Source organism: Elgaria multicarinata, chromosome 2, assembly GCF_023053635.1.
Source record: "Elgaria multicarinata webbii isolate HBS135686 ecotype San Diego chromosome 2, rElgMul1.1.pri, whole genome shotgun sequence".
Lineage (NCBI taxonomy): Eukaryota > Metazoa > Chordata > Lepidosauria > Squamata > Anguidae > Elgaria > Elgaria multicarinata.
The window spans coordinates 132,228,843-132,338,225 of NC_086172.1; the positions used below are offsets into that span (position 1 = coordinate 132,228,843).

Below are 109,383 nucleotides of genomic sequence, written 5' to 3' on the forward strand. Positions count from 1 at the left end.
TATAAAGCAGAGTTCACGGCAGCGTGAGAAAAACGTTCTAACCACGAAGCTGACATTTTGGCATTGTTTCCAGAAACTTCTGTGTTTTTCGCAGAAATGGAACCATTCAAGCTTATATTTATACTTACTGTGAATGGGGGACAAATTTGTTCAGTTCACATTTTAATGAAAACTTAATTGGTTTTGCACTTTCATACCCCTATGCGAATCACAACTCAGTTATCCTTCAAAATTTGTGCATCTTTGAATTTTGCAATGGCGTTCTCCAAATAAAAAAAAATGCATGTAAAAATGAGTATATATGGGGAAATAGCATTAAAATGCATGATATTAAAAAAATTGCTTGCAAGAAATTTGTACATTAGGCAAAAAAATGCATGCAAAAATATTTGTATTAGGAGTTAGGAGAAATGTCCATAAAAATGATTTTAAAAATATCTCAAAGTTTGGGATGAACTCTCAAAATCCAAGATGAACCAAATTTAAGATTAGAAAAAATGAGAAATGGAGAGAAAGTGAAATTTACAGATTTGTCTATCCCTAATACTTACTCAGCCTGATGCATGTACACAAACCCAGATGCAAGTAGGGCCACAGCCACCACTGATATTTCTGACAACATTCCTCTTCCTGATAGGCAGAAATTTGATAGGCTGAAGAAATTCAGCAGCTTTCCCCCACACCCCCATACACACGGCTTATCCTTGTTGATGGAAAGCTACACCTATTGAATTTCAGCCTCTCATGAATAGAACTGCTGAAGGAAAAACAGACAGAACCCTAAATTTAAATCATGAATAGGGATCAGCAATACAAACATGCTTTAATAGTATCAAAAATGATGAAAGCATAGAAGTGTGTCCTGACATGGATATTCCCCCCCCCCCCACATAAAAAATGGCTGAAAATTCCCTTTGGTGGGAAAGGGAGAGGCCTTGCCCAGTGCGACAGTGAAAAAGCTCTTTGTGATCCCTGGGGTTTTCAAAATCTTAGTGGCCGTGTACTTCACGCACATACCAAGATATGAAAAAAAGGTACTCAGTGCACCCATTTTGCAAAGTGCTTATACCGGAAAGACTTGTGACTAAATGCAAAACATGTTTACACTGCAGTCCTATGCAATTTCTTAGGAGTAAGACCCAGTGAATGCAGTGGCACTTGCATCTGAGGCAACACATGCAGTGTTTCATTACATTCTTCTACAGTTTTGTACATCTGGGAGAAGTTGTCTACAGTGGAGGCTAGTGGCTCCGATGACAGTGGGGCAGAAAATCCGCTCTTGGTTTCATCAGAACTAGTCAGAACTCTAAAGGAGCTCTCCAAGGTGCCACCAGCCTCCACTGGTTGTCTAGTACAAATACTGAAAGTTTTTTGTTTTTGTTTTTTTAAAAAAGTTTTTATTTCAGCTACATTTCCTGCATGGATTGTAACTTGTCTTTTCCAAGAGAACTGCATGCATCCCTTACAGTGCATTCATTCAGCCCTCCCTCCTCCATCTTTGTTATCTTCTCTGCTTGTCAACATTTAGATCAAGGGTGGGCAATTTGAGGAACTCCAGAACTTTTTTTTTTTTTTGCTTACAACTCTCATCATCCATGACCACTGACTATGCTAGTTAGGGCTGATGGAAGTTGTAGGCCAAAACATCTGAAGGTCTACAAATTGGTCCACCCTGGTTTAGATTGTAAGTTCCTTTGGGCAGGTATGTAAAAACATAAAAAGGGCTATGCCAGATCAGATCAAGGGTCCATCCAGTCCAGCATTGAGTTCACACAGTGGTTGACCAGCTGTCAGCGGGAAATCCACAAGTGGGACATGAGGACAGCAGCCCATGTTCCCCAGCAACTGATGTACATAGGCTTATTGCCTCTGATACTGAACTGTTAGCCATTGGGCCTGTTCAGACAACACACTAAGCCATAGTTCGGCTACTAACCCTTTTGCAGCAAATGCTTAGTGAGCATGTTTAAACTTTGGTTAGGTAGCCACTATGGTTAGAAATAGTTCACATAACATGCTAAATCATGGTTCACATGAAATCCTAAGCCATGGTTAGCTCAAAATGTTTAACCACCATGGCTTAGCATGTTGTCTGAACAGGGTCATTGATAGCCTTCTCGTCCAGGAATTTCATAACCCCCTTTTAAAGACATCCAATTGGTGGCAATCACTACATCTTTGTGGTAGTGATTACATCATTTGACTATGTACTTTGTGAAGAAGTACTTCCTTTTATCTGTCCTGAATCTCCTACCAATTCATTTCATGGGATGACCCCGGATTCTAGTATTATGAGAGAGGGAGAAAAATGTCTCCTTATCCACATTTTCACACCATGCATAATTTCATATGCCTCTATCACGTCTTCTTTTACCCTCCTTTTTCCAAGCTCAGCAATCCCAGCTGTTGTAACCTTCCCTCAGAGGGGAGACGCTCCAGCCCCTTGATCATTTTAGTTGCCCCTTTCTGCATTTTCCCCAGCTTTACAATGTCTTTTTTTTAGGTGTGCTGGCTAGAACTGTACACAGTATTCTAAGTATAGTCGCACAATAGATCTATATGCATGTCTACTCAAAAGTAAGTCCACTGAGCTCCAACAGTGCAAACCTTCAAGTGTATATAGGTTTGCACTTTTAGTTTACTTACTCAAAAATGCCCCATTTAAAACAATGGAAAATATCTCTGAGTAAACAGGAAGCCCATTTCCATTGGTCTTCCTCACTGTAGGGGATCTCTAATATTGCACAGTAAACCAGAACTAAATACAAATGACTCCTGTTGGCTATTTGATGCTAAGTTGTTTACCAAGAGCATATACTGTAAGCATATAAGAAGTTTTCATGGGCATCTTGTGGTTTGCCAGATGTTGTTGGACTGCAAATCCCATCATCCACCACCATTGGCTATCCTGGCTAGGGCAGATGGAAGCTGCTGTCCAACCATATCTGGAGGGCCACAAGTTGCCCATCCCTGCCTTATACCAAGTCAGACCATCGATCCCAGTGTTGTCCACACTGACTGGCAGTGACTCTCCAGGGTGTCAGACTGGGGCCTTTCTGAGCCCTACCTGGATTGAACCTGGGACTTTCCGCAGTCAAACCAGGCATCCTGTCACTGATCTGCAGCCCCTCCCAAGAACAGAGAAAATCCACTGGTCCCACTAGCTGCAATCCAGAAGCAATGGTCCAGGCTACAATTAAAGACACAGGATGAGTCCCACCACCCATTCACTTATTGGAAAACTTCTGCAAACGCATTGTCAGAATGAGTGGTACATCAATCTAGAACCACCATGATGCTGCAGAAACAGTTCCTAGATTGGGCAGGGAGACCACGGCACATACTACTTTTTCTGACTTTTCATTTGCATATCTTTTCAGACATGGAAATGACTCACAGAAATCATCCTGTGACTCTAAATGGTAATGTGTAAAGCAGTCCTCAGGGAACCCAATGGAAGCTATTATGGTTTTATATGCAGCCAAAATGTTCTTTTGCTGAGGTACTATTCTGCTTTGCAAAAATTGCTGCATAAAACTGTTCCCCCCAGTGTTTGTTCTACTCAGTGGTATTATGTAAGAAACTAACCTCTTTCAAGGCTAAATTTTCCCTGAGGGGGAAAAAGAGATTGTTTTAAACATGCTGCTTCAATTAAGACCACGCAAAGCTAAAAATGTAAAACTTTGTAAATTACGACTGGTAATCCAATAGGTTACCAGTTGTAATTTTGAGGCTGTGCATTTGCTTTAAAATGCATGGATAAACGCCATACAGTCCTCTGCATGTTCACTTAGAATTCAGTTCCACCCTGTTCAGTGGGGCTTATTCCCAGGTAACTGGGCTCTCCTTTCTCACCTACAGCCAGAAAGACGCCAATCTTGTAAAATGTTATTGGACTTACAAAAGTTACCATTTGGCACAGAAGAAAAGGAATTGTTTAATATTTTCTTTCTTTTAACGCGATTGGTATAAACTATTTCAGGTGTGTTTCTTGCTGGCTTTCTTGGCCTGACATGAGCTGCTGTGTGTTTGGTTCTGGAACTGTAAAATCCACCCAGGTGCTTCCACTCCTTGGAGAGCTCCTTTAGAGTTCTGGCTGGTTATGACTGAAACCCGGAGAAGTTTCATTGCCCCACTGACATCACAGCCACCCGTCTCCACTGCCTATCTACACATGTGTATTTGCCTCTCACCAACATATCCAATTGGGATGTGATAGAGAAAACACAATGTTTTTAACTCTTTTGAGATGTGACTGCATTGCCCACAAAGAACAGCCTATGCATATTTATTTATTCTTTCCATTTATATCCCTCCTTTCCTCCAAGGAGCCCAAGGCAGTGTGCCTGATCTTCCTCTTCTCCATTTGCTCCTCACAAAAACCCTATGAGGTAGATTAGGCTAAGCGTCAGTGACAGGCCCAAAGTCATGTCTGAGTGGGGACTAGAACCTGGGTCTCCTGAGGCCCAGAACAACACTCTAACCACTGTACCACACTGGCTCCCAACATAGTCCATACACTGTTCATATGTCTCATTGACGACCACCTCTGCATATTCCGACCTGCCCACAACAACATGGAAAGCTCCGGGAGAACAATTTGCTCCAACAAAGACTGAAGCTGAATGCCTTAGGACTCCATTCTCGTCCTTTCTGCAGTCTCTATCCCAGCACATTCCTTGAGCTCTTGGGCAGTTGCAGCAGGAGAGCAAGAGGCTCAGAGGTGATGGGAATATTCCAACCTCATCTGCAAGTTAGATGAAGGGGCGGGGTTGCAGTTAGTTAATTCATGTAAATTTGGGGCATAGTTTTTCTTAGGCTCTCTATAGCCTACAGTGTGGTTTCCTGTGATTTTGCTCCCCCCATACCCCCAACCTTCTCCATTGCTGGGACCACATGTGTTTGCTCTTTCTCCTGCCAGTGGACACAAAGAAATGGACTGAACAATCTCTATTTGAAATAATATGCTGTACCCGCATTTTTATTTAAGAAATTGTGAGGTTTACTTTTTATTTATTTTATTCATTCATTCATTTTACTTTGTATTCATTTTATTTATTTATTTATTTATTTAAGGATTTTTATGCCGCCATTCAGCCAAAAAAGGCTCTCACGGCGGCTTACAAAAGTGTTTCTTGACAGTCCCTGCCCACAGGCTTACAATCTAAAAGACATGACACAAAAGGAAAGGGGATTGGGAGGGAGGAGGAGGAGGGGGGAAAGGAAAGGAAATTCAGGCACTACAATCTTAATTGCAAAGTTCAGCAGTTACAGTTGACAGCAGGAGGGAGGGGGCTCTCAGCTGGAGCTGGACGCAGGCACAGTGGAGAGGTGCCTGGCTGCTGCTTCCTCCCTCACTGGTGGCCTCTGCAGAGACAGTTGGTAGCAGGAGGGAGGGGGCTCTCAGCTGGAGCTGGACCCAGGCACAGTGGAGAGGTGCCTGGCTGCTGCTTCCTCCCTCACTGGTGGCCTCTCCAGAGACAGTTGGTAGCAGGAGGGAGGGGGCTCTCAGCTGGAGCTGGACCCAGGCACGGTGGAGAGGTGCCTGGTTGCTGCTTCCTCCCTCACTGGTGGCCTCTGCAGAGACAGTTGGTAGCAGGAGGGAGGGGGCTCTCAGCTGGAGCTGGACCCAGGCACGGTGGAGAGGTGCCTGGCTGCTGCTTCCTCCCTCACTGGTGGCCTCATTAAAGGAGGCTGTGGTCTCCTTTTTTCCCCTTCCATAACCTTGTATGCATGTGGGACCGGTAAAATGCTCATTCTGTTCTGCCTTTTGTTTGTTTTTCTCAGCTAACTGCCTTTCTAACAGGAGACATCAATACCAAATAATTCCTATCAAGCGGAAGGGCTTTGCAAGGGCTGTGGCTCAGGTTCCACGGGCTCCTGACCAGTAGCCTTGGGTTCAGTATCAGGACCAGTCCATTTCCTCAGCAGCCCTGGGCACATCTGGCTCATCTGCTGCTGAGCTTGAGGCCAGGGCCATGACAGCGCAGCCAAGAGGACAACAGCACAATTTTGTTTTTCCTGTTTGTTGCAGGAAGACAGAGCAGAGAGAGAGAGAGAGCTTGGAAGGGATGCTCTTTGCACTAGAGAAATTCACACCAATTTGAAAAACAGTTGGATGGCGCTTTTAAGGGTGTATATCAGCTTTTCATAGCCACTTTGCACAAGTGCTGTCAGATGGGGAGAACATGTGTAGCCCAACACAAAAATAGAGTAGAGAAAAACATCTGGACTGTTAGGGAATCTAAAGAAATGTTTTATTTCTGGGAGAAGAAAAGCAACTTCTTCTAACAGCCTGAGTGACATCTAACATTGCATGAGTGGACTTCTGCTCATGCCCTTGATGTTTCCCTTCCCCTCCTGTACCCCCAAAACTGATTTTGAAGGGTATGGGGGGGCTGCAGGGGAAGGTGAAATCCATTCCACTGAGAGATGCCATTCTGCTGGTGGAACCCCTGAGTTGTATGAACTTTATTTTTTTTACAACAGAAGATAAGGAATTTGGGGACAATACAGAGCAATGCTTCTCAGAAGAGCCTGCCCTATCGTTAAGCAGAGTTAAGGAGTTACCTCAGGCAGCAGTTGCTGGGAGGTGGCAGCAAGAGAGCTTCGGCTATTGGGCGGTATAAAAATGTAATAAATAAATAAATAAATGTTGAAGGTGAGACCAGTGTGATGTGCGTCCTGCTTTCTACTTCCCCTAAGTTAGCCTGCTGCCTTCAGGTGCAGTAGAGGATGGTGTCCTATCATGAGAGCTGAAGACAAATTCACCCACCCATCACAGCCAGCTTTTGTACATGGGATAGGAGTAGACGTCATCTTGTCTTGGGCTGGCCCAACTGTGACTCTACACAATTGGGGCTCTGTTTTCAATTACATCTGTGAATGATTTATATTTTAATGCCTCTGCAGGTTGAAGTCTGATATTATCTGTGTTTTGAAAAAGTGTACTATTTAGAATGATTAAGATCATTTTGGCTCAACATCAAACTGGCTCATCCCGAGACTAGCTGACATAAGATAAAACAAGACAGTAGAATTTACTAGGATCATCAATGAGATGTTAAGGACAGGGCATGCTAACCCAGCATTGAAATGAATTTTCCAAATGAATGGACAATATACAGAAAAGGCCTTGGAATTTCTGCATCACCGGAATTCGAAGGTCTGTTGTATGTTCATTGCAGCGTGTGTACTTTCATAGGGTGGCCACTAGAGGTCAATATTTCATGCAATTGTTTAAATCAAAATGTAGAGGGAACATTTTAGCAAGCATATAGTTAGAAAAGTATTGTCAGCTAAAGACAGAGCATTAAAAGGAGGCATTTTTAATATAATGACCAAACTCGGAGAACTGATTTGTACCCTCTCTCTTTGCCACAGCATGGCTGGCACAAATGAGTTTTGGGGAAGGTAGTGGGGCAAAAGGGGAAATTGCTTGGTGTTCAGATTGTAACATGTAGAACAAGTGTAACCATCAGGCCTGGGCCCCAAATTTGGCCCACCTGGAGGTCCAGTCTGGCCCTTCAGGGTTCTCCAGGGGGGATTCTACACGTCGTACTGAGGGCGCTTGCATGCGCCCCCAGTGCGCCCCCAAAGCGATCGTGTAGCTTGCCTGTTCGAAGAGACGAGGAAGAGGCGGAGCAGGAGGCGGCTGGGGAATCCGGCCGCGTCCTTGCCACCACCGCCACCGCCCCCCACCTACCTCCTCGCCGGCCAGGTTGGAGAGCTCGGTGGAAGAAGGCAGGGCGGAGAGCGGAAGAAGCTCTCCGACCCGGCTGGGTCTTTTGCCGGCAGCAGGAGGCCGGCGGTGGCGGCAAGGACACGGCTGGATTCCCCAGCCGCCTCCTGCTCCGCCTCTTCCTCGTCTCTTCGAACAGGCAAGCTACATGATCGCTTTGGGGGCACACTGGGGGCGCATGCAAGTGCCCTCAGTACGACATGTAGAATCCCCCCAGATGGCCATACCCCTTTCCCTTAATCCTGCCCCTGCAATACCTACACAGTTACCTGGTTCTTCTGCCCCCCCCCTTCTAAAAGTTGAAATGACTCTTCTAAGATTTTGTTACTGGCAGTAAGAGTTTTAAGTTAAATTCCCCATTGGCGTTTGGCCTGTTCTATCAATGGAATGCAGTCCCCCCACACCCCGGGAGCCTCCCTGAAATGTAACTGAAAGGAGTTAGACAAGCATGTGTTAAATGCACCCATCAGGCTGAGGATGAGGAAGCAGCAATTGCTCCTCTCTCTGTCCTTCTTTTTGCAATCTTCCCACCACCAGCAGTAGCATGCAGGACTCCACTCTGCTCCACAGCAAACAGGACAGAAAGGGACAGAGGCTGGGAGTAATGGTGGCTAGCTCCTCTCCTGCTGTACTGTTGACAAATTCCAGAGGGGTGGCCATGTTGATCAGTCCTCCTTGCCAATGCAAAACAGAGCCTTGTGAAACCTTACAGCCATGCATGGCCTTCAGGGCCCATTGTTTACAATTAACACTTCATGCATCAGGTGAAGCGGGCTCTAGAGCAGGAATATGATTGCCCTGCCTGATTCACGGAATGTTATTGGGGTGGTTCCAGGCAACCCTGCCTTTCTTTTGTAACCCTCCCATGTTCACATGATGCTTCTTCTATGTTTTTTCTTTCTGCACAAAAAACTGTTAAGTAGGAAAAGGTAGATGAGCTGCACAGTGTCTTTTGACTGGAAGTACTGGGAGCAGCACACACACACCGACAAGTTATGTCGCAATATATATGTTCATTTAAAAAAAATGTCACAAGACTTTGTTGGCGAATTTAAGCTTAGTACCCATTCTCTGGGTTGCAACTGGGAGACTCCACTCAGAGGGGTCTGTGCAAGTGTTCTAACTGCAGCAGAATATGTAAGATCCCCACTGTTCATGGTTTATAGCTGGTATCTATCTGGTATCCCTCCACCGACAGAAGGCATCCATGGGTTTTATCCAGTGTTAGTCTAACTTGAGTCTCATTCATTTCAATGTATCTACTCTAAATAGGACCAAGATTAGATATAGCCCCAGCAGTGAGAGTAATTTTCTGCAGTTCCCCCTTCTTTGCCTGCATACCACCACCCACACTCTTCCAAAGGACCCCCAACCCTCTGGAGCAGATTTGAGGGGACTTCAGGACTTCATGGGGAGGGGAATTGCTGAAATTCAGCCCTTCCCTGTTCGATTGAGGGATGCCTTCTATCAATGGAAAGATACCAACTGGATATCACCCTATACATTTCAATATACCCAACTATTTTATGTGCTGGCTATGCAAATTCTTCCTTCTCTTCCTATAAAAAACTGTAGTTGTCACACAACAGAATCTGAACCTGAAGCTAAGAGTTTGGTTACATAAGGAACAGTAGGATTCCTATCACCTTCACCTAGGTGGGGATCTGGAAATGTTCCAGCCGGACAATACTGTCACAAGCACAACCATCCTCCCAAAGGGGTCGTTTCAGGCTCATTTTCTACAACTGATAAAATCAGACACGAGAGTTTATTTGTTCTATCACACAATATAGAGATGGATAGGAGCTCCCTGGACTTGATGTGTTCCTATGTGCGACATGACACAGTGCAGTTCCTTATGGGTTAAAGCAGGGGCTGGCAACTTTGGGAGGTCTAGGGTCAATTTCCACCCCCAGACCCTCACGCCACAGGCTGTATTCTATAACTATGAAACAATAAAAGAGGACCTTATAAGTCCTCTTTTTTGTGAACCGCCCAGAGAGCTCCGGCTATTGGGTGATATAGAAATGTAATAAATAAATAGGAGAGTTGTGGGCATAAAAGATACAAAACGTTCAGCTCAACTTCAGCTGGACCCTGGTCTCGCATTAGCCAATGCAATAGTAAAAGTGGGAATGCAAGAAGCTAAAACCAAGCAACAGTAGAATTACATGCTATCCCCACAAGCCAGTATATGTCAGATAATGTGGACACAGTAAAAATCAAATGAAATGGAGGGAAATGTAGCCAGCCCCGAAGTGCAATCTAACAGCTCAGCACGATCAGCATATGCTAAACGGAGAACTTCAGCAGAACTTCAAGAGAGAACAAATGTGGAAGATGTGCAAGGAAATCCGTTCCCACCCAGCCGGAATGGCTTGGGTGGGAGGCAGCTGTTGCAGGGGGAAAGGGAATGGAATTAAGGCACCTCACGTGCATGGGCACGTGTGCCTCTGGAAACCAGAGCGGGGCAGAGGCTATAAAGGCCAGTCCCTCCCCAACACTCAGCCTCTTTTAGTTTAACCCAAGTTATGGTGTCTGTATCTTTATTCTATGCTTACTTCTCCACTCACAGATGGACTCCTAATTCTTAGTAATGCTCCACAAAGGAAGCAGAATGTAGGCGATGCCACAAAAGGGGGTATTTTGCCACACCATGCAGAATGCCCACAGCTGTAGAAATGATACAGGAACAAATACAAAGGGCTGATAATGAGGAACTTATAGAACCCATATTTTTAGGGTCTATAATGTCAATAGAACGGATGCCATTTTGCTTTGCAAGCATAAATTTCAACAGAAACAGTTTTCAGTTTAAAATTGATTCAGGAGCTGCTGCCATTGCAATTTGCACAGAAGACTATGAGCCATATCGAGATGGACAATTACAACCTATTATTATTATTATTATTATTATTATTATTAATATACCACCAACAATGTACTTGGTGCTGTACAAAATATACAAATAAAACAGCGATACTCTGCCTAGAGGCTTACAATCTAAAATCACATTAAAACATATGAAGGGGGGGAAGGGGTTCACAAAGCAGAAATAAGAGAAAAAATATAGTAATAAGAACAGTAAATCAAGCTAAAATACCAAAAGCTATTGAAAACAAATGTGTTTTCAAATGCATTTTAAAATCTACAATGGAACTCGTGGTACGTAGTTGCTCTGGAAGAGCATTCCAAGCAAACGGGGCAGCCAGAGAGAATGGGCGAAGCCGGGCAAGAGAGATAGAGACTCTTGGGCGGAAGAGCAACATAACATTTGAAGAACGGAGGGTACGAGGGGGATGGTAGAGTGCAATGAGAGAGGAAAGATAAGAAGGTGCAAGACCATGACACGCTTTGAATGTCAGCAAAAGAAGCTTATACTGAATTCTATATGGGATCGGAAGCCAATGAAGAGATTTCATCAAAGGAGAAACATGGTCAAAACGACGAGCCAAGAAAATAATCTTGGCTGCAGAATGGTGAAGAGAGACCAAAGAAGAGAGATGCGCATAAGGAAGACCAGTCAAAAGAAGATTACAAAAGTCCAAACGGGAAATAACCAAAGCATGGACAAGGGTCTTAGCAGAAGATTCAGATAAGAACGGACGGATCCTAGCAATGTTACATAGGAAAAAACGGCAGGACTTGGCTACAGCCTCGATATGTGAGGAGAAAGAAAGTGAAGAATCAAAAATGAAGCCAAGACTACGAGCTTCTTCCACTGGATAAAGTGTGACATTATTAACAGTAACAAAGAATGAAGAGCAAGGGGACGGTTTGGGAGGGAAGACAAGCAAAACTGTTTTCGCCATGTTTAGTTTTAAGCGACGCTGAAGCATCCAGGCTGAGATGTCAGACAAACAGGCTGAGATCCTAGCCTGAACGTCAGAAGAAAGTTCGGGAGAAGAGAGATACAATTGTGTATCGTCTGCATACAGGTGATATTGGAGGCCATGAGAATGAATAAGATTACCTAACGATAACATGTATAAAGAGAACAACAAAGGGCCAAGTACTGAGCCCTGTGGCACCCCAACTTGAAGGGGAAAAGAAGAAGATGAGTGCCCATTAGCACATACGCTAAATGAGCGACCTGTGAGACCAGTCATAGACAGATTCATGGAATCCAAGGTCACATAGGGTAGCCAATAGGAGGTCATGATCAACCGTAGTAAGGCCGCAGTAAGATCCAAAAGAATAAGAACTGAAAACAGGCCTTTAGATTTGGCGATAAGAAGATCATTGGTAATCTTAGTAAGAGCTGTCTCAGTAGAATGCAGAGGATGGAAGCCAGACTGAAAAGGATCCAAGGCCAAGGAACTAGAAAGAAAATGAAGACACCGGGAATAAACCACTCATTTCAAGACTTTTGACAAGAATGGCAGCAGAGAAATAGGGCGATAATTGGCAAGAGAAAACATATCGAGAGAGGATTTTTTTAGAATGGGGGAGACTGAAGCATGCTTAAAGGCAGAAGGACATGTGCCAGAAGACAAAGAAGTGTTAATAATGTGGAGTAGGGAGGGAAGAATGGTAGACGAAAGATTGATAAAGACACGAGAAGGGATAGGATCAAGAGGGCAGGTGGAGGGCTTCAAAGAATGCATTATACTAGTAAGTTCATCGGCAGCAATCAGAGGAAATGCAGAGAAAATTACAGGGGGAACTGGAAGCTGAGTAGTGAATGTTAGGGGAGAGATAGTAATAGCGAGCTCAGAGCGAATTGTTTGGATTTTGTTGTTGAAGAAAGTAGCAAAATCCTGAGCAGACAAGGAGAGAGGTATGGAGGGTGAGCTGGGTTTCAGAAGGGCGTCAAATGACGTAAAAAGCTGCCGAGGGCGCTTTGCTTGAGACTGAATAAGGAGAGAAAAATACTGTTGTTTAGCCAACAAGATAGCAGCAGAAAAGGATGAGAGAACAAATTTATAATGAACAAAATCTGCCCAATCCCTGGATTTACGCCAAAGGCGTTCCGCTGCCTGGGAACAGGAGCGGAGATAGTGAATAGAGGAAGTAAGCCACGGTTGTGGTTGTGACGGACGAACCATCCGTGTCACAGATGGGGCAAACTCATCAAGGGAAGCAGGACACGGCTAAGTCCACAGAAGGGACAGAAATAACAGAAGAAAGAGAAATAGACAAGGATTGAGAAAGAGCATCATAATTTATAGATTGCAGATCTCGGCAAGATCGAAGAACAGAAGGTAAGAGAGGAGGATTATGAGTGAGAGCAAAAGAAACTAAATGATGATCCGACAATGGAAACTCAACAGCAGAAAATTCAAAAATAGGACAATTCTTAGAAAAGACGAGATCCAGACAGTGTCCAACAAAATGTGTGGGAAGGTCAGACCAGAGCTTAAGACCAAAGGAAGAAGATAAAGAAAGAAATCGTAAAGCTTTTGGGTCATTAGTATCATCACCGTGGATGTTAAAATCACCCAGGATTAGTGGGTGATTTTAACTACAACTACAACCATTTACAATCAACTTTCAATGTATTGTTACTGGCTCCACGTAGAATCCATTAAATAAGATTCTACATAGAGCCAGTAACAATACACTGAAATTCTGAGGCCAGTTTCATGCAATACGGGGAAAAGAGGAGAAGGTTCTTCATCAGCCTTGGTATGTGATACAGAACTTCCTTGGAATTGCCTGTAAAACAGCAGCTACATCTAATACAAAGACTGGAGAACATCACACAAAACCAAATATTTCTGAAATGTACCTCCAGGTTTTTATCATATTTTTATCAAAATATCACGAGACTATAAAATGCAGATGATGCCATCAACCGCTCTTGTTGCCTTGAGAGCGCCATGTTGCTCAGGGATTCTGGGAGTTGTTGTTTAAGATGGATACTGTTTTATACTGTTGTTTTTATATTTTTTTGATGGTTTTAAATTTTGTATACTTTTTTTAAAATGTCCACTGTTTTTAACTTTTGTAAACCGCCCAGAGAGCTTCGGCTATGGGGCGGTATATAAATTTAATAAATAAATATCTGGAGGGCGCTAGGTTTGCAGCTCTAACTATTCTGATTGGCAGGGCTTTCTAGGGCAGAGGAGGGGATCCAGATGTTGTTAGACTCCAACTTCCATCAGCCTAGCCCATAGTGGTGGATGATGGGAGTTGTAGTCCAGCACCATCTGGATGGGCGCACATTCAGAAACCACAGAATGAACCTGGAATCTCCTGTGTACAAACCATGTGCTTTACCACTGTGCTAGGCCTCCTCCCAAACACCACCTGTCCATAATCATGCTGGTCAGGGAACGTTTCACTTAAAACTAGAACCGTCATTACAGATACTGGTACATTCTTCCAAACACCTATGTTTTTCTTTTCTCAAGAAACGAAGTATGAAATACCAGCAGCTCTTCCACTCATACTTGTTCCTCTGCCATAATCAACCAATGGCGTCAACATTGTTATCTTTCAGGTGCCAGGTCAAGACTTTCCTCTTCTCCCAGGCATTTAAAGGCATTGAACGTTAAGTTTGTTTTTTAATGGACCCCAGAATTGTTGTTTTAAATGGATGCTGCTGTTTTTATACTGTTGTTTTTATGTCTCTGATGGTTTTTAAATTTTGTATATTTTTAATGTTGACTGTTTTTAGCCTTTGTGAACCACCCAGAGAGCTTCGGCTGTGGGGCAGTATATAAATGTAAATAAATAAATAAATAAATAAATAAATAAACCAATATAACTGTGAGCCACATGGTGATCCAGGTGAATGGCAACCATGGTCTGTTTCACCACAATGCTCGCTGCTGCACACATTCACTTGACCCTTGCATGTTAGGAAAAGAAGTTGCCTGAATTGGTTTACAACTTTACATGTTTCTGCATGATTGCTGCTTGCTAATACCCAGAAACACACAAGAAAAGCAGAATCTCCCAGATTAGGGGCTTTTTGACATGAGGCTGTTAACCTGCCACTTTACCAAGGCTTCTGCTTTCGGATTCTTTGTGGGATTAAGATTGGCTTCTTTATACACACTTCTTCACACAGTGCATAGTTAAACTATGGAATTCACTACCACAAGGCTTAGAGATGGCCAGCAATTTGGATGGCTTTAAAAGGAGGGTGACCATATGAAAAGGAGAACAGGGCTCCTGTATCTTTAACAGTTGCACAGAAAAAGGAATTTCAGCAGGTGTCATTTGTATATATGGAGAACTTGGTGAAATTCCCTCTTCATCAGAGCACTTAAAGCTGCAGGAGCTATACTAGAGTGACCAGATTTAAAAGAGAGCAGGGCACCTGCAGCTTTAACTGTTGTGATGAGGAGGAAATTTCACCAGGTTCCCCATATACACAATATGGACTAAATGGACCCTTGGTTTGGCCAGCATGGGTCTTCTTATGTTCTTATGTACACATGTTTATCCCCAGACTTTTCTTTCTCTGCCTTTTGAGATGATCCATTATACAACCACTCAGTGGCACTGTAGTATAACGGAACTGCGCAATTGTGCTAAAGATTCATTCAGCTATTTCCAGATAATACCAGACTTTCCTCTACCAACCCCCCTCCCCCGCAGAAATGATTGTAAAGAATAGGAGAGGCCCTGGGGGATGATGACATCAAGACTTTCTGCTTGAGGCATTTATTGTGCACTCATGATTCCTCACTCATGAGAGTTTGCAGGAGCTTTATGCAATGTCACTGTCCAGGGCCTCTTCTGCTCTTTGCAACCACTCATTTCAGTGAATAAATGAAATGGGGCCATTTCACACTAAATGAATGGCATGGCATGGAGGCATCTTCAGTTTTCCCTCTCACTCTTCAAAGCATCTGAGGTGGGTCTTGTTTTGTTTTTTTGTTTTGCATAAAATATTGATTACAATCACAACTGGTAAAAAACACACCTGATTTTCCTAAGGGGGAACTATTATACCTCAGTTTGTCTATATGGAAATTGCTTAGATGGCAAGTTGGCTGTTGGCAGTATTCAAAGGAGGTCAAATGTGTGCATGTTTTTACAAGCTCCACTTTAGTTAAAGTTGCTCCTCTCCTAAAAATCACAGAAGACTTGGTCACTACCTCAAGGCTTCAGTGTCAGTGGGGCAATGAATCCACTCCAGGTTTCATTCAGAACCAGTCAGAACTCTACCGAAGCTATCCAAGGTGCTTCAATCTAAACAAATCAAAAGCCTCTAATAATGCGTAAAGGTTTGGAAAACGGTCAGGATAAAACTTCTTTCCAAACCTTTGGGCAACACGCACACACGTGCACACAGGAAGTAGTGTTTAAGTCTGTTTCCACTCTTGGACACTACAGTTTAAGAAAGGTATCAACAACTGGAATCTGTCCCAAGGAGGGTGGCAAAGGTGATGAGAGGATTGGAGACAAACTCCTCTGAGGAAAGGTTGAAGGAACTGTGTTTGTTTAGGCTGGAGAAGAGATGATTCTGAGGTAAATATAATAGCTGTATTGAAATATATGAAGGACCATCACATAGATGATGAAGCAAATTTGTTTTCTTTCTTTAGAAGGTAGGAAGTGGAGCAACAAGTTCAAATTACTAGAAAGGAGATTTTGACTGCCCATTTTCTGATGGCACGAGCTATTCAGCAGTGGACCGACTGCCTCATAAAGTGGAGGATTCACCAACACTACTTTTTTAAGCGGAGGCTGGATGGCTAGCAGTGGATTTCCTGCATTGGCAGGGGGTTTGACTAGATGACCTTTGAGGCCACTTTCAACGCTATGATTCTAAGGTGAAAGCACTGTGACAGATTATAAAATATAGTGTAAAACCACTTACCTGAGTATGTCCAAAGATGCCTTTTACTTGTCAATGCATCAGAATTAATGGGAGGGGGTTAAATTAAAGAAAATGAGTACTTTAACCATGCAATATTCTGCAATCTTTGTAAAGAAAAGACTGTAATGATACATCTCTTCCCCCTGTAATTGGCAGGGAGGAGCTTTGATCTTTGGGGAAGGAGCAATAAAACTCTCAAAGGAAATGCACCAGTTCTGGAGAGGGGGAGAGTGCAGCCGCCAAAGAACTAAAATGGTGTAAATAAAGAAAAAGTAAAATTCATGAAATGGTTGGAAGTAAAGATACCCTGTCTTTATTTTTACATTTCTATTTTATTATTTATTTGTTCATTAAATTTATGAGGCGCCTTATAGCTGAAGCTCCCAGGGTGATGTGCATAACAATAGCAAAACCCATAAAAGCCATGTTAAAACTAATAATAAAATACATTAACAAGCATTGTTTTGAAACCAGCAACAAAATCCAGCATTTAAAAGAGATTAATCACTGTGCAGATAAAAAAAACACAGATAGAGAAGATGATTTTAAAATGCAGCATTAGACAAATTAAACAATAAAGCAAGTGTCAGTTTAAAATACTGGTGCCAAAAAGTAAACAAAGTAGGTGTCATGTGGAACCTCTAAAGGAGAGGGCATTCCACAATTTGGGGGCCACTGCAGAAAGTAGGAGTACCCCCCCCCACCGAATCTCAGTGCATGGGGGAACTCAGCGTACTGCTCCTTTGCTTGAATGGCCGGAATGGGTGGAACCCACCTCAGCCTCTAAAGCAGAGATAAAGAACTTCTTTCAGCCCAATTTCAGAGAAGCTCTTAAGGGGTCACATTCTTGCGAATGGCAAGCCCAAAGGAAAAGGGGTAGAGCCAAAAATACCAGACCAACCAGCATATTTTAGCCTAAAGTTCTTACTGCCAGTAACTATGGCTTAGCAATTTCAGCTTTTTGGAATGGGGGGGGGGAAAACTGCACCAAAGCTAGGAAACCACCAAATGATCAGTGGTTGGTAGAAAGGGGTGGAGCTAGGAGAAGGGGCGGGGCTGTCTGCCCAGCCTGAGGTTGCACCCCTGCTCTAAAGAAACAATACAGAGTAAAATCAAAATGGTGAGTGGCAAAGACATGGAATTTGGGAACTGGGGAACTTCTGTCCCCAGCCAATAGGAATGGCACATGCACAGCCACATTCTGTAAAGCTATGACAATCAGAATCCACATTCATCATTTGGGATGGGAATGGCACAAGTTACAGTTTCTCAGAGACAAAATACTGCAGTTTAAGAACAGTGTAAGAAAAACCATTCTGGATTAGACCAAGGGGCCATCTAGTCCAGCATTCTGTTCCCACAGTGGCCAACCAGCTGTCCCAATGGGAAACCCACATGCAGGGCATGAGTGCAACAGCACCCTTGTACCCATGTTCCTCAGCAGCTGCTGTACATAGGCTTACTGTATCTGATATTGGAGGTAACACATATCTATTAGGAGTAGTAGCCATTGATAGCCTTCGCCTCCAGGAATGTATCTAACTCCCTTTTAAAGCCATTCAAATTGGTGGCCATCACTGTCTTGTGGTAGTGAATTCCATAGTTTAACAATGCTCTGTGTGAAGAAGTACTTCCTTTTATCAGTCCTGAATTCCCTACCAATCAGTTTCATGGGAAGAACCTGGGTTCTAGTATTTTGATAGAAGGGGGAAAATATGCCACCGTTTTTTATTAGTACTTCCTTTTAAATTGATCAATTATAATTTGCTGTTTAAATCTTTCTTAAAAACAACTTTTTACTGTTTTATTCCTACGTTCACCACTCTAGAATCCATTTTAGATATGGAGTGCTATATAAATATTGTAAATGAATAAATAAGTCTCCCTATCCACATTCTTCACACCATAATTTTGTAGGGCTATCCACCACCTTGGGGATGACCCCTCAATCCAAGCTCCCAAATTGGCCTCCGATGTGAGGGTGGGCTGTGCACAGCCCTATAATTTTGTACACCTCTATCATGTCTCCCCTTACTCATTTTTTCCTCCATACTAAAAAATCGCAGCTGCTGAACCCTTCCCTGATAGCCAGGAAAATGCAATATCTCAATCAAAGAAGCACTTACCTTGGGAAAAGATCTCAGGATCCTCTGGCACAGTGAATAATACATATATTTATTCTGGAAAATAAAAAATAACATCTCAGAAGATGTTAAATGTTGTTCATGTAATAGTGAAAGTCAAAACAGCCATTTTAAAAAATTAAATTGTTTATTGTGGTCCATATTGGCCTTTCATTTAACTTACAAACATAACATATTTAGCTACAGTTTAATGTCCCTTGTAAAGATGTACCTCAAATAGTTTCCACTGCTAAGCAGATACTTTTGTACAAATGAGGCTTTTTCATTTACTAAACATAGGCTTGGTGTGTGTTGTGCGAATAACAGATCTCCCTTCGCTTGTAAGACAGGAAGTAGTATCTAAATAGCCACCTTTCAAAAGGACTTTTGAAATTCTTTTCAGTGTTTTGAAATACTCTATGAATCAGCTGGCGAGAGAAGCAGAAGCATTTATGAGGAAGCTGGTAACAGGAAGCGTTCACTTGTGGCTTTCTGCAGTTTTAAGGAGCAGCCTATTGATTATTTTGCCCACCATCCCACACTCCCTGGACTGCAGCGAGCTCACCTATTTGTTTTGGAAAGACGATAATTTGCCATGCAGATCAGTGCCTCTGCATTCACCATTCGGAGCCATCCCAGCGTTTTCTCTAGTCTATAAAGCATGTTTGGGCGTGAAGCAGCCAGAAAGCACTAGGCGAGGAGGAGGCCGCCAGAGGGCCAGAAAGGAGGCAGCCAAGTACGCGTGAGCCCCACACCTCAGGGAGGAGACTTGATTGACAAGATGTCAGTGCTTACCCCTATCCTGACCCCTCCTAAGGTGAAGGACTACATGACCAGAGGTGAACGCTTTATCAAATGGGATGATGTGAGTACCAAAAGCTATTACTTTATTATTGGTTCACCACCTTGGGAGGACTTCTGTCATAAAAGCAGCTTTAAAATATATATATATTAAAAATATATATATTAGTGCGCTGTTGTATTGGGAGCTGCAACAGCCTTGGTATCTCCTGGGGAGCAGGAAATGGAAGGTTATGCACCATCTACCTAACCTGTGTGCAAGAATAAATGTATCCCCCAATGTTTGAAGGCAGTATAAAATGTGTGTACTTCTGTAAGGTATTAGAGTGGCCATGTGACCAACTTTACAGAACTCAGTGCACTGTTGAAAGAGCTGGACTTTTCTCTCTCCCCCTCATTTTTATTTTGCTGGTGTTATCATTGCATATATTTACTGAGGCTGACACTCATTTTGCACTCAGTGGAGTAAATGATGCAAAATGGCATTGTGAAGAAGGAGTAAATGCATCGTCCATACAGAAGTCCACAAAGCGGGCTGCATGTACAATAGCCCAACTTGTATGATTCTTCCAACTTCAACCAACCAAGAAAGAGATCTTGGGGTTCTGGTGAACAGTTCAATAAAAATGTCAACTCAGTGTGCGGCTGCTGTAAAAAAAGGCAAACTCCATGTTAGGCATAATTAGGAAAGAAATTGAAAATAAAACTGCCAATATCATATCATACTGCCCTTATATACATAGGGCATACATACATAGAATACAATGTACAGTTCTGGTCACTGCGCCTAAATAAAGACATTGTAGAGCTTATTTACATTTATTTATTACATTTATATAATGCCTCACAGCCAAAGCTGTCTGGGCAGTTTACAAAGGTTATAAACAGTGAACGTTAAAAACAAATATAAACATTTAAAACCATCAAAAGTATGAAAACAACAATATCCACGTAAAACAACTATTCTAGGGTCAGTTAAATATTTATCTATAAAAAGTGCAGAAAAGGGCAACTAAAATGATCAAAGGGCTGAGCATCTCCCCTACAGCTGGGACTATTTAGCTTGGGAAAAAGGCGAGTAAGGGGAGACATAATAGAGGTATACAAAATTATGCATGGTGGGGAGAATGTGGATAGGGAGACATTTTTCTCCCTCTCTCATAATTGCTGGGGAACATGGGTGGGAGTATGCTGGAGCACTTATGACCTGCTTATGGGTTTCCCTTCGACAGCCAGTCAGCTACTGTATGAACAGTGCTAGGGCTCTTCCACACGTCGTACTGAAAGCGCTTCTATCCGCCCCCAGTGCACCCCGAAAACGATCGTGTAGCTTGCCTGTAAAAGAGACGAGGAAGAGGCGTCCTTGCCGGCGCCGCCACCCAACTCCCTCCTCGCCCGCCGGGACGGAGAGCTCGGCAGAAGAAGGCGGGGTGGAGAGCTTCTTCCGCTCTCCACCCCGCCTTCTTCCACCGAGCTCTCCATCCGGGCGGGCGAGGAGGGAGGTGGGCAAGGACGCCTCTTCCTCGTCTCTTTTACAGGCAAGCTACACGATCGTTTTCGGGGTGCACTGGGGGCGGATGGAAGCGCTTTCAGTACGACGTGTGGAAGTGCCCCTAGATGGAGCCTTGGTCTGTTCCAGGATGGCTCTTCTTATGTTCCCTTTTGAAAAGGAGGGGAGGCGTCACGTGCATTAGACCATTCAGCAGCTGGGATTGAGATCTAGGGGGGATCTACACTATTGCTTTTAAAGCGCTTTAAAGCACTTTGAAAACATTTTGAAAACTGTATATGGAGGGTGTCCTGGGCCCCAAGAGTTGTCAAAACTGTTATAAAGCACTTTAAAGCAGTAGTGTAGATCCTCCCAGATCTCATGAGCGTGTGTTTTGAAACTTTTAAAGTTTAGTGGCTTGGGGAAAATCAGAAACAAAGGGCTTAGCTTGAAGAATATGTAAGATGTTTAAAAATGGTGTGGGAAAAATACCTGAATTAACAGTGGGTAGCACTGTGTTCTAATGCCCTGCGTGAAATCTCTGTCACTCAGAGTGAAAGCAAATGCATTGAAGGTGAGGCACAGGTGGTATGTTATGTCAGTAAAGCAGAACTATTTCAATTGTAGTGTGAATCCTAGTTGTTGGAGGTGTGGAGCTACCAGAGAACACCTTACCTGCATATGGGGTGGGTTTGCCCAGTGGTGCAAAGGTTTTGGGTCAGGTCTTTGCCTTTGCCAGTGAGGTCATACAACAAGATATAACACTATCTGCAAAACTGGGATTACAATCTCTTTATATGGACTCTAAGGCCATGGCTAGACCAGGCCTATATCCCGGGATCGTCCCTGTGCATCCAAATGACACACAGGGGATACCGGGAGCAGTCAGGGACAACCTCTCCATTTGCCTGAGATAATCCTTGGGTCTAGCTAAGGCCTAAAACACAAAGAAGAAACAACAAGCTCCTGACTTTTTTTTCTGAACAGCAGCCAGGTTGGTCATAGCTGCTAATTGGAAATCAGCAAATGAACTTTTATTATTATTATTATTATTATTATTATTATTATTATTATTATTAATTATTATTATCCCGCCTTTTGCCCAATACTGATCCTCAAGGCGGCCTTACAAAATTTAAAACATATACATAGTAAACCTAGGAAAAGAAATGTACAAAAATTAAAAATTATACTTAAAGAAATACAATATTAAAACATTAAATGTTTAAAACAAATGACAATTTTACAAGACCTTAACATAGATGGAGGACCAGATAATTCTCCAAAGGCCTGCTGGAACAAACAAGTTTTTGCCTGCTTCCGAAAACTCATCAAGGAGGGAGCCAGCCTAGCTTCCCCGGGAAGAGAGTTCCAGAGCACTGGAGCAGCCACCGAGAAGGCCCTCTCCTATGTTAACTTTCTCTTAACCTATGGAAACAGAAAATGGAGAAACTCACTAAACACCTTCAGTTACAAAGCGGCCAAGTAGAAAGGGACATTTTTATGGAAAATATAATATCTATTTATTGTATTTGTGAATACTGCGAAGAATATACAACAACCTAAGACACACAGAACTCTATGTAGTGATCCTTTATGGTGGTGAATGATAACTTTATCAGATAATCTTGCTTGCATCAAATACAGATCCACAGTGATTAGAAAGACTGTAAAGAAATTGACCCACATGTGGTATATTTGGATTTGTTTCTGTTCGTTCTTACTTGGAAAAATTCAATTTAAAATGAACAAACCCTGTGTGTGTGCTAAGAGATGGTCTGGATAGCTTGTATGTACCCACCCCCCAAAGTATTACATAAGCCAGCTCTTAGTGTACACTCACGTACCTGCATTGTACACAAGAAAAGAGTGTAGTTCACGGATAGTGCACTCTGCTCCTGTTATGCACCTAAGATACTAAAAGTTGTATTAAATAAGAGAAGAAGATATTTGTGAATTTCTGATGCTTCCGTCCTTCTGCTTCCAACACCAAACAAACACGCCTTTGGTTTCTGCATGAGATCTCATGTTCAGAAAATTCTTGTAAGAAGACTGCTGCAAGTGAGCAGGATGGAGAAAACAATAAACTGATGAATGGTTTCCTTTTCTTGTCTGTTTGCTGGAGGCATATATGGGATAAGATCAAACTACACACTCTTGATCTTGCATGGTCCTTCCGCCTGCTTTTTACACATGGAAGTGGTGGCTGCAAAATCACATTTAAAACTATCCAGGGAAACACATATACAAAGGTGCCAGAACTTTTATGGAAAGCTTATTTATTATCTATGGAAACATCTTTCAAAAGTAAGTTAACAAAAGTCCTCACTTATCCTGCATAAATTGGCAACTAATTTAAAATATACACAAAGTAGATAAATTAATATCACACTTGGAATGAAACCTAAAGAGCAGTTTGTTTAAAATTATGTTACTTAAGAATATTGGCAAATAAGAAGTCCAGTGCGGTGCTATCGTACATCCATGGGCTCATCTCACCACAATTATGCCAAAAGGTACGGTCTCCTTCCTGTGCGTAGAGGCCTCTACTTTGGTGCACGGTCAATCATGGCTTTAACTTGTGCTGCCATGTGGTGCTTTAGAGGTTTAAGTGCATGTGTGCCAAGGTGTGACATGGCCAAAGGACCTCTCTGTGCACCTCCAAAGAATAATGTGGCAATATCTGTTAGTGACATTATTTACTCACTTCCTGCCTAGCAGACATTCCACATAGTTGGAATTCCAGGTCAAAACCTGACGTTTTGGTGGGATCCCAAACTGAACCTGTTCTGATTTGTTCTGGATCCCAAATGCACTCCTGAGTGTGTGTTTTTAAATGATAGGACTAAAGCAGGGAATGCATCACCGAAACGGGGACAAGGGAGGACACAGATTTGCATAAAAGTTGCATATGTTCATTTATATGCGTAGATGCAAATTTAGATATAATTACTATAATTTAAATAGGAATACAATACATCTCACACTAGTAGGGAAGACTGGGACCTGCGTGGTCATAGTCTGCAGGTGTACAGGTGCTGACTGTTGATGGGCAACTTCAAGGCCCTGCTGCTCTCCCTTCCTATGGGTCTTCAAACTGGACCTAGATTGGACAGCATTTCAAACAGTGGACTAATGTAGGACACAGGGCCACCCAATCGTACCAGCAGGGAAGTCATCTTAATATAAGTCGAAATCCCCTTTCTTGTAATCTGAACCAGTTAATGAAGTTCCTACCCTCTGGAGTAATAAGAATTTTTCCTCTTCATATATTTGAAGATAGTTACCACATCACCTCATAATAATATTTTCTTCAGGCTAAGCAAGGCCAAGTCCTTCAAACTTTCCTCAGAGGAACCTAGCCTAAAACAATTAAATAGGTACATATGGTAGTCAAGGAAGATACATTTGGAAGAAGTAAACTATATCATGTTTTAAAGGGTTTTTTTCTCCCTTGAGGACTTCTTAAGTTGAGGAATTCTCAAGTTGAAGAATTTTAAAAATTGTTGTTATTCTCGGATGCAACCAAAGCCACTAGTAGTTTCGGTGTGAGTACAATACAGTCCAAAGAGGGGAGTATCGCACAAGAAGTGTCTGGGCTGTTTGATACCTCTTCCTTGAGCAGCCTTCCACCCACTTTAGCTTAAAAGCTAAAACACTGACTCACCTGGAAACATCTTGAGGTGACATCTGTGTCTATTGCCACCGTCAGCTGACTCTGCAGATGTATGTTTCCTTCAGTGGAGATGACCACCTTTGCCCTTCAAGTCTAGATTATTCTACTGTGGCTATACTGGTTAAACAGAAAGCTCCTTAAAGCAGGTCCCATCATGGGCTCAGTCCTGCTGCATGTCATAAGTATTTGCTAAATTAAAACCAGTTGCAAGTCATGTAGGATGATGCCGAATGAGACTGAACTAGGGCTACCATATGAAAAGGAGGACAAGGATCCTGTATCTTTAACAGTTGTATAAAAAAGGGAATTTCAGCAGGTGTTATTTGTATGCATGCAACACCTGGTAAAATTCCCTTTTCATCACAACAGTTAAATCTGCAGGTGCCCTGCACTCTTTTGTATCTAGTCAAGAAGGCAGGGCTTGAACTGTTGTTATGAAGAAGGACTTTCACCAGATGCTGCATGCATACAAATGACACCTGCTGAAATTCCCTTTCCTATGCAACTATTTAAGATACAGAAGCCCTGTCCTCCTTTCCATATGGTCACCCTAGACTGAACACCTCAGAACAGAACAAGGGAGGCACCAGCCTCAGCTCCATATTGATTTCCAGTCCATCTCCAGTTCTAAATCAAAGTGTATGCTATCGAAGAAGACTGAATATTAACTAATTATGTCACTGTATAAGCCACTCATCAGAAACAGGACTCTTGGGGATTTAAAAACAAACACAATAAACAAGTGTCACCTGGCATTCCATCAGGCTGCCGCAGAGGGAGAGTTGGCAAACAGGGCCACCCCATCAGCTCACCTGAGAGAACAGCTCCATTTGGCTCCTGACCTCCCTGAGTAATGACCACCTCATTCCCAGGTGGTAATTTAAAGAACTTTGTATCTCTAAGTATTGCTGCCTACATTTGCTTGCTTTTGTCTCCATTCCCTGTTTTTATTTTTGATGCTGTCTTTCAGGTTGTAAGCCTGAGGGCAATGATTGTCTTTTTTTATTATTGATCTGAAAGCCACTCTGTGAGCCTTTTCAACTGAAAAGATGGGTAAAAATGCATCAAATAAATACAGTAATAAAAACAAAGCAATAAAACCACTGAATTACTGAAGCTTCGGCAAAAATAAATCCACTAAAATCCTTCAAACCTGATGAAAACATCACAATCCCGTCTTTTAGAGCAGCTTTCTGCAACCCAGTGCCATCCAGATATGATTGATTACAAATCCTATACAGTCTAGCTGGGAAATCATTAAAGAGCAGGAACAGGAATTATTTGCTGGACTGGATATTGAAGTAATTGGACATCTAGATTTTCCAATAGCTCTCCTGTTCTAAAAAATCCAGCATGAGGAAGAGAAATATTCTCTGAGCTTACTTCACCTTTCCTTTGTAAGCCTTGCATTTTCAGACAATGAAAACCAATTTTTGGAAGGGTGATACAAGGAAATCCCCAGAAAGTGGTGCTTTAGTATCTGTGGATACCAATTGGTTGAGGATACCATACTTTATATGTTATACTGTAAAATATACAAAATTCGAAGGGGAAAATATTTGAAGAAAAGCTTAGAGTTGGTAGTCCCTTATAGTGACATGGATAAAACTGAATATCTGTTGTCTAGCATAGTGAAGGCTGTTATGTTTCATATAGCCAAATTTGCTCTGACAGCCTCCCAACTAAGGCAAGCCTTTGAGGCTAATATGTTGGCTTAAGGATTTTGTATCTTTTGTATGATTGATGAATTGTAAATGTTTGGTTTGCTTGGTTGTAATTTGTTTCTTTTGGCTATAACCTATAATTGGTTGCCTAATAAACTTGATTTGGATTACAAATACTATCATCCCCAACCAACAAGTTTATCAGTCTGCTGGCTGGGGCTGATAGATAGGGCCAGATTGTTAGGCTGTAATTTGGGTAGGATGTAATTTAGGATTTTTGCATATTTCCCCCACACATCTGTATTTCCAGCTCATTACTTGTGGGCTCCAGTTTTCATAACACCGAATTTGCACAACATAATCCTCTAATAAATCTGCTACATTGTGATTTTGAAATTTGGAAGAGTCCGCTTTATTTTCTGCTGAAATAAATTTGCAGATAGAATTCAGGAAAATTCCACGCCAAATAGATCTATATCGATAGCCCTATGCAGGTATTCGCCTGCTCATGAGTAGGGCAAAACTGTGTAGGGAACGTGGGCGAACACGTAAGCCCTACCCCGAATGTCCCTGCATGCCCATTGTCTGGTTAGACTTCTATGTGTTAAGTGCAAACTCCTGCATCAGGCTCAGATCTGGATGTGAAGAATTTTCTGACAATGAAGGAGATGGTCAGGAATAAGGTTAATGCAATACAGCCACCCAAAAAAATTGCAGGAATGTTTGTACTCCTTTAATAAGGGATACTTCCCCTGTTTAACTGAACAGCACTTCCTAAATATGTATGGAAATAAGTCGAAAAGGACGGGATGGAAGCTTAACATTCATCCAATCCAGCTGATGCACAGATGTAAAACGTCCTGTGTCTTTCACTCCCTCATTCCCTCACTCACAGATACATCAAGACACATAAATGAATGTTTCTAATCTATTTCCTTTTTTTTGGTTTTGCTAGGATTCCACAAATGCTTCTCCTGTCATTCTACGGGTAGATCCAAAGGGATTTTATCTATATTGGACCTTTCAGAGTAAGGTAAGTCATGACCCTTAGGTTCAAGTAGAGATGTCATCAAAGAAGCCCTAATCTTTGAAGGCCCAAATACACAGGGCAGCTGAACAGACCTATGGAGCTGCCATATGCTAAATCAGACCTCTGGTCCATCTAAGCCCAATCTACTGTCTTCTGATGGGCAGTGAATGTCCAAGGTCTTAGAGTAGGGCTGAGAAACCTCTTTCAGCCCAAGGATCAAATTCAGTTTTGGAGAATCTCTTAGGGGACCACATTCAGTGATGTGTGGAACAGAAGGCAAAAGGGGGTGGGGCCAAAACACAAACAATACCTGCATGTTGTAGCTTAATCCTCTCATTTCCAGTAACTACTATGCCTTCGCAGAAGCATTTCAACCTTCCCCACTATGATGAGATATATTATATCATTTGCCTTCCTTTTTAGATTACATCTAGCTGTGCATCTACATCTATAAATTAGCATATGCAGCTTATATGCAAATCTGTGTCATCTTTCAGGGGCAGGGCAATGCTGGGTTTACATTACATGCATTTTATGTAACATGAAATTTCAGTCTCAGGCAGAGGTCACATTCCTAGCCTAGTGTAAGCTGAAGTGGCAATATGAAAAAAGCCCAACCCTCCCTTGATATAGAGATTTATGGCAACTATTTACCAGTCGCCAACACCCCATTCCTTAAGATGATGGTGTTGTCTTAAGTGCAGGTGCTCTTGGATGAAACTGATTATCTGGATCCATTCCAGTCTGGGTTCAGGACCAGTTTTGGGATAGAATTGGCCTTGATCACCCTGATGGATGACCTTCTTCAGGAGAGTGGCAGGGGAGTGTGACCCTGTTACTACTTCTTGATCTCTCATTGGCTTTTGATACCATTGACCATGGTATCCTCCTGGACCTCCTCTGTGAGTTGGGAATTGGAGGCACTGTTCTACAGTGGTTCAATTCATACTTGAGGGGTCAGTTCCAGAGAATACATTGAGACCTCTGTCCCATTGCAGTTAAACTGTGGGGTGCCACAGGGCATCGTCTTTCCCCCAATATTATTTAATATCTATATGAAACCATTGGGAGTGGTCATCGGGAGATTTGGGGTATGGTGTCACCAGTATGCTGATGACACCCAGCTCTATTTCTCTGTAACATCTGAACAGACCATACACATTCTAAACTGGTGCCTAGATACAGTTATGGCTTAGATGGGGCCCTGCAAACTGAAGCTGAATCCTGATAAGACAGAGACCCTATGGGTTAGTGGTTCCCAAGTCCAATATTTGGGTGTTTGCTTATTCTGAGTGGGATTGCACTCCCTTTAAAGGAGCAGCTCCATAGTTTGGGGGTGCTCCTGAATCCATCTTTATCACTGGAGGCCCAGATGGCTTTAGTGGTCCAGAACACCCATTACCAGCTTCAGTTGGTACACCAACTATGCCCATTCCTGGTGATAGCCAGCGATCCGTGCACTGGTAACCTCACAATTAGACTACTGCAATGCGCTCTATGTGGGGCTGCCCTCATGCGTGGTTCAGAAGCTGAAACTAGTGCAAAATACAGTAGCTAGGGTGCTCCCAGCTATGCTCACGTAACACCTGTGTTGAAAGAACTGCACTGGCTGCCTGTTAGTTACCAAGCCACATACAAAGTTATGTTACTGTCATATAAAGCCCTAAACAACTTGGGACCAGGATACCTAGCAGACATCTTCCCTTATAGGTACCAGGCGACCTTTAAGATCAGCAGAGGTGGTCCTGCTGGTCATTCCGAAATGGATGGAATGTTGCTATGAAGTACAGAGAAGGCAGGACTTCTCTGTAGTGGCACCCACCATTTCAAAAACCCTCCCTCATGTAGTTCAGAAAATGTGGCACCTTTTAAATGCCTCTTGAAGACACATTTGTTCACCCAGTCATCCCCTGGTTAGTAAGTAAATTAATTATGTCACTCCAGTTTACTGCTCCTTTATTGTAGTTGGAAGTCTTTTAATGCTGTGCTTTAATACTGTGTTTTAATATTATATTTTAATGTTGTGAACTCCTGAGAGATTCCATTATATTCAGTGGAAGGAGTGTGAATTATCTGGTAACCACGAACATCTGCGGAGCATTCGGTCTTCCAGAGTGGAGATTCACCACTTCCAAACCCATCAAAGAAACTCAGAGCAGAGACATGCCCAATCGGAACTTCTAAAGTCTCCATAATTATTTGACTGCTTTTCAGGAGTCAACGCTGTAACTCCATATTTGGAAGACATTGAGTGAGGTGAGGGGTAGCTAACAAATTAAGAATAGCCACAACGCTGTCTCTGATCGTGTTCTCCTAAAATCTCAGTATTCAGAGGAGTAGGAAATATTAACTAGCTGCTGATTCTGGCTGTGGGGGGAGGAGGAGAGGGAGCTTGGACTCATAGAAATCAATCATCCACATTTCCACAGTGTCAAAGTGCTGGGCTGGCTGGCATGGTGAGTGAGAAAGCTTCTACACCTGAGTCAGGCACAGGCAGGCATTTTATTTCAGTGCCTGGGCTTCTAGTGCAGGAAGGGGTCCTTCCAATGGATCTGAAGGACAGCAGGTTGGAGAAGGCTGGAGTGGTGATTTTTTTAAAAAAAATCCTTAAAAACAAGGGATAAACTGATCTGATTCAAATGGCATCGATAAAGCCCTTCTTAAGAGCTATTACCTTGCTAAGTTTCATCTCTTTACCTATAAAAATTACACAGATGTAAGCATTTTTGTAATTTCCATTTAAAAACTCCTAAAAAATCAAAGCATGAATTGATCTAATTCAAACTTGGCAGGAGAGCTGTCACTGTGCCAAGTTTTATCTCTTTCTCCTCACCTCTCATTCTTTCTTACTGTCAACGATGTCACGCTTACTCCGGTCAAGGAAGCTCGTAGTCTTGGCTTTATATTTGACTCCTCGCTCTCCTTTACTCCTCACATCGAGGCAGTAGCTAAATCCTGTCGTTTCTTCCTATATAATATTGCCAGGATTCGACCATTTTTGTCTGTCTCTTCTGCCAAGACTCTCGTTCACGCACTGGTTATCTCTCGGCTGGACTACTGCAACCTTCTTCTCTCTGGCCTTCCTTCGTCTCACATCAGTCCGATGGTCTCTGTCCACCACTCTGCCGCTAAGATCATCTTCCTGGCCCGCCGCTCTGACCATGTCACTCCACTTCTGAAATCTCTTCATTGGCTTCCAATTCACTCCAGAATCCAATATAAACTTCTCCTGCTGACCTTCAAAGCTTTTCACGGTCTAGCTCCTGCCTATCTCTCCTCTCTCATCTCACACTATTGCCCCGCTCGTGCTCTTCGTTCCTCTGATGCCATGTTTCTCACCTGCCCAAGGATCTCTACTTCCCTTGCTCGGCTTCGTCCATTTACTTCTGCTGCCCCTTACGCCTGGAATGCTCTTCCAGAACACTTGAGAACTACCAACTCAATCACAGCTTTTAAAACTCAGCTAAAAACTTTTCTTTTCCCTATAGCTTTTAAATATCGAGTTTGTTCTGACTCTATACTGTTAGCCTCACCCTACCCGGTGCCTGTTTACACTTCCCCGTGCCTGTTTGCATTCTCTTTCCCTCCTTATTGTTTACTACAACTTTATTAGATTGTAAGCCTATGCAGCAGGGTCTTGCTATTTACTGTGTAATCTGTACAGCACCATGTACATTGATGGTGCTATATAAATAAATAAATAAATAAATAATAATAATAATAATAATAATAATAATAATAATAAATATGAGGGAGCTGTAAGCATTTCTATTAATACCAGTTACCCGAATACTGAACAGTTATTCAACTGGAGAGAGGGGCAGAGAATCTGCCAAAACTGAGGCAGAGAATCACCTCTACGGAGCTGCAGATCAAATTTCGAGGCAGAGAAGACCCACTTTGCACACTCCTACTCAGTGGTATATAAAATAAATAAAATTTAAATAAAGCAGACTGGATCTAGAAAGTGAAAGTCTTAGCAAACTTTACTGAATCATAAACAGATAGACTCCTGGCTAAACAGTAGATTAAATTAGGCCAGGTTTCTAACAGAATGAAACCACTACTACCACAAAACATAGGGGACATGCTAATTTTTTATACACCAAAAAACCCAGCAACAACATCAGGCTCTATGGAAAATTATTTGGCTCTGCCTGGCTGCTAGGCAACATTCTCCCACCCCCTTTTGCACCCAAGTCTCTCTGATGCATCCAGAGCTGTTATTTAGCTCTGCACCCTATCGCTTATAATAACTGCTTTAAGACTAAGGCAGGGTCTCCAGTGCAGTGCCCAGATGTGGCAAATCAGGGCCAAGAATGAATGTTCGTTATGTGGAGATGGGGTGATTTAGAACTTCACTAGAAATAATGCACAGGAAAAGGAAGAACTTCTTTCTTCCTCTGTGCAAAGAGGGGGAAAATGCAGCAAGAAGGAGCTAGCAAGCTTGCTTTGGGAAGTTTTGCTTGTTTAGTTCTGCTTTCCAGTTAAGTCAGAAATTGTGGTCCCAGATTGCTTCCTCCTAGCCCAGGCTTCCCCAACCTGGTACCCTGCAGATGTTTTTGGACTGCAACCCCCAGGATTCTTGACCATTGGCTGTGCTGGCTGGGGCTGATTGGAGCTGAAGTCTAAAATATCTGGAGGGCACTAGGTTGGGGAAGGCTGTGCCCAGCTTGACCAGTAACTGCAACTCAAGAATAAGACAACTTTAGAAGACTATAGCAGGATAGGGTGGCCAATTACACATGGCCAAAAGAAAGGAAATGCACCACCCAAAAAGAGAACACTGATTTGCATATGCTAATTCATATGTCTATATGCCAATTTAGAAATAATTGCTGTAACTGAAATACCGGTACAATACATCTCACCATCGTGGAGGAGATTGGCTGTGTGACCTTTGTGCCTCAATCTTCAGTCAGTGTGCTAACTGCGAGCGGGCAGCTTCGAGGCCCTCGCCTCCTCTTCCTCCTTACAGTTCTTTATCTTTAAGCTAGGATTGGACAGGAGAGGCCTTCAAACACAGTGCTCAGTAAAGTAAGACATGTGGCCATCCGAAAGCTGTAACTGTGCACAGTACCAGTCGAAGGGCCTGGAAACTTGTGATTGTTCACCTAGTCTCATAAGAACAGGAGACGATCCTGACTGGATCAGTTCTGCCTAGCTACAGAATTCCACCATGGCCAACCAGATGTTTCCTGGGAGCTCACCAATAGGGCATGAATCCCTCAGCACTAGGGTGACCATATGAAAAGGAGGACAGGGCTCCTGTATCTTTAACAGTTGCATAGAAAAGGGAATTTCAGTAGGTGTCATTTGTATATATGGAGATCCTGGTGAAATTCCCTCTTCATCACCACAGTTAAAGCTGCAGGAGCTATACTAGAGTGACCAGATTTAAAAGAGGGCAGGGCACCTGCAACTTTAACTGTTGTGATGAAGAGGGAATTTCACCAGGTTCACCATATATACAAATGACACCTTCTGAAATTCACTTTTCAATACAACTGTTAAAAATACAGGAGCCCTGTCCTCCTTTTCGTATGGTTACCCTACAATAGCCCTACTTGTTGCTCCCAAATTGGTGGTATTCAGAGGTAACTGCCTCTGAACCTGGAGGCTCTATTTAGGTAAGGGTCACTATCCTCAAGTGCTTTCTAGGGATGCATGGGTATGCAGTGGTGCAGCAAAGAAAAGGGCTTCAGGGCTAAAGTGCAGGGTTCTATAGCCTTGCAGGGTGGGAAGACAGTGATCACTCAAAGAGCAGCATCTGATGGGGGCAGCAGCACACAGGTGTGGCATCAGCACCTGGGCTAGCATGGCCCCACTGGGGCTGCTGGAAGTGCCTGTCCTTGCCACAATATCCTTTCTTTCCCATTTTAAAGAAGATATTATAGTGGGCCACCATCTGGGCATTTATGTGGTTTCAGATACTCAATTAATTGTTTTTACTTTAAAAATGCATTATCTTCTTCCACAAATTAAATTTTGGTATCCAACAGTCCTTCATATAGAGGACTGTCCTCTGGAATGCAGAACGTCTGTTGATGTCACACATCTTGACCCAGGTGGAAAGTGCCAATTTCCCCTTCTTGTGTTAAATGAAAGCATGAAAGCAGAAGCACAATGCATGCATTTGTTTCAGAGGGTCTGTGAAGTAGCTCTGGTAAAGATACCTTTGCAGAGGGAACTTTAGAGTTAGGGACAGGTTTTCAAGAAGTGAAATATCTTACTGGCAGCTGGTGTCCACTGTGTGAACAGAATATTGGACAAGAGAGCCCCTTGGTCTAATCCAGCATGGCTTTTCCTAGGTTTGTTTGTTTGTTTGTTTGTTTGTTTGTTTGTTTGTTGCATTTATATACCGCCCCATAGCCGAAGCTCTCTGGGCAGTTTACAGAAAAACCTCTCATCTCCTTTTAACTTGGACATCTTTTATATTCTGTAGCCTGTAGTAGCTGCTGGTAAATGTATCATTAATACTCTCAAAGGCAGTGAGGGATTTTCCTGAGAGTAGTGAGAAAATGAATCTCATTTGCCTGGGAAATACAATCATCGCTGATTAGAATATTAAACAAAATAAACAAACCTGAGCGTAGAATGGTAGTTTGTTTAATTTCCCCCTTGGGAGAGGCCACTGGCTGGCTGGTTTCCCACTCACAAAGAGTGTTTGTGACCGAGCAAAGGTGAACTTAAAAGCTGTTGGGCAAGCTAACAAAAATCCCACCATAAACACAAATTTTGCATTCATAGGATGACTTTTTATTGTCCACAGATGGACAACAATGGACAAATGGTACATCAGAATGAGTTATCCATGTTGCTCTTCTGGGGATTGCCCCAAGAGCATGATTCATTCTAGTTCTTTCCTGTTATTCAGGTTACTAGTGTAAATGCCCTGTTGCCACTGGGTTAGTAGTGTGGGAGTAATTGGATAAAAATATGTTTGCTCGTTTCCATTCCAACTGGAAGAACTGTACACTTTTAAAGTACAACAAATAAACTGGCAAAAGGGGTAAACAAAACAAAATAAAAAATGTTCTTTTTAAAAGAGCATTTACGATTTCTTTAAGTTGAAAGGATAAACCTGCAGAAGGATAATTCCCAGGATTCTTTGCATGTCCCTTGGCAGAGGATCACTCCCCACCATCAACAATGCAAATGATTTGGGAGGGGGGTGGTTGAAGCTTCTTTTCCCATCTGATAAGCCTCTTGTCATCACCACCCACTGAAAACTCATAGCACAGCTCCAGATTCACCCCCAGCTGCGGATTGTCTGTGGCGATCGCATTCTTGCAGGCCTTCCTCTCCAAGCTGAGCTGGTTTCAGGGTAGCCCAGGATGTACCTGAGCAGGGCTGGGGAGAATGCGTTGTTGCTCATGCAAGTGCAGCACACAGATGGGTCTCCTCCTCAGCGGGCTCACTGGCTCTCCACTTAAGCACCACGTTGCTGCTGGCTGGCCTCAGCAGCTGGAGAGAACCCTGGGTGGGCCTCATCAGAGCCACCATGTCAGTTATGAGTAGCGGCAAAGTGTATCACGAGGTTTCTGTTGCCAGAGGAATAGGTGACTATTTCGTACGGAGCCAAGAAATACCGTGTTCTGCTATTAAAGCTCGAGCTTTGAACTTTTTCACAGTTTCAAAATTTTCTGCATGTCTACACTGCTCAAGCTTCATTTAAAAAAAAAAAAAGCTAAATTAGTCTGGTAGATATCTAGTAATAAGCCTTACACTACCATATTCTTATATAAGATTGTTGGCAGAAGTGTTTACATGGAAACTGTATACACACACACACACACACACACACACACGATTTACATGTATATGTCATGGGATTCCTTGGGATCTTTCAAAAGTCATCCTCTGAGAATCAGCCATTGTTTCTTTGTTGAAAAGCAGGCAGGGTTATGCAGGGGGAGACATTTTCAGTGGATAAGTGATAGTGGGAGGTGGTGATTAGAATTCCATACCTCTAGTTGCATTGCTGGCTGGGGCATGCTGGGAATTGTAGAACTTGCCTAAACATGCATAAGATTGTGCCCTAAGTTAGTTTAAAATACAAAAATGCACATGCTCAGGTTTTGTTTTGGTTTTTTTTAAAAAAAATTGGAGTTGGAAAACAATGTTGTTGTCATTGTTGTTGATAACAATGGAAAGTATACCATACCTAAACGGTTTCTGTAAAAGACAGAAACTGCAAATGATATTGTACAGTGAGCTTGAGCAGGAGTCTTTCCAAAGCAGCGTGAACCAATGATGTTATTGGACTGTATCCCCAATGGTTTCTTCTGAAGACCTTTCCCCCCAAGGCCATTGCCCTAGCAAACTCCTCTCTCAACAAACTTAATTGGTCATGACACTGCATAAGAGAACTCAGTGAAGGTTTTAAAAGGACCCTGATAAAGATAGTGCTGGGAGATAACATTTCAAAGTAATTCAGTCCCTGGCACAGACCTCTGTAGCAAAGTCAAAACTGATTTAGTTAACCACTTGCACTGGAGCTGGTGTGTGTGTGTGTGTGTGTGTGTGTGTGTGTGTGAGAGAGAGAGAGAGAGAGAGAGAGAGAGTGAGAGAGAGAGAGAGAGAGAGAGAGAGAGAGAGAGAGAGAGACGTCAGCTCCCATTTATACCGTTCACCTTGTTCTGGCCCTGCCACAATGGTCACCAGAATTCTTGGTAAGTTGTTCCAAGTTTTCATTAAAAAACGGAAATTGTGTATTGGAGTATGAGTTCACACTGATTCCCAACAGGACCGGCCCTGGCATTAGGTAAAGTGAGGCAGCCAACTCAGGTGGCAGATGCTGGGGAAGGACCTCCACTTCCCTTACTCGGCTTCGTCCTTTTTCTTCTGCTGCCCCTTACGCCTGGAACACTCTTCCAGAACACTTGAGAACTACAAACTCAATCACAGCTTTTAAAACTCAGCTAAAAACTTTTCTTTTCCCTATAGCTTTTAAATATTGAGTTTGTTCTGACTCTATACTGTTAGCTTCACCCTACCCGGTGCCTGTTTACACTTCCCTGTGCCTGTTTGCATTATCTTTCCCTCCTTATTGTTTACTACAACTTTATTAGATTGTAAGCCTATGCGGCAGGGTCTTGCTATTTACTGTGTAATCTGTACAGCACCATGTACATTGATGGTGCTATATAAATAAATAATAATAATAATAATAATAATAATAATAATAATAATAATAATAAGGTGTTGGTGGATAAGACCTATGGATGCTAGTCAGTCTGCCCTTTGCCTCCTAATCTACCTTGTTGTCCTCAGGTTATGGTGAGGAATGATGACCCATCTGCAGTGTTGAAGTAAGATTCAATTATTACTCAGGTCAACTTCTGTATGTGGAATGGGGTGTTTTGTAGGTTTTGTCCTACAAAACACCCCATTTTATCCTCCATCTCAGGCAGCAAGATGTCTTGGGCTGAGATGGGGCCCATACCTGACTAAGAATTCTTGCTTAGGGTTCCTTGGCTTTGTGCATGCATGCATGAGTCTTTGTAGGGGGGCAGCTGCAAGGCCCCCAACATCACACCTTCCCCAGGGACACAAACCCTCTGAGCCACCCTGATTTGCACCATGCAGAATGAATGAGAAAGAAAAGGGATTCCCATCCCCCCACCCACAAGAGTAGCTATCCTTATTTGCTGTATGTTTCCTGGGATGGCCCCATCTTGTTAAATGGCCGCATCTTGTTATATGGGAGTGTGAGAGAGGTTGGCTTTAAAGTGGGGAAATTGGCATGTTTGTACTGTGATTCTCCTCACCAGCTTTGAAATTTGATCTCCCAGCACTGCATTTCTTTGAATCTTCTTTTCTTTTCTTTTTCAAACCTTCATTAAGATTCCCTGTGCAGTGTTACGACCAATTAAGTTTGGTTTTCTGGGAGACATTTGCTAGGACCATTTGTGATATTCACAAGACAGCTGGTGAAAAATCAGATTGACATTTAGATTTAATGCAGTAATATTGGGGAAATCTCTATATAGTCCCTAATATTTTGCATAATATTATGTGGGAGCAGCTGTGATACTTAAAGTTAACAAGAACTCAAATTTTAGCAGGATATGTGTTGTATACATAGCTTTTATATAATACTGCCTCTGATCAACAACCTGATATTTGGTTAGCTATCTGATTTTCCTGCTCTGCACAGGTTGAATACAGAATTGCTTTGGGCATGTTCCTAATAGAACCTATTGGACTTTGCCACATAGAAAAGTCAGTAACATTTATGCAAATGCATTCTCTTTGAGCATACTCTTTGTGTATTAGAAGATCCCAGACACGATTAGGCTGCAGAGAGGAACGTATTTGTTAATGCAAGTGCTCCCACTTCCCTTCCAAATTACTCATGTCCTGAAGACTATTTTTTATTATTTTGCAGGAAATGGAATTTTTGGAGATAACAAGCATTCGAGACACTAGAATAGGGAAGTTTGCCAAGATGCCGAAGGTGAGTTTGTGGCATAATGTGTAGCGTCGTATGTGCTGAATTCAAGGGTCCTTCTAGATGAGGTTTTTATTGTGCAATCACTGTGCCTCCAAACACAGATTTCACTAAGAGTCCAAATGTCATTGTCTCCCATGTTTTCCACCTGCTTCTTCCAACTTTATTTTTACCACAAGAAATTTGTTCAGGAGGGAAAGATGGAATAGCTGCATATAATGCCTTTTGATTGGTAGCACTAGAAGCTGTCCATCTGGAAGCACCCCAAAACTGCTCATGCACACAGGTCTAACACAGCTCTGAGGTCACTTTAGCAACAGAAGCACAAGAATATAATTCTGCTATAATTCATTCCTCCTCCATCTCCTCTGCGTGGCACAAATAGATTATGCACAGGGTGAGGAGGCAAGGCCATCTACCCAGAGGTCTGGGCTATATTCACACTAGGTTTTGTGGATTATTAGTCTTCGTAAAGTCACACTAGGTTTTGTGGATTATTAGGGCCTATGTAGACATGACATGGTTGGTCTATGATTAGTACCTCTCTCCTCCTCCTTTTCCTTTGCTTTCTTTCTTTTTACTATTTTTCAGTTGCTTTGAACACTGGGGAAGTGGCACTTTGGGAGAGGTTTCTAACCCTTTTCTCCATCACCCCTTACCCAATCTAAATCTCCCCACCGAAAGCTGTGAGTAGGCTTTGGACCCCCCCCCCACACACCTTTTTTCTCCCTCAGAACTAATAGCAGCTTCAGGGAAGGGGGAGATCCTAATCACAGGTCTTCCACATCACATCTAGTTTGGTCTTTAGTATTTACCTTTAACCTTAAGAACATAAGAAGATCCATCTAATCCAGCACTCTGTTCACACAGTGGCCAACCAGCTGTTGACCAGGAACCCACAAGCAGAATACGGGTGCAACAGAACCCTACTGACCAAGTTCCCCAGCAACTGATGTATATAGGCTTACTGCATCTGATACTCTAGGACGTGGCCATTGATAGCCTTCACCTCCAGGAATTTATCCAACCCCTTTCAAACCACCCAAATTAGTGGCCATCACTACATCTTGTGGAAGTGAATTCCTTAGTTTAACTATGTGCTGTGTGAAGAAGTACTTCCTTTTAACTGTACTGAATCTCTCACCAATCAGCTTCATGGGATGACCCCGGTTCTAGTATCATGAGAGGGGAGAAAAATATCACCCTAACATTATTATAAGACACATCCTAGTAATTTGGGCATTTCCAGAAGTTGTTGTGCTTTGGGTTGTTAGAATGTCACTAGGGGCAAATAAAATTTGCTGTAGTTTTGGAAGTCTAGATTTTTGCCAACCATAGAAGATTGGGCTGAGGACTTTTTGGTTTTATCCACTAAATGGTGAATTGCATACCAAAGGAAAAATTCATCTCAATTTGGGAATGATTTCTAAACATGTCCTCCAAATGTGGTCTAGTTAACTTACATACACAAGACTGTCATTCCCTTCCCCTCCATACCTCCCTTCAAATCACCCCTTTCCCAATCTAAATCTCTTCCATATCTGGGGTGGGGGCGGCAATGGTGCCATAAGGGCACGGCAAGACTTTAGAGGAGAAGTCCAGGGTCCACTCAGCAGAATGAGCAGGAGGAACTCCAAACACAGCAGGGATGGCTGAGCACATTTTGAAGTAAGTGTAGTAATACATATTACCAGTGGAGGCTGGTGGCTCTGATGCTAGTGGGGCAATGACTCCTCTCCAGGTTTCAGTCAGAACGCTAAAGGACCTATCTTGGTCATCGGAGCCACCAGACTATGCTGCATATTATCATCTAAAGAGGGGGCCTTGTATCATTTAGTCCAGAGGCTAAAATTATCTAACTGCACTACAGCAGCAGGGGAGGGGCAGGGGTTGATGGTGGAGGGATGCTGTTGTTCTTTTTTCAGGAGATCCTGAACATGTAGTTTGTACATCTATTATCATCATCATCATTGTCGTCATCATCATCCTACAATCATGTATAGCAAGTGAGCCAGATTAAAGCTAGTCTTTCTCACCATGTAGATTCCTAGCGCTCTAGTTTTTTGCAATCTACAATGAGAGCAATGCTTTGATTTCACCATGTCTCTTATCTTTTATTTTACTGTGTGGCTTACTTTTTTTCATGGCAACGCTGGACTTTGAGAAGGTGTTTGGGTGACATCTAACATGACACAAGCAGATTTCCACTCACTCAACAGGACTTCCATTTCCTTCCCTCCCTCTGAGTCCCCCACAAATCTGCTAGAGAGGGTCCCTTAACCCAGGCCCATGTTTTTGTAGCACCTAATTTCATACTTATTTATTTATTTATTACATTTTTATACCGCCCAATAGCTGAAGCTCTCTGGGCGGTTCACAAAAATTAAAACCATGAGGAACATAATAAAACAACCGACAATCTAAAAACCCAAATACAAAATACAATATAAAAAGCACAACCAGGACAAAACCACACAGCAGAAATTGATATAGGTTGAAATATGGAATTAAAACAGCAAAATTTAAATTTAAGTTAAATTAGGTGTTAAAATACTGAGAAAATAAAAAGGTCTTCAGCTGGCGATGAAAAGAATACAGTATAGGTGCCAGGCGGACCTCTCTGGGGAGCTTGTTCCACAGCCGGGGTGCCACAACAGAGCATTTTAGCATTTCTGTAAGAAGTACATTAATCTATGTTGGAGAGGGGAGAGGAAAACAACTTGCTTTTCTTTTCTATATAAAAACAGAAACAATATTCATTGAGTAAAGATAATGACTTTTTTGTATTAAAAAAAACACATAACAATGTTTTCTGTTCTTCAAAAAGCCAAATCCCACTTTGAATTTAAAGCAGAAGATTGGCTCAGGTTTTGTGGCTTTAGGGTGGTTCCTTGTCCTCTACTTACTTAGGTTGCTCATGTTTCTTTTTCCTTTGCAGAGCCAGAAGCTCCGAGAGGTTTTCAATCTGGATTTCCCAGACAATAACTTCTTACTCAAGACATTGACAGTAGTTTCTGGTCCTGATATGGTGGACCTCACCTTTCACAATTTTGTCTCCTATAAAGAAAATGTTGGAAAGGTATTGGAAAACTAGACAGGGTCAGGTGGAGAACTATGAAGTGTCCTGGAAACAACCCAAAAGGAAGGGAAGATGAGTGTTACATAGTATTGCGGCTTTATTTTTCAACGTGTGATCACACATCATCATTCACAGCAGTGGTAGTTTATTTTGCTCTGTTCTCAACTATCCTAGCAGCCAGGCAGAGTCACTATTGTGCTATCATGCTAAACATTTGGATTTGGATATGAGATTCTTAGGTTTTAATTCTTGCTCAGCCATGAGGCTTGCTGGATGGTTTTCAATATGTCTTCCACCCTACTTTATCTCACAGTCTGGCTGTGAAGAAAGGAAAGGGAAAGGAACCTCTTGTGCAAGCACTGAGTCATTACTGACTCTTGGAGGGACGCCAGCTTTCGCTGACGTTTTCTTGGCAGGCCTTATAGCGGGATGGTTTGCCATTGCCTTCCCCGGCCATTATTACCTTTCCCCCAGCTAACTGGGTACTCATTTTACCGACCTCGGGAGGATGGAAGGCTGAGTCGACCCGAGCCGGCTGCCTGAAACCAGCTTCCGCTGGGATCGAACTCAGGCCGTGGGGAGAGTTTCAGCTGCAGAAACTGCTGCTTTACCGCTCTGCGCCAAATCACAACAATAAGACTGGTGGGACCTATTATGGAGGGTGATAGTCTGGATAGACACACATTAACTAGTGTGGTGCAGTAGTTAGACTAGGCCTGGGGAGACTCAGCTACAAGTCCCCACTTAGCCAGGAAGCTCACTGCATAGGTTTAAGCCGTTCATTGTCTCTCAGCCTCACTTACCTCACAGAACTATGGGGGCAGGGAAAACCAGGCATGATTTCTTAATTCCTTGGAGGAAAGGTGGCATATAAATGTAATAAACTTGAATTCTTTATCTTCCTATCCTGGATTTATTATAGACAGGTTCCTGTAAGATGTACTGAAGTGTCCTTTTTTCATTTTGGACATGTGGATGAAAAGAGGAAGGTGATACTAACAACCTGATTCTAAACACTTTTACTGGCATTTAATGTCATTGATTTCAGTGGTGCTATAATTAGGATCATGACTTCAACAAAGATAAGAGGGACACGGAATAAGCATGCATCCCATGTGGAACTAGGTCATGACACAGTTGTTCAATAGCATTGAAAGTGTGGGTGCTGCACAGCAGTTTTCCACTTTCCACTTGTACACTTAGCTTGGTGTTGTTTTTTTTCAGAGTTGGGCAGATGATATCATGGGCATTGTTAGGAATCCCTTTGCATATAATGCCTGCCGCTACAGCTTCCTGGAAAAAATGTAAGTAGCCATCAGTTAAGTTTGTATTTCCAAGCCTTTCATATCACTCTTTCTAGCAACAAACTCATGTGGCGAGTGACAACAGAAATAGAGTCAACATGGAGCCACTGAAAAACTAGAAGGATGTATCAGCAAGCCTAAGAATACCCCAAGGTTTCCAGAAGTACAACAAACCTTTTTTTGAAAAAGAGGGCATCCTCCCCGCCCCATAAGAACATAAGAAGCACCATGCTGGATCAGACCAAAGGTCCATCTAGTCCAACACTCTGTTCACACAGTGGCCAACCAGCTGTCGGCCAAGGACCAACAAAGCAGGACATGGTGCCACAGCACCCTCCCACCCATGTTCCCCAGCAGCTGGTGCACACAGGCTTACTGCCTCAAATACTGGAGATAGCCAAAGAAACCCAGCCCAAGGAGGATAGGGCATGCTCAGTAAGTATGGAATATTGAGCATCAGTCAAAATAGGAAAACTTGGCAAGGGAGTGAAATGTCCTGCTTACACTTTACAGTATTCTGGAGGAGGACATTGCTGTCTGGAATCCTGAACAGGAATAGATCTATTAAGGATGAAGTTACACTGCATTATTTTGTTGCAGGTCCCCTTGTTTTTCTCTGTCTCCATTTTATAAGATGACAATGAAGGCTAAATCCTTAGAAATCACAGGCACAATGCTTGAATTTCATAATTTATGGAAATCATAAATTCCAGTGACTGCAATAGGTCAACAAGAAATGTGTGTCATTGCAACTACCCAGTACTAGTAGAGAATTTCTTCCATTGGGTCACCTGGTGACAGTGGCTGCAACCAAAATTGTGTTGAGATGAGCAGAGTATAGATGTAAACAATTATATCCAGAAACCCAAAGTATGATATTAAAAGAAGTTTCTCTTTGCTATTATATTGCTGTCTGGCAAATCCTTCCCCTGCAGGCTTTTATTAATCACCACAGTGAAGAATCCTCACCTATCCTGATGCCTTTACATTTAGCCAGGAGTGATAATACACCAGCAAAATGCCTGAAATTCATAAAGCAGTTTATAAAAATAATAATTTCCAGTAATTGCAAATGCTATGACATTGTGAAATGTAATGGGTTTTTTTTCTTCCAATCAGTGTGAAATTTAATTTCAGCATCACATCTAACAATAATAATTCATCTTAGGCTTTTCAGAAATATCTGCCACTGGGCCATGCACCGATTTTAATGCTTGTTTCACGTTTCCCTACCATGCTTCCCTCATTATGTACTTCTTTCATTTCTTTTTCCCTCTCCCCTTTGTGGGTACCAAGGTCAACAAAGGATTGCCTCTTTTGATCTTTTCACAGATTGGTGAAGCTGAAGATGCAGCTGAATTCTGAGGGGAAAATTCCTGTTAGGAAGTGAGTATGGCATTCGTGCATGTTTAGACCAATAATGCACTATGTGGCAAACCTGAGTAATTGCAGTGGCAAGGGATCCCCTTGGGCAAAGAACTGCCCAAACAATCCTTATTCCCATTATTTATTTTGAGAGGAGAGAGAGAGAGAGAGAGAGAGAGAGAGAGAGAGAGAGGTCCAGTCCAGTGGGGACTGGGAGCTCCAATTTCAGTGGATTTCAGTCAGATCCGGCCAGAACTCTAAAAGAGCTATCCAAACTGCTGAACCTATTTTGAGGCTAGGGTTCAGCTCTGTTGGCTGGTTCTTGCTAAAGCCCAGAATGGATTCACAGCCCCACCGAAATCTGAGCCACCAGCCTCCACTTGTCCAGTCTGATGTGTGCAAGGCTGAGGTAAAATGTGTCAGGTTTCAAATGCCATGGCAAGTTCAGCTATGTTCTACAGCATTCACACTGCATGTTTTATTTATTCATTTTAATTTATTTCAATTCTATGCCACCCAATATCCAAAGCTCCCTGAGCAGTTCACCCAAATTAAAACCCCAAATAAAACATAACAAAATCGTGAACATATACCACAATTAAAACAATGTGAAACACCTAAAAATATTTAACGATACAATACCAGAATCCAATAAAACAACTGACATTAAAAAGCCTATCATAAACTGTCAAATACCTGGGAGCAGAGGAAAGTCTTAACTTGGTGCTGAAAAGATGACAATATTGGTACCAGGCAGGCCACAGCAGGGAGAATGTTTTGCAATATGTGAACTTCGTTTCCTCGAAGGAGTTCAAGGTGACATATACTGTTCCCCCTCCCAGGTTTTTCCTTCCAATAATCCTGGGAGACCATGAAATTATTATTATTATTATTATTATTATTATTATTATTATTATTATTATTATTATTATTTTATACTGCCCAACAGTTGAGGTTCTCTAGGCAGTTTTCAATTAAAACGATAATATACAGGAAGACAAGATTTAAAAATTAAAAAAATATTATATAACACCAGGATAACTTATAGTCCAGGAAAAGCTTGTCTAAAAAGATATATTTTCAGGAGGCGTTTGAAGGATGTTACATTTTATGCCTCCCAAACTACACAAGGGATGGAGATAGATTAGGCTGAGAGAGAAGGTGTGGCCCAAGGTCACCAAGTGAGCTTCAGGGCTGAGTGGGGATTTGCGTTGCTCTGTGGCTTTTCTACATGAGGTACCCTATTTCTTTGATTCTAAGACGTAGTTTTTCCCCCATATAAACATCTCTAAAAATGGGGTGCATCTTAGAGTTGCAGGTGTGTCTTAGGTTTTTTTTTCTGTTGGTGGTACTGAAATCAATGGCAGATTACAATTCAAGAAATACGGTATTTGTCGTGCACTTATCATTACTTATTCACAGTTCTTTGCAGGTGCTTTAGATGATGTTGTGACCCTCCAGTTTCACTTCTGTATCTTTTGGTCAGTTACCACAGTGCCACCTAGGGGTTATGTAGGAGAAAACAGGAAAGGAAACACTTCTCGTGTAGTGCTCTGATCTCAATTCTGTGACAAACCCAGAAGTAGATACAGTGGATTAACAGCTTCATGTAGAAAAGCTCTCAACCCAAGTGAGCCTCTCCCCCTTTCTCCTGGTTCTCCTCGCATTATTAAACGAAAAGAAATATTCCCGAGTCTTACCCTTCACTTCTGGTTCCTTGACAGGAAAAAGAAAACCTATAGTACAGTTCAGCTGACAGAAATGGCCCTCTTCCTTTCCTTTGATTGAACAGAAATAAAGGAAAATGGGTTGTATCCAATATTAGTCCTTCTAGAGAGCAAGTGCGGTATTGCAGTTAGAGTGTTGGACTGTGACATTGGTGGCCTGGGTTCTAGTGCCCAGTCAGCCATTTCCTCACAATAATCTTGGGAAGTAGGTTAGGCTGAGAGTCAGTGGCTGGTCCAAAGTCACCCAATGAGCTTCCGAGCTAAATGGGGACTAGAACCCAGATCTCCCCAAATCCCAGTCCAGCACTCTAACCACTACATCACACTATTTCTTGGGAATGTCAGAGAAATCCACAATGGAACCAAATGAGTTCGGATTCCACAGTGGACCAGATTTTCCTCTATCTGGCATAGTCCATGGATTTGTGGACTGTTTTCCTAACATTTGGAAATTTTGTTCAGATTTCGTCGTAGAAAATATGCATAAATAAAAAGTGGCCAAAAATGCACATTTTTCTTATAGGCTAAAGCATGAAAATATGCATTTGGGGGAATTTGCAGATTTGTGCACTTGTGAATTTGTGTAAATTCTATTTGCAACCTGCAAAAAAAAAAGCCAATTCCATCAATGGGCAGATGATGGAACGAAAGGTGCCTGACAATCCGCGAAACAGAGACAGAATGGATTTTGCACAATCTATAGATGAATGATGTACTCTAATAATGGAACAGAATGGATATTTTTTTCTTTCAGAAAGAAAGACATTCTGGAATGCTAAAAAATATCAGATTTTGATTTGGTAACCTCAATTGCATCCTAATATTTTATTTGTAGAGATTGCATTGGCAAGCATTACATTCTTTCTCTGCCCCACTGCCAGGTAGTTCTTCCCCTATAGCTCTGCCTCTAATTTGCCTCTCTCTCTCTCTCTCTCTCTCTCTCTCTCTCAGTATTTTTCAAATGTTTCCTGCAGACCGAAAAAGGGTAGAAGCAGCGTTAAGTGCTTGTCACCTTCCGAAGGGGAAGGTGAGTATAACCTTGGTTCAACATTGCCAATTTATCATAGTCATTAAACGTATTTTCACTACAAATTTATATTGCTGTTATACCAGCTGATGGGTTAGATCCAGACATGCTTAGAGCAGATCCCTTCAGATCAGGGACTTACCTTAGTTGTGAGTGATGTAAGTTCCATTGATTCCAATGGACTTACTCTAAGCTTAACTAAGTCTGGTTCCAATCCTATGAAGAATTCTGGGAATTGTAAGTTGGTAAGGCTGTTGAGAATTCTCTGTTGCAGATCCCTAACTAGAGCTCCTGGTTCCTTGGGGGAGAGGGAATGGTTGATAAACCAATTTAAGGCACAGTCCTATGCAAGATATAGACGTGTGTGTGTGTGTGTGTGTGTGTGTGTGTGTGTGTGTGTGTTTCTTCACCATGTCTTCACCATGCAAAATTTGTAATTTTGCACTGCTGCTGTTTTTATCTGGTTGAGCTTTTAAATTGTATTTTATATTATGGTTTTATACTGTTGTTTTATACTTTGAATGGTTTTAATTTTTGTGAACCGCCCAGAGAGCTCCGGCTATTGGGCGGAAATGTAATAAATAAATAAATAGGGGAAGGACTTTCAGCTCAGAGGGGACAATTTCCAAGGCAAGCTGCCTTTTGCCTCTTTCATTTTGAAAATGGAGCTCACTGAAAGTGTTGATAACACTCATCATGAGTTGATCTTTTGTTTCCAGAATGATGGCATCAATCCAGAGGACTTTCCTGAAGCAGTGTTCAAAACATTCCTGATGAACCTATGCCCTCGGCCAGAGATTGATGAGATATTTACCTCACAGTAAGCTTCCTTTGTGTAACAGGACAAGGGAAGGGATACTCTGTTCCTAGGTCTCTTTTTATTTTGGCACATCTTGCAGTCACTATTAATTTCACATTGTACTTATGTGCTGCACAAATCCACTGTGAGTATGCTCACCCAGGAAAATACATTTTTGTAGAGTAGGGACAGGTGGCAAGATTATCCCCATTCCTTCACACCATTTTGTTAACTTTGGTTACAATCCAGAACAGAGTTATGTGTGTTTATACTCAAACTAGATGTTACAAGAAATGTGAGCTTGCAGTTTAAAATAGCAGCAATGCACCAAGTTCCTCTTCCACTCACTGCAACATCTAGTTTGAACTTTAGGCTTTCTGTACCATTGGCCATGGTATCCTTCTGAGGCATCTGTCAGGAATGGGACTTCAAGGCAGTGTTTTAAGGTGGCTCCCATCCTTCTTGGAGGTACAACTTCAGAAGTTGGTGCTGGAGACTCCTGTTCAACATTGTAGCCATTGGACTATGGTGTTCCTCATGATTCCAGATTGTCCCCTATGCTATTTAACATATACATGACCCCTACGTGATTGTTTGGAGTTTTGGGGTTTGGTGCCACCAGTATGTTGATGACATCCAACTCTATCTCTCCTTTCCATCTAAATCCAAGGAAACTGTTCTAGTTCTAAATCAGTGTCTGCTGGACTGGATGTTTACCTAGGGATGTTTACCTAGGGAGGTTGTGGGCTCTCCCACACTAGAGGCCTTCAAGAGGCAGCTGGACAACCATTTGTCAGGGATGCTTTAGGGTGGATTCCTGCATTGAGCAGGGGGTTGGACTCGATGGCCTTGTAGGCCCCTTCCAACTCTGCTGTTCTATGATTCTATGATGGTGAACAAATTGAAGGTGAACAAACTGATGGTGAACAAATTAAACCAGACAGGACAGGACAGAGGTGCACCTGGCCAGTCAAAAGGCAATTAAGAGAATAGATAGTCCACCTGTGTTGGAAGGAGTCACACCTTGAAGACTCTTGAAGAGTTCAGCCCCAAACCTGAAAGCCCAGATTTGGCAATGGCCGGGAGTGTATGTGCATAGCTGAAGCTAGTGCTCCAATTATGCCCATTCCTGGAGATGTCTCATCTGGCCACAGTGATGCATGCCTTAGTTACATCCTATTCGGACTACTGTATTGAGCTCTATTTGGGTCTGCCTTTGAAAAATGTTCAGAAACTTTCACTGGTCCAGAATGCTGCAGCTAGGCTGTTGACTGGGGCCAGTTACAGGGGGCATGTGACTCCCTTGTTACAACAGCTTCAGTGCCTATCTATAATGACCAATCTGACTTGGGACCAGGCTATTTGAAATACTTCATTTTCCCATATGATCCTGCTGTTGATGTGCACATCTAACCATGTTTACAAAAAAAAGTATTGAACTCCCCATTTCACGTGAAGAGGATATCATGCCATTGTCATTGATAAAGAATTTGTAGGGGAAATAGTTGAAATGCCAGTACTTTAGCTTAACTGGGTGTGGATCAGACTCGAGTTCTATCATGGATAGAGCTAGCCTTGGTGGTATATGAGATTGGCTCCCTAAGCAGCATAACTCCAGAATGCTTTAGCTCCTGCCTTTCCATTCTGTCTTTTTGTTTGTTTGTTTGTTTGTTTGTTTGTTTGTTTGCAAAGGACATTCTTTAATAATGTCCGATGTCCAATATTCAGGGCTAAGGGGACACATCTTGGGCAATGTTTTTGCCCCAAGGGGTTTGAGAAAGCACATCAGAAGTTGCATGCCAGCAGTGGGCACCCACTCATGCACACACCCAGACCCTTATATGCCTCTTCAGTTCCGGTATGATAAAATAGCAGTCACCCCACATAAAGTATGTTGGACAAGGAAGGTATATGAAGAAGCTAGCCAGTTTTAAATCCACACAAATATGTGTTGGAAAAATTGCCTCACTCTAAAGAGGGATTTTCCAGGGGCACCTAAAGACACCTTCTCTTTGTCCTTCTTCCATTGTCTCTCCTTAGCCATTCAAAAGCCAAGCCGTACATGACCAAGCACCACCTGACAACATTTATCAACAAGAAACAACGAGATTCCCACCTCAATGACATGCTTTACCCTCCTGCTAAGCCAGAGCAAGTGCAGGGTCTCATAGAGAAATATGAGCCCAGTGGGATGAACATTCAGAGAGGTGAGTCATTCCAAGTCTAGGAAGACAACACATACAGCCATTAAAAAGGCAATTCTTACTGTCAAATTTGAGGAGGGGCCATCAATCAGTGATGGAGCACATGGTTTGCACGCAGCAAGTAATGTCATTTTAAATAACAACAACAACAACAACCTGACAGTCTTTAAGTTTAGTAAACTCAGCTGTTTTTAAAGACTGGTTGCTCTTGTTTTTATATTATTTGCTTTATCTTATTTTCTTTTAAATGTTGTCAATCAATTCAGGCTTTTCAGTGGGAAAGTGCTATCCATTTTATAAATATATTTACTAATATCCCGCTCTCCTCTTCCATTTACATGGAACGGTTGGGAGCAGAAGGTGGTCAGTTTTACAATACTAGAACTGCATTGGTAGTAATGGGTTGGAAGTACCCTATGGAGGGTGGTATTAATAGGGATGAATGGATTTTGTTGTCTGTGGTTTGTGGATTATCAGGTGTCATTCATTCCGTCATCTGCTCATTGACAAAATTGGATTCTTGTATGAGAATTTCATTCCTGTCTGGAAATGCACACTTGCACAACCCCCCACCCAAAAAGTTTTTTTTAAAAAAATGGTTCACACATCCATAGAATTCACGTGACTCGGAAGAAGCTGGTCTGTTGTGGAATCCAAAAGTCAAATTCAGAAATATGAGCTCATTTGAATCCATTGAGGATTTCCCCAACATCCCTGAACCCTGAAAGATGAGAGAAAAAGTTGGGCATAGGCCCTGACAGATACATGGAGGTGCCCACCATATTCACTGAACCTTGAACCTTTTTGTGACAGAGGGAAGCTAAATATTCATGAGCAGGGTGGGGAAAGGCTGCAAATTGTCCCTCAAAACCCTGGCGTTGTGGTAGTAGGGGTCTAAATGACATCCACCACACTTCTGTGGCACAATAAAGTAGGAGTGTCAAACCTCTTTTGGCTCAAGGGCAGTATTCAACTTCTGAGAAGCTATTGGGGGTGTAGGGCTGAAAGCAAAAGGAGTGGGGCCAAAGGCAAAAGGTGTCATGTCTTACCTGGAGGAGGATTCATCAGGTGAAGAAGAGGCAGGAGAGACCCAGCACAATGAGCCCTAGATGGAGAGCTGGAGGCACCAGCTGACAGCACTCCCCTGGAACCATTGGAAGAGCAGCCTGGCCCCTCCAGTGTCATTCATGGACTCCCCCAAATGCAGGAGCCAGAGCCAGAGACAATTCATCCTACTGAATGGTGTAGGCTCAAACATGAAGAGGCCACAGCGTGGGGCCTCCCTTAAAACCAACACGCTGGCCTAATTAGCCAGCTGTGTTGATTAATGACCAGCTATAAATCAGCACAGCCAGAACTAGATCTCTGCTACAGTCAACTTTGAGTTAACCTCAGTGTGTTGCCTTGCTTCTCTGGACCTTGCTGACTCTTGGATTCTCAACAACCACTTGGACACTCCCTGGCTTGGCTTCGATGTTTGGCATAACTGACTTCTGTGGATCGATCTCTGGACTGCTTTTCATCTCGCCCCTGCCTTCTCCTACTATGCTACTCAGATTCCTGTGTATGATCTTGGACTGGACGAGCTTCTCTCTTTGTTTACACCTGGGACTATCTGAGCATTGACCAGGGCACTTGCCATTCTAAAAACAGGACAAAAGGGGCAGGGCCAAAAACACCAGCATATTTTAGATTAAGTTCTTATTGCCAGTAACTAACCCTTAAGAGAATCATTTCAACCTTTTAGAATGGTGTGGGGAGGTATGCAAAAGCCACTGAACAATCAGTGGTCAGGCCAAGGGTGCAAGGCCAGGTGAAGGTGATGGGGCCATGTGGAGAACCCCAGATGGCTGGATTAGGATTTTCATTGGGCCAGATCTGGCCCATGGCCCTGAGGTTCAGCACACCTGAAATAACGCCTTGTGGCAGGAAGGACCCTCAGGCCTTGTACTCCACTACCAGTAAAAATATTGTTTTATCTTATAGGACAGCTGTCTCCAGAGGGAATGGTCTGGTTTCTGTGTGGGCCGGAAAACAGTATAGTATCACAGGACAAACTGTTGCTATATCAGGATATGAGCCAGCCACTCTCTCACTATTTCATCAACTCATCTCACAACACCTACCTGACAGGTATGCCTCCATATGGAGACATGTCCATTTCTAGCAGTTATTGTATTGCAAGAGGGTGACCATTGGCCCACTGCACACTGCCCAGACATGGAAACCATGGTACTTCTTGTATATGCATTGAACAGTGCTGCAGAGATAAGCATGGGGCTTCTGATGGTCCCTCTGGCTCTACCCTGAGCATTTCTCATTCTAGCCCTACTGGTACAGTGTTGTAGCAGGGGAGTGATTGGCGATGAGAGTTATCAAGACCAAATCTACTGGCTGAAAGACAGCTTGCAAGAAATGCAAGGAACTATGGTAGCAACCTTCAAGACTCGGTTGGTGATGTTGCAACTCCATATGATGTGGCTTTTGCATAACTGGGAGGAAAATACGTAGGTGCCCATAAGAGACTGTACTGTCTCTTGTTGAAAACAAGAGCTCCAGTTATCTATCTATCTATCTATCTATCTATTTATCTATCTATTTATTTATTTCATTTCTATACCGCCCAATAGCCGGAGCTCTCTGGGCGGTTCACAAAGTGTCATGTCTAAGTGAAGAGGCAGGGGGACCATGCTTCAGTGATAGAGCCCCTGCTTTGCATGATGTAGAAGGTCCCCAGTTCACTCCCTGGCAACTCCATTTTTGAAGAGGAGCAGGGAGCAGGTGGTATGAAAGGCCCTGGAGTGCTGGTGCTTGTCAGAGTAGACAGGCTGGGCTAAACGAACTAATAGTCCGAGCTGACCCAAGGCAGCTTCCTATATCCCTAAATGCTGCTTACCTAGAATACCTGCGTGCACAGAACTTCCACATTCAAAAAAGATGGCTGCCTTTCTGACACCAGACGTCTTTTTCCTCCTCCTGCATGTCTTTGCAGCTGGGCAATTTTCAGGCATCTCATCTCCTGAAATGTATCGCCAGACCCTGTTGGCTGGCTGCCGCTGTGTGGAACTGGATTGCTGGAAGGGACGTCCTCCGGATGAGGAGCCCATCATCACTCATGGGTTCACCATGACTACGGAAATACTGTTCAAGGTACAAAACACGTTGGGGGTTATTTATTTTTCTTGTTTGTTCGTTTCGTCACTTGAGGGTAAATTCCAAAAGTGGCTTATAAATTTTCAAAAGACAAATGAAACAACACATCACAATCTACTCCACTTTGCCTGTATAATTCTTAAAAGTGTAGCACCCAAAACTGGATATTGTACTGCATAGGAGGTCTGACTAGTGGAATTCTTACTTCCATGACTTTAAAATTGTGATTCCATTGTTGCACCCTAAAAATCACATCCCGAGGTCCTTTTAATATGTACTACAGCCAAACTATGCGCTCCCCATCCTATACCTGTGTATTTGATTTTGGGTTGTTGTTTTTCCTAAATGCAGAACTTCACATTTATCACTGTTGCTTTTCTTTTTAGTTTTGGCCCAGTTTTCCATATCAATGGTTTTAATTTGGCACTAAATAACATACAGTGATATAACAATTTCAAAACATGGGTACTTAGATACACATGTATCATACTGGTAATGTGTATCTCATAAGTGATGAAACTACCTGTTAAATGGCCAAGAGTCCTGAGGCCTCCCCAAGTTTCCCCACCCCACCACCGCAAGCCTATCACTTCCCCTTTGAAGACCCTAGATACAGGCATGCCCAACGGAAGGCATCCAGCCAGACGAGTAGACCAGTGTAGCCATGTGTCGTACTTTACAGAGGACACTTCTCTGCAGAGGGCATTACTTTACAGAGGACACTACCCTATTTGAAGGGCTGTCAGAGGACAGTCCTCTATTTGAAGGGTTGTCCAGTCCAAGCCTGGTTTAAAGATAAAGAGCCATAAGAACGGAGGACAGCAGGGGCCTTGAAATTGTCCATCAGCATTCAGTACCTGGGCAGTAGTCTGAGCAGGAGTTTAGGTCACATGGTCTCAGACTTCCCCACTCTGGTGAAATGTATTGTAGTTCTATTTAATTTATAGCAATTCTTTCCAAATGTGCATCTATACATGTACATTATCATATGCAAATCGTCGTGCAAGTCAATGTCCTCTTTTGTGGGGGGATGTATAAGCAGCCACCTTACTAGTGCCTTCAGTCATATTTTCAGCAGGGCATAAACAAGAATAAAAGGTCTCTTTTTCCCTTATCTAGCGATTAACTTCTCTAATATGCTCGTAGGTTTTAGTGTTCATAATTTCACATTCTAGATCTTATGACATCACAGTTTCCTTTTGCACAGCACCACACAATCTGCAGAGCAAATAGAGCCTATTGTGTTACACTGGAGCTATAATTGCATGGAAGGGCTGCTCTGCACCACAATAATGAACCCTGCCAAGGAATTGCAGGTCATGAGCACAGCGTGCAGCTTTCATTCCAACTTACATAACAGATACGGGTCCTCCCCTCTCCTGTTCCTTCCTATGGCTGTCTTCCTCTCTGAAATAGCTGTGGGTTGGGGAGGCACCTCTCTCCTGCTTTGAACCTGTAACACTCTGCTTTGAAATGCAGATCAGGTAGAGAGGCACAGCAACACAGCCTCCCCCAGCCATCCATTCCTCCTTTGATCAGGAAGACTTGCTTTCCAAGAGGCAATCTGAAGGCCTGGACCTCATTAATCCCTGGTTCAATTCATTTGACTTTACTGATGCTGCATGAGATACCCAAGGCTCCGTTTGCCACAGAAAAGTTATGTGCCGTTATAAAATAATATGGTATACAGTTGCACGGTGTCATAGAACAAACTGAGCAAGAGAAAGAGAAGGTGGATAATTATAGGGAAAGCAATGCAGCTGTAACCTAATGATTTCCAGGGCTGGAGGCGGAGGGAAATAAAAGAAACTTAATGGCAGATGAATAGAGGTTCTGCAAAAGAGGTTGTTTCTAAATAAATAAATAATGCCAAGAAAGCATCTGTTGGATTTCTTTTGGGAAAGTTAGAGCTCGTGGCTGTTCCTGAATGTTCCAAACTGTTACTCTCTGAAGGGCATCTTGCACACAAGGGATTTTAAGGCTGGGTTCACACAACTCGCTAACCCACCCAGTGAGGGGTGTTGTTGAACTGTGGGTTATCGTGTTGTCTGAACGCAGCACGTTTACTACAGGGTGTGCTGTTAACCATGTAGTGTGGCTTGTCAGCCACCGTGAACAACCCGAGAAGAAGGCATGGGTTTTCAAGGTGGCTTGTTTGTGAAAAATAAACCACTCTGCATGTTTAACAAACCATCCTGTAGAAAACGTGTCGCGTTCAGACAACAAGATAACCCATGGTGGGTTAGTGCGTTGAGTGAACTCAGCCTAAATGTTTGCAGGAAAATGCAAAGTGTGAGTTCAACAAATACATGCATACAGATGTATTTGGTCCATTGCATGCATGGTTGGAACACAGGAGAGGGCCTTCTCGGTGGCTGCCCCAGGGCTCTGGAACTCCCTTCTCAGGGAAGCTAGACTGGCTCCCTCCTTGGTGTGCTTCCGGAGGCAGGCAAAAAACCTTTTTGTTCCGGTAGGCCTTTGGGGAGTAGTCTGGACCTCTGCTTATGCATTGTTTATGTATTGGAATTTATTTTTTAAAAAATATTATTTGTATTTTAAATGTTTTTAAAGTTTAAAATGTTTTAATATTGTAACATCTTTAATTATATTTTTATTTTTTGTATATGTCTATTCATAGGTTTTAACTGTACATGTTTTGATTTGTAAAGCCGTCTTGAGTCCCAGTATTGGGGAAAAGGTGGAATAATAATAATAATTAATAATAATAATAATAATAGACTACAATTGTCTGTTGAGTGTACATTAAAGGCATAGGAATATAGAAAGCTGCCCTGTACTGACCATTGGTGCATCTAGCCCAGTACTGTCAACACTGGTGAGGTTCACACAACATGCTGGGCTCACCATGAGTTGTTTAATTTCTGATGAGCTGCAGTGCATGCCAGGCGCCATTTTTAATATCCAAGCCCCATCAGAGCAATTGGGGGTTGCCGTGTGGTGGTTTATTTGACAGTGAAGCAACCCTCACATCACCTTGCCCTGATTGGGGTTGCATATTCAAAATGGCACCTGGCACACATCACGCCTCCTTGAGGGTTGAGTAACCCCCAGTGAGCCCCACATGTCACATGAACTGGGTCACTGAATGGCAGCAGCTCTCCAGCATTTCAAAGTGGAGCTTTCCTGTCCCTAATTGGAAATGCCACCAGGGACTGAGCCTGGGACCTTCTGCCTGCCAAGCATGGGCTCTACCACTAAGCTACAGCTCCACCCCTGCAGAAGTAGATGTTATCAGGGGAAGAAAAGTCCTCTTCAGGTAGTAATACAATGAGGGAAGACTTGTGCACTGGCTCCATCCCTGACTTCTCCATGGTGATTGGGAAGGTCTGAAGAGGTAATGCCACTACATTTGGCTGAACATGGTTACAGTTCATCACAGAATCTGGAACCCTGTGCAATCATGGAGTTCCTACAGAAATGGCCACTCTGCAGATTTTGAAAACTGTATTAACACCCAAGAACAGCACTTAGGTTACAAAGTCTCTCTCTCTCTCTCTGTCTCCAGGATGCAGTTGAGGCTATTGCAGAAAGTGCTTTCAAAACCTCTCCCTACCCACTGATTTTGTCCTTTGAGAACCATGTGGACTCGTGAGTACTAAGTGTTTGCTGATTGGCAAAAAGGTTGACTTTGCACTCTAGAGAACTGGAGGGTGGGAGGGGTGAACAGTGCATTCAGTCATTATAAAGTGAAGCCTTCTTGTTGTACTGTTAGCAGCCTTCTGGAGGCAAACATTTATGATGGGAAAAGTGAAGGCAAAATTTGAGAGGGACCACTGCATGGATACTAGACAATCTACAAACTTGGCAAAAAGGAGGCTCAGGGGAGACATGATAGAGGTGTACAAAATTATGCACGGTGTGGAGAATGTGGATAGGGAGACATTTTTCTCCCTGTCTCAAAATACTAGAACTCGGGGTCATCCCATGAAGCTGATTGGTGGGAGATCCAGGACAAATTAAGGGAAATACTTCTTCACACAGTGGATAGTTAAATTATGGGATTCACTACCACAAGAAGTAGCGATGTCTACCAACTTGGATGGTTTTAAAAGGGGGTGGGATAAATTCCTGGAGAAGGCTATCAATGGCTACTAGCCCTGGTGGTTACGTGCTACCACCAGTATCCGAGGCAGTAAGCCTGTGTGCACCAGTTGCTGGGGAACATGGGTGAAAGGTTGCTGTTGCACCGTGTCCTGCTTTGTTGGTCCTTGGTCGACAGCTGGTTGGCCACTGTGTGAACAGAGTGCTGGAATAGATGGATTCTCGGTCTGATCCAGCATGGCACTTCCTATGTTCTTACATGTCATGTTAAGCATGTGTTTGTTTGTTTTACAAAATCATACTTAACACTAGCCACTTACTACTTCAAGGAAAAAGTAGCCATGACGTACCCTAATCTTGTGCATGGTGAAGGAGGGGTTTTAACCCTTTACTCATGCTGGCTTGTAGCCAAAATTACTCCCTGCCTCCGAGGCTGCTATTTGCTTCCTGAATCTGTTATTTCATTTTGATTCTCCATCAGATCTTAGTAGGATAAATCATATTCAAAGTCAAGATTGTTTTTCAACAAAACAAAAACAATAAAACAAAACAAAGTAAAAATAAAAAGGCAAGTGTAACTCCATACTTTAAAAGCCTCAGTTTCAAATATTACAACATTCTAAAAAAATGAAAAAGAAAAAAGAAAAAAATCACACATAAGCTTCAGCAGAGGCAGAGCAAACATCCAAATATAAGTCCATACCACTCTTTCAAATGTTGCTAATGTTGTTATGTCTTCAATCCATTGCATTATAGCTGGTGAGTGTTTATCTTTCCAATGTTGTAGTATCAGTCTTTTAGAAGTCAAGAGGGCGCGAAAAATCCATTTACACTGACCAATGTGTCATTTTCAAGAAGCAGGTACATAATTTAAGAGAACATGTGCATCATAAAATAATAAAGAGCTTTCCAATACATAGTTTATCCACAACCAAAATTGTTATGGGATAGTAGCAAGCTAGACCTACCACCTTTTTTTCAATGCATCCTTTAGATGAAATAAAGATTCTAATCTATGTTAAATGCTTGTCATGGGGAACATTCACAACATCACATTTGTGTGATATTTAAGTTACTAAAATTAACAAAAAAGAGATGAAAACAGTATCCTGTGTTAACTCTTGATAATTTAATGTGTATGGTTAAGTTACTTAGCACTCAATGGCATACACATTTGAGAAGGGGATAGATTAATTTGCATGGAGCAGCAAACTTGGACGACCCCTGCACCTGCTAAGAGACAGACAGGGTCTTTTGGGTGTGGAGCATGGATGATGCCAATCTTTACTGCTGATAGCTAGCCTCAACTTGTTTGTGCCTTATTCCAGGGCTGCGTAAAAGGTAGATCGGGATCTCCTGTTAGATCTCTAGGTGATCTGAAATAGATCAGCAAGACTTTCTAACTCTCAGTTGTTTAACAACAATGAAAACAAAAAGCCTCTTAAATTTTTCTCTTAAATTGGGCTTTTGAAATCCATAAATCTTGGAGACAGGGGAACAGGAGCAGATCTGTTTGTGAAAAGATCTCTGTGCAAGTTCCAGTTCTGGTACTGGAAATAAATTCCTTGGTTGAGCAGATGTATCTTGCTCTACCATTCTGTATCTGCCTTCCCTTGGCATTATTTTCCACTTGGCTCCAATTGGTGGATCTCAAGGTTCTGGTGAAAAGCAAAGTAGATCCCACCAACCTAAAGTCTGCCCACTTCTGTCTTACTCCTTTCTGATATATTTTTTTTTAGGCCCAAGCAGCAGGCTAAGATGGCTGAGTACTGCAGAACCGTATTTGGGGATATGCTGCTGACAGAACCACTGGAAAAAAATCCTGTAAGTGGACAAGGATGCTAGCTCATTATAAGGGGTGATGGCTATGCAGAAACAGTTCTTTGGGATGCAGAAACTTTGCATCAATGTGAACTTCTTTTTTGGCAGCTAAAACCAGGAGTTCCACTGCCAAGCCCACAGGATCTCCTGGGGAAAATTCTGATTAAGAACAAGAAGAACCAGTTTACCCCTGGGGAGAACCAAGATGCTCTGAAGAAAAGGAAAAGTCTAGAGGATGAAGTAACTGACCAAGCCACACCAATAGACAGTGATAGCCCAGGTACCATATTATAAGGCAGCCTTCCTCAACCTGGGGCCCTCCAAACATGTAGAGACTACAACACCCACCATCCTGAGCCAGCATGACCACTGGGGATAGTGGGTGTTGTAGTCCCATAATCTGAAAGGTGCAAGATTGCAGATGGATGTTATGGGCCTTGCTTTTGGGGGACAATTTCAATAAAACTGGACTTAGTTTTTTAGGACTCTAATAAATGCCATGGTGTGGGAACAAGGATAACACTGTTGGAACAGAAAAGAACTGCACTTACTATAATTTTCTCAGTGGTTTCAAAGGCCTCCCCAAAGTAATCTATTACCTACTCATCTGCTTCCACTGGGATGATATTGCTATGATGCAGTGGAGGCTAGTGGCTCCAATTTGAGTGGGGCAGTGAATCCGCTCTGGGTTTCAGTCAGCACCAGTCAGAACTCTAAAGGAGCTATTCAGAGTGCTGAACCCTAGCCTAATGGTTTCAGCACCTTGGATAGCTCCTTTTGAATTCTTACTGGTGCTGACAGAAACCCAGTCCTACTGAAATAGGAGTCATCAGCCTCCACTGGTTTTCACATACAAAGGAGCTTCTGGATAAATTGCCGGGAAGTCTTCATGACAGCCTATATGAATACACTGATGTGTGTTTTGAATAATCAGACAGGTCAGATGAGTCGACTGAAGAGGTACCTGAAGTGGAAGGAGACCTTGGAAACCTGGATGAAGAAGAGATTAAAAAACTGCAGTCTGATGAGGTATGAACTGGGCATGTTTAGCCTGGAGAAGAGAAGGCTGAGGGGAAACATGATAGCACTCTTCAAGTACTTGAAAGGTTGTCACACAAAGGAGACCCAGGATCTCTTCTCGATCCTCCCAGAGTGCAGGACACGGAATAATGGGCTCAAGTTACAGGAAGTCAAATTCCAGCTGGACATCAGGAAAAAAATCCTGACTGTAAGAGCAGTATGACAATGGAACCAATTACCTAGAGAGGTCATGGGCTCTCCCACACTAGAGGCATTCAACAACCATCTGTCCGGTATACTTTAAGGTGGATTCCTGAACTGAGCAGGGGGTTGGACTCAATGGCCTTATACTATTCTATGATTCTATGATTACTGCTCAGGAATTGAAAATAAAACAGCCAATAGCATACTGCCCTGATACAAATATGTAGTGTTAGCACACTTCGAATGCTGTGTATAGTTCTGGTCGCCATGCCTAAAAAAAGGACAGTGTTGATCTGGGAAAAGCAACCAAAATAATCAAGGGGCTGGAGCAACTTCCCCATGAGGAAAAGTTTGAGGTTGTTCAGCTTAGAAAAAAAGGGAAGTAAGGAGATTTGGAATTGCAGAACCACCCTAAAATGGTGCCTCCAATTCACAGAGCCAATCTAGGAGGATTCTGTAGTAAATGGTATCAAAAGCCACTGAGAGATCATGAAGAATTAACAGGGTCACATTTCCCCTGTCCCTGTCCTGAAGAGGGTCATTCACTAGGGTGAACAAGGCCAATTCTGTCCCAGAATCAGGCCTAAACTCAGACTGAAATGGATCAAGACCAGCTGCAGCTTCATCCAAGACCAGCTGCAGCTGAGACACAACCATTCTCTCAAGTACCTTACTCAAAAGGGGGGGGGGAGTATTTTTGACTGAGCGATGGTTAGTATAAATCTGTGGATCATGGGAGGGCCTTTTTCAGTAGTGATTGCACCACCCCTCCTTCAAGGCAACGGGGTGTGAAAATGCACTACAATGTATTGCTCTTTTTATGGGACAATTACTTAACCCAGTTTTCTGCTAAACTGGATTTATGGGATAAAGTGACTTGACCTGGAGGCAGGATTTTTTGGGGGGAAGTCTTTAACTGATTCTGCTACTGGCAGACTTCACACATTATTTTAATTTGCTTTGCTTTCCTTTTCTTAGTAAAAAGTCAATGTTCTTCATTTCTTTCTTCATCTTCTTTATGGATCTGCTGGGAAATTTAAGAACCTGTCCTAACAGTACTGTTGTCAAAGTCCAGCAGAAATGGCTGGGAAATGCTCCAGTGGAGTAGCTCAGAGATTAAATTATAGCCTTTATTGTTTTTATTGCATTTAGTCTGTGTGTGCTTGCAGCTGCTAGACCCTGTCCTATCCAATGAGGCAATCAGGCCAATCAGGTGCTCAGTGTGAAGGGGCAAGGAATCCATCACCCAAGCTCTGGGGATATAGTCTAGCCCCAGAACCTTATGGCTTGAGTCTGTGTGCATTGTGCTGTGTTGTATTTAGAGATCTGGTTGGGGGGTGGGGAAATAATTATTGGTATGTTGATGTCAGTGGAGGCTGATGGTTCCAATTTTGGTGGGGCTGTGAATCCATTCTGAGCTTCAGTCAGAATAAGCTGTAAAGGAACTGTCCATGGTGCTGAAAATAGTTTGGGGTTGGGGTTCAGCACCTTGAGCAGCTACTATAAAGTTCTGGCTGGTTCTGACTGAAACCTAGAATGGATTCACAGCTACACTGAAATCGAAGCCACCAGCGTCTTCTGATAGATGTATTTTTAATTGCTGTAATCACCCCTCCTCCAGTCTCGCTTGGGAAGAAGGGCAGTTGGTAAGTAAATAAATGAAACAAAATAAAATAATAAAATACAATAAAAATCCATGCCCTGCTCCCCCTGGCACAAACAGCTGATCAATACTACTCTTAGTTTTCCCAGAGGGCCAAGCACACACGTGGCTCTCCAGCACTTGAGCCGGGGAAGGAACTGCACCCACAGCACCCACTTGTGCATTCTGGTCATCATGTGCCTAGGGATATGCTCACAGAAGATTATTTCTGTGTGTGCATGCTTCCCTAGCTGGATTAGGGTGTTGAGTCAGCATAAAAGTGCAGAGTCATAAATAATATTCAGTGAGACAGATATGTGGTTCTCCTTGACTGTTCCTTTGAATTCTACCCAGTACTTTCTAATTATTCTTTAGGACTCAGCCTACCACTGGGGTTTATATATAAACAGATTATTTTCCCTCTCATTCTGTTAATTTTGCTTAGGGCACTGCAGGTCTGGAAGTGACAGCTTATGAAGAAATGTCCAGCCTGGTTAATTACATCCAACCCATCAAATTTGAAAGTTTTGAAACCTCAGCACGTAAGGATATTTTTGTCCCCTCCATTTAAATAAAGTGTTTCCAAGGAGGTAGAACAAGATATGCTGTGTCTGTATTTACAAGTGTTTGCATGTCATTGGCTTGGATGTCATCTGCTCTCTTCTAAGGGCTCATAGAACCATATATGGCAAACGTAGCCTGCAATGGCAAAATGGAGCAGAGAAATGGCAGCTAGGGAAAGGTGTTAAGTAATCCACTCCCTGCTGCTTCTCTGCTTCAAATTACCCACTCTGGAAGTGCATTCACTTAAAACCGGGGAGGGGGGGGAACCCAGCTATTAGGTAACCTAGTCCTTTCCAGATGTTTGGACTACAACTCCCATAGTTCCTCACCATTGGCCATGCTGGCTAGAACTGATGGGAATTGTCATCCACAACATCTGGAGGGCACCAGGTTGCCTACCCCTGTGTTAAGGCTTTGCTACACCCATTTCTGTGTAACATGTAGTTAGTAACATGAACTAAGCCATTAAAGGCCACTTGAAACATGACAAATCGTATGCACTGAAGTCAGTTCTGCAGAAGGTTTGACAATCAATGTATAAGTTGATATACAGCAAAGTTCACATCTGTATGATGGTAAAATCAGAGCCAGTGTGATGGCCCCCACCAGACTGATGCCTACATGGAAACACTTTCCATGCAGGAATTTTTACATGTTTGAAGTGGATCTTCATTGTTCCTCACAGGGCTAGAGGATGGTGGTGATTCACTAGCAAAAATACATGAACCCTGGTGCCCTCCAGATATTTTGGACTGCAAGCCACATCAGTTCAAGTCCAATGGTTGGGGTGATGATGGGCATTGTAGTACAAAACATCTGGATGATGTTAGGTTGGGGAAGGTTGTCAAAGTAAGACGTTGCTCAAGCTTTCCAGCCATGTAACCAGATAAGGGTGGGATGGTAAACAAACCAAGTGAGACCCGGAAGAGGCCTGGGTTTAGGAAGGTGTAAGGAGAGCAAAGCAAGGGGCAGCAGAAAACAGAACAGGTTTGGGGCACAAACTGGGAGCTCTGACTGAAGCTGTTGACCAGCCTCTTAGCAGGCACTTCCTGCTTCCTTTTTAAAGGGGGGTGCTCGGCGGCTAGATTTGGGGAAGCTCTAGTGACCTCTGGTGAGCCTACTTGCTATAGCAGGGCAGGACTGATGCTCAGTAGGTATTCGCAGTCCATGAATCAGATTCTTTTATTCTGTTCTTCTGCTGGTAGTGTTACTGTGGCCTCTATACTGGTATGACTGAGAGCAGAGAGCTAGAAGATTGTGTACCTGAAACCATGTATCATGATCTGTGATTTCATTCCACCTGACAAAATTTATTTAAAAAAATCATGAACTTGGGCCAATTATTGAGTGGCCTTAGGAGGATTTATGGACTGATGTGGAAAAAAACAGCAACAATTAAATGCAGGCTTTGTCCCTCAAGGTCTTATCTCCCAGTGAATCAACCTCAAAAATGGTTTGATCCAAGCCACATAGAACTCCAGGAGAAGAAATAATAATGCTACAGGCTAGAAATGGAAGAGAGAGCTAATTAGCAGAAAAGTAGTTTCTATCAAAGAACAGACCCTTCCAAAAATATAAGCGATGGCCAAAACCAGGTGATTCCATGCCCCCAACAAATGGGAAAAGGCCTAGCAGATCCAGATTCCTCATCCTAATGACCTCCAAGACTTCTGTCCCCTTCCTAAAACTAGTGTCCGCTGTTCCACCTTCAAAGCATAGTAGGTTCGAGCTCCAGAAGCACTGTGGAGGGCCTCACTGCACATAAGCCGAGGCTTCCTGTCACATGACTTCAGGAGGCCTCTGCACATGTGCAGCAAGGCCTGATAGCCACCAGCCTCCAGAAGCAAGACTGGTAGATGAACAGGTTAAATGCATCACTTCTGAAGAAGAAAGACATGGCAGGGGCAGGGGCAGAAGGGGCACTATGGAAACATGTTGCAGTGTTGTTTTGGGCACCAACCACTAGGTTAAAAAATGTGCAGACTCATGATTGCTAGGGCAAGAAATGCAGTTAATATAATTGTTCATTAAATTTATATACCACTGGCCATATTTAAACATAGGGGCTTCATTGCTGCCATATGCAGTCCTAGGCCCCTGGAGAAATTATCATGCCAAGAAAAGTCGTAAATTAACCTCCGCTAGAACTCAGATTTACCTTTAAAGATCTTCTTTTAGCTCTGGGTCAGAGAAGCATGTATAGGTATTTTTTTCCTTTCTTTTTTAATGAATTGATATTGATATTGGAGAACAAATGGCAGAATGGAAGGGTCTGGAGGTGGAATACTGGGCATACTCTACATTTACTCTGCTTGTTTTTCCAGAGAAGAATCGAAGTTACGTCGTTTCCTCCTTCACCGAGCTGAAGGCATACGAGCTCTTGAGCAAATCGCCCATCCAGTTTGTAGAGTATCCTTTTTAAGAGCCCATGCCCGGTGATAAGAATCCTTGCATACAGAAAAGTTCATTCTGGTGCAGTCACATCTACATATAGTCAATCTGAATTTTGCTCTCTGGAAGTAGAAATGTGATCCTAATTGTGCTTTCCATGACCTAAGGCCAGTTCACAAAATAGACTTTCCCCAGTAATGTCACATATATGGTGTACAAGTTGCTACCTATAGGATTCCAACAGAGGTGGTTATTATGCTTTATGTGTGTATGTTCTGTGTTTTAAAATTTAAAATTTTGTATACTTGTTTTTATCTCAATTTTAGAATTTCTGTAAACTGCCCAGATTGCTCTGGCTACGGGGGTGGTATATAAGTGTAATAAATAAATAATAAATAGTTGTGTAGCAGGATGACATGAAATGTTGGGGAAACGTTTACAAGCAGTTCAGCAATGGACTAAGTTGCCTAAAGAGCAGGAGGTCACTTCACTTGGAGATGCTATGGTTGGATAAGCTTCTGTTGGGGATTGTCCCAGCAAAACGCTTGCTATCGTTTTTCTTTTTTAAAAGCAGAATAATAATTATTATTATTATTATTATTATTATTATTATTATTATTATTATTTCTTACTCACCCCTCCCTTTGGATCAAGGCAAGGAATAACATTAAATACAAAAATTCCATAAAATGCATAAAACTGATTAAAAACATATAAAACTGATACTATATTAATGATCAGACATCTTAAAATTCATCTGGGTATGCCTGCTGGAAGAGATCAATCTTTATGGCTTTCTTATTTATTTTATTTATTTATTTTTATTTAATTACATTTATATACTGCCTGATAGCCGAAGCTCTCTGGATGGTTTACAAAAGTTAAAAACAATGAACATTAAAAACGGATATACAAAAATTTAAAACCATCAAAAGCATAAAAACAATATCGATTTAAAACAACTATTCTGGGGTCAATTAAAAATTCAGCATATGTTGTTAACTGCCTGAGAGAAGAGAAAATATTTATTTATTTAATTACAAATATTTATTTAAAATATAATGACAGCAATCTCATGTATTTACTGCATATTACTGGCTTCACTTACCTGTATTCCTTTACCCACAGAATCAAAAAATAGAACTTGATTTTGAGAAAGGCCTCAGCCTTTCTTTCTGTATCTTACGTTCAAAATATGCATTGCATAAAGTTTACTTCTGTAATTATTTCCTTCAATTTGGGCAGGCTGTGTCTGAGCAGTGGGTTGTGTCTTTGCTTTCTCCCAGGGCCAGATTAAGACCAGCTGATGCCCTAAACACAGCCCAATAATTGTGCCCCCTAGGCCCTTCCATTGCTTAGCTGGCAAGACATTAAGGCCTTAACTAGACCTTCTGGTTAGCCTGCGACGGAGGAAGGAAGATCTCGCATTGTGTTTAATGTGAGATCCCTCCTCTGTTTACATGCGATGCGATGACCTCAGAAGGAGAGGTGGCGTGCCTGCCATTTTTTAAAAAAAACTTTAAGGGGCAGCAGCTCATGAACGCTCGTGTGCAAATGGTAAGGATTTTTTAAAATTTAAATTACTTTTGCCACTTCCCCCACCTCACCCCCAACGGGCACAGCGCTCGCGAGGAATTGCGCGGAGCTGGGTCAAGCCCCAGCACCCAGCCACACGTTCTGTGGTCTTGGGCTCAGTCCGGTACCGGGGGGAAACCAAGGCCAAAGTGGAGGGCGCGATCCTGGGGCAAGGGCGGGATCATCCCTCCCTGATCCCAGGATCCCCTGTGTGTCATGTGGACGCACAGGGACGATTCCAGAGATCACCCTGGGATAAAGCCCTGTCTAGCTATAGCCTAAGACTCAATAAGTGCTGAAGGTGAAATAAGACATTAAAAACTCAGTATTCTTCAAGGCCATCCCCCATGCCAGAACACACAACTTTATTAAATATAAACTGTTTAAATATACACTAAGTAAGCAATATATGCCAATTACTTATAACTAGGGCAACAGAAAAAAATTACAATTTTTCATCACTGTTTTATACTTTTTTAAAAATAAAACTGTTATAAGGGAAAAATGCAAATGCAATGTGGTGCCCCCTTTCCCTTGGTGCCCTAAGCGTGTGCTTATGTTGCTTAAAGTTTAATCCAGGGCTGCTTTCTCCAATGTTATATGAAGCTATTTCTCTGCAGACATCTAACTGTGGAGGTTCTGCTCTCTCCTTTTAGTAGTACACTGAGGTCTGGATTACAAGGATTGAAGACAGGTGTGTGGTGGGAGGCTGATGAATTAATGATTTTTAAGACAGGTATCTTGACTAAGGGTACGCATTTGCTGTGAAACCACATCCAGTCATAGCTAAATACATTCGTGCATGACCATCAGATGTGATAATCTTCAGGTAGTTTCCCCCAGGGAAGTGACTTCCACAGAGGAAATCTGCAAATCATTGCTCTCACCCCAAAACAATCCAACTGCTCTCAGGGCATGTCTGTTGCAATAATCTTTGGAGACTGATCTCCTATTAAGGAAATTCAGCTATAACAAGAGGCAGATGAGCCGAATTTATCCCAAGGGCACTCGGATGGACTCTTCTAACTACATGCCTCAGATGTTCTGGAATGTTGGCTGTCAAATGGTGGCCCTTAACTTCCAGACAACAGGTGAGTTGTGAAACACCCATAGTCTCTTCCTGTCTGGGTTTGTGCTCATGTAGTAGCATTAATTTTTTTACTCTTGTATTTTTTGCATACATTTTCCAGAGCTCTCCTGCTATTTGGCTGTGTTTGTTTTTCTCCCTGCCTTTTCTTCTTTTGCAATCCGTATCCCTTGTATGTTGTCATTCTTTTACTTTTCATTGATTTTTCTGAATTGGATAGTTTAGGGTCATCCCATAATCCAAGCAGTTGCCCAAATCTGCTACTTTTAATTGCCTAGCCTCCACATGTGCTGAAAGTTGTAAACTATGGTGGCCTAGCAGAAAGCTTCCCTGCCATTTGGCATACCTGGCTTTTGCCAATCGCCCTTAAGACCCTCACCCCCTCTGGAACTTCTGGTACACAACGAGATATGGTTCTGAGGGCTGCAATAGGTGTGGGGGGGAGAGAGTGGTGAAAACTGGGTGCCCCATCTTGTGCAAGTGTTTCAGGGAGATTCAAGGATCAGTCCAGGGAAGGCTGGCAGATCGAAGAAAATTGGACTGGAGCAAATCACCGCACGGTGACTTCTCTCTCTTATCTACCCAGGGTGAAACTTTCTAATGAATGTGCACCCATGTCATCAGATATGAAAGTAACTTCCCCCCTTTTCAAGCCACTCTTAAATATACATCTGACAACACCAACCAAAGGGCTGCCTGTACGGTGGCGTGTTGCCAACGCCTTTGTCGTGTTTCTCAGAAAACTCCTGCTTTCGATGGGAGGCAAATGACGAGGCTTGCTAAGTAATCCACAAAGTTTTTATTAAGCAACAAACGTCTCTTCTACCTGAATAGAGTCTAACCACTTGGAAATGTCCCCCTAGGCAAAACTATGCAAACTAAGCAAGACAATTGTCCGCTCAAGAAGACTAGGAAGCCAGAAGCCACTTCCCAAATGCCCCGTAACTTCAGAGAGCCTGGTGCAGAGGCAGGTTCTGGCATAATCGAACTGACTTTCTCACGCCTTCCTTCCGTCCCATTCGTTTGAGCTTCCGGCGGACCCTAGCATCAGCTAGCTTGTCGGGATGCTTACCTCTAGAAGAAAGCTCACTTCCCACTGAGTGTGTAGGATTTGGCCTTGAGGAAATAAGCTCTGGAGAGGGCTGACTCCCAGCTAGGGAATTGCCCGTGAGAGCTTCCTCCCCCACTGGTACAGGCTGGCTGGTGTCTGCCGCTGTGTCTTCTAGTTCTGAATCTGATTCTGTTTGATTACCTGAAACATCTTCTCCCAAAACAGGGGCAGTAGAGTTAGACATGACAGCCTTAAGCTTTCTCTGCAGTGGGGTGGCGGCGCTAATCCCGATGCAGAGGGAGGGTGCGGGTTTTCTGGTAGCCACTAGCATGCTGGTTCCTTTCCCCTGCCCTTTGCCCGTGTGGAGAATGACCAATCAGGGGTCACCATATGCCCAGGAACGCCTGCACCATGACTCTGTGGATAGACGGCACATGCGCTGTACTCGCCTCGCTCTAGGGGAAAAAGTCAGGGTAAGTCCCCGACTTTTTAAAGTTGCAGCTTCATGGGAAAGTGATGGCTGTGAGGTGGCTGCTGCATTGTATAATTGGAACAGCACCACCTCGCAGTCGCTGCAGGGCTTTCAGACTATCTAGGCAGCCCCCAAGATTGGTAAGAATTGATACAATTGATAAGAATAAATCACCACATGGTGATTTCTCCCCATGATATAAATGGCTGTATGGATTCATTATAGGACTCAGTATGTCTTAGGGTTGGGAATAAAGGGGAAGCAGAGAGGAGCCCAGGAACTTTGGGAAACAGATAAGACAAATCAGGAACTTCCAGACAGTACGGGAGACAGGCAGGGGATCCCATTTCAGGGTGAGGAGTGCGGAGGCTGGATACAGAATACAGGGACAGCAGACAGCATATTTGGACGAGTAAATAGGGTCCACAATATAAATTGGGAAGAAGTGGGGAGCACTAGACACAAACCTCTCCTGATATAACAAGGGAGAGAAGGACACAATCATGTGGAAGTGCAATTCACAGGATTTTCTACTCAAATATATTTTTGTAATAGGGAAGTGGAGCCTGCTGCAATTGCAGTACTGATGCTGCACTTTTATCCTGACTACGGCGGTTTCTACATGTTGCTGGTGCTGATGATATTGGCAGCTGTTTGTTACAGTACTGACCTATCAAGTCAGAGAAAATTACAAATGCTTTCAACCAGCACAATCTGTGGAAAAGGAGAAGTCCTTAGTTGTACAGTGCAATAATTGTGACCCTCCCTCCATAGCTGCAGCTCTCTGTAGCTGTGCCTAGTCTCATTTAGGAAAATATAGGGCCTAGTCCATCACTCTCCCTTGCGACATTATGGCCACTATGACTTCCGCTTTCTGTTAACCTCTTTTCTGCCATGATTTCCCTTTCTGCCTTCCGCCCATGTCTGAAAGAGCAGACTTGTGCAGGGAGGGGGAAAGTGAGAAGTAAAGAAAGGGATAAAGTGAACAGGTGGAAAAGAGCAAGGAGAGGTCCAGTGAAAGTGGAATATTGTGGAAAGAGGATTGGGATGCTAGAATGAATGAAAGGTGATAGAGAAAAACAAAACAAATGAGAAAATCAAGGTGCAAGTGGGACACTAGAAGGGATGGAATGAGGGATGTCATGAGAAAGGTTGACCAAGGTGTTCATCCGCATACATTTTAAACCATTTTCAAAGGGGTGGCCATGTTAGTCTGTTGCATCAAAACCAACAAAGGGCTTTTCTACACGAGGCATTTATCATGTCATTCCCTACTTATGGTTACTTATGGATTCTTTAGTCGTGCCACTGCACTTTCACTTCTGTGTCTAACCAGCACTTTCAGTGAGTTTTTTTTAGAGCAGGAAAATGCAGCATTTAATTCTGAAAGCGAAAGAAAGTGCTATTTCTTTTGGGGTATTTCTACTAGTGTGCTATACTACAGTGCCACCTAGAGATTATGTAGTGGAAAAGCAGGGAAGTAAACACTTCTTGTGTAGTGCATGGATCTCAGTTCTGTGACAAAACCGAAAGTAGATACAGCTGATTAACAGCCTCGTGTAGAAAAGCTCACAGAATCTTGTGGCACCTTAAAGACTAACAATTTTATTTTATTTTGTGGCCTACAATTTGATCAGAACTATCTGTCATTAGTTAGAAAAGAAAACATGATGGGAGGATGCTGTTTCCATGTTGTCTTCAGTTCTCCCTTATTAGCTTGATTTATTTTCCTGTGTCTGTCAGCATGTGCATCATTACATCAATCAACTTCTCAGAGGCTCTTTGCAATTAAGTGTTTCCCTACATTGATATCATTTCCATTTAGGAAAAGGCATGTGCACCATCACATATGTGAAATACAGATGTGTTTCTTCCACCACATGTCCCTGTGTGAAGTTACATAATGGTGCCCATACTTTTTCCTATGCAAAGTGGTATCCGTGTAGGAAAATCATTATTCTTCTTTCATTCCTGAATCCATGCATCTGATGAAGTAGGCCATTGCCTGAAAAAAGTTAATGTCACAAGAAATCAGTTAATCTGCCATCTATACACTTTTACTTGGGAGTAAGTCCCACTGAATTCAATGGGGCTTACTTCTGAGTTGACATGTATAGGGTTGCACTCTCATTCCATAAAGGTGTCACAGCATTTTGAATTTGATGTGGGACTTGGTTCTGTGGTTAAAAGTTATTTTTGTAGAGCACATTGAGGACTTTGATCACAATTTCATCTGTTTCTCACACATGCATACCTGAACATGGACGCTCTTATCTTTGCTTATCCCTGCTGGCCTATTCCCCTCACAGATGCTGCTATGCAGCAGAACATGGCTGTCTTTGAATTCAATGGGCAGAGTGGCTATCTCCTCAAACATGACTTCATGCGTCGCCCAGATAAGCAATTTGACCCTTTCTCTGTGGACCGCATTGATGTGGTTGTGGCAAGCACTCTGTCAATCACAGTAAGTAACAACCACCAGGTTAATTTGGGACTAACTGCCCCTTTCATCAGGGGTGTAGTACTAAGTCACAAATGTATTTACCATCCAGCAGGGCTCTTCATGGCAAAATGATTCTATAGTGTCCCACAGGATGGTGTTATTATGGAAAATTCTAGGGTTTTTTTAGTATTTAAAAGTACTTAATGAATCAGAAAAAATGGAAAAATTAACATCTGCCTTGTTGAATCACTCTGACTGCAGCAGCAGTAGAAAGAAAGAGTTTGATATAAGTACTATTAACACAAGAAACACTGAGTTTATTTATTTATTTAAAACATTTGTATCCTGCCTATATCATTAAGATCTCAGGGCGGCGTACAGATATACGAAGTCCCACTGAATTCAATGGGGCTTACTTCTGACTTGACATGTACTGATCTAAAGAAATGAGAACCAGACATTGAAACTTGTTTGTTTACTAGAGGCCTTCAAGAGGCAGGTGGGCAGCCATCTGTCAGGGATGCTTTAAGGGGGATTCCTGCATTGAGCAGGGGGTTTGACTCAATGGCCTTATAGGCCCCTTCCAACTCTACTATTCTACAATTCTATGAGGTGATCTTTTTTCCATCTGATCTTAGATAATTTCTGGCCAGTTCCTCTCAGAACGTAGTGTGAGGGCATATGTAGAAGTGGAGTTATTTGGGCTGCCTGGTGACCCAAAGCGCAGATACAGAACCAAGCTGACACCGAATGCCAATTCAATCAACCCTGTCTGGAAGGAGGATGCTTTTGTATTTGAAAAGGTAACTGCACCTAATGTAAAAAAGAAAAGAAAAAAGAGGATGAGCTTATTCCAAAGATAAGCTTCTCTGTTGGTTCCAGGCTTCCAGGGACTGGAATCAGCTTCCTCTACAAACCATCAACAGTAAATTTCTGGAGAGTATGTAATCATAGGGTGGATCCAGTGTTAGTCCTACTAAAGTAGACCCACTGAAATAAAGTTAGTCATGACTAACAAGTCCTCTTCGTTTCAATGGGTCTAGTCTAACAGCTTTTCTATATGAGGCATTTATTGTGGGCTCATCATTACTTACTTGTGATTGTTTACGGGTTCTTTAGATGACATTATGACCCTCCAGTTTCACTTTTAAGAATACTTTGCGGGGGGGGGGTTAGAGATGGGGAAATGGGGTATCCCGGGACCATCTGCATGCAAAGTGTGTGTGTTCTCCTCTCCCACCCACCTAACTAACACAAGACATGATCAGTTTATTGCAGACATTTCTTAATTATATCAGCCCTGTTCAGAGATTGTGCCTCACCAGGAAATATGGGGCCATGTAGGGAGCATGGGGCCCTATATCAAGGGACAGGGTCTGAAGGGGGGCTGCCACTCAGGTTTGCTTGAATGCAAGTTCAGCCTTCTGCACATCTGCTTGGGTTCTATTCACATTCAAGCAGATCCAAACCCCCTTAAGACCCTGCAGTCAAGAACAGGGAGGGTAGGACCAGGCATGTTGAGATGTTGAAGCCCACATGGGTTTAGATTTCTGACCCAGACATAAAATCTGGGTGACTCAGGTGTTCAGGTGGGCTAAAGGTAACAATTTTTGTAGTCCTGGCTGCTCCCAACCCCAATTACTGTTGGCAGGCAGATATCCAATCTCCTTGGCTCTTTGTTCTGAGCCCACTACAGGTCCCTCCCTTTTGTTACCCTGCTAATTTAAAAGTGATGCTGGGCCTGTGTGAGATTCCATGTTGCTGGTGTCACTACTGAATACTGTCATTGCATGTACCTTTGCATACAGCATTGGCATGCCAATGATACATGGCCGGCTTGCATGCCACTCTGGCATGTTCATGCTGCATGTGCAGGAGCCAGTGACCCTATTTACATGCGACGCCCAGTAAAGCAGGGATAGGAAAACTCTGGTTTGTGGGCCTGACATAGTCCATGGGAGGTCCCCATACATCCCACCAGCTTCCTGCCTTATCTAAAATCTCTGATTACTGAACGGAGCTAAGACAGTTTCCCTGCTCCCCCATCCACACTTCTTTATTGTAAAGAAATTGGAAAGGTATGAGAGGACCTCTCAAGAGCATATATTCAGACTCAAAGAACTGAACATGGGCCAATTATAATCCACAATACTGTACTGGGAACACAGGGAACAGAGAGCAGGCAAAAGTATTTGATATGGAAATGATATAAAATAATATAAAAAGATAAGTTGTCCTTAGACAGAAGGAACCAAAGTTCAATGCTCAGAGAATTGAGGGACTCTTGATTCTTGTGAGTTCCATTTTCTAAAATGTGCTGCTTCAGATTAGCTGCTCAACATGACAGAAAATTGTGGGGTTAAATTTAAGACAAGCAATTTAAGATAAGCCCCTGAACTTTCCATCATATTATTCTTTCTTGCCAGATTTTGATGCCTGAGCTGGCTTCTCTCAGGATTGTGGCTTTGGAGGAAGGAGGAAAGTTCATAGGTCACCGCATCATTCCCGTCACTGCTGTGCACTCAGGTGAGGGCTGGACATTTTTTTGGCAACTGAGATTTGAGGGACTTCTTCACTAGAGCATTTTGGTTGGTTAGTCATTTCTTCACATGAATCCTTATGCCCTTCATGTAATCATAAGGAAAAGGTCAAACCAATGGAACATTGAGGTTAGGATCTTATTTGAATTGTGTACTATGGGGGAAGTATGTATGAGCGATGAAGAAATACTAGAGTACTTTCTTCACTCACTCATATCCTCTCAGAGCGTCATCACGCAGGGGAAAATCGTGTTTGCTTGCCTTCGCTTCTCTGCCCGTGCGTTTGTCCCTCATTATTTTCTCTTTTGAAAGAGGAAGTAAAAAACTTGCATGTGGCCTCCCACACACCAGGAGATAGCAGCAACTTCCATCTTTAAAAATAAGTCAGACTTACGGGGGAGGGGGTTGTCACGCAAAGAAGGCTAGAAAGGGCGGGAGGCATGTTGGAGGCAGACCGCAGAGAACTTAGGCTATGGGGTGGTATATAGGGTGACCATATTTGGGAAACCAAAAAAGAGGACACCTATTGTGTGTGTAGGGAAGCAGCTTTCTGAGTCCTGCAGAAAGTACGTTATTCCCCCGCCACCTTAAAGAACCCGATTGGAGTGGAGGAGGGGAAAGGATTTCATTCTGCACCACCACCATCCACTCCAATTGGGGCCTTTTCTATAATGTCCACAAATGACCCACTTTCCCCTTTAAGACCTCAATTGGAGCTCGGGGTGGGGGAATGATGTGCCTCAAGAAAGCATGTCATTCCCTCCTGCCATGCTAATGGCAGCCTTAAAGAGGAAGGTGTGTCATTCCAGGACATTATTGAAAATTATAGAAAATCCCCCCTGACACCATGGAAAGAACAAAAACCAGGACAAATCCGGGGAAATCCTGACAGTTGGTCACCCTAGTGGTATATAAATGTAATAAATAAATAAATAAATGAGAGGGACCCACAAAAATCCATGGGTGCCCAGTAATGAGCGTGCAATAAAATGCTTATCTGATGGAGCTCAGTCTCCAGCTTCCTGAGGCTTAGAATGTCTCTTCATTGGTGATTTCCACACTCCTTTGGTCCAAAAGTAGTACAGTCCTTACTAAAGCAGCAACAATATGAAATCCAGTGTGGTATAGTGGCTAATGTGTTGGACTGGAAGTCAGGAGATCCAGGTTCTAGTCCCCACTTTGGCCATGAACCTCACTGGGAGATTTTGGGCCACTCACAGACACTTAGCCCAACCTACCTCATAGGGTTGTTGTTAGGATAAAATGGAGAGGAAGAGGATTATGAGTTCCTTGGAGGAAAAAAGACAGGACATAAATGTAATAAATAAATACTGAAGAACACGAACGTACACTATTCCTTCGGTACAGAGCATCATCGCACGGAGGGAAATCACGTTTCCTTACTGCCACTTCTCCGCCCCCACTTCTGTCCCTCATTACTTCCTCATTCTTCCCGACCGGAAAAGAGGAAGTAAACAGAGACAATGTGGCCCATTCAGGGGCTGTTTTATCGTGCTGCTTTTCCTGCACACAGAAGATCATGGCACAGTCCATTTTTTTTTAAAAAAAGTTGGATTTTGGGGGGGTCTATTTTGCAATTGAAATGCGCAGGAGGTGCATGGGAGGCGGGCATCGTCGTCTAAAGTGGGCAGTAGCGAGCGTGCAATAAAACACTCGTCTGATGACGCTCACATGCAGGCTGTAGTTGTCATGCTGGCATTCTAATTCTCAGCATCTCTACATACGCACTACAGACTGGCTCTGTGTTGTGTGTGTGTGTATGTGTGTGCGCGCGCGCATTGGGGAGAAGAGAAAATGGGGATGACAGCATGGACTGAGGATTAATGCATTTTGTTGCTTTTGAGGATTCACTGTAACTTAAAAGCACATCTCTTCCACACCTGCTGTTAATTTCAGTGGGCTTTGTGCAGGAGAACTTACTGGTGAATTGGATTTCACAAGTCAGCCTGTCTGCCTCCCACACTATTACCTGCCTGTCCTTTCATGCCTGTGCTGGCTCCAGGTTCATTTCCAGGCCCAATGACAAGGTGATTCCTCCCATAAGTGCTTTAAGGGCCGGATCTACACTATTGCTTTAAAGCGCTTTATAACAGTTTTATAGCGCTTTAAAGCAGGGCCAAGGTAATTTACGGAAACCCTCCTCCACCATGTCCCCACAATCTGAAGTTTGGAGCAGGGCCATGAGAGGGTGGGGTAGGGGCTTTTGAAAAGCAACTCCCCAGTTATGGAAAGCTCTCCCTAGGGAATTTCACATTGCTTTCCTTTTGGAACCAGGCTTCGACTCCTTTGCTGTGCCTTTTGAAAGATTATTATCGAGTATTTAGTTCCTTTATTTACTGGTTGTCTTTAGCTGTTGTTGTTTTTTTATTATTATTTTTTAAAGATAGTTGGATTTTTAAAATCGCATGATTCTGGTTTGGATTTATTTTATATAAATGCCTGGGGAACTTGCTTTATTGGCATCTAATAAATATAACTGATGAATGCATATCCTTTCTGATATGCAAAATCTACCATTTCAGATGACTTACTACACTTTGCATCATGCTAGGTGCATTTCTGATTGCCTTTGCCATTTTCCTAAACCGTTCCTCAGTAGCATTCTTTTTGCCACATGTTTGCAATCTATTGTTCTGTAGATTTTACCAAGGGGCTAGGAATGATCTTCTGAACCCCATTTTACAAACTTTTCCTGGTCACCCAACTGAATTCTTAATGTCCCTTTTACTTCGGAACTCAGACAAATCAATCACCGAGCAAGTGGCCAAGTTTTTGAACTTGGCCATTTCTATTAGATCCTCTATGATTACTTGTCTTTTTAATAGCTAATTGTATGCTCAGTCCTTTTGTATGTAATTTTTGTTGGAATGGTCTATTGACTGCAATAAACTGTTGTTGTGTTGTCTTATTGGGGAATATGTGCTTTCTGTTTTAGGCTATCACCATGTTTGCCTTCGTAGTGACAGCAACATGCCACTTACGATGCCCTCACTCTTTGTCTACGTGGAGATGAAAGACTATGTTCCTGACTCGTGGGCAGGTACTTTATTCCAAAAGCCTGAAACAGAGAGATCTCTACTCAGTGGTCCAGTGTTCATGAATAGTTTTGCCTGGCTACAGAGGTGGCAGGCAAGAGTGGTAAAATCAACTACAGCCACTCTAGCCAGTACTACAGTGCCACAAAGGTATTTGGAATACAGGGAGGGAGAGCGTGAAGGAAAAACGAAACAAACAACTCAGGGTTTGAGAAAACAAACCGTGGTTTATTCAGTAATATGCCAGACAAGCCATGGGTAGGACAACAAACCATGGGTAAAATAAACCATGGGTTAGTGTGATGTGTGAACCAGGTCAGTTAGTCTGGATCATTATGCATGAAGAATGTGGACAACTGAGAGACATTAAAGTTCAGGTATGTGAATTCTACTATATTCATAGTAATTGAAGGGGCATAGAATAAATAGGAGGAAATGTGATGGTTTTGTTGAAAGTCTTGCATTATTATTCTAGATCTCACCATGGCCCTCTCCAACCCAATAAAGTTTTTCAATGCACATGACAAAAAGTCAGTGAAAAGCCAAGAGGCTAATTCTGAGGTGAGTCCTGCAGATAGTTTGGTTTTAGCTGTTTGTTTGTTTATTTAAAATAATTTAAAATAAACAAACAGCCCACCTTTCCTTGTACAGTTCAAGGTGGCTAACAACAGAAATAAAACACAATTAAAAATTTGAACGGTTAAAACGAATGTTTTGCATGTCTACTCTGAAAAGATGGATAGGATGGAAGTGGGTACTGTCTGAGATTTCTTTGCTTTATTAGCAGTCAGAGAAATGCAGAGATAGTGCAGACCTCAAGGAGCAGGAAAAGAAATCGTGTTTTTTTTTATTTAAAGGAGTCTGTTTCTAAGACGTACTATGAGGTAGAAGTTGGCTGTAGCTCCTGAATCATACAAATAGCATTTTGGAATAAAGTTTCATTCATATGAATAATCTTTATTAAGATCCAGAATTCTACCCATATATCCTGGATATTGCAGAGATGGGCTAGAAGAACTACAAGGACGAGTTTTTTCAAGAGAGACCTAAGTTGACTGGAATGGTTTTATTTTAGGTTTCTTGCATCTGTGCAATGGCGTCACGCCAACCTATACAGTGCCGGTTTAAATGTACATGTTGTCATACTGAAAATACCTTGCCTACTTTCCAGAGGAGGAAGGTCCACAGACACAAAAGGCAACTTAAGGTGCCAAAACACAGTCCAAAAACAAAACTGAAAAAGTAGCCAATTGTTACCAGGGATCCATTTTTGCTATGACTCTGATCCACGACTGATCTTTGTTTTATAGAGGCCCGACTTGCAAAAGAGTCTTTCAACTGCTCAAAATACCAACGGGACCCCTTATGCCGCAGGAACCTATAGTATTCCTCCTTCAAATGGACCTGCAGGTACTACTGTCAACGTGGTTAGAGGTGCAGCAGTACAGGAACATGGGAATATACACTTTTCCAGTGGAGGCTGGTTGAGGGCGATGTCAGTGGAGCAGTAAATCTGCTCCAGGTTTCAGTCAGAACCAGTCAGAACGCTGAAGGGGCTCCCTTGCACAGCTCCCTTCGAGTTCTGACTGAAATCTGGACTAGATTCACCACCCTATTGACATCGGGGCTACCGCTGTCCACTGCATTATTCAGATTCTTAAAGGAGTTGGTGTTGCTCCAGGAGACAGGAAGTAGAATTGTTTCATTGGGTCTAACTTAACATTCTGGCCCTGGTCAGTATCAATGACTTCTAGGCATGAAGGTTGTACATAACCTCCAGTATCACAGGCAGTGTGCATCTCAGTACCAGTTACTGGGGAGCAATGAGCGGAAGGGTGTGGTTGTGCTCAGGTCAAGAGAAGCAGGAGCAGCTTTGCTTGTGGGCTTCTCATGAGCAGCTGGCTGGCCACTGTGGGAAACAGGGGGCTGGTCTAGATAGGTCTGGTCCAGCATGGCTCTTCTGATCAATTGTTATTATCTTTCATGAAGCAAAATAGACACATTTATCTGTTTTTCACCCTCCAGGAGCCTTGGCTACAGGGAAAGAAGAAACAATGAAAGAACCTGCAAAAGGAACTACAGGTAACTCTGATCTTATACTTTTTAGGGATCTTATACCATGTCAAAAGTGAATGAATTAACCTCCATCCTGATATTGTAACTCCATGCTGGAACTGAACTCATTACAAAATATGTGGTGAGTCAATGATTCACCTTCTTCACCTTCTCCTTTTGTCCTGCACAGAATTCTAGCAACCGCTCCGCTTATCTACAGAACCCTGCAAAACTCACCCTAACAGCATATTTTATTTTTGAATGTTCCTCCCACAACTCCTTCACAGTTTAGCACTATACCCATTGTTACGGATTGTGGTGAAGGAATGACTTTCCCTAGTGATGAACCCCTTCTTTACAAAGGTCCCCCCAAGAATAATTACTGATAGGCTGCCACCAAAGGCTAATCCTCACTTGAACACCTGAGTCTGTCTAGCTGCTTGGAGAGTTTTCCAGCCCTCTGGCCAAGAGATATCACTGCAGAAAAGTAGTGACGATGCAGATGTTCACCACTATTTGTCTGCACATTTTTAAAGAGCACCCCCACTTCCAGTCATCTGTCTTAAATCTCCCACCAATCAGCTCATAGGATGACCCCCATGGTCTAGTATTATGAGAGAGGGAGAAAAATATCCAACTGGGTGACTGTAACATTTGCACAATCACACCCCACACAGCACTCTCTGGTGGGACAAACATGCCATTCTCCCAGTTATCCATTATTGTAGTTTGAGTGCTGGGGAAATGTGATATGTGTGCCACAAGAGGGCAACCTTGAGAGAAGATCTGCGTAATAAACTGACTGCGTAGAAAGGTCCCTCAAGTGGATGAAGAAAGTAAGAGGCAATTTAGCATCTTATCGAAACAGATGGGTTTCTTTTTCATGCTGTGTTTTAGAACCACAGACGGCTAGCATTGAAGAGCTGCAGCAGATGAAGACTTTTGGAAAGCTGTTGAAAAAGCAAGAGAAGGAACTGAAGGAACTGGAGCGGAAGACTACCAAGCGCAGAGAAGACTTATTGCAGAAATATGCTGTGCTTTTCACGGAGCTGGTGGCCCAGGCTGGCAAAAAGAAAGCGCTGTACCCACCAAAAGCCACCAAAAAGAAAAGGTAGAAGTCAGATCAGAAGCGAGAAAAACGATGAGATCCTTGTTGGCAGTCAAAAACTTTGGGTTTTTTTCATACTTATTCATTACATTTATCTCCTGCCTTTCTTCCATCATGGTGGCATACATGGGTGGGTGGGTGTGTCTCCCATTCAAACACTGACCAGACCCAGGCCTGCTTAGATTCAGCAACATGGCTGCAGCTGGATGAGTCGATGCATGGGGTCCGAGTGGGGGCACTTGTGCTGTGACCATGCCTTCATCCAGGTATTTGCTCAGCCACAAGAGGGAGGACTCACTGGGGCAAAGGCGAAACGCAAAGGAGAGATGTTGGCAGACCATGCCAGAAGGGCCTGGCACTGCCAAGCAGAAACTGAGAATACACCCAGAGTACCTGGCATATTCTTGGGCTCACTTTCCTGGCCTCTTGCCCTTCATCCCATCTGCCATGCCAGTTGCTGCTGTGGTGCAAAGACTAGAAACTGTTGCTTGCACTGCATCTGCACCCTCTATTATGGACTGAAAGATAGGGAGAAGAGTAAGGATGTTTCCCTCCAAGAAAGCCAAAGCCAAGAATTGGCTTTTATTTATATATGTGATTCCATGTTACCCTGATGGAAACCAATGGCCCTCTTCAGACAACACACTAAGACACGATGGTTAAGTCTTTTTCCTAACCGTGGTGACTACCTAACCACAGTTTAACCACACTCACTAACCAAATGCTGCAAAAGGGTTAGCAGTCCTAACCATGGCTTAATGTGTTATCTGTAAGGTCCCTGTGGTTAGTCAAGCACTGACATAAAGGTCTGTGGCAACAGCATCCCAAAAAGCCAATGCAGCTCCTGCCATCATGCGAGATTGCCGTGGTTGAAAGCTGCCTAGCAACACATGATGCAGCAACTGAAAGCCCAACCCCTCGCTCTTTCTCTGCACCTGCAGAATTTAATTTGACAAGCGTGCTTGGCGAGCGCCTGGCAAAACTGAGCACAAGTGAGTCCATCCATCCCTATCACACTTTGGGAAAGCCCCAAGGCCCAGGGCATCATCAGCACCAGTGAGCATGAAAACCTCTTCCTATGGTCCTCCAAGCAGCTGCAGAAGAGTGGTTACTCCCACACCCTGCAGCTGCGCAGAAAGAAACTACCTACGCTCAAGAAGGGTGGTTAGAGTGGAGGATAGTTAGGCAGGGTGGAAGGTAGTTTGGATAACTACGTTGCAGGCCGTGGTTCCATGATCGTGTGGTGGGAGCACACGACTTGGTTAGCATTGACCACGCTTCCCGAAGTTGCATCTGAACAGGGCCAATATTGCTTTCCAGTGGGATCTGGGTAGGTGCATATATGCAAGGCAGTATATATGGCTACCATCCAGACGTTATGGAGCTTATGTTTTTTCCAATGCAGAGATGAAGTGGGCCATGGGGCTGTGTTGCCATTTGTGTTAATACTGCATAACTGTGCTAATCTCAGTGCTAGAAAAGAGAGTATGTGGAGCAGCCCTGGAAAGGAGTGGTTTATTCCCAGTAGTATTCATAACTGTCACACAAGTGTGCAAGGAAACAGAAAGGGAGCGTCACTGTGACAAGGAAGAAAACAGCAGGACTAAAGGTGCAAATCAATGCACTGGAGAAAATCCAATTATATATGTATTTTATGTAGTTATTTTAATCACAAAAGTTCCAAAATCCCAATGCATTTTGAGGAAATGCCTCTTCATCAAGGGAAGAGAGTAAGAGGATGTTTAAGGTTAAGCAGGGAGCAATAATATTGTCATTTTGTAGTATAGCATTCTTTGATGTGGGACAATTGCAGATTATTAAAAAAGCAGATCTGTGAATGATGACTCCATAATTCACTGCCCTGCTTATAAGGCATAGAGGAAAGGGCCCTTTACAATATAACGGCAATACTACACAAGCATATCACGCAAAATGCCTCTTCGATGGCATGGCAGAGTGTAGTCAATGGTCACCTCTTCTATACTGTGAGAATTGTTCCACTGTGTCTTGTAGTTGCAAAAGGTTACCTTTGGATGTCAGCAGTGCAGCTTTACTTCCTGTGGAGATGGCAGAGAGCCCGGACCACAAAGTCTTGGAGCTGAAAGAGAAGCTGGAGGAAGAACTATTCCAGCTAGGGGAAGAGCAGTATGATGGGATTCGGAAGAAGAAAGAGCAGCAGGCCACAGAGGTATAGACTGCATGGGTGTTGCCATTCATTCATTTATTTGCCTGCTTGCTTGCTTACATACAGCATTTACAGGCCATCGTATAACAAAGTTCTTAGGGCAGCTCACAAGAAAGGAAACAGGTTAAAACTTCAAAATACAGAGAAAAAACAGCTTAAAGCCAAGACAGGTTAAAAGACTGGGGAAATTAAATTGCCTTCTCTAGGCATTGAAATGATGCCAAAGTAGGTGCCAGGTCAGTCTCTTGGAGAATGGGGAATCCCACAAGCATGGTACCACCACTGAAAAGGCCCTTTCCTGTAGCCACCCATTGCATTTCACTTCCAGTGGTGCAAGTCATCTCTATGGGGCTGGAACGTGGTGCACAAACAGATTCAGCCAGCCACATCCTGTTATCTCTGAACTGTGATTGGAAATGGTAGCTGTGCACCTCATGCACCCAAGTGGCACACAGAGGAATCCCCGCTGTTATCTTTGATCACAGATTGGACAAGTCTCGACTTGTCAGATAGCTTGAAACTGGCTGTAATCTGGCTGTCAACATTCATGACTTTAGTCAGCCCAGAGCTCACGCATCAGTTCGTATTATCATTGGCAAAAGGAGATTGCCATGTGTCAGTGCAGCTCCCCATGTGATCAAGTTTAAATTTCATCACATTTTGTGTGCGCTCCAGTAAGTAGGTCATTCCAAACTGAATAAAATATCAATCTGCCACACTGTGGCACTTTCACAAGGAAGCTTACCAGACAAGAACAACAGGCAAAAGGCTTCACATACTTATTGTGTAGGTTTATATAAAAGAACAGTGCCCACGAGGGATGTACAGATTTTGTTGAATCCGTTCTGCCTGCGTTTCCCAGATTGTTATGCATTTTTTGTCATCCACTTATTGATGGAATCAGATTTCCTTAGGGCTGTATGACATTTTTGCTCTCTTTAAATAAATGTCCATTTGCACATTATTAGCGCCCTTGCGCAAATGTACATTTCTACAAATTCCAAGTAAAAAAAATTGGTCTCCAGAATTCATGTGACTCGGAAAAAGCCAGTCCACTGCAGAATTCACATATCGGACTCATAGAAACCTGAACTCATTTGAATCAGTTGTGGATTCCTCCGAGATCCCCAGTGTCCATTCACCTGCACACTGCCACATGGGGTCATGATAGGTCTACATGTCTCCAACGCAACATACAACACAACTGGATTAGTTAGCTGATGTAAGGTCTGGAGGTGGTTAGGTGGGAAAGCCTCTTTGGTGGGAGGAGGCCATTTTGTGCCTGAATGACAGGTTAGAAATATAGTTTGGGTCCAAAGTTCTCATAACCAAAACTCTACTCATAGGATGCTCCAACTGGAAGATTTTTTGCTTATTCTTCCTTTGCCTCGCAGCCCCTGAATATCTGCTCCAGAGGATTGGGGGACGCTCCGGGACAATGTGGGGGAGGTGTTGCAAGGGGCTGCAAGGGGAAGGGAGAACAGCATCCATCCTTCCAGCAGGAGCCTCTGCTGGACCTCAGTCACTTCTGTAAATGGAAGAGCAAATCAGGATCTGACTCATTATTTGAAAAAGAAAAGCAAAGAGTAAAATTAAATCCTAACACAGTAACCACCAGTGTTTTAATTTTTTTAAACAGCAAATTGCTAAAATAATAGAACTTGCAAGAGAAAAGCAAGCATCTGAGCTGAAAGCACTAAAGGAGACATGGGAAAGGTAAGTAACAAAATAATACATAACCATTTTTACAGCATTTCATCTACTAATTTTGCATGGGCTAGCTTTCCATTTTTTTCTCCTGGTCTTCTATTGAATATTTCTAGTCAACTCCCTCCCTTTTTTCTTCACTGTTTAAATGGTAGAATAGCATATACTTCCCTTCTACCATTTTGCTGTTGTTTGTCACTGTTTTCTACCCTGATCCATTAATCTCTTACCACACTTTCTTAGACCACATATGTACGTTCTCCTGCATGGCAGGGGTAGGGAGGGAACATGCCTTGATGCATGCAATCTACGCCATGAATCTACTCCATGCAGAAGACCAAAGAATGTTGTGTGATCCATGTCTCCAGCAAGACACAAGATCTATGTAAAACGCAAGGATCACCTTTGCAGTGAAATCTCATGCTGTCTCTCTAGACAGGACCAACTGAACTATGAATTGAATCAGCTTAATCTATCCAGACATCTCTTTGATTCACAAACCTAGACCATCAGTCTTGTTTTAATATTATACTACATCTATTATCTGATTGGTGGCCTAAAAAACTTAAGTTCAAAAGGCTATAAAACATTTGAAAAACTTTATCCAAGAGTAGGTTTTAACTTACACTTTGATTCAACTAGGGCAACCTTCCTGAACCTGCTGGCCCCCAGATGTGTTAGATTACAACATAGGGCCTGTTCAGAAGACACCTTTAACCATGGTGGTTAAGCCAGAAAGCCAGGTCATGTTCAGAAGACACCTTAAACCATGGCTTTAACCATGGTTAATAAGGCTTTTTGCTTTATTCACTGTGGTTTAAGCTGTGGTTTAAGGTGTCTTCTGAACACAGCCTGGCTTTCTGGCTTAACCACCATGGCTAATTAAGATGTCTTCTGAATGGAGCCATCCACTATCGCCAGCCAGCACATCCTTTGCCCACGCTGGCTGGGGTAATCCAACACATCTGTAGGGCATCAGGTTCAGGTAGGTTGAGCTAGGCGGCAGTGGTTCTCAACCTTCCTAATGCCGCGACCCTTTAATACAGTTCCTCATGTTGTGGTGACCCCCAACCATAAAATTATTTTTGTTGCTACTTCATAACTGTAATTTTGCTACTGTTATGAATCGTAATGTAAATATCTGATATGCAGGATGTATTTTCATTGTTACAAATTGAACATAATTAAAGCATAGTGATTAATCACAAAAACAATATGTAATTATATATTGTGAAATATTTATATCTAATTACAAATAAATGAAATTTTGTCTTGAAGCATGGTGTAGCATGGGTAACAACAGTAAACTACATTGCCACATTTTGCGACAGGATGCGTAAAAAGCCAATGTCAGTGCGAAGGTTGGGATTGCTTTTTTCTCACCAAATCAGAAATTCTCGGGGCAGTCTTTGCAAGAGCACAACGAAGATCATCTTCCACAACAAGTCTACTTCTGTATTTAGACTTGATAACCAACAAGCTGGAAAACCCTGTTTCACAAAGATTCAACACAGCAGCTGCTTTCTACACAGTAGCTGCTCTATACACATGTGTGACTGGTCCGCATAAGTACATTATGGCACCAACCCTGTCATATTCACCTGTATTTGTACGGGGTGTATGTGATAGGGTTGGCGCGATGATGTCATCACGCTGGGCACTCGTATGTGGGCGTATCTGCATGTGGGCGGACCCTCCTGGAGACGGATAGAGGAGCGGTGTCTCGGTTCCTAAGACCATCGGAAATATGTGTTTTCCGATGGTCTCAGGTGACCCCTGTGAAAGGGTCGTTCGACCCCCAAAGGGGTCGCGACCCACAGGTTGAGAACCGCTAGGGGCATGCCAATGGGAAACTGCACACACGTAGTATTGCATGTGTTACTCCTCTGAACATCTAGGAGTGCACTCTATTTTCCCCAAAAGTGTTAGAAATCCGCTTATCAACTGTTCAGGCTGGATTGTTGCTGATAGGGAGGGTGTGGCTGTTTTGAAAGCGCTCCATGTGCGCCGTCCTGGTTGCTCCTTTGAATTGGAGTTCTAAATCTCTAAATCTCTCATTTGGCTGGGCCGAGATGGCAAGTTTGCTCAATCGTTGCTCTAAGGAAGCCCAAAACGTAAACTGTTCGGCAGTTATCAGAAGGGATTTGCATGATGTAACCTGCATATAATACATACATATTTTCTCTCGTCCCACTGGGATCTTTTACCTCAGGCAAGGAACATTTTCAGCCCAGTAAACAAAGACCTTTATGCCATGCCTTTGTTTTTTTCTAATCTGCGCTTCATGACTGAAACCTTTCAAGACATTAGGTAGAGAAGGACTTGATATTTTTGCCGTGATAAAAAAAGTGTTCTTGTTGAAATTCGTGAACTCCAGCTGATAATATCTTTCTCTACAGTGACACTAAGGAAATGAAAAAGAAACTAGAGGCGAAAAGACTGGACAAAATCCAGACCATGGCTAAGAACACAACTGACAAGTGTGCCCAAGAAAGGTACTTTGACAGACAGGCTGAGCATACTAGTGTTTGCCTGCACCAGGGGTAGGCAGCATGGTGCCCATGGGAACTAATGTTCTTCAGACACCTTCTTGGCACCTATCCAGTTGCCCTACCTTTCCCGCTTCAAAACAACAACACATTTTCTTACTGGCAACTGGGATAACTTCAAAGCAGAATGGCAGAAATGGCCTCCTTCATTTCTGGGCTACATGGTGACTAGCCTTTGTAACTAGCCATGCCTCCTGTGTCAGCCATTTTGTGCTAGTGCCCATGACAGTATCTCAAATTTTCAAATATGCCCACAGACCCAAGAAGGTTGCCCATCCTTGGTCTACACTGAACAACTCTTTCACAGAGCAAGGAATTAGCTGGAAACCACCCTCATAACTTGAGAAGAGCTTGAAGCTCAAAAAGTGTGGAAAAGTTTGAAGGTCATGCTATACCATAGTATAGCATGATGGGAATGAGCTGCAGCAAGCCTCAGGTCCACATGGTCCCCTTTTTCCCTCCAATGAGGCCATGAGGAGGAGTTTGGAAGCTTTTGTTTCCAGTTATGCTTAACTGTAACTTATGGGGTTGTCCAGACCAATAAACTGTGGTCAGTGTTAACTATGATTTGTTTGAAATAAGTCAACTTCAAGCCATGTGTTATGAAGCTGAAACAGAATCACAGTTTATGGTTTGATGATATGCTAACCTATGGTTAATGGAAAACAAAAGTGAAAGTTTCTTGTCCTTGTTATGCTAAACAGCAGTTTAGTATGATGTCTGAACACCATCTATGTCTAGCTTGTCCTGGGTGGCAAACAGATGTACATGCATTTGGCTCTCTTGATTTTTCCATGTGCTTCTTTTTCACTTCAGCTTACTTGAGACCCAACATTTCCATTAGAGACTTTCAATTTTATGCTCATTACCTATAAATCAGGACGTTAAATTTATTGTTCATAGACCATTACCAATAGGAAAAAATAATAATTAGAAAAAGGAATGTAAAATGCATTGTTAGAAGCCATAAAACATAATTGCATGCATGACCCTGTTCATCTACAGACATTTAGGCCTCCTATGTTCAACTGAATGCCTGATCAGGGTTTATGTATATGAAAATTCTGCCATTTTAATTCTTAACTCGCTACCTATGACAATAAACTTGCCAATCTTGTCAAATTGTAGATTATAGCTAAAATCTGTAAATTTTAATTCCTGATAAGGTGTTTTTCTGTCTCTAAAGATTGAAGAGAGAAATCAATAATACACACATTCAAGAAGTAGTACAGACAATCATGCTGGTAAGTGCCTTTCTGGAACTTCTGTGTAGCCTCCTAGTAATAGAATCATTAGGCATGCCTCCACTGCCTTGAAAGACAACTGGGGTGACTGATTTACAGAGGATTTTTTTGTGTCAAGGAAAACCCTTAGCTCTAATCCGAACTATAGGATTCCATCATTCTGAAGGCATTTACCTACTCATAGAGAGCAAGGAAAAAAATTGTCACCTGGCAAAGTTTTTAGCAGGGCGAGTGTCCTTCTCTTCTTTCCTCTGGCATTAAGGGCCAGTTTCTTTGAAGCTATATCCCAGGTACAGTGCTTTCTGTAGGGTGCCTGGAGAGACATTAGAAGAAGCCCACTGAAGGCCTGAGGCTTCTGACATAAGTTGGTACACAATCTAAAATGCTCTTTAAAATGAGTATATATTACGTAGATGCATGAACCCTTCGTTGAGGCTGGCCCTGTCAATGACAGTATCACGGCTATGCTAAGTCTATGCTTTCTCCCTCCCTATTTCCCTCTCCTCTCCCACATCCACACTTCCATTTCCCCCCTTTATTTAGAATATTTCTAAACTCTCCTTCACCCAGTTGGATTCCAGGGCAGGGTACCATGAGCATGAGTAAAACCATTCACACCAAATATAAATAGAATAAAACAACATTCATAACAAATGAACAGGCTGAAAGTGGGATAAATAAAGTGGGCGTTAGCACAAATGCGCATTTACAAACAGGAGTGAAACTCTCATAAATCCCTACACAAAGACCCGATTCCATCAATGTGCTGACAACAGAATGAAAGACACCTGGCAATCTGTGAAACACAGATGGAACGGGATTTAACAAAACCCGTACATCCCTACGCAGAAGAAAAGCTATTCTAGACAGATTCACAATGCCTTAAAACTTGTCAGCTGGAGATGTATTTATTTAAAAACATTTCCCCACTTTTCTGCTTACGATGATCAGCCAATGCAGTGTACCTGAGCCAAGTGTCTCCTTTGCCTATAGACAGTAAATTTTGTCTATTTGCTTTCATAAGAGGGATAAGTATCGAAAGATAATAAGGAACTCGGCCCTGTTTAACTGCTAGTACATTGTACTTGGCTTCTCCTGGTACAGCTGCACCAGCTGCTGCTAGTTTAAAAGCTTTTCAGTGATGGACACAGAGAGATTGCAGTCTTTCATCCCTTCACCCCAGGCAATGGCTATCCTATTGCCCTTACTGCATGGCAGATTTCATTTGAACACAGGCTGTCGGTGTTCTTGCGCTGCCACACTTGTAAACCAACTTCCCAGTGTACAGGACTGTCCTGCTGTAATTTGCTGCTCCACAGACTGATGCTAGCTGTGAAAACAGAGCATGATGGGGTGGCACTGTGAAGCCTGTTCATCCAGAAGGGGACCAAGAACTGCTTTATAGAGCAGGGCTGGGCAGAAGGGAAATAAGGATCCTCTGGTGGGCCGCTGGCCAGTTTCTGGGGGCCAACCTAGTTCATGCTGGTTCTTGGGTGTCTTGCGAAATGATGGATCTTCGTCTGATCCCAATAGGCATTTCTTATGTTCTTAAGCAACATTTAACTCCATTTAGTTATGCTGGGCAGAGCCATCCTAACCTGGCCTGGGTGGAAGGCATGGGAGGGGCAGTTTGGCTGGACTTTTCAGCCAGACGGATTGTTGCATTTTATATTTTTCCCCATGCAAAGCAATGAAGGGAGGAGTTAGCTGGACCAGCTCCAGGCTGGCATAGTTGATACGCCCGAATCAGGCCCACCTCAGGGGAATGGTGTGTCTCTGCCCCACAACAGCTTTTTGAGGGAGCCTTATGGCAGGATTACCACCACAGGTAGTTTTCTTTGGTCATCAAGCTCTTGGTGGGCAGAGTGTGGCCCTCCATAACGGGGGCCAGGGTGGGGGGGAGAAGCTGGCCATCACAGAGACATTCTGCCAGTGAAAGGCGAGCTCTGCCATATCCTACTCCCTTCCTCTGGGCAACCCCAGGGAATTCGGATTGCACCCTTAGCTGTTAAGAGATCTTGAGTAGGTAGTTTTTTCTTTATCAATTTAAAACACATAGGCTGCATTTGAACGTCACGATAGCCATGATGGGTTAATAAGCTACTCATAGTAGCTTAGTTTTTAAATAGCCCACGATCTCCCGCCACACAAGCAGGCTAAGAAGTTATTGTGAGTAGTTTATTATGGTACTGTGTAGGGTGACCATATAGAAAGGAGTACAAGGCTCCTGTATCTTTAACAGTTGTATAGAAAATGGAATTGTAGAAAGTGTCATTTGTATGCATGCATGCAGCTGGTGAAATTCCTTCCATCACAACAGTTAAAACTGCAGGAGCCCTGCCCTCTTTTGTGTCTGGTTACTCTAGCTATACTAATGGTCATTTTTTTAATGACACTCAACCCAACTCTTGCTAGTCACCAGGATTTAATATTGGTGTTAGTATACAAATAGATTTGTAATAACAGGTATGCACTTGCTATATATGTGGTATTTATGGCAATTCTTAATCAAACTGGTTTTGGTGGGTGAGGCAGGGTTGGCAGATGGGTTAGTTTTATCATTGAATTTATACCAGCATAGTGAAGATTATGATTTTTAACATAAATGTGCATGTTTTTCCCCCTTCAAGGTGAATGAAAAGCAGGCAAAGTATCAAGAAATACTGGAAGAAAAGCAGACGAACTCCCTAGAAAAGATCAAGGAAAAAGAAAACCAGGTATCCCATAATAAATTCACACCAAATGCTTTGTGTGGTTATTTAGTGGGCCAGGATACAACAGGAGAATCAAAAGGTCTTACAACGAACAAAAAGAACATTTAGTCCAACCCCTGCCCTGTCATGTCCTGCGCACATTAAGTAACATCTACACCACACACATCAAATTGATTAACTTCCTCTCATCAAGGACAGCCACAGACCAGCTGCCAGCAGACAGTGCCCTGGGCAAGCCATGCAATAGGCGCCCCCAAATCTGAAGGCAGGTTTATGCTGAGGTTCTTGGTAAACTGGGAACATTTTGTTCCTATTTTCTGTTTAATAGGCAGTATCCAATGGGAATCCTACACAAAGTAGACCCACTAAAGTGAATTGGGCCTCATTTACATAGGACTACCATTAGATACTGCCTAATGTTTTTAAGGATTTTTATTTAAACAAGCATAATTATTCATTTTTTACCATCTGTCCGTCCATCCATCCAACCAATGTTTCTGAGATCAGATAAAGAAAGAGATATGATTTTTTCAGAATAGATTTGTACATGACAGCTGGACGATATTTCAGTCCGATTTCAAATAAAAATGCATTAGAAATGTCAATTATATTTTTTATTACTACACATCCAAAATCATCTGTTATGCTATTCTGCTTTAGCTGCCATCACCACCACATACAATATAGAAAAAAAAACTCTTAGAAAACCGAGGATTTTTTTTTTAAAAAAAGTATATTTATTTCCCTTGAATTTGCTGTCCCACTTAACTTGGTGCCCTAGGCAACCGCCTAGTTTGCCTATATGGATGGGCCGCCCCTGCCCCACAGATTCCATCATGGCCTTGTCTACACGCTGTACTGAAGGCACAGGCATGCGCCCCCAGTACGACCCCAAAACGATGGTGTAGATGGCAGCCCAGAAGAGATGGAGGAGGAGGCAGCTGGGGAACCGGCTGCGTCCTTGCCGCCTCCCCGCCAGCCTCCTGCTGCTGGGGTAAGAGCGACCCGGGTCTGAGAGCTCGGCTTCCGCTTCCGCCGAGCTCTCCGACCTGGGTCGCTCTTACTCCGGCAGCAGGAGGCCGGTGGGGAGGCGGCGGCAGCAAGGACGCATCCGGTTCCCCAGCTGCCGCCTCCTCCGTCTCTTCTGGGCTGCCGTCTACACCATCGTTTTGGGGTCGTACTGGGGGCACATGCATGCGCCTTCAGTGCAGCGTGTAGACAGGGCCCAGGTCATCCTAGTTGTTCTGTGTCACAAGCAGAAAAGAAAAGCACATTAAATAGAGTTGGCGTTTTTTCTTGTCCCCAAAACACTCAGGAGAGTCAGGGTGAGGTTGACCCTGTACTCCAGCAATTCTATCATGCAAATAGCTTTTCCCAAAGCTGTTACCTGTAGAAAGTAAACATACAGGTGCTTCTTTACATGGAAGAATCAGCACACAAGTGAAGTAACCCTTCCCTCTAATCCAATTGGGGCAGCTGGTTGGTTTTGTTTTTTTCAGATAAAAAAATGATGTTGAGAACTCCAATCACAGAACTTCCACAGCACATCTGGTTTGGCTCCAAAGATCTAATCTTCTTTGAATTAAGCCTTTTCACCTGTTCCAGCTCCATTTATGAGATTAAAGGCCTAAGTACATTACATTAATTATGTGGCAGGCAATTAAAATTGATTGATTGATTTTACAAAATGTATAAACTGTATAAGATTCCAGAGTGGTGAACAGTGAAGAGGAAAAAAAGAATAATCTTAAAGTGCAGGGGTGATTTCTATCAGAGCACCAGGGAAGTTTAACTCTTTCCTCTGAAACTATGATCACCACGAAAACCATACCCACATACACACAAACTGCAATTAGTGATAGGAAAAAGGTCCCATTGGCAACAATGGAAGCTTTTTTAAAATCATGAATTGCAGAGGGGAGGTGGAGGATATTTGTTGGGATCATGACTGGGGCGGGAAGGGTTAAAGCTCTTCACCCTGTGTGCTGTGGTCCCAATGGTAATCTCACCTCCCTGCACCTAGGATAATTATTTTTAAATAAGGGGGGGGCATGCCTGCAAGCCATGCAATTAACACAGCGTGTGCAGGCCCGGAACTGCCATAGAGGCAACTCAGGCGGCCGCCTACAGCGCCAAGCAAACGAGGGCGCTGAACAGCGTACCCGGAAGCTGCTCTCCTAGAGCGGCTTCCGAGTGTGCTGTTCCAAAGCCGCCGCCCCAGCCTCCGCCCAACCCCAGCGTTCTGGCTCCTTCGAAGCCAGGATGCTGGGGTTGGAGGCGGAGGCTTCGTACTTCCAGGCACGCCGCTTCATTTTTTTTTCTTTTTTTAACCAGCTGACCGGCCCGCGGGGGGGAGCAGCAGCAGCAGGGGCAGCCGGGCGGGGGGCGGCCTCGGCGGCCCCTCAGCAGCGGCGGAGGCGGTGGCAGCTCCTCACATCCCAGAGGTGGCGGCGGCGGCTGTGAGGGGATCGGTGGGCCAGCCCGCGGTGGCAGCGGCCCCACCCTGTGTCGTTGCCGCTGCCGCCGTGCCTCGGCTCCCGTCCTGCCCCGCCCCACCCCGCCTCGGCCCAGCTCTCGCCCACGACGAGCTCCGGCTCCGCGACCCAGGCGCGCCGCTTCAAAGCCTCTGCCCCGCCCCACAACCCCAGCGTCCTGGCTTCAAAGCCGGGAGCGGGAGGGAGTGGGCAGGCAAGTGAGGGGGTGGTGAGGGAGTGAGTGAGCGGGGGGGACAGCTTCAGAACGTGCCTGCCTAGGGCGCAATATAGTCTGGCGCCGGCCCTGAGCGTGTATATTAAGCCCTAAGAATCCCATCATCAAGCAGCAGCAGCCCAGCTTTTTCTGAATGAGCATCGCAGCAAGAGGTGTTTCTCAGGTGTCCACCACTTGTCCTCTCTTTTTGCGCAGCTGCAGCAGGAGGCATTTGCAGAGTATGAAGAGAAGGTGAAAGCTCTCGGCGCAGAGGTGCAAGATTTAGTGAACGACTGTGCAAAAGTCTGTTTCCCTCTGGAAGCTGACAAGACAAAGGAAGAGGCCCGAAGCACTGCCAGTGAGGGAGACCAGGGCCTGGACCAAAAGCTGCAAAAAAACACCCTGAGGCCCGAGGCTGTTGGGTGTGAAACTCAGATGGCTGAGAATGCCGTAGAGGATGAAATATCCACGGATACCCAGGAGAGCAGATTGTGAGTCTCCACATGACTCTTTAAGGATCTCTTAAATGACTCATTTTGTTTCCGATGTTGCAGCTCCATAGAACTTGATGGGGTGCCTCCTATTGCAGTTTCACAGTCTCCCTGAACGCTTGGAAATTTTTATCTGACAATTTAGATCACTTTGCATCTCCATGGAAGTTTCTTACTCTCGGTGATCAACAGGTTCTGTAGCAAAGATATAGCGCTGAAACAGACTCGTTGCTGTCATCAGACGAGCCCTGCGGGATCACAAGAACGGGTCAAGTAGTGCAGCATCCGGTTCCCCTTAGTGGCTAGCCAGTAGGGGTGTGCAAAGTGGGTCTTCTCCACCTCGAAATTCAAGCCAGAGCTCCATTAAAGCAATTTTCTGCCCCGATTTCAGAGTGGCTCCCCTTACTCCACCCCCGTTGGATTACATGTCGGAGAACCGCCCGTTTTCAGAGAACCTCTCTGGTCAATGGAAATTAATCAAATGCTTACAGGTCCCTCATTTTTAAAGATAAAGATAAAACTTGAGATAGTGATAGCTCTTAAGTAGGTCTTTAGACATGCCAAGATTGGAGCAGCTCCCTTTAAGTCTTTCTTTTTTAGGATTTTTTTTAAGTTTGTGGTTTTAAAATTATTATTTTTAAAAACCGCTATCATTTCTAAAGATAAAGAGATGAAACTTGGCATAATGATAGCTCTTTAGGAGTGCTTTAGGCATGCCAAGTTTGTAGCATGCCTTGTTTTTTTAGGATTTTTTATTCCCCCCTTAAAACCATTATCCCCCTTAAACAGGCATGCATGCACGCACACGTTAATCCACCCCTGCACATTTATGGAGGGAGCTTTTATCCTTTAATTTGCTGATGCAGAGCTCCACTGCTGGTGGTGGAAGTTTCTACTCCAGCCTTCTCAAACCTGGTGCCCTCCAGAACTATTGGACGGAGCCCCCTCCCCCCCCACACACACACACACTGGAAGCCCAGCCAGCCAATAGGAGTAATAGTTTAACAGAGCCTGCCTGACTCAGGTATAGAAGCTTACTCACTCACAATGCCAGCCAGCTCAGCTGTGGATGATTGACTTCTGTATGTCTGAGCAGAAATGCGCTCCCTCTCCCCGCCATGGACAGAACCAGGAGCGTTAGTGTTTCCCACTCCCCCAAACACTGTGATTGGAGAACACAGTCACGAACAGCACTGTAGCAATTCCTAATTGGTTAGCCACAGATGTCCATATCAAAGCTACCCCTCACCCCACTCAGTGTCTTCCAGATATGGAGATATTCAGTTGAGACACACATGTGTACACACACACACAGAGCACTGACACCTGAAAAACAGTCGGATAATTTCAGAGACATTAGAAGCTCTGATTGGGCACATCTCTGCTCTGATATTAATCGATGGGTTTGGAAACTGACAATCTCTGCTCTGGAAGATCAAATGCTCTGCGGATGTTTACAGTTACCAGGCAATTCTGGGGCAGAAAACACACCCCTACTAGACAGTTGCAGGGCATGAAGGGAGTAGCCCTCTCTCAGAGGAGGAAGAGGCATTTTACTCAATCAAGAGTAGGATCCCCTATCCTCATCCAAGAATAGGAGTCCAAGGGATGCAATCCCATGGTTGTTTAGACAGAAAAAAGCCTTACAACACCCAGCATTCCTCAAGGCTGGCTGGGGAACGTTGAGAGTCATAGGCCTTTTTTTCTGTCTAAACATGCATAGGATTGCGCCCTTAATGAAAGAATTTCTGGGTTTGAATAACGGTATTGTCAATAGAAGAGCTGGATGAAGAAGGAAAAAAGGTTATCTGATCAGATGCTAGCACTAAGTCATTAGAAACATTTTCACCTTAGGTTACTGGTTCTATAACATCATTACATAAGACAGAAGCATTCATCAAAATGAACAGGACAGAAATAGATCTGAACTGAACTTAGTTCTAACGTGAAGGATTGTGAGAGGACACCAGGCGATTATCAGCAGAATGCAGAAATTCACCCAGCCAATCACTTTGCAATTGTTATTGAATTGGGGGGAGGGGGGAAAGCAATACCCCCTCCCTCCCTACATTAGAATGTACCAGGCCATCCTATTTCTCTCTCAGGCTCAAGCTATTTGTGACAGTGACACACAAATCCACATATAAACTATAAAGTGGGGTGGGGGGCGGGGGCTGATTTTAAAACAAATGGGGCACATGAGTGGGGGAAGCTGAAGACCCCTGTATGACTTACCTTGCCCCAACTTCATTGCCAGAATGCCCCCATGTGCTCTGATACCGGGAGCCCAGAGCAAAGAAAAGTTCCGTGGGGAGGTGAGCACGGGAGCCTTCAGCTCCCCATCAGCACAAGAAATTTTGTGCTTAAAACAAGGAATAGGTGAATCTGCCAAGCTCAATTTAGTTCAGAGTCTCATTTTTCCAATGCTAAGTTTATTCCATCCTGTTTCCGCAATAGGGGTATTTTATTTTATTTTTTTACTCTCCATGAAAATTAGTATGCATTTTTGTGCATACTTTTTTTTAAAAAAAAAATCTGCATTTTTGGTACACATTTTCCAAACGTGTGCATTTTTGTGTGAATAATGTATGGATCTTCCCCATTTAATAATTTTTTTGTGTGCACTCTTTTTTTGCAAAGATATGCATTTTTGTGCATATTTTTTTTAAAAAATGCATGCATTCTGTTTTCTGAACTACGTCACAAGCTTCGGAAATGTATGGATTTCCATACATTTAATTGCATAACAATTTAAGAAGTACAAATTTTGAAAGTTCAAAACTGAAATACAAACTGAACAAATTTCTCACTCGTTTCTCACTTAGTTATAGGTGAGTAGTTGGGCTGACCCAGGTTTATACAAATGGGCCTGCTGTCACCAAGTGTCTTTTAGGCTGCTATGACTCTCCCTTGAGAGTGCAAGGGGCTGCTGGTTGCTGCCAGCTTGTTCTATTTAATAGGTTATCTAAGTAGAGCAGAGACCTTAAAAGGGCCAACATCAAGACATTGCAGAAAATCAGCGAAGGAAACTCTTTTCAATTTGCCAGCTCTGAAGCAGATTTGTGGCCCAGACAAAAACAATGGGAATGACTCAAAATGCACATTTCTCTAGAAGAGGGGTAAACAACATGCAACCTGGGGAGCACATGTGGCCCCAGCCACATTGCAAAAGTCCATGGCAGAGGCAAAGAGCAAACAAAAGCTACAGAATGCTACAATGGCCAAATTTAAAGGTAAATTTGGCCACTGCAACATTCAGGCTTTGGGGGAGGGCTGCCTCCTGCACCCTTCAAAATTCTCGCCTGTACCCCATGGAGTGTGAACTCCAAGGCAGACATGACCCCCAGGCCTCTCAATTTATCCACTCCTGATCTAGACTGAACCATCTTCACTTGGTGTTCTATATATTTTAGTTTTATTTATTATTGCATTTATATCCCGCCTTTTGCCTCCAAGGAACACAAGGCAGCGTACATAATCCTCCTCCTCTCTATTTTATCCTCACAACAACAACAACCCTGTGTGGAAGGTTGGGCTGAGAGTCTGTGGGTTTCTATGGCCGAATGGGGACTAGAACCTGGATCCCAAGTCCAACACTTCAGCCACTAAACCCCAGGGAAGCGAAGATTATTTTTCTGGGTTTGGCTCTTTTTTTAGCAAAGCAACTGGGATTTCAGTGTGACATAGTACACATTGGCTTACTTAAGATCTTTAGGGTGAAGAGATGGTAAAGAGAAGGAAGTAGAGGCAGTTGTCTCCCTTAAATTACACACATGCAAGTAGAACAACCCCAGATTGCTTCTCTTCATGATCAGTCTTCATCTTCCATCCAAGCAAGCTATAAACTCAGACACATGCGAGCAGCTGCAACATTATAGGCCATTTGTAACAAAGTGGTAGAATGGAATGTGACCATAGGATGTTCATCACCTAGTGTGACTTCATTTCTTCCTGCCAATGCCAGAAAGAAAAGAAACATTGAAATTTGTAGGCAGCGGTTTTTCTGCCAGTGCTCGTCACTCTCCAGCCACATACTCACATCACACAACTGCCCTCTTCCTGTCTATTTCTGAAGACAACAAAATGGCGGTCTATGTTTTGCCGAGCCTACACAAAAACAGGTTATGACAGCCTTCCCCAACCCAGTGCCTTCCAGCTCTGCTGGCTGGGGTATGCTGGGAGATGTAGTCCAGCACAGCTGAAGGACACCTGGGCCACAGCTAGACCTAAGGTTTATCCTGGGATCATCCAGGGTTCGCCTCTGCCTGAGCACTGAATCCCCTGTGTGTCACCTAGATGAACAGGTTTGACCCCTGGACGATCCAGGGATAAACCTTAGGTCTAGCTATGGCCCTGGTTGGTTAAGGCTGGGTTATGATATATAAGCAAGCAAATCTAAAGATAGGAGTCTATTGAGAGAAATTGCAATAGAACGTTTTCTTCTCAATAACACTAACTGAACACGTTTAATCCGTTGCAGTACATTCCCTCAAGCGACTACAATACAATATACAGGATTTTCTGCTCTTTGGGTGCAGTAATAATAGAAGTGCATACGTGTCACTTGTCATCCTTCACAGTAGATTACATTTTCTCTGGAAGGAAATGTTTGAATGCTGGGGAAATACAACAGCAGCACTATCACGTGAGGAGACGTTAAGAAATCTGTGCTGCAAATGTGAAAGAGTTCTGCATGTACTGTGCAAAAAACGCTGGTCCTTCCATTCCCTTCACGAGTTCATGGTGCACCCTTCAGCTTGGGGATGAGCCCAGTTTCCTCCTGGCTTCGTGACTGAAATGGCAGACATGCATACCAATGAATCCATCTTATGTAAACCACCCAGAGAGCTCCAGCTATGGGGCGGTATACAAATGCAATAAATAATAATAACAACAGTAACATCATGGGCTAAACTCTCAGCCTTTCCACTCCACCCAAGCTTCAGGAGAACTGCCTGCCTTTTATATTTTTGGAAGCATCACACCAACATTTATTAACTGTTTAAAGCAAGGGTGGGCAACATAAGGCCTGTGCACTGCAAGCCGGCCCTGGTAGCCCTTTTTTGCAGCCCTCCCTGCTGCAAAATTTGCTGCATTCTCCGGGGGGGGGGGGGGAGTGATGATTTTGCTTGGAAGAGCACATGGAGAGGCACACACCTTGCTTGGAAGTAGGATCACATTCCTGGAAGCCTGATTCTGCTCCCAAACCAGGCATGCACTCCCTCTGTGCCTTGTTTTCAAGCAAAATTGCCCCTTTGCCACTAATTGTTAGGTTGCAATCTTAAACATACTTACTAGGGAGTACACCCCATTGAAGACACTGGGGCCATTTCTACACCAGCCTGATAGTCCGGGATGGTCACGGCTGAGTCCCTGTGCGTCCAAATGACACACAAGGACTCCTGGGGGCAGGGGGCATGAGTTTTCCCAGGGGTAAAGCGCAGGAGGTATGGGCGCCTGTCCCGCCTGGTTTCCCACCAGAAATCTGACAACAGAGATGCAATCCCATCCCTATCCAGTCTGGCCAATCCCTTTGCTTTAATGCAAGAATGCAGAACATCAGGCTTGGGGGCCACATGTATTTTCCAGATAGCTCTTCTAAGGCTTAGTGACTGGCAAGAAGAGCTTAAAGATGACATATGCTGGCATTTGGGGCATTTCTGGTACTTTGGCCTCATGCCTTTTGCCTTCAGCTTCACCCACCATTGGAATTTAGGCCCAAAAAGCTTCTCCGAAATGGAATTTGGCTCTCGGGCTGCAGGTGGTTCTGCACCCCTGCTTGAATGGCACCATTTCCCTCCTGTGTAATCCTAAACTCTGTTGTTGAAAAGCCTGTTAACAGTTTCTGTTTTCACTTCAAATAATCTGTTCCTCCTTAGGGTATCGCATGCTCGGCAAGGAGATTGAATGTTAATTAATCCTTTACTGTCTGTATCTGGGTCTGGGGAAGCTTGAACCACATGGAAAGTCACCAGAGGGAAAACAACTTCACCCAAAGGGACCGACAATAACAAATGCAACTGGAAGAACAATAATCACGCATGGGGAGGGGAGGCTGGGCTAATCACTGGGCACTGCCTTCTCCAAAGAGCATCCGGATTTTATTACTATCAAAACATGCATTTTCACAGTCTCTCCAACAGCAGGCAGAGAGAAAGCATTGAATTGTGTGTCCTATAAAGATTGTGTCTGTTGATGGACGATGGGTTGCTGAATTGTTGATGTGAACTGCAGCTGGTGTCGGACTGCAGTTCAAGCACTTCTTTCTGGCTTTTCCCCAGACTTATTGCAATCATGCTTACAATGCATGAAAGATTGATCCATTTTTCAAGCTAAGACACACAACATTTTCATGAAAAAAAAAAAAAACATGCCCCCTTAAAGCAGCAAGGAATCTGCCTGTTTGTTGGGTTCACTAGTATGAAGGTGAACACACAGCCAAATATTTGCCACTCTCTGAATGCCAGAATTTAGAAGCTCACCTGTTTAGGGATGCCAGGAGAATGCACAGTACTTTTGGAGAACCCCTGTTGTTCTGTGAAAGCCTTTGGTCCCTTTTCTAGAAAGCCTCCACAAAATCAGTTGATACAGATTGCTTCCTCCGTAACATACTGAAACCATCCTTGTGTTCATGATAATGAACAAGCAGCAAAGTGATGGACTTTTCCAACTTTTCTATACATTTGAAAAGGTGGTGTGATGATGCTAATCCATGAGATTTTCTGTGAGAAAGATTATCTGTCTGTCTGTCTGTCTATCACCTGAACTAGGCAAAGTCTGGAAGCCACTACCCACTCTTTGGGCACTATCCAAGCATGCACTCCCACTTGATCTCATGCACAAGGGGGACCTGTCTTGTTCCAGAATCAAACATTTCAGCTAGTTTTGGGGGTCATTTTTAGAATCACTGGTCCCTTGTGCTTTTGGTGGGGCCTGTTAGCATGTGGGCAGCATTGGATACTGCGCCTGATGTGCAAAATTCAGAATAAGTGTGCTTTAAACATTAATAAGCCAACCCACACTTTCTCCAAAGTGTAAGACTGGGATTCCGCCCTATTAACGAAGGCTGAAAGAGTAGTATTTAGTCTAGGTTAATTAAGATGGAAGAGCTGAGGCAAGCGTTGCTGAACTAATCACAGGACAGCTGCTTGGCCACTGTGTGAATAGAGTGCTGGACTAGATGGACCCTCAGTCTGATCCAGCATGGTGCTTCTTATGTTCTTATGACGTTACAAATTAATAGATCAGACTCTAGTGGCAGAAGAAATCTGGAAACTTGGCTCTTCTGAAACTCTCCCCACGGCCTGAGTTCGATCCCAGCGGAAGCTGGTTTCAGGCAGCCGGCTCGGGTCGACTCAGCCTTCCATCCTCCCGAGGTCGGTAAAATGAGTACCCAGTTAGCTGGGGGAAAGGTAATAACAGCTGGGGAAGGCAACGGCAAACCACCCTGCTATAAGGCCTGCCAAGAAAACGTCAGCGAAAGCTGCTGTCCCTCCAAGAGTCAGTAATGACTCAGTGCTTGCACAAGAGGGTACACACACACAAAGAAAAGCTGCTATAGAGCAGGGGTGTGCAAACCTCAAGCTGGTGCGACCTACTTAATATTTTTATTTCCTAGAACCAACCATATCCAGGTGCAAAATGGTGGCTCAGTGGCAGAACCAGTTACTCTACTGCAGCTTTTCCCAACCTGGAATCTTCCCGATGTGTTGGACTACAACTCATATCATACCACCCATTGCCTGTGCTGGCTGGGGCTGTTGGGAATTGGCTAACCTTCTGTGTCCTGTAAGCCATACACTCTGGCACCTGTGTATACAAGTACAAATCTACACCTGAATTACTACAGAGAATCTAAGAGCCAAATACTGTGGGGAGGGTAAATCTGTTTGTTATTGCTAAAATTAAACAAATGGAGGTCAGAAACCTCTTGCAAATCAGTGAGCAACCTACCAGTAAAGCCGACCTTTTACCGACAGTATGGAAGAACAACCTGGAAAGACGTTGAACGCAGCTCACAGCCCTTTGGCAATGCTTGATTGTGGGATTATTAATATAATCTAATTATTTCCATGACACATTTTCGAAGTGCTTTACAAATGTCAGTGAAGAACCAGGAGCAGATCCCTTAAAAACAGGGATTAGTGCTGGGCAAAAGAGATTCAAACAGTGTGAGCACTGAGGAGTCAATCAAACAAATGTCACCCAGAAACCCATTGAAACAGAAGTGGCACTGCCACTTCTGTTCTCAAGCTCTAGGCCAGGTGTGGGCAACTTGTGGCCTTCCAGATGTTTTGGCCTACAACTCCCAAGATCCCTCACCAGTGGCTATGCTGGCTGTTGGGAGTTGTAGGCCAAATTTGTCTGGAGGACCACAAGCTGCCCACCCCTTCTCTAGGCACCCAATAACTGAAACCCCCCAAAACCCAGAACACTGCTTTTAAAATGTTGGCATCTCCAGTACATTGGCCTGAGTCATATGACCCTGTCAGCATGTGTAGCAGTAGTAATAATTTGATTGTTTAGCTATAGGCCATTACAAAAAGAGGGACATTCAGAGCTGAGCAACAAATTAAGCGCTCAATTTCCTGGCCACAAGGGCAAACAAGGAAATACACAAAGTAAAATAATGTTTATTATCAAACTACAGAAAATATACAAATTCAGTTGGTGTAACAAAATTCTTCCCCAGTCTACATGCAGACAATTGTTTTTTCACATGGATCCTTATAAAGAGGACACTGGATAACATAATGGACAAACCTCCCAGAGAGCTTCGGCTATTGGTATAGAAATGTAATAAATAAATAAAATCTTCAATAACCAGAATGCTTTTCCAATGGTAATATAATGGCTTCTAAGGAAGCAGACAGCTGTCAGCAAGAGGCTGCTGCCAGTAAACACTCAGCCCACACTTAATTTGAGCTCTATTAGTGCATGTTGAGGGGAGTCATGTGATACACACTGGTGCCCACTGACACACTTCCACAAGCACCCCATTGCATCTGGTTGCACTGGTGCACTGAAAGCCGATTGGCACACATAGCTGAATATGCACTGGTTGGAATCATGCAGCTTCCGTCAGTGTGTACTGCTGGAGCTGAACCTCAGTGCAGGATTAATGTTTTCTGGCAGCAGTGTTGCAACAGCTGTGCGCTGGTGGGGGCGGGCGGGGCCATGTATGTTCGCATCTTCAGCCAAACTTTACAAATTAGTAGATTAGATTCTAGTGCCAGAACAAATCTTGGCCCCCTGAAATGAATATTTTAGAGCAAAATGCAGCATTAAAAATGTACAGGTATTCTATGGGTATGAGAAGAGACAAAGAAGCTTTAAAATTTTGTTTTCATTTAAAATCTAAAGGTTTCTAGCCCTCATTGATAGGTTTGCCACTAGAAACATAGCTGGCAGATTCTGTAAAAGATTTGGATATTCAGGCTGGGGTGGGGTCTCATGGCCCATGCTGCTGGTGTGCTCATTGGGACGGCATGGCCCATGCTGTTGACCTTGACCACTATTCCCCAACACTGGTCACTTGCCCATACACAACTTCCTAAACTTTATCGGTGCTTTAGTGGGATTTCTATAAACCATCCTGGAAATAAATATAAACTAAATCAATAAACAGAATTCAAAAATAACTGATAAAATAAATAATTAAATAAAAGGCCTACTGTTTGGGAGTTCCTATGGGGCAGAGGGGGAAGGAGATGCAGTGCAGTCACCAACGGCATCTCAGATCAACACCACAGAGACAGCACCTGTAGTCCTGGTCCCATTACTGCCACCCTCTGTCAACTGTAGGCAAGCAAGGGGGGGAAACACCCACAGATGGGTGGGCTAAAGGGACCGGATGCGTATCTGATCCTCTCAGCACCAGCAAGAAGGCACCCTCTAAGGCCCATCTCCCTCAGTGAGCCCACCTTATCACCGCCATGGTCATTGGCAGCTATGACTCCTCATCCTCTTTCTCATTGTGGCTACCACGTCTTGCTTGACAGGCAGAGAGCCAGCGAGTAAGTGGGTCGTGCCATCTGCTGCTCTTCCTCCTCACCACCACCGGGTAAGAGGCAGGTGAACAAGCAAGTGGCAAAAGTGTAGAGGAGCATATCCAAGGGCCTCTTGTCAATGGGCCCTGAGGGCATGTGGGCCCTTGGTAGGTGCCTGGCCATGCCTACCCTTGACACCAGCCCTGGCACCTCTTAACAGATCCATGCAGGCACTAAGGGGGAATTCACACATGCATAGTCACCAACTGATGTCATGGCTGTAACCTCAAGCGATTGCTACTATGTGTGTGACCACAGCCATCATAGATCGTTCTCTCTCTCTCTCTCTCTCTCTCTCTCTCAAAAACAAAGCAAAACCACTAGACATCACTTTCAAAATACCGGTCAAGGGGCACAATTCGGACATTCACCTGAGGAAAAGTATCAAGTGATGTGCAGTTGCATTCTACCCACTGAACCACATTGTCCCCCAATAATAATATAACCTAATCATGTGAGTATCCCCCTATTCAGGAACTTCCACTCCTCCCCAGAACAGCACATGGGCGTCCCCTTTCAAAACACGCCAGCAATTCAGTCATCTTGGGATGTACTAAGCCAGTGCCCCGATTTATTTATTCCAGGGGCTTTCCAGGTGGGCGGGCAGCTCCTGAGCGCCGGAACTCCTCCGGCGACCCCACTCCGCCACTCTCCGCATGGGAGCCGGGTGGCGAAGGTGCCTCCGCTCTCTCCCTCCCGGAGTCGCAAGGCAGGGATCGCCATGGAGACTCGAGGCGAGGTTATAAAGCGGCTCTGGGGAGCCGCCGCCTCGAGTCGCCATCGGGTACCGAACCACCACCGGCGGGAGCAGCAGCAGTAGCAGCAGCGGCGGCGGCGGCGGCCCATCATGCTGAAGCCGCGGGACCTTGGCCCGGGAGAGTCGACGCGGACCTTCCTGGAGGCGATGAAGGCGGGCCGGCTGCACCTGGCGCGCTTCGTGCTGGACGCCCTGGACGGCGAGATCGTGGACTGCCGGGCGGACCGGGGCCGCACGCCGCTCATGTACGCCGTGCTGCTGAAGGACCCGGCGTGGCGCCTGGCCTTCGCGCGCCTGCTGCTGGAGCGCCGCGCCGCCGTCAACATGCGCGACGACGCCGGGCGCAGCGCCCTCAGCCTGGCCTGCGAGCGCGGCTACCTGGAGGTCACGGAGCTGCTGGTCCAGTTCGGCGCCGACCCGGACGCGGTGGACTCGCGAGGCTGGAGCCCGCTCATGTACGCCGCGTCGCAGGGCCAGACGGCCGTCATCGAGTGGCTGCTGCGCGTCTTCCGCCGCCTCGGGCTGTACCTGGAGCGCGCCGACCGCTCCGGGCGCACGGCGCTCCTGCTGGCCTCGGCCGGGGGCCACGGGCAGTGCGTGCGGGCGCTGCGAGCCGCCGGCGCGCTGCTCCTCGCCCAGCCGGGCCCAGACGGCGAGGCCGCCGACGCCGCTGCTGCTGCGGCTGCTCCTCCCGCCGCGCTCTCGGTCCACGTGGAGCCGCAGCTGCTGCAGGCGGAGTGCTCGCAGCAGCGGCGGTGGCAAGTCAGGGCCGGCTCCGAAGCGGCGCAGGAGGCCGCGGCGCCGCGAGGCCGCCCGCTGATCCGCAGGGCCACGGCGCCGGACTGCCAGAACTTGATCGGCTGCTGAGCGGGGGCGGCGGCGGCGGCGGCCAGCGACCCTGGCGCCCTGCAGCAGGCAGGCGCCGCGCGTCGTGGCTGGAGGCGGGCCCGGCCCTTCCCGGTTCATCTCGGAGGCGTGAGGACCCCGATCCATCCCGGCTGCCCGATTTCGTGGCCGCCGCTTCGTCAGCGATCACGTCCTCTGAAATCGTGGATGTTGTTGCCCAAAGAACCATCACCGCCACCACTCCTCCGCGACGGACCGTGTTGAATGTAATTGCATCCAGGAAATGCAAGTCTTAGGGTACTTTTCATGGTTGCTTCCAGGCGAGGCTTTTATTGTGCAATCGCGGGCTTCAGTCGCAGAAAGTGTTTCGGGTGGGGGTGGAGGGGTTTCCAGACGTCGTCGGCTTCAGCCTTCCCATGTTTTCCCACTGCTGCTTGCAGATTTTTTTTCATACCAAGAAAAAGATTAAGATCCTGTTCAGGCGGGAAAGGGCGCTTCCATACAGGGGGCTCCTAACACTACTTAAAAAGCAGTATGCAGCTATTGCATATTTTCCTCTGGATTTTCTGCAGTAAGAAAAATGATGTAGGGAGCCCTAGAAAAACATGGGAAGGTTACAAGCAGAAGACCCCACGGGCTGTATCCCTAGTAAAATTCTGTAAGGATGCAATCCTATGCGTGTTTAAATAGAAAAAATGCTCTGCAATTCTCATGGCTGGCTGGGGAATGCTAGGAATTGTAGGGCATTTTCAGATCTAAACATCCTAAGCCCAGCAAGGCCTGTGGTGCAGGAAAAGCCTCCTCTGGAAGTGGCCAAAGACAGAATAGCTGCCGGTTTGTTTTTTAATTGGGCAAATAGAAATGGCCTCCTTACGTAAGTGTAATACGTGCAATCAATTTCTATGTATTTTTATATTATAACTATAGAATATTTTTGTTTCTATATACCCACTGGAAAGAGTGAGAACGTTAGATAATTATTGGGCACAATCTATCCAAATATAAAGCTCTTTCCGGTCTTGTTGATTTCAGTGAGTTAAAGCATACTTTTCCTTTGAAATCAAAAGACCTAAAAGTGCTCAGTATGTTGTTTGGTTCATGCCCATTATCACTTCTTTTTCATTCATTGGCCCAAGGATTGTTGACAGAGCTCTCCTCCCCCATCTCAAGAATAGTCCTCTGTGTATCTGTTTTCCTATTGCAAATTGTGGAGGTGGAAAATCCCTCTTAGGGATCTCCTCAGTGGAAGAATCACTGTAAGATGTCAAAGAGACCTCCTTGTTTTGACTTCTTTCTGTCAGCCTTCCACTTGCAAAAATAAAATTGCATTGGTAAATCCATCACTGTCTGGTAAACAAAGAATAGTGGAAAAATAACATGAGCATCATTTACCACTCTGCCGGTTCCAGTGAGGAAAAAAACACTGAAAGATCAACTAAGATCACTGTAGCTAAATTAATTAATGTAACTTTTCTGATGAGTGAAAATAATTTTAGACTGCAATCCTGTATTCACTTACCTGGGAGTAAAGCCCAATGAACTCATGGAGCTTACTTCTGAGTAGACATATTTAAAATTGCACTGCATGTTCTTTTTTCTGTGATTATCAGTTATTCTGGTAAAGAGTAGGCAGGTCCGTAAGAGGTCTAGCTTGGTGCATTTGCAAGCCAGTTTTTATAGGGTTTGTGAAGACTTTGTAGTCTTCAGATGTGCTGGTGCTACTTGTGTTTGATTCTTAGGGGGTGCTTCAGTGCTGTGTAGGCTTACTGACCAAAATGGAATTGCATCAGTGTAAGTGGTCATTGAATTGCACATACTAACCAGCCTTAATAAGGTGTAAATTAATCTTTCATTTAGGCTTAACTCATTTACCTGAAATGTTTGCGATTTTTTGGTGGCATTTCCCCCTTATCTTTCCATTTTATTGATTTATGTCTGAAACGATATATGTGAACTCAGAGATTGCCAGTGACGGGCAAATTAGGTGTGAAGCGGGAAATGTGTGAATGGATTGTTTGAAGTCCTTTTCTTTGGTTAAAAGCAGTTGTGGAGGGGGGGGGGCTTTGGGTTGGATTCTGGGGCTGGGCTGGGGCTTAGCCGTGCCCTCTCTATACTATTTCCTCAACTTAAAGCACCCAGTTGAGCCTGATATTTGGCAGCAGGAGTAGAAAGAAAGGTGTACCAATATTATACATGGCTTTTATTTATTTCATTTCATTGCTAGCCTGTCTTTCTTCCACTTGCAAGGAACCCCAGACGGCCTACATAGTTCTCATCCCCTCCATTTTATCCTCACAACAACCCTGTGAGGTAGGTTAAGTTGAGCATCAGTGACCGGCCCAAAGTCACCACCCAGTGAGCTTCATGACCAAGTGGAGTCTAGAACCCGTTTCTCCTGAGTCCCCGTCCAACACTCTAACCGCTACACCACACTGTCGGTCCTTCCATGACTGGTTCAGAGGTGTGATTTATGTTGGGGAAATGGTGCAGGGGGCAGAGTTAGTGCCACAACCCTCATCTAAATTCTCCTCCCAGAAAAGTGGATTTAACCAAAGAAAACGGCACTGAAAGAACTAATTCTGGATCTCCCCCGCCCTCTCTTGTTTTGCCCCATGGCCCAATGTTGTCTCTGCGTGGCCCAGGGGCTTTCTAGGCCCTCTAGCAGGAGTCGTCCACATGACCTGATCCTTCTTAAAACTGGAGATGCCAAGGGGTAATGGACCGTCTGCATGGAAAGCATGTGGTCTGCCCGAGAGCTATGGCCTCTCCCTGAATAGTGCAGTGATGGGCAGCACCCAGCACCCCTGTCACTGGCAAGGTGCCGCTGCTGAGTTGTGTACATTAAGGGCCCAGACTGCTGTCAGAGTTCTGGAATTCTGATTTTCTTATTTGTTGAGAACTTTCTAAACACGTGTGATGTCAAAATTAAATGCAAAAAGCAGGAGGCAGGGCAGTCTATTTGAAAGGCGCAGTAAGAAAAAGCTCCCATTTTAGAAATTATTAGTGGCTTAGGTAGCACTTTTAATGGGCAAAGGGGTTGACAGCTCTGTTTCATTTGCCTATTTGTAAATTGGATTAGTATTCCGACTTTAGGAAGAGGGAGCTGAAGCTGCATTGATGGCAACCGGATGAGCCTACAGCTGATTGGGATTTTGCCTGTGCCAGGTGGGGGGGGGGCTCTTTCGGCCTGGGGGCCAAATTCAGTTTCAAAGAACTCTCAGGGGCCTTTGCCTTCGTGGTGGGTGAGACAGAGGCAAAGGCCCCAATCAAAAGCACGTTGGAGCTTAAAGCTCTTACTGCCAGTAACTGAGCCTTAGGACAGACATTTCATCCTTTTAGAACGGGTAGAAAATAGCACAAAATCTGGGAAACAGCTCAAAATCCAGGTAACCACAAAACAAACTTCCCTCGGGAGAAAGGGAAAGAGAACGCAGCTGGATTGGGATCCCAGGCAATTCCCATTATCCTTCCCCACTGGTGCCGCTGGCGAAGGCTAATGGGTGTGGCAAACCAAGAACGGGCCAGACGTTCTCCACCAAAGTCCTAGGTCCACAATGCCATCAGCTGAGTTTGGCGTAGTGTTGGCTGAAAAACCAACCAAGGTCTTGCGATAACATGTAGTTGTTCTCCGATCCAGGCCATAAAAGAGCACAGTGCAAAAATACGTTGTGCGGCAATAGGAATACAGGAAGCTGCCTTGTACCAAATCAGACCATTGGTCCATCTAGCTCAATATTGGCAGCACTGATTGGAAGCAGCTGCCTAGTGTTTCAGGCAAGGTTTTTTTTTTCCAGCCCTATCTGGAGATGCCGGGGATCAAACCTGGGACCTTCTGCAAGTGAAGCACACCCTCTGCCACTGAGCCATGGCATCTCCACAGCTGATCCAGAGAGAATCATGCAGTGGACTGGTGGCTGCGATGTCAGAGTGGCAATGAATTCTTTCCAGGGTTTCGGCAATGACACAATGTCAAATTCTTGTCCAATGTCATGGTCTCCGTTAATACAGACACCCCCTCACTTGTTGATGTTTCTTGTCGTAATTCCTGCTCGTTCATCTTTGGGCTTGAATTGTCTACGAAGTAAAGTGTTTGCCCACTGCGGCTCAAATGCGACCTGTTCTACGTTTTTATTGTTGTTGAAAGCACATTGCCTTTCCAGCCGGAGAGGGTCTGAATTTTGATCTGTTGAAAGATGATTTGTTGTGGCAGTGGTTTATGTGACTTACAAACTTTACCCTCTACAGAATGCAATAAAAGTGGCTTCTATATTGTGCCTTTTCTGTTAATTGTATGGCTCTGCCTTCTAATGAACCCTCCAATTAAGCAAGCATATTTCTTTATCCACTTGCGTCCCCAGAAAGGATACCTGTCCTATCTCCCACTCACTTCTTAGGGATTCAGTTGTAGAGAAGACCATTCTGTGGAAGCTGATGGCTCCAATATCAGTGGGGTGGTGAATCTCCTCTGAGTTTCAATCAAAACTCTAAAGGAGCTATCCAAGGTGCAAGCACTTTGGATAGTTCCTTTAAAGTTATGACAAATCTGGAGCGGACTCACTGCTCCACTGACATCAGAGCCACCAGCCTCCGCTAGTATCATCCATAAGGAGCTGGACATTTTGGAATCTTTTCTTTTTGCATCCAT

General features: G+C 43.7%; 2 protein-coding genes across 2 annotated transcripts; both read left to right on the forward strand.

Annotated features, from left to right (window-relative positions):
* The first annotated feature begins 19,424 nt into the window (after window positions 1-19,424).
* PLCB2 (phospholipase C beta 2) lies at window positions 19,425-93,409 on the forward strand. Its single transcript, XM_063118874.1, has 32 exons — window positions 19,425-19,508; window positions 27,229-27,306; window positions 37,697-37,765; window positions 40,698-40,838; window positions 42,063-42,142; window positions 43,475-43,528; window positions 46,186-46,261; window positions 46,981-47,081; window positions 49,101-49,267; window positions 51,251-51,397; window positions 52,257-52,414; window positions 55,944-56,026; window positions 58,219-58,303; window positions 58,409-58,580; window positions 59,235-59,329; window positions 61,612-61,708; window positions 64,055-64,139; window positions 66,663-66,787; window positions 70,616-70,770; window positions 71,388-71,552; window positions 73,176-73,275; window positions 76,246-76,350; window positions 76,821-76,906; window positions 77,656-77,755; window positions 78,371-78,427; window positions 79,298-79,511; window positions 81,522-81,696; window positions 83,333-83,409; window positions 85,800-85,895; window positions 87,136-87,193; window positions 89,824-89,910; window positions 92,812-93,409. The coding sequence occupies exons 1-32, from the start codon at window positions 19,425-19,427 to the stop codon at window positions 93,088-93,090; spliced, it is 3,651 nt and encodes a 1,216-aa protein (XP_062974944.1). The 3' UTR covers window positions 93,091-93,409.
* A 10,573-nt stretch (window positions 93,410-103,982) lies between these two features.
* Window positions 103,983-104,759, forward strand: ANKRD63 (ankyrin repeat domain 63). Its single transcript, XM_063118464.1, has one exon. It carries the CDS (start codon window positions 103,983-103,985, stop codon window positions 104,757-104,759), a length of 777 nt encoding a protein of 258 aa, XP_062974534.1.
* The last annotated feature ends 4,624 nt before the right edge of the window (window positions 104,760-109,383 follow it).

Excerpts from the sequence above, each read along its gene's own strand:
- PLCB2 (XM_063118874.1), top strand. The coding sequence starts at position 19,425 with ATGTCAGTGCTTACCCCTATCCTGACCCCTCCTAAGGTGAAGGACTAC. Across the intron at positions 27,307-37,696 it reads ATTGGACCTTTCAGAGTAAG|GAAATGGAATTTTTGGAGAT; the intron begins GTAAGTCATGAC and ends ATTATTTTGCAG. Across the intron at positions 76,351-76,820 it reads TGTTCCTGACTCGTGGGCAG|ATCTCACCATGGCCCTCTCC; the intron begins GTACTTTATTCC and ends TTATTATTCTAG.
- ANKRD63 (XM_063118464.1), top strand. The coding sequence starts at position 103,983 with ATGCTGAAGCCGCGGGACCTTGGCCCGGGAGAGTCGACGCGGACCTTC.